This window comes from Vigna unguiculata, chromosome 5, assembly GCF_037176805.1.
Source record: "Vigna unguiculata cultivar grain cowpea cultivar isolate G323 ecotype 2 chromosome 5, ASM3717680v1, whole genome shotgun sequence".
Classification (NCBI taxonomy): domain Eukaryota; kingdom Viridiplantae; phylum Streptophyta; class Magnoliopsida; order Fabales; family Fabaceae; genus Vigna; species Vigna unguiculata.
The window spans coordinates 30,158,089-30,302,267 of NC_140796.1; the positions used below are offsets into that span (position 1 = coordinate 30,158,089).

The 144,179-nt window shown below is 35.5% G+C and overlaps 2 protein-coding genes and 1 pseudogene across 4 annotated transcripts; 1 reads left to right on the forward strand and 2 right to left on the reverse strand.

Annotated features, from left to right (window-relative positions):
- Nucleotides 1-42,201: 42,201 nt before the first annotated feature.
- On the reverse strand, nucleotides 42,202-44,709 carry LOC114185379 (uncharacterized; annotated as a pseudogene). The gene is made up of 9 exons (XR_014995094.1): nucleotides 44,529-44,709; nucleotides 44,183-44,404; nucleotides 43,848-44,089; nucleotides 43,563-43,769; nucleotides 43,399-43,491; nucleotides 43,210-43,312; nucleotides 42,909-43,126; nucleotides 42,616-42,726; nucleotides 42,202-42,529 (listed from the first exon to the last, which is right to left on the reverse strand). The product of XR_014995094.1 is annotated as an uncharacterized LOC114185379 (transcript).
- Nucleotides 44,710-51,346: 6,637 nt separating this feature from the next.
- On the reverse strand, nucleotides 51,347-75,050 carry LOC114185378 (uncharacterized). Of its 2 annotated transcripts, none has more exons than XM_085674008.1 (2): nucleotides 73,954-75,009; nucleotides 51,347-57,502 (listed from the first exon to the last, which is right to left on the reverse strand). In XM_085674008.1, the coding sequence occupies exon 2, from the start codon at nucleotides 53,545-53,547 to the stop codon at nucleotides 52,978-52,980; it is 570 nt and encodes a 189-aa protein (XP_085530134.1). In that variant the 5' UTR covers nucleotides 53,548-57,502; nucleotides 73,954-75,009; the 3' UTR covers nucleotides 51,347-52,977. The 2 variants fall into 2 exon arrangements, 1 of the variants encoding a protein (XP_085530134.1); XR_003604787.2 differs by lacking the exon at nucleotides 51,347-57,502 and adding an exon at nucleotides 61,036-61,251 and having other exon boundaries at nucleotides 73,954-75,050.
- A 7,972-nt stretch (nucleotides 75,051-83,022) lies between these two features.
- On the forward strand, nucleotides 83,023-84,507 carry BRG3 (SBP (S-ribonuclease binding protein) family protein). The gene is made up of 3 exons (XM_028070290.2): nucleotides 83,023-83,235; nucleotides 83,342-83,654; nucleotides 83,759-84,507. Exons 1-3 carry the CDS (start codon nucleotides 83,180-83,182, stop codon nucleotides 84,356-84,358), a joined length of 969 nt encoding a protein of 322 aa, XP_027926091.1. The 5' UTR covers nucleotides 83,023-83,179; the 3' UTR covers nucleotides 84,359-84,507.
- Nucleotides 84,508-144,179: the final 59,672 nt, after the last annotated feature.

The following is a 144,179-nucleotide window of genomic DNA, read 5'->3' on the forward strand; positions in this document are numbered from 1 at the left end:
ATTTAAAGGTGTTTTGTAACTTCAATCATTTTATTTTCCACCTTAAATGAGCTTAATCTTAACTTCAGTTGCATCAATAAACGTTAAAATATCGAAGAAATAATTTATCCAACTAAAAATCACTTTTTAAGACATTTTTATCACACAAATTCAAATAGCATAATTATTAGAACTGTCAATTAAATTATTCTTTAAGCACACAAATTCAATTAAATACTCATAATTAAACATTAAATGAGGGCATAAATATAACTCATCAATATTTTATTTGATATTTTTAAATACTTATCTTATTTAATTATATCATAAAATATCAAAAGATAATAACTACCAAATCTTTTTAAACATGGCAAGATCTTCTTCAATCTTTTTAGATCTCCACAAAAAACAAATATATCTTGAAGATATTGAATTATGTAGAAGATAATTGGAGATGATTATAAGAGGGGCATAATTTGAAATTGGACAGCAATTAAGTTGCTGAATAATTACTTAAAGATTTTTTGTTAATTATCTTTGATATATCTCAAATTATCAACAAGGGAAATCTTCCAAATATTTTAGAAACTGAGAAAATCTGTTAATTATTTGAGAGATATTATATCAAAAGATAAAAGATTTCAGCAATCGAAAATATAAGATTTAAGTCCAATCAAGGCCTATATAAAGAGACCAAGGGAAAGCAAACAGACAAGCTTGGGACTTCGGAGTTTAGGAACCTTTAGGGGGCCTTATTTTGTTTCCTTTCTCTCCCTTTATTCTTCTTCTATTTTTATTTGACTTTTACATTGCATGGAGTGCTAAACTTTTCAGGTTGGTTCCATTGTAATTTCATTATGGATTCTAAGGTTACAATGAAATAATTTCTTTGTTTTTTTTTAAAAAAATGACCTTTTTTGTCATTGAGCTCAGAGGGTAAAGACTCATTCCGGACATAACACACCTGAGCTTCCTACAGATCACCCACAACCACTTTGGGTGCAACCAAGGTGTTCCTAATGACTGGCCTATGTTGTCCGGGTTTTGAGCAGCTAGCGAGCTTTAAGAGGTGGTCAACTCAACAATTTTGATCCCTCAGAACTTGAACGAGCTTGAACGTGGTGAAAGAAGACACTAGAATGCGTACAAAGTCCAAATGTCTAGTAAGGAAGGGGTCTTTGGCCTGGAACTCCTCCGAAACCTGCCCGGTTACCAAGAGGGTTCATCCTTATCTTTTTTGTGAATCCCTTTTTGTATAAGAGTTAGAGGAAGCTAGTTCTCTTTTAGAAGATGATTTCCTCAGAAGTTGTTGCTTTACCTTTATACACATTTGAACTAAATCATTCAAATCTCTATAAGGTAGTAGTTCCACTTTGTCTCTTATGTCAAGGTTCAACCCACTCAAGAACCTACATAGAGTAATATCTTCCTCTTCAACTATCCATACCCTCATCATGAACAACTCCATTTTTTGCCTATGTTCTTCCACAATCATAGACCTCTATTGAAGTCTTTAAAGTTTGTCCATGAGTTCCCTTTTATAATAGGAGAAAATATGTCTCCTCCTAAGGGGAGATTTCAAATCATTCCAATACTTAATGCAGAATCATTATGGCGCACCTTATCTTGGACCAAGGAGGTCCACCAATACATGGCATTGCCGTTGAAAGCTTAGGGCAGCCAGAGGCACCTTCCTTGCTTCACTGATTTGGTGATAAGCAAATAATTGCTCCACCTTCATTTCCTAATCCAAATAGGCCTCAACTTTATCCCTACCATAGAAGTGAGGCAAGTCTACATTGACTTCTTTAGGGGTATGTTCCTTTCTTTGCCTCTTAATGTGAGAAGGTTGTTGATAGTGATCCTAGGTAAGAGAGTTGAGTCACAATGGACTACTTAAGTACCAAGTCTTACTTAGCCAAAGCTTACCTTTCTAATTAGTTTGCTACTTTCACAAAAAGGATGTGCCTTTAAACTTAGAAGATGTAGCAAAAGAAATAAATAACACAAAAAAATATAACACTTAAAACAGAAAATTAAAGAAAGCAATAAATCTAATCTGTGACCTAATGGTAAGGTTAGAAGGAACTTAGAACCTTCAAAACTCTCACCAATTCACTATAGAGTATAAGGTTCTAATTAGGAGATGTGATTCAACACCAAAGGTTCCTCCAAGACACCTAATTAGGCTAAGTTACAAAGAAAGAAATTGAAAGAACACTTTTTACAAGCAAGTGTGCTAATATTTCCTAAACCAACTGTTACCTTGAATTTTTCAGTTGCGTTTAGAGTTAAAATAAATCCAAATAATCCCCTTAATGAAGTATAGGGAAATTAACTCAGGATTGAATCCAAGGAAATGGTGTGTATCAAGTATAGCTTGCATAATTTAATCTCGCTATACAGAAAACAAAGGAGGAAAATTCAATTAAAGTAAATTAAGAAAAAAGCTGCAGATTTTATTCACTTAAAACTAAACTAAATGCATGAATGAAGATAAACTATGATATGTAATGTTGATGCAAAATGCTTGATGAAATGGATTCTAATGGGATGATGAATTTAGTCTAAACTAGAATGAAGATGAACTTAGATGAGTGGATCTATAAACAAATGAAACATGCATGTGCAAAATTTGGTTCAATTAAAACTCAACTAAAATGCATGAATAAACTAACTTATAAGATGAAAAACTTATCCATATTTTTTCTTTCATGATGTGAACACATCCAAAATACTCGAATGAGGAGGGTTGCAACAAATATGATTATGTGTTATTGATAATGTTGTCGTTAAACGATCAAATTACCACTATTTAACTATAGCAACTTCAGTATTGCTAAGTTAGTAGTGAACAAACTAGATAGGGTTAAGATAACCCTGAGTCGTCTCTCAATGAATACGGAATTGATTTAAAATATTTGACTCTTATAAAAATGCAATTAAAACTAGTAACTATAAAAATATGGGATTTTGATATGCAAAGAATGATTGTCACACAAATAAAAGATTGTAAACACAGTAATAGTAAATAGGTCAATTCCACTACTTTTTCAAAACAGGATTCTTCATCGGTTATCTAGAGATTATTGTTAAATTGTTGATTTCAAATTAATTAAAGTAAATTCTTAATTAATTTGTTGGCGTTCTTACTATTAACCAAAGTAAATTCTCAATTAAAAGTGAGAACTTTGTAGATTAGTCATAGTAGATTCAATCAAAGTACATTCTCAATTAAATACTACTATGCCTAATCATGTCTATTCTTTTATCTCTAAAATCAAGCAAAAAGATAATTAATCAAAGTAAATTCTTGATTAATTCTAATTAAAGTTTTTACCTCTAATCAAAGTACATTCTCAATTATTAGCAACGCCTCATTTAATAACATGAAAATTTCTAAATTTAATCAAAGTAAATTCTCAATTAAAGTTAAAAACCCTTAACTCATGTGATTAACGTGCATGTAGATTAAAACATATAACTATTTAGCTATGATGTAAACCATTACTTTTCACGTGATTCAGAGATAAAAGACATAGATGAAATATAAATCTGAACAAAAATCAAAAGAACAAATACATTAATTCATCTAACCTCAGAATCCAGTTAAGAAATTACAGTGGAATCAACCCTAAAAGCTTACCTTCCATGGCTTGGATGAAATACATGATAATATGATGAAGGAAAGAAAATGAAAGGAAAGGAAGAAAGAGATATGTGGTGGATGACGGTATCTGCCAAAACTAGAGAGTTGCTAAATGTCCTCCTTCTGCTCCCTTAGGCATCTTTATATAAGCTTCAATTGGACTTGGACTTTATCTGTTCAGTTGCTCAAATATTTTATCTTTATTTAATTAGTTAGCAACTTAATTTTTGTTCAATTTCCAATTCTGCACCTCTTATTTGACCATTTTTGCAGTTTTGATCAGAATGTGACCAGAGTTGACTTCTACTTTGACCATTTGACCATATTTGACCAGTTGACTGCCCTACAGATGTTGACACGTGGCGTAGAGACTCTCTCTCCAGAATTAGGGTTTCTGCAATGGAGGAATGAGTGAGGTTGCAATGGTGTAAGTGTGATGGAGATGTTGTTGCGTCGTGGTGGCTGCCATGGGACGTGACCTACTTGAAGCTTCACGTTTTCTTCTCCGACGAGGTGAGTGAACGAATCGCAGGAATCAATGGTAGCTACATTGGTGCGGTGCAACTACTGTAATGGAGGCACCAATTTGCTTCAGCTGTTGCGGTTGAAGTGTTGCAGGTTCGTGTGGTGCTGCTGCGACTACTGCCTTGGTTGCAGGATGAAGATATTTCCGTTATTGTTGCAGTGCAGTGGTGAGATGCATTGCAAATGCGTCATGGTGGCGAAAAGAAACGGTGGTGACAGTGCGCTAAAATGATGGCACGTCTGTGACTGGTGCAGCTGATTCGCACAATTCGTGAAGAGAAAGAGGAAGTTACGGTGCTGCAATGGTTGCTCTGATGTGGTGAGTGGTTTTCATGGCTGTTTAGGCAAGTTGACGATGGAAGGGCGGTGGCTACCGACATGGGGATGGTGGAAGAGGAGAAAAATTAGTGTTAGGGTTCCATTTGTGAGATGGAAGAAGATGATGACGTGGTAGTGTTTAATTGGTTCATATGTGTTTGCAAGGATAATGACATATGTCAGCATATGGTTGGCCTAATTTGAAAGGTGGGGATTGCCACATGGCATGATTTGGTTGAATGGAGTTTAAGTGATAAGAGCGATGCAACTTAGTAAAAATTGGGGTGCAGAACATGTTTTTTTGGTCCACTTACAGGAGGAGTGTGTAAATAAAAACTGGGGGTGCATTTAACTCTTGACTATTTCTTTTCAGAATTTGCTGATTTTGGACTTATTTTGTAACTTTGAATATTTCCAATCCACACTTTTAATGACCCAATTTTAACTTTAGCTGCATTAACAAACGTTAGAATATCCAATAATATTTTATGCAACTAAAATCAATTTTTACGCCATTTTTACCTTACGTACTCAATAAATCCAATAATCACAAATCCTAATTAAATCAATCCTCAAACAAAAAAATTCTATTAAAACCCCAAATTTAAATATTAAATAAGGGCAAAAATTTGAACTCATCACACACCCACACTTATCCTTTTGCGCTGTTGGGCAAAATTAAACAATTTCAAAACTTGATTCTGAAGTATTTTATTTCATATCTTCACTAGATGAAAGGAATGAATACAAATGGAAACAAATCAATCTTCTAGAAATCTTGTTGTCATGCACATACAAACGGAAAGATTCTATTTTTCACACGAGTTAATCTTCTTAGTTTACAAGATAATCAAATATGAAAGAGAAACACTCAAGTTAAATGTATATTTTTTCACTGAAATTCGCTTAAGTGTTTTGGCTTGTGTTTGCACTCAACATACCCATGCAAGTAAACACTCTCAATGCTTAACACGACTCTAATATTTACAGCTTTCAGAAAACATGCATTCAAAGATCATGAAGACTTTTCATAGGTTATAATGGGGCCAAGGCAAAGGTAGGAAAACATTTTAGGATTTTTGTGTTTTTGAAATAGTAAGGTAGAAAGAATTATAGAGCATAATTTCAAAAACAATCCCTTTTGTCTTTTTTTCTTCTCTTTTATCCTTTGTTGCTCTTTTTGAAAAAGCAATCATTTTTCATTTCAACACTTTGTCATCAACATTTTTCCTTTTGCCATTTTTATAATTTTGTAGGTGAAATACTCATCCACACTTTATTTCTCAACTAATCTTAACATAATCCACTAGCTCCTTCTTTCTTCTTAAGGTAAGGAAAAACATGGTCTTTTTCTTTTTAAGGTTTAGCATTATGCTCGAAACAAGAAAAATAGGTTTAAAGCTCAAAGGGTCTACCAATGGATCAATGTCATGGTTAGCATATTTGGCCAAGTAGCTAAAAACAAGAAATGTCTCAGTCATATCAAATCATGCATATTCACCTAAGATACAAAACAAAAGAATCAAGCTAAGCATTTGAATATAAACAAAACATGAGCAAGTCACAAAAGAAAAATAGGAGTGACACATGGCAGTCTATCCTTTACCGTAAAGCTCAAAACTCACAAGGTCAAAAATCTTTCACAAAAGATTTATTCCAGAAACTCTCGAATCAACTCAATTATTAAATCACAAAAACAATCCACTCATAGCACATGATTCTTATTTTCCCAGAATTATGATCGTTCCAATTAGTGAATCAAATCCATAAATCCAATGTCAACATGTTTTATCGAAAGTATGAATTTTTTTTAAAGAAAACAAATAGAAAACAAAATTAGAAAAGAAAAATAAACAAAATAAGAAAAGGGAGAAAATAAATTTTCTCCCCACACTTCACAGCAAGCTTTTGGTCATGGAATTGTTTGGTCTTTTCCTTGTAGAACTTTGAGTTTTCATAGGCTGCAAGCCTAATCTCCTCTAGTTCTTTCAACTGAAGTTTCCGCTCTTTCCCTACTTCTTCCAAGTCCATGTTGCAGGCTTTCATTGCCCAATAGGCCTGATGTTCAATATCCATAGGTAGATGACAAGCCTTTCCAAAAACCACCCTAAAATGTGACATACTTATAGGTGCTTTGTAGGCTGTCCTATGTGCCTAAAGTGCATCATCCAATCTTGTGGCCCAATCCTTTCGACTAGGCTTCACTACTTTCTCTAGTATCTTTTTAATCTCCCTGTTAGAGATCTCTGCTTGCCCATTAGTTTGGAGGTGATATGGTGTAGCAATGCAATGTGTCACCCCATACTTCTTCAACATGTTCTCAAGCAGCTTATTACAGAAATGAGTCCCTTGGTCACTGATGATAGCTCTTGGTATCCCAAACCTACAAAAAATGTTAGACCTGACAAAGCTTATGACAACTCAAGAATCATTAGTCCTTGTAGCTATGGCTTCCACTCATTTGGAGACATAGTCTATAGCAAGCAAAATATAAGAAAATCCAAAAAAAGGAGGAAAAGGTCCCATAAAATCAATACCCCAAATATCAAATACCTCACAATATAGCATGGATTGTTGAGGCATTTCATCCCTTCTTGTAATGGATCTTGCTGCCCTTTGACAATGTTCACAATTTTCATATACCCTTCGTGCATCATTAAAGATAATACGCCAATATAATCCACAATCCAACACTTTCCTACCTATTCTTTGTGTGCCACAATGTCCACCAAAAGGAGACGAATGACAGAACTCAACCACATAAGGTATCTCAATATCTGGAACACACCTCTTTATGACTTGGTCACTACCAATGTGCCATAAGATTGGATCTTCCCATATATAGTACTTTGCCTCACTTTTCAGCTTGGTTCTTTCAGACTTGGAGAATGAGGGGGGAATAACAGAAACAACCAAATAGTTAACAATGTCAGCAAACCAAGGTTCAGGAAACATACCTTTCACAACAGTTAATGCTAGGAGGACTTCATCAGGAAAGTCATCTTGAATAGGAATGTTATCTTCTCCATTTTCAATTTTGCTAAGATGGTCAATTACTAAGTTATGTGCCCCACTTCTATCTTGAATTTCAATGTCAAACTCTTAGAGTAGTAACATCCATCTAATCAACCTTGGCTTGGAATCTGCTTTCTTCAAAAGGAATTTTAATGTTGCATGATTAGTGTAAACAATTACCTTGGAACGAAGTATATACGGTCTGAATTTTTCCAAGGCAAACACAACAACTAATAATTCCTTCTTAGTTGTGGTGTAGTTAGCTTATGCTGCATCCAATGTTCTGGAAGCATAATATATCACATGTGGTAGCTTCCCATCTCTTTGTGCCAGCACCGCTCCTATTGCAAAGTTTGATGTATCACACATTAACTCGAAGGGTAATGTTCAGTCAGGTGGCTGGATGATAGAAGTAGTGGTGAGCGCCAGTATCAAAAGCATCTTTGCACCTCTCTCCAAAGTCAAATGGTACATCCTTTTGCAGCAAGTTGGGGAGAAGGTTGGCTATCTTGCTGAAGTCCTTGATAAACCTCCTGTAAAATCCTACATGTCCAAGAAAAGATCGAACCTCTTTCACAGAAGACGGGTAAGGTAAATATGAAATAATATCAATTTTAGCAGGATCTACAGATATACCATTCTTAGAAATAATGTGTCCCGAAACTATACATTGTTCCACCATAAAATGACATTTTTCAAATTTTAAAACAAGGTTAGTTTCCTCACATCTTTCTAAGACTTTTGCAAGACTAGACAAGCAATGATCAAAAGATGAACTATATACACTAAAATCATCCATAAAAACCTCAATACAATGCTCCAACAAATCTGTAAAAATACTCATCATACACCGCTGAAATGTCCCAAGAGCATTGCAAAGGCCAAATGGCATTTTCCTATAAGCATATGTACCGAATGGACAAGTAAAGGTAGTCTTATTTTGATCCTCTAGAGCTATACAGATCTGAAAATACCCAGAGAATCCATCAAGAAAACAGTAATTAGACTTACCTGTCAATCTGTCTAACATTTGGTCGAATGGTAAGGGAAAGTGGTCCTTCCTAGTGGCTTGGTTTAGTCTTCTATAATCAATGCAGACCCTCCAGCTATTCTGAATACGAGTAGGAATCAAATCGTTCTTCACGTTCTTGACCACAATGATCCCAGATTTCTTTGGGACCACATGTACGGGACTCACCCAAGTGCTGTCAGAAATAGGATATACAATACCTGCTTGTAGCAACTTAGTGACTTCCTTATTCACAACCTCTATCAGCTGAGGATTTAATCTCCACTGAGGCTGCCTTACTGGCTTAGCATCCTCCTCCAAGAGTATTTTGTGCATGTAGAAAGAATGACTAATACTAGGAATATATGCCAACGTCCAACCTATTGCTCTCTAGTGATCTTTGATAACCTGCAACAACTGTTGTTCCTGCTCATCAGTAAGCAAGGCAGATATAATAGCAGGGAGTTTCCCATCCCTCTCAAGATAAGCATATTTCAAATGAGATGCTAAGGGTTTCAACTCCAAAGTGGGTGGATGTTCCACAGATGGCAACATTTTCTTGCCTAAGTAATTTCAGCCACCTCAACATCACACTCGAATGCCACATAGGTATCATCTAGTGAAACCGGGTCCTCAATATCACCTGTTTTAAAGTTTTCTTTGTCGTCTAAAATTGTGTACGACATATTCGAAAAACAAAAATCCAAAGAAGAAGAAAAACCAGAAAAAGCGTCCAAAAAACCAACAGCAAAATTGTTCATTACATTACTTAGTAAATCATACAAAACAAAGAATGGTCTTCAGTCGAGTGCTTCAAGGCTTCCAACACATTGAACTACACCTTCTCGTCTCCTATCTCCATAGTCAATGATCCTGCATGCACATCTATCTTGGTACGTGTTGTCATCATGAATGATCTTCCCAAGATAATTGTAGTTGAACTCGTTCCTTCATCGTCCTTCATGTCCAAGATGTAGAAATCTGTAGGAAAAATTAACTTGTCCACTCGGACACATCTTCTAACACACCTGCAAGGTTAACTGTGCTACGATTGGCCAGTTGAATGACCACACTTGTAGTCTTAAGAGGCCTAAGATGAAGAGAAGTAAAAACTGACAAAGGCATCACATTTATAGAAGCTCCTAAATCTAACATGGCACTGTTAAACTTAGTACTTCCTATAACATAGGGAACAGAAAACATACTTGGATCCTTGCATTTTTGTGGTATTTCGATAGGTCTCTTAATCAAGCTTGATACATTTCTTCCCAAGTTGACAACCTTATTATCCCTAACATGCCTTCTATTTGTGCAAAGTTCTTTAAGAAACTTGGCGTATTTCAGAATTTTCCTCACAGCATCCAGCAAAGGGATGTTTATCTCTACCTTCTTGAAAGTATTCAAGATTTCTTAGTCCAACTCCTTCAACTTCTTAGTTTTCGGTTTCAAATGATTTGAATAGGGAGGAAAGGGAGAATAAGATTGGGAAGAATTAGAAGAAGAAGAATTAGTGGATACTAACCTAAAGTCATTAGTGGGTGTAGGCGTCTCAGATGTACATGGTATTGGTTCGCCTGATATCTAGCACAAACACATACAGATTGCATAATATCAGGTCTACTTGCAGTAAGATATAAAAGAGACCCTATCATACCTCTAAACATAGTTTGATTTACCTCAATACCTGATTCGTCTTTATCCAAATACCAGGAAGTTGCCATAGGAGTACTTGCTGCTTTTGCATTATCCATTTCAAATTTTTTATGTACTTCCTTACAGTATTTAGATTGAGATATGAATGTCCCTTCTTCCATTTGCTTAATTTGCAAACCAAGGAAGAAGGTTAATTCTCCCATCATTGACATTTCAAACTCACCTTGCATTATGCTTGCAAAACCTTCATATAGAGATTTATTAGTTGACCCAAAAATTATATCATCAACATAAACTTGAACCAATAAAATGTGTTCACCTACCCTTTTAATAAACAGAGTTGAGTCTATTTTACCTCTTTTAAAATCATTTTCGAGCAAAAATGTGCTTAAGCGTTCATACCAAGATCTAGGTGCTTGCTTTAAACCATAAAGTGCCTTTTTCAATTTATAAATGTGATTTGGAAATTTATAATCCTCAAAACCAGGAGGTTGTTCAACGTACACATCTTCTTTGATAAAACCATTTAGAAAGGCACTTTTGACATCCATTTGATATAATTTAAATTTCATAATAGAAGCATAAGTAAGAAGTAAGCGTATAGCTTATAACCTTGCAACATGGGCATATGTTTCATCATAGTCTATACCTTCTTCTTGTCGATATCCCTTTGCCACAAGCCTAGCTTTATTCTTAGTAATATTTCCATCCTCATCCATCTTATTTCTGAAAACCCATCTTGTACCAATCACTTGATGTGATTCATCTCTTGGAATCAACTCCCATACTTTATTTCTTTCAAATTGATTGAGCTCCTCTTGCATTGCAATGCACCATTGATTATCTTGAAAAGCTTCTTGAACATTCTTTGGTTCAATCTATGAAACAAAGGCAACATTCATACAAAAATTATTCATATTTCTAGTGATTACCCCTTTTGAAATATCACCAATGATATTGTCTAGAGATAGTCCTCTTGGTGACTTCCAACACTTTTCATGATCTTCAGATTGAGGAGGCGGATTCTCATTTAAATACATTTCATCAAGGGCCTCCTGAATATATTCTTCATCACCTGTAATTTGCTTATTTGACTCAAGAGGGTTCTCCTCAAGGTCTACAACTTCATCAAAAACAACATGCATGGATTCTTCAACATTCAAAGTTCTTCGATTAAAAACTCTATATGCTTTACTCGTGAGAGAATATCCTAGAAATATTGCCTCATCAGCTTTAGAATCAAATTTTCCTAAATTTTCTTTTCCATTATTTAAAACAAAACATGTGCATCCAAAAATTTTAAGATGAGCAACATTTGGCTTTCTACCTTTAAATAATTCATAAGGAGTAATTTTTAAAATAGGTCTAATAAACATTCTATTTAAAACATAACATTCAGTACTCACAGCATCAGCCCAAAAATACTTAGGAACATTATGTTCATTTAGCATTGTTCTAGCTAGTTCCTCTAAGGACCTATTTTTTCTTTCTACAACTCCATTCTGTTGAGGTGTCCTAGGTGTAGAGAAGTTATGCAAAATTCCATTTTCATCACAAAATTTTTCAAATGACTCATTTTGAAATTCCATACCATGATCACTTCTTATAATCTTAATTTTCAAATCTTTTTCATTTGAACTAATTTTGCAAATTTTTTAAATGCTTTAAAAGCTTCACTTTTTAAAGTAAGAAAGAATGTCCAAGTAAACCTAGAGTAGTCATCCACAATAACAAGAGCATAATAATTTCCTCCATAACTCTTAATCCTAGAGGGACCAAATAAATCCATATGCAAAAGCTCTAATGGCTTTGAAGTAGATAAAATATTTTTTGAATGAAAGGATGATCTTACTTGTTTTCCTTTTTGACAAGCAGTACCTATTTTATCTTTTTCAAATTTTATTTTTGGTAAACGAATTACTAAATCCTTAGAAATCAACTTATTCAATTGTTTCATGTGAATATGAGCAGCCCTTTTATGCCATAACCAAGGATTTTCTTCTTTTGCAACCAGACATGTTATATTACTAGATGATGCATAATCAAGATCAATTAGATAGATATTGTTGTGTCTCATACCTTTTAGAGCAATTTCCTTAGAATTCTTTTGGTGGATAGTGCAGTAATCACTTTCAAAGATAACTTTGAGACCTTTGTCACATAGCTTACTAATACTGAGGAGATTGTGCTTCAGTCCTTCTACAAGTACCACATCCTTGATCTCCAAGGTATCCCCTCCACCAACATCTCCAATTCCAATTATTTTCCCTTTGTTGTTATCTCCATATGTAACAAATCCTTGATCCTTTCTTTTGAGATTCTTAATCTTCTTTTTATCACGATGATGAAGGATTGACCCCAACCAAGGATGGAGGCACATGCTTAAGAAGACTAAGCATGTTTAGAAAGGAAGTTCACTAATCCTTCATCCCTTTCATTTGTGTTTGTTATTTTTGATTCCCTAAGTTGACTTAGTCGAATCAACTTTAGTTGACTTGTTGACCTTTGACTAGGTTTGACTTGTTGACTATAGTTGACTTGACTTAAGCCAACATGCTAATCTATCTTTATTTGCTTTGTAGGTTAATTAGGAGTAAGAAAGCAATGCTAGGTGGCGCATGGTGATTTGGGAGCATAAATGATGTGGATGAGAGAGTAAAGCAAATGCATAAAGCATAAAGTAAAAGGCATAAAACAAGTGTACCTATGTACCTTTGGTCTCCTTTGTTTTTAGCACACTTTGGCCACTTTTTGGAGACATATGAGACACATTCTTTGTCTCCTTTTGTGCTAGAACGAAATTAGCCTTGCACACACCATAGTTAGCTCTTTTGTCTCTCATTTTTTGTAAACTTATTTGACTTAGTTTCTAGAAGCTAGGGTTAGGTTTTTGTAGAGACATCCTTAGGTATCTTTTATTTGCTTAGAGGCCCCTAAACTCTTCTATATAAGGGGTGCTCCTAGACATGTAAAAGGGTTGAACATTTTGAAGTAAAAACACTCTTGTGTCTCAACCATTTGTGAGAGTTTCCTCCCTTGGGAGTGAATACTTTTAAGCCTTATCTTCCATAGCAAGTGGCGGCACACATCCACTCATCTTCAAGGTTGCCATGATTTCTAGCCTAGCCTTGTAGTGGCGTGCTTCTCACATTTTTACCATTTCTTTCCTTTCCATTTTATGTTTTCGTCTTCCTTTAATTGTTCTTGGTTTTCTATGTTTTATGTGCTTTCCATTTCCTTTTTGTTTTGAATCAATCCATCATCTTCTTCTCTTGAGCTTTGTGAAAGGAACCTTCACATCTAGATAGCTTGCTATCTTAATGTCCAGTGGGGATTTCACTTAGCTTTCTTAATCAACTCACACCATATTCAATAATATTAAAAAGAAAAAAGATAATCCTTCATCACCCGTCATGTGTCTTGAGCATCCACTGTCAACATATCACATTGATTTTCTGGCTCTGGAAGTTTACTACAAAATAAGAAAAATAATTTCTTTAGGTCCCCATTAACTTTATTGGGTCCTTGTGGTTAGAGAGATATACTAATTATCTAACAATAGGCATCCAAGTATACTTCCCATTTGGAACATCATAATGTTTAATATTGCATTTATTTGATGTATGCCCTTTTTTCATGCAATAAAAACAAGTAGTTATACAAGTATTTTTATAGTGAGCAGTTCCTTTTTCTATCCACACTCTGCGTGTCTTTTTAATTTTATTTTTAGGAACATATTTGTTTCTACTTAAATTCTTTTTCTCACAGGCATGTTTTTCAAAAGATTTATTTTCTAAAGCATTTTTAAGTTGATTTTCTAAAATCATTAAATCAAACATATAGCTTTTGCAAGAGGCACATTCAATTGTCTCAATTTCTCTATTTTTCAAACTTAAGATTTTATTTTTTAAAGCAATTTCTTCTTCAAGAGATTTTTCAAAATTGCTCAGTAATTCTTTAAAATCACTTTTTAATTTTTTGTGAGCAATATCTAGTTTACTAGATTTAGCAAGCAATTCTTGAAAGGCATCATAAAGTGAATCATAATCATTTTCATTTTCATTGTCAGAGGAGCTTACCTCACTGTCAGAGTGATTATTATTGGCCATTAAGCAAAAGTTTGCTTCTTCCTCATCGGATCCTTCAGAGTTGGATGAACTTGGGGCATTATCTTCCCACGCTATGTATGCCTTTTTCTTATAATATTTCTTACTTTTCTTTTCATCACTCCTTTTTGAATTTGGGCAGTCTGCTTTTACATGACCAGTTTCTCCACATCCATAACATTTAAAGTTTGAGGAGGATCCTTGATTCTCCTTCTTATTGCTCTTGAATTGATTTCTGCCTTTGGCCTTCATGAACTTTGTGAACTTTTTTATCATGAGACTAAGATTCTCATCATCATCAGAATCTTCCTCCTCTTTTTGCTTCTTTCCTTTGACAACTTCAGTTTTGAAAGCAATATTCTTCTTTCTTCCTTGATCTTCTTCATCATTCAATCTTCCCAGTTCAAGCTTGTGCTCTCTCAGTTTTCCAAAGAGAGCCACCATGGTCATTGTTGCAAGATTCTGTGACTCCGTGATGGCCGTCACCTTGGGCTGCCAAGTCCTATTCAAGGATTTAAGAATTTTTATGTTAAGTTCATCGATATCAAAGGTTTTACCTAGCCCACTAAGATGGTTGACGATGTGTGTGAACCGCTTCTGCACATCATAGATGGTTTCTCCCTGCTGCATGCGAAACATTTCATATTCTTGAATCAAGGAGTTCTTTCTAGCCCGTTTGACATTATCAGTTCCTTCATGAGTTACTCGAAGGATTTCCCACATCTCGCGTGCACTGGTGCAAACAGAAATTCTGTAGAACTCATCAAGAGTTAGAGCAGATGATATGATGTTTCTAGCTTTAACATCATATTGAGCTCGCCTATTTTCATCAGCAGTCCATTGAGCAAAAGGCTTTGGTTCCTGCACTTCATTAACAACGTTAACAGGAACAAATTGTCCATTCAAAACAGCATCCCAAAAACCCCTATCAACTGATTCTAAAAATATTTGCATTCTGACTTTCCAAAAAGGGTAGTTTTCACCAGTAAAAAATGGAGGTCTATTGATAGACGCACCTTCAGCAAAGGTTTGGTTTGACCCTACCATTTTCGAAAAATTTGAATAACTATCAAAGCAAGCTCTAATACCAATTGTTGGTATCGCGCAGCGGAATGATTAAACAAGGGTCAAACACAAAGAGGGGGGTGAATTGGATTTTTATAAGTCTTGACAGGTTTTAAATATTTTCCTCAAAATTTAATTGATTAACTTAAAATAACAGTTACTTTTAAAAAAAGTGTAGATAAATAAAGAGGTTAAGGGAGGAAGATGCACACTGATATGTATACTGGTTCAGATTGATATCGTTGTCGTTAGGCGATCAAATTACCACTACTTTAGCAACTTCAGTATTGCCAGTTTGTAGTGAAGAAAATAGTTAGGGTTAAGATAACCCTGAGTCGTCTCACAACGAATACGGAATTGATCTCAAATATTTGATTCTCAAAAATGCAATTTAAAACTAGCAACTATAAAAATAGGGGGGTTTTGATATGCAAAGAAAATGACACGGAAGATTATAAACACAGTAATAGTAAATAGGTCAATTCCACTGCTTTTTTTAAATAAGATTCTTCATTGGTTATCTAGAGATTATTGTTAAATTAATTATTGTTGTTGATTTACAAATAAATCAATGTAAAGACTCAATTCATTTGTTGGCATCCTCACTTTTAATCAAAGTACAGTCTCAATTAAAAGTGAGAATTGTTTAGATTGTCCATAGTAAATTTAATCAAAGTACAGTCTCAATTAATTTTACTATGCCTAATCATGTCTATTCCTTTGTTTCTTTACCAAATAGAAAACTTAATTAATCAAAGTAAAGTCTTGACTAATTTTAGTTAAAGTAATTACCTCTAATCAAATTAAAGTCTCAATTATTGGCAAAACCTTATTTAATCAAATGAAAGTTTCTAAACAAAATCAAAGTAAAGTCTCAATTTAATTTAAAAACCTTTTAACTCATATGATTAGCATGTATGTAGATTTAAAATCATTATTTTCTATTCGATTAAGAAGCAAAGGACATAGATAAACAAAAACCACAACAATAATCAAAATAACAAAATATATAAATTCATCTAACCTCAGAATCCATTTAAGAAATTACAGTGGAATCAACCCTTAAAGCTTAGCCCTCCATGGCTTTGATGGAATACATGATGAAATAAAGGAAAGAAAATAAAAGAAAGAATGAGAGATGTGGTGGAGACGGTATCTGCCAAAACCAGAGAGTTCTAAGTGTTTAAGCTGTAAGTCGTAAATTGTCAGTCCCGCTTCTGCTCCCTTAAGTCTCTTTATATAGGCTTCCACTGGACATTGGGCTTTATCTGTCAGTTGCTAAAATCTTTTATTTTTATTTAATTAATTAGCAACTTAATTCCTATCCAATTTCCAATTCTGCCCCTCTCATTTAACCATATTTGCAGTTTTGACCAGTATTGACTGCTGACTTTGACCAGTTGACCAGAGTTGACCAGTTGACCAGTTTGACTGTCCTATCAGATGTTGACACGTGGCAGTGCAGATTCTCTCTCCAGAATTAGGGTTTCACTCTCACACTCTCCTCCCTCCCTCGTGACGGCGCGGCTGACGGTGCGGCGGTCAGATTTCCGGCGTGGTGGTTGCTGCTGCGTGGAACGTGGCTGCGGTGGTGTTGCGGAGGCGCGCTGCAGTTGCGCGAACGGAGAGGATGGTTGCGGAGAAGGCGCCGCTGGTGCGCGACGCGTTGCAGGTGCAATGGTGGTGTGCTCGCGGTGGCTGCAGGTGCGTGGCTGTTGGTTCCGACGAAGTGTTGCAGGTTCGTGGCTGGTGCAGTGGTGACGGAACTGCGGCGAGAAGCGCACGATCTGTGGTGGTGTTGCGGTATCGTGGTGGTCGGATTTCGACGTGAAATGGAGGTGCGGAGAAGACGGAGGCGCGATGGTGGTTCGTGTGCGCTGCGGAAATGGTGCAGATTCCGGCGAAGAGTGCTGCTGCGGTGGCTGCGGAGAAGGTTACGTGAAGGTGCTGTTCGTGGTTGCCGGAAAGAAAGCTTCCATGGTGGCTGACGGAGATGGCGGCGGCGGCTGCCGTGGTGATGGAAGGAGAGGAGAAAATTAGGGTTAGGGTTTTGGGAGATGAAGATGATGACGTGGCAGCCTTCCATTGGACAGTTTGTTAGTGCAAGGATTGTTGCCACGTGGCTTGCTTTGGTTGGCTAATTTTAAGAGGTGGGGATTGCCACATGGCATAATCTGGTTGAGTGGAGTTTAAGTGGTAGGAGGGGTGCAACTTAGTGAAAACTGGGGGTGCAGAACAGGTTTTTGTGGTCCACTTTAAAAGGAGTGTGCAAGTAAAAACTGGGGGTGCATTTGGCTCCTGATTTATTCTTTTTCAGAATTTCTTGATTTTGGACTTATTTTGTAACTTTGAATATTTTAAAATCACACTATTAATTGACCAGAAATAAATTCCAGCTGCATTAACAAACGTTAGAATATCCAATAATATTTTATGCAACTAAAATCAATTTTTACGTCACTTTTACCAAACTTACTCAATAAATCCAATAATCACAAATCCCAATTAAATCAATCTTTAAGCACAGAAAAGTCAATTAAATCCCCAAATTTAAATATTAAATGAGGGCAAAAATTTGAACTCATCACACATCCACACTTATCCTTTTGCACTCCTGGGCAAAATTGAATAATTTCAAAACTTTTTTCTGAGGTCTTTTATTCTATATTTTCAGTGGATTAAAGAAATGAATACCAATGGAAACAGATCAAACTTCTAGAAATCATGTTGTCATGCACAAACAAATGGATAAAATTCTGTTTTTCACACATGAGTTAATCTTTTGAGTTTACAAGATAATCAAATATGAAAGAGAAACACTCAAGTTAAATATATATTTTCTCACCAAGATTCGCTCAAGTGTTTTGGCTTGTGTTTTCACTCAAAATACCCATGCAAGTAAACACTCTCAATGCTTAGCAAGACTCTAATATTCACAGCTTTCAGAAAGCATGCATTCAAAAATCATGAGGACTTTTAACAGGTTATAATGAGGCCAAGGCAAAGGTAGGAAAAACTTTAGGATTTGTGTATTTTTGAAATAGTAAGGAAGAAAGAGTTATGGAGCACAGTTTCAAAAACAATCTTTACTTCTTCTTCTTTTTTTTCTCTTTTATCCTTTGTTGCTCTTTTTCAGACAGCAATCATTTTTCATTTCAACACTCTGTCATCAACAATTATTTTCCTTTTTGCCATTTTTACAACTTTGTGGGGGAAATACTCACCCCCACACTTTATTCCTCAACCAATCTCAACATAATCCACTAGCTCCTTCTTTCTCCCTAAGGTAAGGAAAAACATGGTCTTTTTCTTTTTAAGGTTTAGCAATATGCTCAAAACAAGAAAAAGAGGTTTAAGCTCAAGGGGCTACCAATGGATCAATGTTATGGTTAGCTTATTTGGCCAAGTAGCTAAAAACAAGAAATGCCTCAGTCATATCAAATCATGCATGTTCACCTAAGATGCAAAACAACAGAATCAAGCTAAACATTTAAGTACCAACAAGACATGAGCAAATCACACAAGAAAAATAGGAATGACACATGGCAGTTCATCCTTACAATAAAGCTCAAAACTCACAAGGTCAAAAACTCTTTCACAAAAGATTTATTCCAGAAACTCTCAAATCAACTCAATTAGTAAATCACAGAAACAATCCATTCATAGCACATGACTTTTATTTTCCCAGAATTATGATCGTTCCAATTAGTAAATCAAATCCAAAAATCCAATGTCAATATGTTTTATTGAAAGCAAAAACCTTTTTTTTTTAAATAAAAACAAACAGAAAACAAAATTAGAAAAGGAAAAACAAAACAAATAGAAAACAAAAACAGAAAGGGGGAAATCTCCCCACACCCCCACACTTTATCCATGCATTGTCCTCAATGTATTCAATATGTATAAAATGCAAAGAAAAAGTATGAAGTGTACTTACCTCCTCAAGGTGGAAGGTATGAGGGAGAAGTCAAGTTCATCCCATCCATCGTCTTGTTCAGCATATCTTGATTTTCATTGAATATCCGAAGACGATGCCCATTAACTTTAAAAGTTCTTGCTGAAGATTCTTCCTTGATCTCCACTGCTCCATAAGGGAAGACTTCTGTAACAATGTATGGTCCTTCCCAAGTAGAACGCAACTTACCACTCATGTGACCAAGCTTGGATTTGTATAGTAACACCTTCTGGCCTACCTTGAAATCCTTTCTAACCACAAGCTTTTGGTCATGGAACTTCTTGGTTTTCTCTTTGTAGAACTTTGAATTTTCATAGGCTGCAAGCCTAATCTCCTCTAGTTCTTGTAACTGAAGTTTTCGCTCATTTCCTGCTTCTTCCAAATCCAAGTTGCATGCTTTCACGGCCCAATAGGCCCGATGTTCAATCTCCACAGGTAGATGACAAGCCTTTCCAAAAACCACCCTGAAAGGTGACATACCTATAGATGTTTTATAGGCTGTCCTATGTGCCCAAAGTGCTTCATCCAATCTTGTGGCCCAATCCTTTCGACTAGGCTTCACTACTTTCTCTAGTATCTTTTTAATCTCTCTGTTAGAGATCTCTGCTTGCCCATTGGTTTGGGGGTGATATGGTGTAGCAATGCGATGTGTCACCCCATACTTCTTCAACATGTTCTCAAGTAGCCTATTACAGAAATGAGTCCCCTGGTCACTGATGATGGCTCGTGGTATCCCAAATCTGCAGAAAATGTTAGACCTAACAAAACTCATAACAACTCGAGAATCATTAGTCCTTGTAGCTATGGCTTCCACCCATTTGGAGACATAGTCTACAGCAAGCAAAATATAAGAAAACCCAAAAGAAGGAGGAAAATGACCCATAAAATCAATACCCCAAATATCAAATACCTCACAATATAGCATGGGTTGTTGAGGCATTTCATCCCTCTTTGTAATGGATCTGGCTGCCCTTTAGCACTGCTCACAATTTTCATATACCCTTTGTGCATCTTTAAAAATGGTAGGCCAATATAATCCACAATCCAACACCTTCCTACCTGTTCTTTGTGTGCCATAATGTCCACCAAAAGGAGACGAATGACAGAACTCAAGCACATGAGGTATCTCGATATCTAGAACACACCTCCTTATGACTTGGTCACTACCAATGCGCCATAAGATTGGGTCTTCCCATATATAGTACTGTGCCTCACTTTTTAGCTTGATTCTTTCATATTTGGAGAAGGAAGGAGGAATAGCAGAAACAACCAAATAATTAACAATGTCAGCAAACCAAGGTTCAGGAAACATACCTTTCACAGCAGTCAATGCTAGGAGGACTTCATCAGGAAAGTCATCCTTAATAGGAATGTTATCTTCTCCATTTTTAATCCTGCTAAGATGATCGGCTACTAAGTTATGTGCTCCACTTCTGTCTAGAATCTCAATGTCAAACTCTTGGAGCAGTAGCATCCATCTGATCAACCTTGGTTTCGAATCCGCTTTCTTCAGAAGGAATTTTAATGCTGCATGATCAGTATAAACAATTACCTTGGAACCAAGTATATACGGTCTGAATTTGTCCAAGGCAAACACAACAGCGAATAATTCCTTCTCAGTCGTGGTGTAGTTAGCCTGCGCTGTGTCCAACGTTCTGGAAGCATAATATATCACATGTGATAGCTTCCCATCTTTTTGTGCAAGCACCGCTCCTACTGCAAAGTTTAATGCATCACACATTAGCTCAAATGGTAATGTCCAGTCAGGTGGCTGGATGATAGGAGTGGTGGTAAGCACCTTTTTCAATGTATCAAATGCATCTTTGCACCTCTCTCCAAAGTCAAATACTATATCCTTTTGCAACAAATTGGAGAGAGGGTTGGCTATCTTGCTGAAGTCCTTGATAAATCTCCTGTAAAATCCTGCATGTCCAAGAAAATAATATCAACTTTAGCAGGATCTACAGATATACCATTCTTGGAAACAACGTGACCTAAAACTATACCTTGTTCCACCATAAAATGACATTTTTCAAAATTTAGAACAAGGTTAGTTTCTTCACATCTCTCCAAGACTCTAGCAAGATTAGATAAGCAGTGATCAAAAGATGAACCATATACACTAAAATCATCCATAAAAACCTCAATACAATGCTCCAACAAATCTGTAAAAATACTCATCATACATCGTTGAAATGTTCCAGGAGCATTGCAAAGGCCAAATGGCATTTTCCTATAAGCATATGTACCGAATGGACAAGTAAAAGTAGTCTTATGTTGATCCTCTGGGGCAATACAAATTTGAAAATACCCAGAGAATCCATCAAGAAAACAGTAATGAGACTTACCTGCCAATCGGTCTAACATCTGGTCCATGAATGGTAAAGGAAAGTGGTCCTTCCTGGTGGCCTGGTTTAGTCTTCTATAATCAATACAGACCCTCCAGCTATTCTGAATACGAGTAGGAATCAACTCGTTCTTCTCATTCTTGACCACGGTGATCCCAGATTTCTTGGGGACCACATGTACAGGACTCACCCAAGTGCTGTCTGGGATATATAATACCTGCTTGTAGCAACTTGGTGACTTCTTTCTTCACAACCTCCATTAGCTGAGGATTCAATCTCCTCTGAGGTTGCCTTACTGGCTTAGCATCCTCCTCCAAGAGTATTTTGTGCATGCAGAAAGAAGGACTAATACCAGGAATATCTGCCAAAGTCCAGCCTATTGCTCGCTTGTGATCTTTGATAACCTGCAATAGCTTTTGTTCCTGCTCGTTAGTAAGTAAGGCAGATATAATAACAGGGAGTTTCCCATCCCTTTCAAGATAAACATATTTCAAATGAGATGGTACAGGTTTCAACTCCAAAGTGGGTGGCTGTTCCACAGATGGCAACATTTTACTGCCTAAGGTAATTTCAGCCACCTCAGCATCACACTTGGACGCCACAGAGGTATCAAATAGTGACACCGCGTCCTCAACATCACCTGTTTTACAATTTTCTCTTTCGTCTAAAATTGAGCCCGAAATATTCGAAAAAGAAAAATCCAAAGAAGAAGAAAAACCAGATAAAACGTCCAAAAGTCCAAAAGCATAATTGTTCACTACATTACTCAATAAATCAATACAAAACAAAGAATGGTCTTCAATTGGGTGCTTCATGGCTTCTAGCACGTTGAACTGCACCTTCTCATCTCCTATCTCCATAGTCAAGGATCCTGCATGCACGTCTATCTTGGTACGTGCTGTCATCATGAATGGTCTTCCCAAGATGATTGTGGTTGAACTCATTCCTTCATCATCCTTCATATCCAAGATGTAGAAATCTGCAGGAAAAATTAACTTGTCCACACGGACAAGAACATCTTCTAGCACACCTGCAGGGTTAACTGTGCTACGGTTGGCCAATTGAATGACCACACCAGTAGACTTAAGAGGTCCAAGATGAAGTGAAGTAAAAACAGATATAGGCATTACATTAATGGAAGCTCCTAAATCTAACATAGCATTGTCAAACTTAGTACTTCCTATAATGCAGGGAATAGAAAACATACCTGGATCCTTACACTTTTGCGGCATTCTAACTGCAGGCTTCTTAATTAAGCTAGAGACATTTCTCCCATGTTCACTACCTCTTTGTCCATAATACGCCTTTTATGTGTACATAATTCTTTGAGAAACTTGGCATATTTAGGAATTTGTCTCACAGCATCCAACAAAGGGATGTTTATCTCCACTTTCTTGAAAGTATTCAGGATTTCTTTGTCTAACTCCTCCATCTTTTTAGTTTTTGGTTTCAAACGGTTTGGATAGGGAGGAGGAGGAGAATAAGGAGAAGAATTTTCAGAGGAAGTATTAGGGGATACCAACCTGGAGTTATCACTGGGTGCAGGCATCTCAGATGTTGCTTGTGTTGCTTCATCTGATCTTCCTCTTTCATCATTAGGTACAACTTCATTGTCCTTATCTTCATCTTCTTGGGTATCCCCAAGGCCTTGTATTTGCTTACCCGATCTTAAAGTAATAGCACTTACATTTCTCGGGTTGATTACAGTTTGTGCAGGCAAATTGCTCGAGCCTTGTTGAGACTTCATCTGATTTAACTCATTTGTCATTTGTCCAATCTGGTTCTGCAAGTTTTGATTGGTTGCTTCCATCGTCTGTTTCAACTCATTGATTTGTCCCTTCATCATGTCAGCCATCATTTTCATCATTGCCTCCATGTTTGAATCACCAGAGGTTGCAGCTGGTTGTGGTTGTTGCCTCTGTTGAGGTGGAACATAGACTTGTTGGTGTTGAGGTTGCAACTGGTTGTGGTTGTTGCCTCTGATAAGTTCAAATTTTTGCCCTCATTTAATATTTAAATTTGGGGATTTAATTGAATTTTCTGTGCTTAAAGATTGATTTAATTAGGATTTGTGATTATTGGATTTATTGAGTAAGTTTGGTAAAAGTGGCGTAAAAATTGATTTTAGTTGCATAAAATATTATTGGATATTCTAACGTTTGTTAATGCAGCTGGAATTTATTTTTGGTCAATTAATAGTGTGATTTTAAAATATTCAAAGTTACAAAATAAGTCCAAAATCAAGAAATTCTGAAAAAGAATAAATCAGGAGCTAAATGCACCCCCAGTTTTTACTTGCACACTCCTTTTAAAGTGGACCACCAAAAACCTGTTCTGCACCCCCAGTTTTCACTAAGTTGCACCCCTCCTACCACTTAAACTCCACTCAACCAGATCATGCCATGTGGCAATCCCCACCTCTTAAAATTAGCCAACCAGAACAAGCTCCGTGTCATAATCCTACCCTCACCAAATTAACCAATCAGATTCTGCCACGTCATCATCTTCATCTCCCAAAACCCTAACCCTAGTTTCCCTACCACCTTCCATCACCATGGCAGCCGCCGCCTCCATCTCCGGCCGCCACAGTTCGCGCACCTACCACCACCGCGCCTCCGTCTTCTTCGCGCCACCTTCTCCCGCGGCCACCACCGTCAACTCGCCGGAGTTCCACCACAAATCGCGTGCTCCATTTCCGCGGCCACTCGCGCAGAACGCCACCGCGCGCCACCACCATCTTCCTCCATTCGCGCCTCCGTCTTCTCCGCAGTTCCGTCAAACTTCCTCGCGCACCACCGCACACAGCACCATCTTCTCGCCTTCGCGCCGCCGTCACGAACCATCCTCTCCATTCTCGCAACCTTCTGCAACAACGTCCACGCAGCCACCGCGCCTACACCTGCATCTGCGCAGCTTCACGCCACCTCCATGAACACCATCGCGCACTACCATGGCAGCTCTGCAGCGCACACGAACAACCTCCGCGAAGCTTCTCCGCAGCTCCGTCGCGCCTCCGACCGCCACCACCGCGAGTTCTTCTTCCCGCGAGCGCGTCAGCCACCGCTGCGACAACGAACACCACCTCGCCGGAGAAGAAGCCGGAGCAGCCGCCGTCAGCCGCGCAGCCAAGGAGAAGAGTGTGAGAGTGAAACCCTAGTTCTGGAGAGAGACACTCTACGCCACGTGTCAGGCTGCTATTGGACAGTCAAACTAGTCAACTGGTCAACTCTGGTCAACTGGTCAAAGTCAGCAGTCAAATTCTGGTCAATTTTGTAAAAATGCTTAAATAAGAGGGGCAGAATTGGAAATTGGACAGAAATTGAGTTGTTAATTAATTAAATAAAAATAAAAGATTTTAGCAACTGATAGATAAAGCCCAAAGTCCAGTGGAAGCCTATATAAAGAGACTTAAGGGAGCAGAAGAGGGAAACTGACATTTTTTACAGCTTACAGCTTAGACACTTAGAACTCTCTGGTTTTGGCAGATACCATCTCCACCACATCTCTCATTCTTTCTTTTATTTTCTCTTCATCATATTATCATGTATTCCATCAAAGCCATGGAGGGCTAAGCTTTAAGGGTTGATTCCACTGTAATTTCTTAAATGGATTCTGAGGTTAGATGAATTTATATGTTTTGTTATTTTGATTATTGTTGTGGTTTTTGTTTATCTATGTCCTTTGCTTCTTAATCGAATAGAAAATAATGATTTAAAATCTACATGCATGCTAATCATATGAGTTAAAAGGTTTTTAAATTAAATTGAGACTTTACTTTGATTTTGTTTAGAAACTTTCATTTGATTAAATAAGTTTTTGCCAATAATTGAGACTTTAATTTGATTAGAGGTAATTACTTTAACTAAAATTAGTCAAGACTTTACTTTGATTAATTAAGTTTTCTATTTGGTAAAGAAACAAAGGAATAGACATGATTAGGCATAGTAAAATTAATTGAGACTGTACTTTGATTGAATTTACTATGGACAATCTAATAATTCTCACTTTTAATTGAGACTGTACTTTGATTAAAAGTGAGGATGCCAACAAATGAATTGAGTCTTTACATTGATTTATTTGTAAATCAACAACAATAATTAATTTAACAATAATCTCTAGATAACCAATGAAGAATCTTATTTAGAAAAAGCAGTGGAATTGACCTATTTACTATTACTGTGTTTACAATCTTCCGTGTCATTTTCTTTGCATATCAAAACCTCCCTATTTTTATAGTTGCTAGTTTTAAATAGCATTTTTGAGAATCAAATATTTGAGATCAATTCCGTATTCGTTGTGAGACGACTCAGGGTTATCTTAACCCTAACTATTTTCTTCACTACAAACTGGCAATACTGAAGTTGCTAAAGTAGTGGTAATTTGATCGCCTAACGACAGCGATATCAAATTTGGCGCCGTTGCCGGGGAATACGGTTAGTATTTCTTTTATTTTGATTCTGTTTTTATTTATTTATTTTATTTTATTTTTATTTTTATTTTTCATTTTTATTTTTTATTTATTTTACGCATATACGTTTGATATAGTTTGTTATTTTGTAGTCTTTAGTTTTCTGTTAATATACTCCAAGCAAAGTTCTATTTTTGTTTTGATTAAGAATTTCTTTTAAGAAATTTTTGAGACTAGTTTGGAAAACTCTGTCTAGGAAAGACTTGGTATTTAAGTTGTCCATTGTGACGGTTCCAAAATAGTGGTAATTTGATCGCCTAACGACAGCGATATCAAATTTGGCGCCGTTGCCGGGGAATACGGTTAGTATTTCTTTTATTTTGATTCTGTTTTTATTTATTTATTTTATTTTATTTTTATTTTTATTTTTCATTTTTATTTTTTATTTATTTTACGCATATACGTTTGATATAGTTTGTTATTTTGTAGTCTTTAGTTTTCTGTTAATATACTCCAAGCAAAGTTCTATTTTTGTTTTGATTAAGAATTTCTTTTAAGAAATTTTTGAGACTAGTTTGGAAAACTCTGTCTAGGAAAGACTTGGTATTTAAGTTGTCCATTGTGACGGTTCCAAAATAAAAGAAATACTAACCGTATTCCCCGGCAACGGCGCCAAATTTGATATCGCTGTCGTTAGGCGATCAAATTACCACTACTTTAGCAACTTCAGTATTGCCAGTTTGTAGTGAAGAAAATAGTTAGGGTTAAGATAACCCTGAGTCATCTCACAACGAATACGGAATTGATCTCAAATATTTGATTCTCAAAAATGCAATTTAAAACTAGCAACTATAAAAATAGGGAGGTTTTGATATGCAAAGAAAATGACACGGAAGATTGTAAACACAGTAATAGTAAATAGGTCAATTCCACTGCTTTTTCTAAATAAGATTCTTCATTGGTTATCTAGAGATTATTGTTAAATTAATTATTGTTGTTGATTTACAAATAAATCAATGTAAAGACTCAATTCATTTGTTGGCATCCTCACTTTTAATCAAAGTACAGTCTCAATTAAAAGTGAGAATTATTAGATTGTCCATAGTAAATTCAATCAAAGTACAGTCTCAATTAATTTTACTATGCCTAATCATGTCTATTCCTTTGTTTCTTTACCAAATAGAAAACTTAATTAATCAAAGTAAAGTCTTGACTAATTTTAGTTAAAGTAATTACCTCTAATCAAATTAAAGTCTCAATTATTGGCAAAAACTTATTTAATCAAATGAAAGTTTCTAAACAAAATCAAAGTAAAGTCTCAATTTAATTTAAAAACCTTTTAACTCATATGATTAGCATGCATGTAGATTTTAAATCATTATTTTCTATTCGATTAAGAAGCAAAAGACATAGATAAACAAAAACCACAACAATAATCAAAATAACAAAACATATAAATTCATCTAACCTCAGAATCCATTTAAGAAATTACAGTGGAATCAACCCTTAAAGCTTAGCCCTCCATGGCTTTGATGGAATACATGATAATATGATGAAGAGAAAATAAAAGAAAGAATGAGAGATGTGGTGGAGATGGTATCTGCCAAAACCAGAGAGTTCTAAGTGTCTAAGCTGTAAGCTGTAAAAAATGTCAGTTTCCCTCTTCTGCTCCCTTAAGTCTCTTTATATAGGCTTCCACTGGACTTTGGGCTTTATCTGTCAGTTGCTAAAATCTTTTATTTTTATTTAATTAATTAACAACTCAATTTCTGTCTAATTTCCAATTCTGCCCCTCTTATTTAAGCATTTTTACAAAATTGACCAGAATTTGACTGCTAACTTTGACCAGTTGACCAAAGTTGACCAGTTGACCAGTTTGACTGTCCAATAGCAGCCTGACACGTGGCGCAGAGTGTCTCTCTCCAGAACTAGGGTTTCACTCTCACACTCTTCTCCTTGGCTGCGCGGCTGACGGCGGCTGCTCCGGCTTCTTCTCCGGCGAGGTGGTGTTCGTTGTCGCAGCGGTGGCTGACGCGCTCGCGGGAAGAAGAACTCGCGGTGGTGGCGGTCGGAGGCGCGACGGAGCTGCGGAGAAGCTTCGCGGAGGTTGTTCGTGTGCGCTGCAGAGCTGCCATGGTGGTGCGCGATGGTGTTCATGGAGGTGGCGTGAAGCTGCGCAGATGCAGGTGTAGGCGCGGTGGCTGCGTGGACGTTGTTGCAGAAGGTTGCGAGAATGGAGAGGATGGTTTGTGACGGCGGCGCGAAGGCGAGAAGATGGTGCTGTGTGCGGTGGTGCGCGAGGAAGTTTGACGGAACTGCGGAGAAGACGGAGGCGCGAATGGAGGAAGATGGTGGTGGCGCGCGGTGGCGTTCTGCGCGAGTGGCCACGGAAATGGAGCACGCGATTTGTGGTGGAACTCCGGCGAGTTGACGGTGGTGGCCGCGGGAGAAGGTGGCGCGAAGAAGACGGAGGCGCGGTGGTGGTAGGTGCGCGAACTGTGGCGGCCGGAGATGGCGGCGGCGGCTGCCATGGTGATGGAAGGTGGTAGGGAAACTAGGGTTAGGGTTTTGGGAGATGAAGATGATGACGTGGCAGAATCTGATTGGTTAATTTGGTGAGGGTAGGATTATGACACGTGGCTTGTTCTGGTTGGCTAATTTTAAGAGGTGGGGATTGCCACATGGCATGATCTGGTTGAGTGGAGTTTAAGTGGTAGGAGGGGTGCAACTTAGTGAAAACTGGGGGTGCATTTAGCTCCTGATTTATTCTTTTTCAGAATTTCTTGATTTTGGACTTATTTTGTAACTTTGAATATTTTAAAATCACACTATTAATTGACCAAAAATAAATTCCAGCTGCATTAACAAACGTTAGAATATCCAATAATATTTTATGCAACTAAAATCAATTTTTACGTCACTTTTACCAAACTTACTCAATAAATCCAATAATCACAAATCCTAATTAAATCAATCTTTAAGCACAGAAAAGTCAATTAAATCCCCAAATTTAAATATTAAATGAGGACAAAAATTTGAACTCATCACAGATCAAAAAACCCTACGTCCAGTTGTTAATCTCTTAAACAAAGAGATTAACTCAATCACTATAATAATCAAATTACAATAGATTATAAAAGAGTAAGGATTAGAAAACACCTCTCTTGAACAACCACAAGAGATGAACAAAAGTTCCCCCTGAATCACACAGAGGATGACCAGCTTTCCTAGCAACAGCGCAACACTCAATCTTCTAAGAACTCACTTAGAAAAAGTTATCACTCACTCACACTAGGCTTTTCAAAGCTATTTTTTAAGAATCTCACAGAGCAACACTTTGCAGTCACAACACAAGAACTCTGAATCTTAAAAAGGTGGTTGTAAGTTTGGAAACTGAGTTCTATTTAAAGAGGTTTTCGCAGGTTGAGATAGAAATGAAGAGTTTAGCTGAAACTGCCAAGGATAATCGATTACCCAAAATGGTAATCAATTATCTCATGTACAAATTTGAACAAATATTTTTATAATTGTCAATGATAATCGATTACCATTCGTGGTAATCAATTATCTTAAGTGGGTTTTGAAAAATAGAATTTTTTGAGTTGGTAATCGATTATTATAAGTTGGTAATCGATTACCATAATGATATTTGCGAAAAAATGAGTTTTTCTCAGAGGAGTTGCGAGCTGGCTGTTGTTCTAACAATTTTGCACCTAACTAGAAAAAATTTAAGTCTATTACAATAAGAATCTTTAAACATAAACTATACTGTCTTTAATATCTTCAAGTGTTTTCTTCAGCATCTTTATCATCATCAAAATCTTTTAATCAATCTTTGTCAACAGGAATGTTTGTGGAGTGATCTCAACATCATAACATTACACAATTAAGAGTAAAATTTACAAGGGTGAGACACCTCTATTTATAGCCTAAGGTGTCTCTTAATTTGGAGATGAAAAACCCTAAAAGCTTTAACTTGGCTATCTTGGAGACCAAGCCAAAAATCATTTCCAATAGGAGAAGGACATGTGGTCACTCAAAAAGGCAGGAAATACTCTCCATTCCTAGAGTGTCATGTGGCCACCCAAGAGGTGGAAAAATACTCTCCATTTTTAGAGTGTCAAGTGGAAAATACTATTAATTCCTAGAGTGCCATTTGTAACACCTCAATTTTGTGGGTGTCACGAAAACTTATAAAATGAGCACTTTTAGCGGAAACTATTATCGATAAAAAATGTAGTTAAAACATTCATTGTTTAAAAATTTTAAATAACAACGACATTGAAAATAAATTACATTGTCTTTAATGCGTAATTTAACAACTTAATAAAATGAACATAAATCTTGAGTTCACCCTTTTCTCTCGTTAGTCTACTCCACATCAGAATCATCTACAATATTATCTACTCTCGTATAACACACGCGTCATACGATCATCGCACACACAACAACCACACAACACAAACAATAAGAGTAAGCTAATAATAAACAATGATATATAACCGATATTCAGCGAAATAAAACATTACAAATAATACTAAACCTCACATCCAAATAATATACTTAAGCATTTGATGACTCCATCTTCAAGAGTAAGGAAGCTAAGGAGAAGCCATGCGGAATTGATGAAGCTTCCATGGAGAAGGATGAAGGTGTGGAAGTTAGAAGATGAGAGGAGAAGTGGTGCGGCAATGGTGTTTGGAGAAGCTCTCAAGTGAGGTTGGGCCAACACTCAAGGAAGGGGGCTAGAGGAAACCAAGAAGGAGAACTCTAGCCTAAGTTGATTCATAAAAAGACAGGAGTCTGGAGTCATCTCAACAGAATTTCTCTACTATATTCATGAATGAAAATACAAGGGTCCTAAGATCTCTATTTATAGGCTAAAAATGAGACCAAGGAGTCTCCAAAAAGTGGAGGGAAAAAGGAGTCTACAAAGTTGAATTTTGGAGCCAAAAAGGAGCATGTGGGAAGTGTGACTTGCCACCTAAGCAAGTCACACTTGTCTTGCCATGGGAAGCTAACTCTCATCCTTGGAGAGCAAGTTTGAGAAGCTTCTAGGTTTTTTTAGAGTAGACACACTACTCTTGGCCCATTTGGCCCAATTCTCCTTTTTGGTCCAAAATTACTTCTAAAGCCCAATTTCCTCTAAGGCCCAATACATGGCCCAAAGAAACGCATATGATTTTAAACACATATGAGTGTGTATTTGTTTAGCCTTGTACAGTAGGGGAGTTTTCTCTCTAAGGATAACACTATGCGTGCCTCAACCCAGGATATTTCTACTCCTTACCTTTTATCTTTTATTTATTATTGTTATTATAATTGTTGATCTCTGATTAATATTAATTGTTTTATATATTGTCTTAGTATTATTATTGATTTAATAATAATTATTATATTATTTCATATTTATATTATTATTAGTTTTATTTGAGTAATCATTTTCTAACATTCTTCAAGAGAAAAACTATCTTGTTATTTCTATTTTTTTATTACTCTATTGTATTCAATTCTAAAATTAAAAACAATATAAAGTTGAAGACTGCAAAACACATTTTGTGAACTAATGTGTTTGTTATGGTTATAATTAAATCAGTTTTAACTAAGCCTAAAAATTGATGTGTATAATTGTTTCTATTTCTATTGGTAACAATAAATAAAATTATGGATAAATAAAATTCATGCTCATTGAATAATTTTTTGTGATGTCTATAGCTCATGCTTATGTTGTTATATTAATTTATGCTTTAATATTGTCTGTTCTTACCATTGATAAAGATGTTCTATATCATGTATATATTTTAAGTGTTTGTATGAAAATAATTATAAAATAATTTGTCATACTAAAATTACTGTTGTGTTATGGAAAACACTTGAACTAAACTTTGCATTTGGAAAGAAAAAAAAAAGCTTGATATTTATATGAAAAAAAAAGTGACTATAATAAAGATAATCTTTATCAAATTTATGAATTCAAAATTATTGTTTATGACATGAAATTAAAATGAATAATTTTAATTGATATCATGTTTAAGATCATGTAAATGCTGATAAAAGAAGAAATCTTCATATCAAAAATTGAAGGGATAGTCAAGTAAAAATTAAACTTGTCTTCTAGATTTCTTTAAAGAGTTTTTCATGTTTCTGAATTTAGAATCTTTCTTGTGCTCAACAAGGTTATGAAGTGGTTCCCAAGTGCAATAAGATTATTATTTCTAGACATGTGTTTTGGTTGATAAATGATATATTTATGATGATTTGTTTGAGTTAAGTACCTTTATCTTGTAATAAAATATTTATAAGTTTTCTTTGATTATTACAAAATGTTAAGTTGTGATTTTTGACATGCTATTCTACAACTGTTGAGAAGTTGAGAACTTTTGGTTAGAGACCATTCAAATTATGAAATTTTGAGGTGCAAAATTAATTAATGAGAGAAGTGATGATACATATCTTTATAAATGAGTGTTTTTATGTGATATTCATGGTATTATTCACTAAGTAACATATTCATATGGTGTTAATGTAATGGTGCAGTGAAAGAAAAAAAAAATGCTTTTGTTTGATATGGTAAATGTTATGCTTCAAGTTCTAGCTTACCTAACATTATATAGGGTGAAATTTTATATCCTGCTTAATATATTTTGAACACAAAAGATTGTGATAAAACTTGTTATGAGTTATGAAAGAAAAAAAGAACCACATTTAAAATATTTCAAAGTGTGGGGGTGTCTTGTAAAGGAATATACCTTTTAATGAGAAAAAAATCTCTGGTTACTTATTCTGATAAATTTCTTGAGATTATTGAATGATATATATTAATGTAGATTGGATATTGATTCTGGTGGCACAATATCAACTATTAGTTATGGTTATGTTTAACCTTGGATGAAGGTGTCCTATCATGGAAATATGTTAAAAACTTGTTTTTCTGTCATGATCTACTTTGCAAGCATAAATTATTTCTATTTTCAATGCATCCTGACAATCAAATTGTTATATTTAAAGTTCCTAGTAAAAATGTCAATGAAATTGACATATGAGGAATGAGAGACAAATATATTAGAAACTAAATTACTCATGGTATTGTCTCTCTTGACTTTGTCAAGTCAAAAAGAAATATTGCAGATCTACTTATCAAAGGGTTGATGCATCAACATGTATTTGAGTCGTCGAGGGGAATGAGACTATAGCCCATAAATTAGTTGTAACAATGAACACCCATCTCCACATGAATGGCGATCCCATGGAATGAAGTTCAATGGGTAACAACGAAGTTGTTGTTGACTAAAGTACACCAAATAATTTGATTAAATTTTATGTCTCATTCCTATGGCGAGGTGTACTATAAATTGTGATAATAATTAGGTTGAGGTATGTGCATTATTATGCTTATTTTATAAAATACCTCTTAATAAACCCAATGGTTGAGGTATGTGCATTATTATGCTTATTTTATAAAATACCTCTTAATAAACCCAATGACAATTATTGTAGGGGTATGAGTCACAAACCACCCTTTGAGGGTTTACCTAGTGAGTGTGATGGTGGGGCCGCCATTGTGAGACATGGGCAAGTCTCTAAGTGACACTCGTGAAACAAGATACATGCACAAGGTCGTAATGTGCACCCACTGATTAGAACCTATAATGAACACCGATATTGTATGTGTTATTTACTAAAACCTGGTCATAGAGGATGTAGTTCAAGACAATCAAGTCTCTGCATTTTCTCGGGTGGAAGTTTATAAGCACTAGGTGTAAGGGTCAGACCCGGAAGGTTCCTTACACTGAACTACAATATTTTGTTTAAAAAGATAATATATTTTTTGTTTTATTTTATTTTTTAAATTATGTGGGGGATTGTTAGAAATATTTTAATATAATTTTAAAAATAAATAATTAAAATAAAAATTCTACTGTTACTCATGTTTTTATAGACCTTTAATTTATGGGTTAATGCTTTTAATGGCTAACGACTATATTCTTATTACTATTTACTCTTTTGTCTCCTTTTGCTACCTATAAATACCACATAGGTGCATGAGGAAGAATACAACAATAGGGACAACAAACACTAGAGTTTTTCTTAAAAGTGTTCTTCTTTTCTTATCTATATTATCTTTAAACAGTGGTGTTCATAAGGTTTGGAGATCCTTCGCTGCACTCGATCGATCTGACGGGTTGTTGTATCTTGGGAGAGAAACACATATGATTTGAAACACATATGAGTGTGTATTTGTTTAGGCGTTTTCTCTCTAAGGATAGCACTATGCGTGCCTCAACCCAGGATATATCTACTCCTTACCTTTTATCTTTTATTTATTATTGTTATTATAATTGTTGATCTCTGATTAATATTAATTGTTTTATATATTGTCTTAGTATTATTATTGATTTAATAATAATTATTATATTATTTCATATTTATATTATTAGTAGTATTATTTGAGTAATCATTTTCTAACAGTTTGGAGAAGCTCTCAAGTGAGGTTGGGCCAACACTCAAGGAAGGGGGCTAGAGGAAACCAAGAAGGAGAACTCTAACCTAAGTTGATTCACAAAAAGACAGGAGTCTGGAGTCATCTCAATAGAATTTTTCTACTATATTCATAAATGAAAATACAAGGGTCCTAAGCTCTCTATTTATAGGCTAAAAATGAGACCAAGGAGTCTCCAAAAAGTGGAGGGAAAAAGGAGTCTACAAAGTTGAATTTTGGAGCCAAAAAGGAGCATGTGGGAGGTGTGACTTGCCACCTAAGCAAGTCACACTTGTCTTGCCATGGGAAGCTAACTCTCATCCTTGGAGAGCAAGTTTGAGAAGCTTCTAGGCTTTTCTAGAGTAGACACACTACTCTTGGCCCATTTGGCCCAATTCTCCTTTTTGGTCCAAAATTACTTCTAAAGCCCAATTTCCTCTAAGGCCCAATACATGGCCCAAAGAAAAACCTATTCTACTGGGCCCAAAATACAAAGCCCAAAATAAAATCCTAATCTAGTATTTACAAGCAAAGTGTCCAAGGCTAGGTCTTCACATCTTCCTTGGCCCATGTGAAGTTTATCTTGGGCCTTGCATGCGCATTTAAGGCCCATTCCTCTTGTATTCTCCTAGCCATGGCTCTTGTTGTTGGTCCCTTGGTAAAAGGCATCTCATCAGCATTATAATCACAATTACATATGCATATGTATTTTATCATTAGTGAGTTCCAAATAAGCCCCACAATTGAATTCCCTACAAAGGATTTCAATATTAAGCCACGGTCCATGCATACACCTTTCGACCATATTTCAAAACCAATATTATATTATAACACTTTTAGTAGTTTAAACAAAAGAGAAAAAAACTCTTATATGAATCTAGTCCCATGTATTCAAACTAATAAAAAATAAAGACTACTAAGTCAACATGGCCATGCAAGATTGTCAAATCAAAACAAAAGCTATCTTAAAGACTAATGAAAGAATGAACCAAAATTGAAGTTATATGTTTGCACCATGAAGGAAAAGGAACATCATCCCATGCAACTTAAAAGCTTATAAAGGAAACCGAAGTTTATATGTGGACCCCACCAAACTCTTGGTATTCTTTCTCCTGCATTGACTCAAGTAGTCCCATGACTCATGCACCTATGGATTCTTTTTTTCCAAAATAGCATGGTTTCCCTTTTTATTTTTAGACCTAGCATACAACGTATGTAGCACGATTTTGATATTAGTTCACAATTCGGTTTTCGGATAACCAAATTCTAACCTTCATTTATGTTGAAAATGACATGAAAATCAATCAGAATTCGGTTATCGGGAAATCGAATTCTAAACTGGATTTTTTTTTAATTTCTGTTTTTATTAAATTTATTTTTATTAAAATTAAAAGAAAAAAATATTTGTTTATTTTTAATTAAAATGGAATGAATAAATATTTTAAAATGTAATAACTGATTTAATATTTTGAAATAATTAAATATTTTAAAATATATAATTATATTTTTAAATAAATTAATTTTTTTATTATTTGACATGCAATATATACATAATTAAAAATTATATTTTAAAAATAAAAGAATAAATAATTAATTGAAGATTATTTGTGGAAGGAGAAAAATATTTAATTGCACAATAATTCACACTAAAAATAACTATTTAAAAAACAATTATTTATTTAAAACTTCACACATCAATTATTTATTTACAATCAATTTTTTTTTCCTTCAACAACGAATTTTCAATCAATTATTTATACCTCTGTTTTTGTAAGGCCCACAAATTTCCTTTGTTAATTTCTGTCCTAAATACAAGAGGTTGTCCCTTATCTGTTGGGCCTAGGGTAGGCCCATGGGGATTTCAAGTCCCTAAACCAACCTAACACTCTCAATCCCATCTCATTCTCAGAAAACATCTGTTCTCACGCTCTCATTACTTCCCAACAGAAAGCTCTGCTAGGGTTTGGTCTCCTCTTGGACAAGTTAGCTATAAGCTCAACTCTACTCCATGTAAGTCAATCTCGAGCTCATGTTTCTCCTTCTTTGGGCATATTTTTGTGATTACAGTTAGGGTTTCATAGTAATCCCGTTCCTATTCTACTCCACTTTGTTTTCAGCTCTTTGGCCTACCCTTAGGACTGTGGTGCTCACTGTGTACGTGTCGAAGCTTTCCGCTAGCTTATTTTCCAGATAAGGGAAGCTAGGGTTTCACGTTATTTCTATTTTATGCGATTAATGTTTTGTGAAATATGAGAAAAGTTTGGGGAAAACGTTTGTTTTTGGTATATTTCTGGGTTAGGGGTTTAAATATTAATAAATTGTGATATTTGACGTTATTTATCGTATTCTGGATATGTCGCGCAGTCGCTGGGCGAGTTGACTTGGTCGCTAGGCAACTGTGTATTTTTTTGATATGCGCAATTTTAGTAAAATTTACTTTCCCGACTCATTAACCGTTGGATTGAACTCAAATTTTGACATTTCATTCATAACATGCTATTTTGTGGTTTGATCAGTTGGATCGTCGATTAGATGTTTGTAGCTTGAGAAATGTGTCACGCATTACTGCAGTGATTTTGGTTTTGTGATAATAAATTTTCTTAGGAATTTTGGTGTAAGAATTATGGTTGTGTGTTGTGCTTGATTGTATGGAATTGCAGGTACTTAAATGTTAGCACTCATTTATTTGGGATGAATACTATTTTGTGATATATGTATGTCTTGGTATGCATTTATAAGTATGAGATGAATGAATTTGCATGAGTGATGTGATTCATGAATTGTGAATGATGAACTTGGATAAATCTTGGCATGCGATTTCAATGAAATGGTTGGTTATATATGTTGTCATGAATTCGGTATGAGCAATAATGTTACATTGATGGCATGGTATTGGTATGAGGTGAAGTTCTATATCCCCAAATTGGGAAGAATGGGATGGTATGAAATCAACATGGAATATGAATGAGGATGGGTTACAAAGGATGGCATGAGGTGTTAAATGCATGATCAATATTATTTGTTTTTTTGGAATGTGATTGGTATGTCGTCAGTAGGTAAATCCATGAGTCTCTAGCTGAGACTTCCTGGTAGTGCTTTAGTGTTCGGGACGTAATTCCATGGCCCATGTTAGTGGGAGTCCATGGTGGTGCCCCATCTATATAATTTGGTAAAGATTCAAGGTAAGGTTGCATCTTCACACTTTAAGGAGTCAGTTAGTCTCACTTAGAGCGGACTGACTCTTGTGGTGAGAGTAGTAGGAGGTCTGAAACTCATTAGGGACTAACCTTGTGTGGGGGGGATTGAAACATTGTAACACTTGTAACACTTAGCTCGAGGGTGAGCAGGATAATCCACCACAAGTGCAAGCATCCGCTGAATCCGACCTGATTATATGTAATCCGGATGAGTCGAGTCTGAGTATAGTGTATTGCTTGAGAAGTCATAACATGATTGGTTGATGAATACTGTTTTGGATTGTGTAATAGCATGTGACTACTTGATAAACTGTTTCTACTCTAGCTTACCATGTTTGCTTGTTTGGTTGTCTTGTATGTGGTTCTTCTCCTTTTGCGATGATCATCAATTTATTAATGTGAGTAGATGCGAGAAACACCCATTGTCAACAGGGAAGTGACAGTTCCGCTGCTTAGCCATCTAGGCTGGATTCTACTACTTTGGGCTTTCTTTTTGGGGCTATGGCCCATGTATTAGTTTATTTTTTAATTTCCTATTTTGATTACTGATGAACATTGTATCTGGTTTAGTTGTGGCATAGTTGTGTGCCTTGGTTATTGTATGGAGTAGTGTTTAAACTCCAAGATTGTGTTTCTGTATTATCTTGTGTGACACTTCCTTTAATCATGATTATAAATTAAATGGGGTGTTACATTTATGGTATCAGAGCAGTTTGTCCTTAGGATGACCTGAGGTTGTGGGTTTGTCATGCCTCGCAGGCGTGAGTAGTCTTGTCTAGTCAAGTTTGTCAATGAAACCAAAAGTTTTAAGAACAAAAAACGCTTTGATAAAGTAATGAGGGTGCACACTCATGACTAGATTAAAGGTTGTTTTTCCTTTCTTAATTCTACTGGTTGGGGAAGGAAGGGTGACAGACAAAAAAGGTTTAGTTGTCTATAAATGATGGAGTGTTGCTTCGTATGTTCTAGTTTGTCTTGTTATGCCTCTGTGCTTTGTGTCTGGTGTCTATTGAAATAAGGGAATGCAGATCCAATGTCAACTTGGTCTGCTTACCTTTACAAGTGTTGGATGAGGTCTCTGAGACAACTTCTTGCCTTAGAGATAGGAAGTTGATGTGTGATGTATATCGTTGAGCAAGGAAAGCTAAGTTTGGGTTAGTAGTTTGAGAAATGATGTTGAAGTTTAACAACGATTGGACTAAGGGAGCTTCAAGGACAAGTTTGGGATCAAATACCATAAGTTTTCCAAAATGAGTTGAATCTAGAGGTTAGCACATATGGGAGATATCAGTGCATGCAAGTGTAACAACGTTTGAGGAAAATCAACTTGGTTCTACATTCCGGCAATGCCGGGGTTCAAAGTTCTATAGATACATGTAATGTTAATAAAAGTGTCATTAGATTTGGTCGTATGGCCATGTCTAATGCTTCTTGGAGTGGTGGAAGAGGAACAAATGGAAAATCCTAGGTTGCAGAAAGTGGAGAGATTGCTTAGCAACAAGAAAGCTAAGAAAGGAAGAGACTGTGAAGTGCGAAAAGATGGGAAACCTCTAGTGAGAGGTTGAGATGGATAATAGTTTACTCATCAGTAAGAAAAGATTATGTTCCTAAGTAGGGGAAAGAACAACTTATGGATAGGAAAGAAGTGGCATAAGGGATTCATACTAGGATTAATAGTCAACAGGTGATGATTGGTCTTTTCAAATTGTTAGTGGGATGCTTCAAGGAAAAGTAGTTCCCATGAGCAGAACATTTGACCTTGGGTATAAAGTGGAAGGTTTCACGTACCAGAAGGTTTCACGTAGTGGTGTAACAAGTGTTGATGGAGGCGTGGCTTAGGATCGTCACATGGATTTCAGAGCAGTTGATGGGATCATGCCCAAGACCTTCAAAGAGATCTCAGATTAACTTCAGATTGTAGAACAAGAACTCTTTTATAATTTTTGTAATGTTTTTGTTTGGGCTTTATTAGACCTTTAGTTGTGTTGGGCCTTTTGGTGTTTCGGCCCATAGTATATAAGCCTTTGTGAGACACATTTGTAACTAGATTTGAGTTATATGAAAATTTGAGTTTTCTCTCAAGTCTCAAGGTTCTCCTCAGAACCACCGATCCTTATCTTTGAATCTCCAATTCAAAGTGGCGGATCTTCCTCACTTATCTTGGAACCTCCTCCAACTGGCGTGATTTCCTCCCGTTCCGCAAAAATCCCCAATCGATGTCCTCCATTTTCCCCCTTTTCGTTCTAGGGTTCATACCCATTTTCGTTCTAGACGAATTTCAACCTAAATCCGAGACATTCCTTCATCATTTGGTATCTAGAGCCTAGGTTATCTTGAATATGGTGTTTTTCATGTGCTAATCTTGTCTTGTTGTAGCTATCTTTGTATGGTTCAAATCCACTTCCATTACACACAAAAATAGTGCTGGTAGAAAATGTGACGATTTTAAAACATTAAATTGTACCAGCTCAGCGGTCCAAAAATTACGTGTTTGGTGTCAAAAGAAAGCTCTTTGAGTCTAGTTTCCAAAACAAAATGAACCAACGTATTTGAAGTTCTGTGGAGAAAGTTATGATCAAATTAGTGAGCAAAGGTCAGATCTGCCAAGAATACGTGAATCAGCGTTTTTAGGTTCTTTTGTGGCAGTTTGACTACGGTTTTTGCACCTCTTTAAGCTCCTAAATGTGGTTGGATAACATGTCTTTGGATGCTTAGTCTTTGAGCCTCAAATCCATGAGTTTAAATGCATGATAACTACATGTTTGTGTCTTTATGTATGTCATGTTGAGTCTTTAAATGTGCATAACTTTTGCTTGAGTCATATGTCATATGTTAACTTGAAGTTTTTTTATTCTTGGTTTTTTAAGTATTTGAATCTTGCTTTCACTTTATGACTTGCTTGATGTAAGCTCTATGAAATTGATTTTGGCCTAAAATTTGAGGAACTAAGTGTCCAAGCCACCTAAAACTCTTTCTCACCATTTTATGAAACCAGTTGTGAAAGAAGAAAATTTTACACCAATTTTTTCCTAAAATCCAAGAGAAACCTTGCTCCTTGGTGAACTAAAAGTGTGTTTTTCACTATGTGTTATGCTACTAGTTTTCATACTTGAAAATTTGGTGATATTGGCTAATTAGTTCCATGCTTTAACTTGGTTATGATCTTTCTTGGTGTATGCATGATTTAAGACTTGAAGATGCTTCTCAAGTACTTTCCATTGAGTCTTTAAAATGTGCTTTTCTTGTTTTAGTCTTGTTAAAAGTTTTGTCTCAAACTTTTCTTCTTTAGAGTTTAGCTTTCCTTGTTTTTGTGTTTTTCTTGCTTGTCACTAGGTGTTCTTTGTTTTGTCTTACTAGTTTTCTTTTCTTGAAAGGTTTTGCAAAAGATTTTAAAAGTGTTTTCTTCAATCCTTTGGTGGATTTTGAGTGCTAGTCTTGCCTTGTTACTTTGGGAGTGTGATCTAAACACTTGGGTTGCATTTTGGGTTGGAATTGGTCTCGGTTTTCATGTTGTCTAACACCCAATTCATTTATTTTGTCTTGGCTTTGAGTGTTTTGTTGTAGGAATCATGGCAAGTTCATCAAATGCACCTACTCCAAACAAAAACAATACATTGATGAGATTGCTTCGGGATTTGGAGTTGTCTAGGAAGGAGTCCTTTGAACAATTGAGAAAAGAAAAGGAGCAAAGTGACCTAAGAATCCAAGAGCACATTCAAAGGCTTGAAGCTAAAGAGCAAGAAAGAGAGGCTAGGAAAATAGGGCATTCTAGGCGCAACCCATCACAAGAGAAGCAAACTCCAAAGATTCCTAAGTTCTATGGTGGAAGTGATCCCAAAATCTTCCTTGATTGGGAAGCTAAAGTTGATCAAATTTTCAATGAAAATCATGTAAAGGATCAATCACAAGTTGATCTAGTAGTTTTAGGATTTTTGGAGTATGCCAATACTTGGTGGCATAAAGTTTGTAAGAATTATGACCAAGCACTACAAAAATAATTGTTTTTAGTGGAGGTTATATTTGGTGTTTCTAGGGGTTTTAACCCCCACTAATGGTTTTACCAGAGGTTTCAAATTCCCCTGGAAGAACAAGCATGGCTAACGGATTATCGAGGGTTTTTAGCAACCGCTGGAAGTAGCACAACTTACTGAGGGTTTCGAAAACCCCTGTTAATGCTTGGGGTTTCGAAAACCCCCATTAATGCCTGAGGTTCTGAAAACCCCCAGTAATGCATGGGGTTCTGAAAACCCCAAGTAATGCCTAGGGTCCCGAAATCTCCCAATAATGCCCGGGATTCCGAAAACCCCCGTTAATTCCTCAAAAACCCTTGTTAATACCAAAAAGTTAGTACTCATATTATTATGACATTGCTATAATGCTAAAGTTGTACTTTCCTGAAAATTGATTTGTCTAGTTAATATTTGAGTACGAAAAGAACCTTATTCTATAGAATATCCTATTTATTACTTAACATTTTGGTACCAATCAATACAAATAAGCAAAACCTTCAAGGCCACTTCAAAATAAGCAATCAACAAATATTCATTCAAATGGTACCAATACAAATATTCATTCAAATGGTACCAATAGTGGACTAGCAGTCATAATGCTCTTAACATAATAAGTGTTGGAGTAGTAGCATTTGAATGACAGTGACATAATAAGCAGTGCACTATCTACCTACAATAAACAAAAATTAACCAAAAGTTTCCTAGAATCATATTTGTTGACAAATTCCAAAAGTAAACGAAAAATATCATCTAATGCGATGTTGGATGTTGATCATTTGTTTCTTCGTTAGGAACACTTCCTTGATCAGATACCTAACATATAAAAAATAATGATAATTAATAACTTTCCAAATAATAATATCAAACATATATTAATTTAATCAAGATTTAAATATTACCGTTGGTGCATGATGCATAGTAAAATGACGAGGCAACTCTCCTTGATAATTTTGTACCAAAAAATTAACCATTGCCTTCATTTCATTGAGTTGGGATGTCAATGTAGAAACCTATTTTAAAATACAAAATTAATCAAAATAATCAAAATAGAGAAAATAACTTATTTTCTACTTTTCAAGAAAAAAATGGAGCTATTTTGACAATCTTGGTTTACATAACATATTACTTTAAACATATTCAAACGTCAAATTTGATAAAAGTAATGCATCATGATCAAAACTAAAAAATTAACCTGATTTTGTAATTGAGCATTAGAAGGATAACTTGAAGATGTTTCATTATATGAATGACCTTTGGAGCTAAACACTTTAGATGGGCAAGGATCCAAACCCAAACCCCTAACACGTCCACAGTGTTCTTGGCTTCCGAAAGCAAAAGCTAAGGAATCAGTACTTGATATTTCTTTTGATACAGATGATGATGATGTTGATTCATATACTTGAAGTTTTTTCCTACAAAGAACATAAGAAGAAACTAATTAAATTAACACAAAGTATGGTTTACAATTATGGACTTTATTAGAATTGAACTTACACCGATTTCCCTCGCTTCATCACTCACAAAGGCTCCATTAGCATGTTTATGTGTTGCAATCCATACCTCTCCTCTACTAACCTTGTGGCCACACTCTTTTTCCTATAAAATTAAATAAAAAATATATGACACATAGAGCCAAAAATTGAAAAAAAAAAAGTTCACATCAAGATATGTAGTATTGTCACCATTTCATCTCTTTTCCTTGCAATGCTCTTAGATCCACATGTGTGAGCAATGGTTTGCTTTGCCCTATTATGTTTATTTTTCAAAGCATGCTCCTAATCATCAATGTATAAAAATTAATAATTATTAACTTAAACGATATTGATGAAAAATAGTTTCAATATACCTTTGTTTTTGAATTTAGTCGATAATCCACAAAAGAAGCCCAATGATCTCTATCTATTCCTGCTGGAACCATTGCGATCAATTCATCTCTAGTACGTGTTCCATCATTTGTAAGTTGCCACAATTCCTATCGGTGGTCTCTCCACTTTATGTTAAGTGATTTGAGGATGTGGCTTATATGAACATCGGAATGGACATCAAACTTAGCCTTCAAAACATAAAACAGTTAAAATTAACAAGAGTTGTAGTATAATTAAATCATACATTAAGTTTTTACAATGCTGACCAGAATAGTATTCTTAAGTACGTCTTCTTTATAATCTTTAGGAATCTTCTTCCAACTAGAATAACTAATAGGAAGAGAATTAGAGTTTCTTGCAATGCTACCTAAGAACCTATTCAATAATGCTCCACCATCTGCAATTGGTTGACCCTCATTATTCCACTGCACAACAATCCTTTCATTAGGAGAAAAATGCCACACATCATTGGTTCATAGTTGTTTTGTAATTCTCTTTCCTTGATCATCTACGGAATGTGAGAAAATAATTGTTACTAATTTATTATAAAGACAAATATATGTATAATATATTATGTAGTACTTTGTATATAGTTGCTTACCAATAACATTAACAAACCATGCTCTTTTTCGGGTTGCAGGCCTTTGTTCATCTACTTGCAACTTAGTCTCCTCATTTTCTTCCTCTTCAATTTCAGAATATGAATGTGATGTAGTTGGTATTGTTGGTTCAGATACATGAAATGATTGATATGGTGGCTGAGAATTAGATTGAGGCACAATTGGGGGCTGGCTAGTTGAAGATATCCTCACTTTCAAGGTTCCTGAAAATAAATTGGTTAGATATTCCTAAAACTGAATATAAAATCAAATTGATATATACAAAATCTAATGTAAAACATATTATATACATAATACTTATTCATGAAATATGATAAAACAAATTACTTGGCTGAGGTGCAGATGGAGGTGGAGGGCAAGCATATTTAGGACCTTGTTGAATACTTGCTTGAGATGCAGATGGAAGTGGAGGGGAAAATAAAAATGTAGGACCTTGTTGAATATTTACTTGAGGTGTAATTGGGGTTGGAATTTGTACTTCAAGTCTTGGAGGTTGAGTACTAGGCAGTTAAGAATGAATACTCACTTCAGCTTTTGACTTAGACTTATTTGAGGTTGAAAAGTTCATCTTCAAGTCTCCTGACAACATATAAAAATTGATAAAGTTAGAAAAATAACTTAAGTCTATTTAGACCACATGCTAAAGAAATCAGACCAAAATGGGTATGCTTCAACTTTGATGCATTTAGTTGGATAACTTGGGTATGCATTTAATTACGAAACTGTGGTAAGAAAATCGGTTTGAAAAACTTGGCATGCTTCGTTTCTCTGTTTGTTAAATCAGTTTAGATAAAACATTTTTATTTTGTTTAGTAAACATCTCATATCTTCATTTATGCTTGCATTAACCCAAAGATTCATGTTATAAACAGGTTTATAAATATATACAAGTTCAAAGTTCATGCATTAGGTGACCCAAACTCAAATATTCAAAAGAAAATCGGTTTGTAGGGAACAACAGTGTCTATGATCAGCAGAATGCGAATGACAAAGACAACGGTGACTCTTGGTGTGGACCTTTTAAGACATGGCAAACCATATACAATTATGATATAGTATATAGGTTGAATGAGGAAGAAGCAAAATTGGTTTTGGGTAGGGAAGTAGCACTGTGGTCTGAACAAGAATTTGGCCAAGAACTTCTACTTTGGCTGAGACATTGTGGTCAGGAAATAGGGGTGAAAAGGGTATGAAAAGATATGCAGAGGCCACAGATAGACTGAATGAATGGAGAAGCAGAATGGTAAGTAAAGGAATAGGGGCTGAACCAATTCAGCCCTTTTGGTGTGTTAAGAACCCTGGTATGTGCAACACGATTCATTAAGCCTAATTGCATTCTTCCTCTGTCATGAAATGGAAGGAAAACAGTAAAAAGAAGATATTTAAAACCGTAGGTTGGCCTTGTATCCATTATTTTACCGAATTGAAACAAACTAAAACAGAATGAATAACAACAAAATAGCCTTTTAAGAATTGATCCAATTTGAGAGGCTTGATCGTTATGTCTACAACTTGAATATGTGATTTACAGCAGCTCAACTTGACAATTCTTTTCTTCACCAAGTCTCTAAAAAGATGAAATCTCCTATCATTATGTTTGTTTTTCCAATGAAACATTTGATTCTTGAATGATTGTATATTTTCGATCCTTTATCTATAACGCAAAATTATGATCGTTACCTGCTCAAAAGGTCTCTTAACTTAAAATGATAACATAAAGTTAAGAAACTACTCAATTTCTAAAATCTACTTAAAACTCAGAGTTGCACTATCTGAGACCTAAAACACAAGCTAAACTAAGCTAAAACAAGCTAGAATTACCAAACTAGTAAATGGAAATGTTATGCAACTATCTCGACACCAACTAAATGATCTATGAAGGTAAAAAAAACTGAGCTAAAAGTGAAAAACAACAAGAACTATGAAACCAATATGCACAGAACTATAAAATGCACTAAATCAGTAAACTAGTTCTATCCTTATACTTAAATGACTAAAAATGAAGGCTCAAGTTATCTACACCTAAGATTCACTATCAAAGCAAGTCTAAGAAGCAAAAGAGTATTACAAACCATGCTAGTTACTGAAAACAACAGAATTAAAAACTTACTATGAAAATCTGAAAAAAAAATTCCATACTACTCTCAAAACAACAAAATAACTATGTCAGCAAATGTAAATTCATCAAAGCATCCTATTATAACAGTTATTTATTCTAAAAAACAAAAAAGACATAATTTAACCATGCACCTAAAGTAATACTGCAGGAAGAAATTAAAATGAAAAGAAAATTTTAACTAGTAAACTAATTTTGAAATAGCTACACAATTGTAAATCAACAACATACAATAATTAAAGACTAAACTATCTGCATTCTAGAAAGAATCCAATGCAACACCTTAAATCCAACCAAAACAGAACTGATAAAAAAAAAAACTGGACAGAATTTAGAACAGGAAGAAAACACATAACAGAATTTAAAATCAGAATGTAGAACAACTTCAAAACAAATATGATCAAAAACATCAACTACAACTACTTGCAATTACAGAAAAATCAGAACAATTAAAAATAAAGAGAAAATGTTAGTGATGTTGGTTAAGAAAACTAGAAAGAAAAATAAATGACAAACTTTTAGAATTTTAAGACCTCGCCTCCACATTTAAAGTGCACATTGTCCTTAATGTGGCAAGGGAGTCTGTGTACTTAATTATTATAATTAAGTTTTGAAAAGTCCAATAATTAGTTACGAGATGTGGGTTTTAAAACTTCCTTGAACTTTTAAACTTCTCCAAAATTGATTTAAAAGGCAAAAGTCTTTTAAATATCTTTATTCTTTTCAAACCTAAGAATATAAGGTAATAAGATTTTAAAATTCAGGGATACAAGCCCTTTGTTTTAATGACTAACACACATTTACGAAACCATTTTATATATATTTCATCATTTGCAATATGGAACAATATTCAATTAACATGAAATAAGATAAGTATTTATATTTCAATTTATAGAACAATATTCAATTAATAAAAGCAGCGGCAAACATACATGTTAATGAAGATTAGTGATAGAAGTTCATGAACAACATAGAACATAGAATGCATCATAAAATAAACCCCTAAATACCAATCTTGTAACTAATTATTGTACTTTTCAAAACTTAATTATAATAATTAAGCTATACATAGACTAAGCCTATTAAGGAAGTGACATAATTACCTGAATGATATTGATGATAACCTGCAGGTGTAACTACAAGTCCTCATGTAGAAGATTTATTGGTTGACATTTTCTTCATCTTCCGGTGGTCTACAAATAAGATCAACACATCAAATTAAACAATAAAGGATAATAGTTTAAGATGAATCAGTAAAATGACTCAACAATTGAAAAAAGAAAAAAAAACCTTGTTAGTTGTATATTTCCATCCTCATTAGAAAATAATATTTCTAGGTTTTGTTGTTCAAATGGCTCACATTCATGAAAATTGTCAACATCATCTCCACCCATGTTGTATAAGTCTCTAGGCTTTACATGTACAGGTATGCACAAATTTTTATCCAACTCATCGTCTACATAATACACCATTTGAGCTTCTGACGCCTTAATGTATGGCTCGTCATCATCATTATCATCGGTATGGATTAAGCGTGCAAAACTTACTAATGTAAATCCATACTCATCATTCATAATCCCTCTAGAAGTAGTTGTATTAGCCCAGTTACATTTGAATAAAACAATTGAGAATCGACCATGGTAGTTTATCTCAATTATGTCTACCAATCGACCATAATACAACACACGTCCAAACTGCATTTGAATTTCACTACTACTTGTATAACTCCTTGTCCCAAATGTACCAAACACTTCACTGTTTTGTGTTTTAAGCCATAGATCAAACTCCAATATACGAAATTTGAACCCATTAACATTATAGGCACTATATCGCTTTGCACAATCAATAGGACCCATGGCCAAGAACTTTAAATCATCTGAATGGATATCAAATTATTCATTCCTTATCTAAAACACAAAAAGTAAGAATTTGCTCCATCAAAACATGTGAGTCTTGACTTTTTAATCCTCCAAGCTTACGTTGTTTGACATCAATGCATCTACTAATGTTACTAGAATAGCCATCTGGAACTGTTATGTTCTTCAAAGTTTTGAGAAAGATATCTTTATTTGCATTTGTCAATGTATATATAGCAGGGAGATATCTACCATTCTCATTAGGCCAAAGATCAGGTCTATTACCCCAAAGTTGTAAATCTTTTCGTGCTTTTAGATTGTCTTTACATTTATTTGAACTATCATTCAACAATGTAGACACAACATTATCACATACATTTTTTTCAATGTGCATGACATCCAAATTGTGATGCAATAAGTTGTCTACCCAATAAGGAAGTTCAAAAAATATACTTTTTTTTCGTCATTGTTGAGTGTCTAACTTAGCATGATTAACTCCCTGTTGTCTTTTGGCCCGTTCTTCAAGTAATGGTTCTTTCCCAAATTCAACATTAAGATTTTGAACTTGTTGTAACACATCATATCCTGAGATCGCCAAAGGTGGATTTCTATTTTCTATAGTTCCATCAAATCTTATTCTAGCCAGTCTAAATTTATGTCTTCCATCTAACCAACGACGATGACTCATGAAACAAAATTTACCACCTTTAATAAGTTTCTTAGGAGTTGTGTCAAAATTACATCTAGGACATGCCAACCCAGTATGTGTGTTCCATCCATATAAGGTTCCAAGACCCGGAAAATCACTAATGGTCCACAATATAGCTGCATACATATCAAACACTTCACTTCCATATAAATCAAAAGTTTTGATACTAGTGTTCCATAGCTCTTTCAACTCTTCTATTAGTGGCTGTAAATATACATCAATATCATTTCTTGGAGCTCGCTTTCCAGGAATGATCATGGAGAGAATGAATGAACTTTGTTTCATACACATCCAAGGTGGAAGGTTATACGGTATGAGTACAACTGGCCAAATACTATAGCTAGTGCTTAGGTTACCATATGGATTAAACCCATCCGTAGCCAAACCAAGTCTCACATTTCGAGGGTCTGAGGCAAATTGAGGATGCTTAAAGTCAAATGTCTTCCATGCTTTAGAATCTCTTGGATGCCTTAAGATGACTTCATTTGTACTTCCTGATGAATGCCATCGCATATGCTCAGCTATTTTGGAGGACATAAACATCCTCTGTAAGCGTGGCTTCAAAGGAAAATACCTTAACACCTTTGCAAGAATCTTTTTTCTTTTATTACTTGTAGCACCAATTGTACATTTTCTTTTTGCCTTCCAGTTAGACGTTTTACATTTCTTACAAAACTCCCTATTTGCGTCTTCTCCAAAGTACAACATGCAATCATTCGGACAAGCATCGATTTTGGTGTAATGAAGACCAAGCTTGTTAATAATTTTCTTGGTCTCATAGAATGAGCGTGGAATTTTAGCATGTTCAAAGGCATCTGCCAACAACTCTAGTATCATGGACATTCCCTTGTCACTTATTTTGCAAAGACATTTGATGTGATACAACTTGATCAAGAATGAAAGTTTAGAATATTTATCACATCGTTCATATAAACTCTCTTGACCATCTTGCATTAACTCAACAAAATCTCCAATATCATCATTCCTGGCATGGCTTGACTCTGGACCCATTTCCTTATCGTCCACTGTGTCATTACTATATTGATGATACCCAAATGCATCATTAACCATGTCAAACATCGGATTATTAGCAGAATTTATTTCATTATCTTCTTGCGGCATTACACATGTTTCATTTGTCACATTTACTCCTTTTCTCTCCCTATGTAGAAACCACATTGTATATCCTTTTGGAAAAGGTTTAAGAATCAAGTGTTCATACACTAATTCACGATCCTGCCATTTGTTAAAGTTGCATTTTTGACATGGACATACTATTTTCCCCCTTACACCACTATTAACAAATGCAAAGTCCAAAAATTTGTTTAAGCCATCCATGTATTGAGGAGGGTTTCTTGACATGTCTATCCAAGATTTATCCATTAGAAATAAGGTCTGTTCAAGCCAAAATAATTCATATATTATTTTAGGATAATAATAATAAATATAACATAAGAAAATAATAAATTCTCTTTTCCTATCTAAAGTCGAAATTGGTTGAACAAACTATATGTATATATAATTTCATAGACTTCTTACAGACAATTGAACATCAAGTAATATACAAAGACCAATTACTATCATTTGATGTCATCTAGATTTGATGTTTGTTGTCGTCAAAATGAGAACTTTGTTGTTTAAAATTTCAATCCTTGCAACTATTCTAAAATAATTCAATCTATAAAATACAAAATTACAAAAATTATTTAGAAAAACCTTTACAACTTTTCCAGAGCTAAACAATTATTATTTCTATTTCATCCGTTTCATATAAAAACTGATTCACTTCACTGGTCACATTTCATTCACGGGTCTTGCTGATTGCTCTTTTTTTATTCTCTAAAAAGCCATAGCTTTTGCTATTTAATCTTCCCTATTTACTACACACCCAAAGTGCATTACAAGTGTATTAAATAATGACAACCAAAACTTGTTCATCCCATTTTAAATTCACCTTTTATGTTCGTCAGAGAAAATGGGCTAATAATCTCTAAGCCCGTTTTCCTTTTCCCTTTCAAAATTAACTACAATACAACAAAATTATAACAGAATTTTCCATCTTCGTTTCACGCAGTTTAAATCCACAATCTAGAATTAATTAAGTAAATGTGTTTCTTTTACATTAATTAGTTATTCATATTAAACATAAAAATAGTTCAACATATTTAGCAATATAAGGGATTTAAAAACTATAAGGACTTCATTGTCCGATAATCTTATTCATCACTGATAATCATGATTTTTGAAACAATGATTCATTTAATAACTCATTATCTTGTTAGAAACAAAAAAGGACCTTTTAGTTACCGACTATGAATGCTAGAATTTCACCTAAGTAATTTTTAATTTCACGAAAAGAAAAGATAATAAAAATGCATAAAAAATCGTGCTAAACAAAAATTAGATCAAGAAACAAATCTGAAATTTAGGTAGAATACAACAAAATTCAATTACATATAATAAATGATTAATAAAACTATAACTGGTATAAACAATATGAGTAAATTACGATTAAAAACACAAGAATTTAGTTTCATATTCCTAGTATATGGATGAAAGAAGTGATGCACTTACAAAAATCCTGTTTTATACTAATATCAAAGTCACTGTTCGTCGGTAGTAACAATTCTGTTTTGTGGCTGAGAACCTAAATCTTAGCTACACTTACAACATTGTTTATGATATCAATGTGAATAATAAAGAAAAAGGAAAAGCCAATGAGGTGTCTAAGGCTGCAAGGTCCTCGGCCTTCCCGCCCACAGAAGAAGAAAGCGAATACAACCCTATCCCTCACACTTTCACCACCACCCAACAAACACCCATTCCCTCCACCCATCCCATTCACTTCCCTTCTACCCAACCGGGTCACACCGCAGCCCCCACCCCTGTTGCTACCCTCCCCACCACCCAGGTCCCCTACAACATACCCACCACCCTACACACTACCCATGTCCCACCTTACAACCCACACTACCTTATGGCAACCCACATCCCTCCTCACAACTTCACCTCCACCTTTCCCACTTTTGTCCATCATCCCATTCCCCCCATCCACTCCCACCCCACCAACCCAGGCGTCGCCACCCCTTCACCGACTTCATCGCCAACAACCCCCTTCCCGCCCAGTGGGAACCCTTCACACTAGACCGCTACATCGGTGAAACTGACCCTGACGAACATCTTAAAGTCTACATCACCCATGTCGCCTTGTACATCTCAAGATGCAGTCTTTTGCAAAGCCTTCCCCACCACCCTCAAAGGCCCTGCTCTAGAATGGTTCACAACCCTTCCACCTTACTCCATCGACAGCTTCAACGCTCTCTCCCATATGTTCTCAACTCATTTCGCTGGCAGCCGCCCACACCAAACCACTACAATCTCTCTCTTAGGCATCAGGCAAGAACAAGGTGAACCACTCAGAGCATTCATCGATCGCTTCAGCAAGGTAGCCCTTCGTACCCCACACCTCAACCACGAAATGATCCTTCAATGTATGACACTCACCCTCCAATCCGGCCCCTTCGCCAACAACGTTTACCTCTACCCACCCGCCTCTATGCACGAGCTCAAGTTGCGTGCGACCGACTATGTTCGCATGGAAGAAATGCAGACCCTCCACACCAAATTCTGCAATGACTATGCAGCCACCTCCGCCAACCCAACCCCGCAGGCCCCCCGCCCCGATACCCGCCCACGCGAGCCACGCCAACCCCGTTTTACCAGATACGCCCCTGTTATTGTAGCCTGATCCCGCCTCCTTGATGAGGCCCTACAAGCTGACCTCATTCCACCACCACGCAAGACAACCACTCCCCCTAATGCTGATATGACCAAATACTGCCGCTACCACCGCAACCACGACCACACTACGGAAGACTACAAAGCACTCTAGGATAAAATAGAAGAATTGGTCTGTGCTGGTCACTTTCGCTGCTTCATCCGTAGAGATGATCACCCCCCTCTCGATCCCATCACCCCCCTCGATCTGACCACAAACGCCCTCCACACAACTCTCGCCACGACAGACGCCCCGCCCAACCCGCTAACCAGGATCCCCAACCGACTCGCACCGACATCACCCCCGCCGATCCTCCCCTACGTGGCACTATCAACACCATCTCTGGTGGCTTCGCTAGTGGAGGATCCACTTCTTCTACCAGAAACAAAAACCTCCGCCATATTCAATCCATCAACCATATTATCCATTCCCATCACAGATGACGCATGCCTCCCATCATCTTCACAGACGACGACTTTCACGGCCTCGACCACCAACAAGACGACCCCATGGTCATCACTGTTGAAATCGAGAACTACGCCGTTAAGAAAGTCCTTGTTGACTAGGGCAGCTCTGTCGACATCCTCTACTGGGCCACCTATCAAAAACTCCATCTCCCAAACACTACCGTGGTTCCATATGACGAAGAATTCTATGGCTTTTCTGGCGAACAAGTTTCCACCCACGGCTACATTGACTTTCACACCGTGTTTCGCGATGGAACCCAAACTAAAACCATCCCCATTCGCTTCCTTATCATTGACGCGCCCACATCCTACAATGTCCTCCTTGGCCGTCCTTCGCTCAACACCCTCGGCGTTGTCATCTCCACCCCACATCTGGCCATGAAGTTCCCCTCCCCTTCCGGTGACATCCTCACCGTCCATTGCGACCAACGCCTGGCACGTGAATGCTACATTGCCAGCCTACGCCCACAACTCCCAATCCAGCAAACCAATCACATTGAGCAACCATCCGGCTCCGGCATCGCTCTATCGGGCGAAGATCTAGACCCCAGAGTGGGCCGGGATGTTCGTCTCGAAGCTGTTGAAGAAACCTCCCCTCTAGAACTTCCAAATGGCCACTCCATCAATTTAGGCACCGGTTTGAACTTTGACGAGCGTGCCATCATCACACCTATCTTGGTCAGCAACACGAACCTTTTCGCTTGGTCAGCCGCTGACTTACCTGGGGTAGACCCTCTAGTAGCATCCCACAAGTTATCCATCTACAAAGAAGCCTGCTACATCTCCCAAAAAAACGCAAACTCGGCGAAGAACGACGCCTTGCAGCTAAGGTTGAGGCTGACAAGTTACTAAGCGCAGTATTCATTGAAGAAGACTTGTCCTCGAGATGCCTACCCCTTACCCAATATCGACTGACTTGTCGATGGCGCGGCAGAGAATAAAGTACTTAGTTTCTTGAATGCATATTCTGGATACAACTAAATCCCTATGGCTGCATCTGACGTGAACAAGACCGCTTTCATCACTGACGACACCAATTACTTTTACAGAGTTATGCCCTTTGGTCTTAAAAACGCTGGAGCAACCTACCAACGACTAATGGACAAAGTTTTAAACCATCTGATGGGACAATGTGTCGAAGTGTACGTCGACGACATGGTTGTCAAACCCCCAAGCCATCACCAACACACCCAGGAACTCTCTGCAATCTTCTCCGCATTACGCCAATACAACCTTCGCCTCAACCCCGACAAGTGTGTATTCGGTGTCGACCGTGGTAAGTTCCTTGGATTTATGTTAACCCAACGCGGCATAGAGGCCAATCCTGAGAAGTGCAAGGCAATTATCGAAATGCGTAGCCCCACCACCATCAAAGAGGTCCAACGCCTCATAGGCCGCCTTACAGCCATTTCCCGTTTCCTGCTCAAACTGGCTGAACAAACCCAACCAATAGTCCAACTCCTCACAAAACCCGCCCGACTCACGTGGACAGACGATTGCGAAATTTTTTTTCAGAAACTTAAAACCACCCTCACCTCACCACCTATCCTCCACAAGCCGGACACTCGCCAACCCCTGCTAGTTTACATCACAACCACCGACCACGCTGTCAACGTTGCGCTTGTCCAAGACATAGAGGGCACACAACATCTTGTCTACTTCGTTAGCAGAACGCTACAAGATCTTGAAACCAGATATCAAATGGTGGAAAAGTTGGCTCTGTCCTTGGTCCACGCAGCTCGCCGCCTACGCCCATACTTCCAAAACCATAGCATCATCGTCAAAATCGACTACCTGATCCAGAAGATATTGCAAACAAAACCACAAAAGTGAAAAGAAATATACAAGCTCAGCTTCCCTTACCTCTTGTAGCAACCTTCAAAGGTCCTTCCCGGTTTCTCTAAGCCCCAACCTTCCTCCTATGCTTTGACGTTTCTCACCTTCCTTTTGATGCACTCTCTAAACCCATAAACCTAGAGGATTTTTACTCTATGCGGCTATCAAAACCCTTTTTCCAAATCTTTATTTAATTATTGAGTGGTTTGTTACGATTATAGAAAAAAAAACATCCTAGTTGTTTCTATATCTTCTTGTGTGGCATCAAGTGTGTTTGTAATACATTGTATGCTGCAACCACTAATACAGAAAGAGCGAAAAAAAGGGATGAGAGAGAAAACTAAGACTTTATATGGGCCTCACCACAAAAGCAAAGGAGGATAGAGAAAAACATAGAAATACTTGCCCAAGCAAGACGGATTCAACCTCACAACCCTCCACACACCAAACAAACACAGAAAGCATTAAGTCACAACTTCTCGTGAAATAAGATGCACATCATATTTATAAACAATATAAACCATATTAAAAATAATACTAAAATTAAAATAAATAAAACAATAACTTAAATCACTCACATATTTATCCCCTATTTCATAATTTAAATAAATCATCAATTTAAAATCAAAACATTACTTTTTCTATGTTTTTCTCTTTATTTTAATTTTTCGCAGGTCTTACACCATTTGGCTTAATCATGCCTTCCTTGTTGACCACATGTGTTTACTATGCAAAGCATGGCTAAACCTAGATGCAACTTGGCATAGACTTTTGTAATTGGGCCTAATGGATCCAATTGAAAAAGCTAGGTGAATTATGATCCAAAACTACTTTTAGAAATTTATTTTGATAGCATGGCCTAAACAATTGGGCCAATTGAAAAATATCTAGAACACGTCCATCATACCTTGACCTCTTCCTTGGCCTGTGAATATATCATTTGAAGCCCATTGGGCTCTTGAAGGTCCATCTCTTCTTGTATCCTTCTTAACATGCTTCTAGTGACTGGGCCTTTGATTGGGCCTATGGTTGGGCCCAGTCATCAATAAGGTTGTACAAATGACGTGGTTGTAGAACTATCTTAGTCAAAACATGAGTAAGTAATGATCAAAAGGTTTTCAAAGGTAAAAAAATCACAAAACTACTTGATGAGTTCAAATTTTTGCCCTCATTTAATATTTAAATTTGGGGATTTAATTGAATTTTCTGTGCTTAAAGATTGATTTAATTAGGATTTGTGATTATTGGATTTATTGAGTAAGTTTGGTAAAAGTGGCGTAAAAATTGATTTTAGTTGCATAAAATATTATTGGATATTCTAACGTTTGTTAATGCAGCTGGAATTTATTTTTGGTCAATTAATAGTGTGATTTTGAAATATTCAAAGTTACAAAATAAGTCCAAAATCAAGAAATTCTGGAAAAGAATAAATCAGGAGCTAAATGCACCCCCAGATTTTATTTGCACACTCCTCCCTCAAGTCGACCACAAAAACCTGTTCTGCACCCCCAGTTTTCACTAAGTTGCACCCCTCCTACCACTTAAACTCCACTAAACCAGATCATGCCATGTGGCAATCCCCACCTCTTAAAATTAGCCAACCAGAACAAGCCACGTGTCATAATCCTACCCTCACCAAATTAACCAATCAGATCTTGCCACGTCATCATCTCCTCTATCTCACTCATGAAACCCTAACCCTAATTTTCTTCTCTCCTTCCACCACCATGGCAGCCGCCGCTGCACCTCCTCACCTCGCCAACCACCACTGCATCACCATCACACCATTGCCGGCGACGCACCAGCAGCGACAGCACCACCGCAACAGCACCGCGCCATTTCCGTCATCACCGCAAACCTCCACCTCTTCCGGCCATCACGTCGCGCCGCGAGCCACCAGCGAGTTCTTCTTCCTCGCGCACAACAATGGCAGCAGCTTCCGCAGCCATCGCACACCACCTGAACCAGGCACGTTCCACCGCGCCTCCATCTTCTCCCGCAGCCACCATGAACGTTCCATCAACTGCACCGTTCGTCGACCACTCCCTCGCGAGCAACATCGCAGCAGCGACGAGCAACAGCAGCTTCCATTCCTGCACACTTCACAAACAACAACAACCTCCGCGAAGCTTCTCCACAGTGCGTCAGCCATGGCAGCAGCTTCACGCCACCACTGCAGAACCACCACACCTCCATCTTCTCGCCTCCGCATCTGCAGCAACAACGCAGCACCATCCTTCGCGCACCACCAGCAGCGAGGAACAGATCGGAACCGCGAACTCTTCGCCGGAAATCTGCACCTCGCGCACTCTTTGGCAGCGCCACCATTGTCGCACACCGTGCACCAGATCGGAGAAGAAGAGTTCGCCGGAAAACGAAGCAGCCGCCGTCAGGAGGGAGGGAGAAGAGTGTGAGAGTGAAACCCTAATTCTGGAAAGTGCATTCTGCGCCACGTGTCAGCCTCTGATAGGACAGTCAAACTGGTCAACTCTGGTCAACTGGTCAACTGGTCAAAGTCAGCAGTCAACTCTGGTCAAAACTGCAAATATGGTTAAATGAGAGGGGCAGAATTGGAAATTGGACAGAAATTAAGTTGCTAATTAATTAAATAAAAATAAAAGATTTTAGCAACTGACAGATAAAGCCCAAAGTCCAGTGGAAGCCTATATAAAGAGACTTAAGGGAGCAGAAGCGTGGGACTGACAATTGACAGCTTACAGCTTAGACACTTAGAACTCTCTGGTTTTGGCAGATACCGTCTCCACCACATCTCTCGTTCTTTCTTTTATTTTCTTTCTTTCATATCATCATGTATTCCATCAAAGCCATGGAGGGCTAAGCTTTTAGGGTTGATTCCACTGTAATTTCTTAAATGGATTCTGAGGTTAGATGAATTTATATGTTTTGTTATATTGATTATTGTTGTGGTTTTATTGTTTATCTATGTCCTTTGCTTCTAAATTGAATAGAAAATAATGATTTTAAATCTATATGCATGCTAATCATATGAGTTAAGAGGTTTTTAAATAAAATTGAGACATTACTTTGATTTTGTTTAGAAACTTTCATTTGATTAAATAAGTTTTTGCCAATAATTGAGACTTTAATTTGATTAGAGGTAATTACTTTAACTAAAATTAGTCAAGACTTTACTTTGATTAATTAAGTTTTCTATTTGGTAAAGAAACAAAGGAATAGACATGATTAGGCATAGTAAAATTAATTGAGACTGTACTTTGATTAAATTTACTATGGACAATCTAACAATTCTCACTTTTAATTGAGACTGTACTTTGATTAAAAGTGAGGATGCCAACAAATGAATTGAGTCTTTACATTGATTTATTTGAAAATCAACAACAATAATTAATTTAATAATAATCTCTAGATAACCAATGAAGAATCTTATTTAGAAAAAGTAGTGGAATTGACCTATTTACGATTACTGCGTTTACAATCTTCCGTGTCATTTTCTTTGCATATCAAAACCCCCTATTTTTATAGTTGCTAGTTTTAATTGCATTTTTAAGAATCAAATATTTGAGATCAATTCCGTATTCGTTGTGAGACGACTCAGGGTTATCTTAACCCTAACTATTTTGTTCACTACAAACTGGCAATACTGAAGTTGCTAAAGTAGTGGTAATTTGATCGCCTAACGACAGCGATATCACTACTAAACACCCAAGCTAATCTACTGCAATTTTGTCCTTATTATAAAGAAACTTAATAGGATAAAATGAAGCAAGAAATCTATGTTACTTGTATGTGAAAGTATATCAAAGAAGGTTGTGCAAATAACGTATTTGTAGAACTATCTCAGTCAAAACATGAGTATGCAATAATCAGAAGGTTTTCAAAGTTAAAAAATCACCAAACTACTCTTTGTATCATTAAACACCCAAGCTACTGCATTTTCCCCTTCATATAAAGAAACTCAATAGGGCAACATGAAGCAGGAAATCTATGTATCTTGTATCTAAATTATATTGAGGTTACCATGAAAGACTAGAAGGTTGTGAAATGACATGTTTGTAGAACTATATCAGTCAAAGCATGAGTAAGTAATGATCAGAAGGTTAAGAGCTTAAAAATCACCAAACTATTATTTGTATCATTAAACACCCAAGCTAATCTAATGCAATTTTTTTTTCATATAAAGAAACTTAATGGGCCAAAATGAAGCAGGAAATCTCTATATATCTGAAATTATATCAAAGCTATCTTAAACAAATTGTCATTGAAGATTGGGTAACCAAAAGCTAGCAACTGAGATCCTTTTATTTTCAGATCCACAACTCGGATTAAACTACTCTCACTATTAGCACACAAATTTGAATTAGGTGCATAAATCTATAAATAGAGATGGAGATAATTAGTAAAGTAATGAAATAATTAGTAATTAGTAAAGTCATTTCCATGAAATCATGATCATGAAATGATAAATGTGGGTGGGAGCAATACATAAACTTCAAACATTAATGAATAAGATTTCTAAAATAAGTCAAATACACAAACTTCAAATCCCAAATCAGGTAAGAACGTAGAGTCCTTCATTCATGTTTTAAATTCAAATTTCAAATTCAAAAAACAAATGAAATGGAGATTTTTAACAATTCATTACCCAAACGGAGTAAGGCATGCATGACAAGAGATTCACAAGAAAAATATTTATCATAATTTTTTTCCCAAAATAGAGAAGCAACATAAAGTTAAAACCCTAAATAAAATCAAAACATGTGAAAGATATGCATTGGCACAAATCTCATAAAAGTTTCTAAATTTTTGAGATAGTATTTGGGTCAAAACATAAAACCTATTCAATATACACAAAATGATCATATTTAACACAATCTTTGAAGAAGAAATGACAATTGTGCCTGGTTGGCTACAGTTGCATGACAAGGCAAGGAAAGATTAGTGTTGCTTTGAAGACAGAGTATTGAACATTAGAACAAATGAGAGAGAAATAAAGAATGGAGAGGGCATGACTAAGAGAAAAGAAAAGAAGGTAAAGATCATAAGGTTTCTGTAAAATAGCATCGCAAAAATCGTAAGGGAGATAAAGAAAAGAAAGCATGAGACGTGTGTGAGAAGCATATGTGTGCCACACATTGATATTTTAAGTAGAAAGTCATAAACCATGTTTGTTTTCCTCTTTCAAGTTAAGTTTTTGAATTACGGATTGTACAATCCAGAATGTAATTTGCATTACAGGTTGTACAATCCTGATGAAGGCATGGCCACCGCATCAAACATCATGGAAGCCATCCCAAGGAGAGTAACAAGAAGCGTGACAAAAAAGGAGGCTTTTCAATCTCTATCTTTATTTAGCATTTCATAAGTTTGATTTCCATGAAGTTGGCTTAGTTAACAATTCTTAGTTGACTTATTGATCTTGACCTATGGTTGACTTGTTAACTTAAGATTAACTTATGCCAATATGCTAATCCATAAGTACTTGCTTTGTAGGACAATTAAAGATGACAAAGGAGGTGGCACAAATGGGAGCTTAGGTGGCGCAAAGGAAGCACATGTGGAAGAAAGAGAATGAGTTAGGCATTCTAGAAACACCTAGAATGAGGGGCCACATGAGTTGGTCAAGAATCCACCTTGAATAATTCTAGAAACATCTAGAACGTGACCACACTTGCCTTGGCCGAGAATCACCTATGGAGACCGTGATGATGCACCATTTAACCTACCTTCTAGAATGTAGGGTTTCTTATTTACTTTGTAGCTCTTTTGAAACTCATGTGTTTTTCTTAGAGGCCCCTAAACACCTCTATATAAGGGGCCCTCTACTACTTGTAAAAGATTTTATCATTTTGGAATTTATATACACCTTTGTGTTCAACCTTTTGAGAGTATCCTCCTTTGGGAGTGAGACTTTTAAGCCTTATCTTGAGCTACACTCAAGTGGCGGCACCTTCCACTCATCTTCAAGGTTTCATGGCTTTTGCCTAGCCTTGTAATGGCATGCTTCTCAATTCTTTCATTTCTTCATTTTCATGCTTTGTTTATGTAACGTCCCTACTGGAAATTACTTAATTAAAATAAATAAATAAGAAATGAAGATCAAACGACAAAATTTTATTATTCCCAAACACGGGAAAATTTAAAACATTATTCAATGTGCCAAAATTCGATTAAAGCTAAAGTAATAATCTTATTACAATATCCAAAATCCGACAAAATAGAAGAAAACATAATTTATTTCCTAGCGCAAGTCCCCAAGCTAGCCCTATCTCCATCTCTATGCATCGCCAGCATCACCTGTAATATCATCTGCTCCCATGTAATGAATCACACGATCATCGCCAAACACAAACAGAAAGGGTGAGCTCATAATGAAAATAACATATATTAATAATATCAATTACCCAACTAATTTAGTCTAGTTAGTTCTTGACCAAGACCTTAATGCCCCAAGACTTTTCAACCTTCCAATCACACAAATAGTTAGTCTTCGATTCAGGATTTATGATGCTCACACAAACCTACCCACTCGTGGTCCTACCTCTACGTAGTCCTGCTCTACAAACCTTCCCGCTCGTAGTCCTGCTCTACGGACCTGCCTGCCCGTAGTCCAACACACGTGATCCACCAGCTACGTACTTCCCCGCACGTAGCATCTCTCAAGTGTGAGCAAGGAACATATGAACCTACCTCACTCGTATCTCCACACAAGAGTAACAGGATATGAACCTCCCCGCTCATACCATCACGTGTTCACCACCATCCATGAACCTACCCGCTCATGACACAACATCTCCTGATCCAAGAATAGCATCACTGCATATAACAACTCACGCTTATCAGGTACCTGTAACTTTAATGCCTAGCGCAGCCTAAGCGCCGCCAAGCGACATCTACGTAGACCGCCTGGCGGAACACCCCTTGCCACCAAGCGCCAGCCTCTCGTAGACCCACTATTGTAGGGTCTATCGCCTGGTGGATCACACCTTGCCGCTAGGCGCCACGCAGTGCAGGAACATCTATGCTGCCCCTATAGCCTAGCGCACACACCCAGGCCCCCAAGCGTCATACCAGTAGTGCATTTCTACTGGTTTTGGCACCCAGATTAAGTCATTCCTTAATCCAAAACACTACCAAAGGCATCACTACACCCTCAATTATCAGGACATCATACCTAATCACCCAGTCATACCTTAATCAATTCAATTTCCTAATACTCATATTCATAGGTTCCTGGATTCTAGGCACGTGATTCATCAAGTCCTCTAATCTTGGCAGATGACTTAATCAAGCTTAAGAAAAGAGTTACTAAACCAATATCCTAAAATTAGGCAACCTACTTTTACTATACTGTAATTAATGCCAACTCTATTTATTCAATTCTCTTCTCATTAAGCTGCACAATTTTAAGATTGATTCTTCAACTCACTAAGGCTTGACTATCACGAAGAGCACCAATCCTAAAGAAAACTACGCATTCCAGCACTTAGAATTTTATTAGGATTAGCATTTCCTTCCTTTCACTATCCTTCTTACACCACTCATAAACATAAAACACATCATCACTTCCCCCCCCACTAGTCTCATTCTCTAATGATATACGTATATTATCCCTTCCCATTTCATCACCTAATTTTATTTTAACATCCACATCCATGGTTTTCTTCCCTCTTTTCCAAACCATTCCAGTTTGCAAAACTGCACTTGCTCCTCGTCGTCACCTGGCGGCAAATAGGGTGCCGCCACGCAGTGTATTAGAACCAAATAGAACCTCCTATCTCTGTACCTGTAAGTAACCAAGGCCCTATTCCAGAATATTTTCCAATTGCTAAAAGAACCACAACACTCCATATCGCATGCGCTTCATTAAAATTTCCTTCCCAAATTTTAATTATTAATGTTCATCAACCCTTACTCTTTGGAATTGGATTCCAATCACTCTTTTTAAAATTCCTAACATGTATTCATGCTTCATCATTTACAATTTTCCCAAAGAGTCAACACATACACAATGACTTCAGCACAAAACACAACAAAACGAACCCAGACAACGCAGCACCGCCTGGCGGTATTTCCTCGCCGTCAAGCAGTTCATATCAAGACCTAGAAAACTGGGCAAAAATTGGTGTGTCGCCTGGCGGCACCTTTATGCCTGCCAGGCGATTTCTGGACAAAAACCAATAATTTACGAGAAACAACGTAATTAGGGAAGGGGTTCGTACAATTCAGTTTATACAAGTCACAATACATCCTGCACCAATCAAAACAGGTCCCCTTACATTTAAAGTATGATTATCATGTTCCCATATTTGCCAAAACCCTTCATGATCATGCAACATTCGGTCATAGTGATATCATCAATAGTGGCCTTTTTCACACACTTATAATATCACACATTCGAGCTAACATATATAGGTTCATATATTCAACATGGCTCAACAAGCACTACTAAAAACATATTCATCAATCACACATCTATATTACATATATATATATATATATATATATATATATATATATATATATATATATATATATATATATATATATATTCACCAATCAAGGTCATACCAACACTTAAGCACACTTAATCATCCATTAATAATCATACTATTAGGGAATTAAAACAACCAGTCATGAGTGATGTATATCTCTAGCTGCAGACATCCAATTCAAATCTCCACCGTTCAAAGTGAAGAACAACATGTTATGAATCTCTTATCAAAATTTCACTTAAATAGAACAGTTAACGAATCAGGAAACGCAGTTTTACGAAAACTGCGCAAACTGGAAAAATTTGTGGCGCCTAACGCCCAGAAAATCAGAGCTTGGCGCCTGGCGGTATGAAACATGCGCCTGGCGGTCCCTGCTGTGCAAAAAGTAAAAAAATAGCATTTTCTGCACAATATTCACGTCGCCTGGCGGAGTCACCCTTGCCGTCAGGCGGTTCATCACAAAAAACCCAGAATTGGGTTAACTCTCATGCGTCGCCTGGCGGTATATTCGACACCGCCAGGCGGTTTCTGGAAATTTTCTAGAAACGCGAAAACAACAGGCTTTTGATCAAGCAGAGCATCATATTCAAACATTACAACACGATAATAATCACAGATAGTTCATACACATAAAGGAACTCCCCTAACCTAGAACCCTTGCTCCCAAATGGTTTTCCCAAGCCTTTCTTTCAAGAGGTCCAAGAACATTCCTCTCCTCTACCAAAATTCTCAGCTTCCACTCTTCCAAAAGCACGTTTTGATGTCTCTGAACCCTCTCCCGTCAACACCACGAAAATGCAGTCCAAATTCCCCCTCTAATTCTCTTCTCTCTCAAAGTTAATGTCTCCCTTAATCACCCTTTGATGAAGGATTGACCCCAACCAAGGATGGAGGCACATGCTTAAGAAGACTAAGCATGTTTAGAAAGGAAGTTCACTAATCCTTCATCCCTTTCATTTGTGTTTGTTATTTTTGATTCCCTAAGTTGACTTAGTTGAATCAACTTTAGTTGACTTGTTGACCTTTGACTAGGTTTGACTTGTTGACTATAGTTGACTTGACTTAAGCCAACATTCTAATCTATGTTTATTTGCTTTGTAGGTTAATTAGGAGTAAGAAAGAAATGCTAGATGGCGCATGGTGATTGGGGAGCATAAATGGTGTGGATGAGAGAGTAAAGCATAAAGTAAATGGCATAAAATAAGTGTACCTATGTGCCTTTGGTCTCTTTTGTTTTTAGCACACTTTGGTCACTTTTTGGATACATATGAAACACATTCTTTGTCTCCTTTTGTGCTAGAACGAAATTAGCCTTGCACACACCATAGTTAGCTCTTTTGTCTCTCATTTTTGTAACCTTATTTGACCTAGTTTCTAGAAGCTAGAGTTAGGTTTTTGTAGAGACATCCTTAGGTATATTTTATTTGCTTAGAGGCCCCTAAACTCTTCTATATAAGGGGTGCTCCTAGACATGTAAAAGGCTTGAACATTTTGAAGTAAAAACACTCTTGTGTCTCAACCATTTGTGAGGGTCTCCTCCCTAGGGAGTGAATACTTTTAAGCCTTATCTTGCATAGCAAGTGGCGGCACACATCCACTCATCTTCAAGGTTGCCATGGCTTCTAGCCTAGCCTTGTAGTGGCGTGCTTCTCACATTTTTACCATTTCTTTCCTTTTCATTTTATGTTTTCTTCTTCCTTTAATTGTTCTTGATTTTCTATGGTTTATGTGCTTTCCATTTCCTTTTTTTTTTTGAATCAATCCATCATCTTCTTCTCTTGAGCTTTGTGACAGGAACCTTCACATCTAGATAGCATGCTATCTTAATGTCTAGTGGAGATTTCACTTAACTTTCTTAATCAACTCACACCATATTCAATAATCTTAAAAAGAAACAAGATAATCCTTCATCATTTGGTATCTAGAGCCTAGGTTATCTTGAATATTGTGTTTTTCATGTGCTAACATTGTCTTGTTGTAGCTATCTTTGTATGGTTCGAATCCACTTCCATTACACACAAAAAATAGTGTTGGCAAAAAACTTGACGAATTTAAAACATTAAACTGCACCAGCTCAGCGGTCCAAAAATTACTTTTTTGGGTCAAAAGAAAGCTCTTTGAGTCTAGTTTCCAGAAAAAAAAGAACCAACGCATTTGGAGTTCTGTGGAGAAAGGTATGATCAAATTAGTGAGCAAATGTCAAATCTGCCAAGAATACGTGAATCAGCATTTTCACGTTTTGTTGTGGCAGTTTGACTACGGTTTTTGCACCTCTTTAAGCTCCTAAATGTGGTTGGATAACATGTCTTTGGATGCTTAGTCTTTGAGCCTCAAATCCATGAGTTTAAATGCATGATAGCTACATGTTTGTGTCTTTATGTATGTCATGTTAAGTCTTTAAATGTGCCTAACTTTTGCTTGAGTCATATGTCATATGTTAACTTGAAGTTTTCTTATTCTTGTTTTTCCAAGTATTTGAATCTTGCTTTCACTTTATGTCTTGCTTGATGTAAGCTCCATGAAATTGATTTTGGTCTAAAACTTGAGGAACTAAGTGTCCAAGCCACCTAAAACTCTTTCTCACCATTTTATGAAACTAGTTGTGGAAAGAAGAAAATTTTGCACCAATTTTTGCCTAAAAACCGAGAGCAACCTTGCTCCTTGGTGAACTAAAAGTGTGTTTTTCACTAGGTGTTATGCTACTAGTTTTCATACTTGAGAATTTGGTGATATTGGCTAATTGGTTCCATATTTTAACTTGGTTATGATCTTTCTTGGTGTATGCATGATTTAAGACTTGAAGATGCTTGTCAAGTACTTTCCATAGAGTCTTTAAAATGTGTTTTTTCTTGTTTTAGTCTTGTTAAAAGTTTTGTCTCAAACTTTTCTTTTTTAGAGTTTAGCTTTCTTGTTTTTGTGCTTTTCTTGCTTGTCACTAGGTGTTCTTTGTTTTGTTTTACTAGTTTTCTTTTCTTGAAACTCTTAGGGTGTTCTGGCCAAATCACTTGTCTTGCATTTGAAAGGTTTTGCACAAGGTTTTAAAAGTGTTTTCTTCAATCCTTTGATGGATTTTGAGTGTTAGCCTTGCCTTGTTACTTAGGGAGTGTGATCTAAACACTTGGGTTGCATTTTGGGTTGGAATTGGTCTCGGTTTTCATGTTGTCTAACCCCTAATTCATTTATTTTGTCTTAGCTTTGAGTGTTTTGTTGTAGGAATCATGGAAAGTTCATCAAATGCACCTACTCCAAACAAAAATAATACATTGATGAGATTGCTTCGGGATTTGGAGTTGTCTAGGAAGGAGTCCTTTGAACAATTGAGAAAGGACAAGGAGCAAAGTGACCTAAGAATCCAAGAGCACATTCAAAGGCTTGAAGCTAGGGAGCAAGAAAGAGAGGCTAGGAAAAGAGGGCATTCTAGGCACAACCCATTACAAGAGAAGCAAACTCCAAAGATTCCTAAGTTCAAAGGAGAAAATGACCCAAACATCTACATTGAGTGGGAACAAAAAGTGGACCAAATTTTTACCATTCATGTAGTTAGTGATCAAAAGCAAGTAGATTTGGTAGTCTTAGAGTTTGAGGATTATGCCATGACTTGGTGGCATCAATTATGTATGGACAATATTAACCAAGAGTCACTCGCGACTTCGCGACTTCTTGGAGGGACCTTAAAAATTTGATGCGCGCTAGATTTGTTCCTTCCTACTATAGGAGGGAGACTCTTTTGAAGCTCCAAAGGCTTCAACAAGGGTCCATGTGTGTGGATGAATATTACAAGTTGGTGGAGTCCATGCTTCTAAAAGTAGGACTCCAATTTGAAAGTGAAGAGGAAAATATAGCTAGATTTGTGAATGGGTTAAGGAGGCACATACAAGATTTAGTAGAGTTATATGAGTACTCCTCTCTTGACAAAGTTTTACATTTGACCACCAAAGTTGAAACTCAATTGCAAAAGAAAAAATAGGCCAACAGGAGTGGTTCATACAATGACTACTATTCTAGTACTTGAAAAGATAAAAAAAGAAAACATGATAAATCACCACCCAAGAGTTCCTAAGACCCACCTCCTAGGACTAATTCGTTTAGGCCTTCTAATGAAACTCCTAAAGGTACAAGGACAAGTTCTATGAAATTTTTTAAGTGTTTGGGATATGGGCACATAGCTTCAAATTGTCCTACCAAAAGAACCATGGCCTTAAACCTTAAAAAAGAAGTAGAGAGTGAACATTTTTCTCCCCCTTCCCCCCAAAAGTAATTCTTCCCACACTTCTTCTTCATGTGAAAGGATTAAACCCCTTGAAGTTGGATTGTTAATGATAAGGCACCAACTAAGACAAGTTTCCAAGGAACTTGACCCTTCTCAAAGACAAAACCTTTTTCATTCAAGGTGTCATATCAATGACAAACTATGTCTCCTCCTCATAGATAATGGAAGTTGTGTAAATGTGGCTAGCACAAGGATTATGGAAAATCTTGGCTTGAAAACTATCCCTCATGCCAAGCCCTACAAGCTATCATGGCTTAAAAAAGAAGACATTAAAGTAACTCAACAAGTCCTCATTATCTTTTCAATTGGAAATTTTAAAGATGAGGTGTTATGTGATGTTGTGCCTATGGAAGCAACACATATTTTGCTAGGAAGGCCATGGCAATTTAATAGAAAAGTCTTTTATGATGGCCATGCTAACACCTATGCTTTCTCCTTCCAAGGCAAGAAGTTCACACTCCTACCTCTCTCACCCAATCAAGCAAATGAGGACCAAAATAAAGTGAAAGATAAGGGAAAAGATGAAAAAGAAAAAGAGCAAGTTACCTACAAAGTGTTACTTGCCTCCAAAAAAATATTTCCAAAGCAAGATGGACATCACCATTCTTCCTTCTCTTGCAAGGCTCAAAAGGAAGACCCAATGCGCAAGCATGAGAGCAAGAATGGTCTAGAAAAGAGGGATGGCCTAACCAAAGCTAGGGGTAGTACCCTTAGAAAGGATGGAACAAGAGCTCATAAAAGGAGGCGCAAAACCTCCCCTAAATCAAGTCAAGCTCCATCTACAAAGGCTTAAAGAATTTGTGGTCAAATTCTCTCCAAGAAGGGGAGGATGATGAAGGATTGACCCCAACCAAGGATGGAGGCACATGCTTAAGAAGACTAAGCATGTTTAAAAAGGAAGTTCACTAATCCTTCATCCCTTTCATTTGTGTTTGTTATTTTTGATTTCCTAAGTTGACTTAGTTGAATCAACTTTAGTTGACTTGTTGACCTTTGACTAGGTTTGACTTGTTGACTATAGTTGACTTGACTTAAGCCAACATGCTAATCTATGTTTATTTGCTTTGTAGGTTAATTAGGAGTAAGAAAGAAATGCTAGGTGGCACATGGTGATTGGGGAGCATAAATGATGTGGATGAGAGAGTAAAGCAAAGGCATAAAGCATAAAGAAAAAGGCATAAAACAAGTGTACCTATGTACCTTTGGACTCCTTTGTTTTTAGCACATTTTGGCCACTTTTTGGAGACATATGAGACACATTCTTTGTCTCCTTTTATGCTAGAACGAAATTAGCCTTGCACACACCATAGTTGGCTCTTTTGTCTCTCATTTTTGTAACCTTATTTGACCTAGTTTCTAGAAGCTAGAGTTAGGTTTTTGTAAAGACATCCTTAGGTATCTTTTATTTGCTTATAGGCCCCTAAACTCTTCTATATAAGGGGTGCTCCTAGACATGTAAAAGGGTTGAACATTTTGAAGTAAAAATACTCTTGTGTCTCAACCATTTGTGAGAGTTTCCTCCCTAGGGAGTGAATACTTTTAAGCCTTATCTTGCATAGCAAGTGGCGGCACACATCCACTCATCTTCAAGGTTGTCATGGCTTCTATCCTAACCTTGTAGTGGCGTGCTTCTCACATTTTTACCATTTCTTTCCTTTACATTTTATGTTTTCTTCTTCCTTTAATTGTTCTTGGTTTTCTATGGTTTATGTGCTTTCCATTTCCTTTTTGTTTGAATCAATCCATCATCTTCTTCTCTTGAGCTTTGTGAAAGGAACCTTCACATCTAGATAGCATGCTATGTTAATGTCTAGTGGGGATTTCACTTAGCTTTCTTAATCAACTGATGAAGGATTATCTTGTTCCTTTTTAAGATTATTGAATATGTTGTGAGTTTATCTGATGAAGGATTTCACTTAGTTTTGATTTGAAGTTGAAGGGTTAAAGGAAATCCTAGCAGACCTAGCAGCCATAGAGGAGTGCGAAATTTAGTAGGAAATTGAGAGTGTCAGTAGATCTTTGAGGTTGGATTGAGAGAAGCAAAGGAAAAAGCACAAAATCACTCAAGGGAAGTTTTAATCCAGGTTAGGGGAGTTCTATCTTGTGTTGTATGTCTAATATATGAATTCGTGTTATAATTGATAAATGAGATGTGATTATTGCATTTTTGTTGAATTTTATCGCGTTTCTGGAAAATTCCAAAAACCGCCTGGCGGCTAAGTGCTGCCCGCCAAGCGACACGATTTGGCTTGTCCAATTCTCGCGGGTTTTGGGTGTTTCAGTGATGCTGGAACGTTTTGGGTTAATTTATATGATGTGTGTATGATTCAAGTGTTGTGTGATTACCTGTAATTGCGTAATTGGTGGAAGATTTCATGAACTGCACCTGAAATTGGGATTTTTGGGTTCAGTTTGGGTTTGGGCATGAACGTCATATGTGATGATTGTGAGTGGTGTACTATTTTCGTGTAATTGATGATAACATGATTGTATTATGAATCTTGGATGTGGGGTGTGTGAAATTACATCAGCCTGAGGGTGAACTGTGAAACAGTAGGGTTGGTGAGTCACACCGAATGCGAGAGGAATCTGGGCAGAACCCAGTTTTTCACGCACCGCCTGGCGGCACTAAGGCTACCGCCAGGCGACCCGTTAGAATAGTAACAACTGTGATTAGTTGGTGTTCTCGTTGTGGGGTATTGGATGGGGTCATCTTCAAAAGAGTTTTAATATGTAATAGACTGGGATTATAGTATCTAAGTTTTTAACTAATAAAAGTGGGATTAATGTGGGAATTGGGTGTTTTCTGCATATTGGTTGCTGCAGTGACAGTTTGGGAAATCCAAGTATAGGTGCAACACTAAACAAATTGGGGTGGCATGACTAATATTAATACTAGACTGTAAAATTACAGAACCGGGAGTATATTGACTGTGGAAATAGGTTTAAGGTAATAAATGATGATAAGGATGTGTGTAGGATATCATTGAATTGGTACGAATTGTGTATGTTGTTGTAATTTGGGTATGGTATTTTAAATTGAATAACTAGTGTTGTGGTAAATGATGGGTTTAATATTGATCTTTGGTGGTTGTTCTTTAGTGAATCAAGTGAGGCATGTTAAAGCATGATAATAATTGATTTGGATATGAGCTAATTATACATATTGAATTCTGGTTATGGTGTTATGTCTTAAATACTATGATTGATGTGTGAAATTGGTATTGCAAGTTTGAGGCCCTTAAGACAAGTAAAAAGTGCCAAAATCCAGTAGCATTGCACTACTGGTATGGCGCCTGGCGGTGCGGGGCGAGCCGCCAGGCGATAGAGTTCAAAAAGTGGCAATGGCCACTATCTGCGCTAGGCGCCTGGTGGTAAGGTTGAGTCTGCCAAGCGGTGACGGAGCTGTGTGGCTCTTGTTTGGCTTCTGGTGCCTGGCGGTAGGGGTTTGGCCGCCGAGCGATTTTTTCCAGTTTTCGCCTAGCAGGGTCTAGGCGGCGCCACGCATTCTACTTGTTGTGGAAGTGGTTGTTGCTTGGATCAGTGGACTTGAAGGACAAAGTTCACTTACCTTCGTGTTTGGGCTTGATGGACTAAGTCCAATAGGGGTCTAGGATGTGCTTGGTGGTGGGACGCATGATGAGCATGGAACTGGTTAGTTCCTGTCGGCTACTAAGTATCGAGGAGTCCTTAGTATGGGGATAACATGCGTCGGACGCACGATGGGCAAGGAACAGTTATGTTCCCGTTGGCTGCTACTGGGCGAGGAGCCCATAGTATGGTGATTGCATGTGTGCCAGGGTCCAATCGAGGAAGGCTTTGATGTTTTACTACAGGCGAGGAGTTTGTAGCGCAGGACTACGAGCGGGATAGGCTCGTAGGATTGGACCACGAAAGGGTTAGTTTCGTGGAAGCATAGTGAAGTCCTAGGACCTAGATTCATGCATATGACTCATGAATGACTATGATATCAGGGATGGGTAATTTGAAAATAATGAAATATTTTCATAATGTTATTTTCTTTGGGATGGGTGTCATATTTTATTTTTTTTATATATGTGCATAGCTCACCCTATCTGTTTGTGCGTGGCGATGATCGAATAACTTGTTATCTGGGAGCAGATAATTTGACAGGTGAGCCAGGAGACGCTTGAGTTCAGAGAGCGTGATTATATGGGAATTTGAAGACTTTAATCTTTTGATATTTTCATGTTTTTGAACATTGTCATTTAGTTATTTTATGGTTTGTAATAAATTTTAATCGCGAATATTTGTGATGTATGCGATTCCATAGTTTTAATTTTCCCACGTTTTTGGGAAATGTACTGTTATAAATGAGGTTTGACAGATAATAGTTTGTTATTTACTTTATTATATTTATTTTAAAATTAATATTCCTTAGGGGTGTTACATTACCTAACATGCTAACACCAACATGTTGGTTGAAACTTTTATTTCTTCTCACATGGTTGCACCATTGATCCTCTTCACCTACTGTCGCAATCGGAATCGCAACGGGACGACAAACCAAAAAGAATTTTAAAAAGAGATTTGGAGTCACCACCATAGTTATTTATGGAAAACTATGAAAAACCATAAAAATAAAACAAGTCTGCGAAAAACCAAATTTTTGGATTCGAGAGTCAGTTATGCGTAGGGAAGGTGTTATCACCTTACAATGCCCGCTCAAAGGTGGTACCCTTAATTAAACATGCAAAGTTGATGTGGTTTTCAAAACATTAATTTTCCCCAAAAATAATGAGACAAATAATACTAAAAAGAAACAAAAATATTTTTTAATTTTTTGGGCCCGACAAGGATTGACCTTGGTCCTATGTATTCTCATTCAAAATGAGAAATCAGGGTTACGTAGTTCTTGGAAAGATATTTGAAAAACAATTGAGAAAATGATTTGATTTTATGGAGGTGAACCTGACAAGGGTTGGCCTTGCTCCTACGTATCTCGAAGTGAAGAATCAAGGATCACGTAATTCTTAATAGAAACTGTTTGTTTGAAAATATTGATATTTTTATATTTTGAAATATTTATATTTTTTGGTATTTCTAAATTATTTGAAAAATAGTGTCATACGACGCGAGGGACTAGACAGACACTAGAGGATAAAGAAACATTTTTCCTTTTTTAGATCTTTTATATTTTTGTGAATTTTCATCATTTTAAATATTTTTGGGTTTTTTAGAAGAAAACATATGTACAAAAAGATGGGACAAAAATAAAATGAAAGTAAAAAAAATAAAAATAGAAAAGGCATGTAGGGTGTAGACATAAAACACAGTGGGGTGCAATGTGTAAAAATCTGGAAATAGAGTAAATATACAAGAAGGGTGTAAAATGTGAAAATTGGGGTGCAACCGCTTCTTCTTCCTCATCGCCACCGACAACACCAACCTCTTCCACGACCGCAAGGCCCTGCTTGCCAGAGACTACCGTCAATGATTCCAGCCGTCGTCGGTCGTCCACTCATCTCCAATCCTCGATTCTCTTCTTCCACGAGAGAGAAAGGTGACATTTTTCTTTCCTCTCTGTTTTGATCTGTATTGTGTTCTGTTGTAGATTGGATGGTGATGGAGGTGAGGATTGTTTATTCTATGAATGGGAATGTTGCGGGATTGGTGATAATTGGAGGAATTGGTGTTTGTGTTGAGCTTTGGGTTGATCACGGTGAAGTGGTAGAATATAATGTTTTGGGATGCAGGTTCTAATGGCCGAGCGAAGTGTTGTGGTGGTAATGGAAAACGTGGTGGAGGGTGTTCGTTATGGGTTCCCGTTTCCTGTGGCTAATTATTGTCGATGGTGAGTTGATGATAATGGTGTAAAATGGAGGTGAGGCAATGACATGTGTGAAGGATGGAGGTGATGATGATTCATGGTGGTGTCGATGGGTTGTCTTTCTAGGTACAAGTCGAAGGGGTGGATAGAGTGAGACCAATTTAATAAGGGAAGAGTTGAATGGTGTCCTTGAGAATGGAACAGGATGGTTTCTTATGGTTGTGAAAGGAATTGGCGATGAGTGTAGGATAATTACTACTTTCTATTAAAGTCGTGTTTGTGTTGTCATCCGCTACTATTAAAAAAGCATATTTCGTTTCTAGCATTTGAACAACAAGTAACAACAACGCATACAACACATTTGATTGAATCATAAATCAAATAAAAAAGAGACACAACAAACCCAACATACAATTGCATCACGTTCACTCCAATATTGAAGGATCAATACTTACCTCTCGGAGCTCCTCAGTTCCTTCGTGTTTGTGGACTTGTCTCACTCTTAATTTTCTTTGTCATGACTCGTTCTCTTCTTCAATGTGCTACTCTTCCAACTATCTTCCATGCTCCGATGATTTCTATTTCCTCTTACTTTTGTTCTCTTTGTTTGCCCCCCGCTCCTTTCTCCTTTTTTTGATGTATATACTTATGAGATTTTCCCCTTTTTGTTCATGGCCGAGAGACGTTGAAAGTGGGAAGTGGCGGTTGCTTCCTCCCATTGTTTTATCTGCAGCTGAGCCACTCTTCCCTTTTTCCATCAATCCATATAGATCCAGCTAGCCAGTCACCATAGCATCCTAATCCTTCTGATGCAGTTTTCTTTTTTGTATGATAAAAGTAATAGTAGTTCAGCTAATGCACGAGCAAAAGGCACCAAATGAAGAAAGGAGCTAGTCTACTATGTGCAATGATCTAGACCTTCTTTCTCCTTACCTTTTTTTTCAAATCTCTTTTCTATTTACCTTTTTTTGTTTTTTGTTTTTTCTTTACTTTTTTTCAATTTCCTTTTTTTTTCTTTTTTATGAATAATAAAAAGTAAAGATAAATACGAAGAAAATTGAAAATAAAATAAAAATAAATAAAATAAGAATAGGAGAATAAAATAAAACAAAGTAAAGTAAAAAGAGAAAATAATTAAATATATATTATAATTGGGATAAAATTGAGTTTTGACACCTATCTAATATTTTTTAGTTATGCAAGACTCTCTCTTTGCAAGGATCCGTGTTATTAAAGGGTGAGTTTTCTCACCGAAGACTAAAAGCAATTTAAGGCAATAAATGTAGGGAATCCTCATTCTTAAAGATGGGTCAAGAAATAACATAGACAAACCCCTCTTTCCCCTGTTTGCAACTGTAAACTCATAACACAACAACAAATGTGGTTCCTCTAGAATAAGCACATTTTCTTGAGAGCTGAAAAATAAATGTGAAATGACCTGTCCTATTGTGTCAAGGAGAATCACATTAATGCACATGGAATTATGAAGCCTGACAAAATAAATAAATAAATAAATACAGCAAGAAAATTAGATCATGTGTTGGGAAATGTATTATTCAGTTTCAGGGAAGAGATTTGGATATATATATATATATATATATATATATATATATATATATATATATATATATATATATATATATATATATATATGAATGTATTCACATTGACCATGTCTAGGTTTCATTTCCCAACATCTACACTTTCACTTTCATTGCCACATCCCCATTATTCAATTTTGGTAGTTTTTCATTTCACGGGAATTGAATTCTGATAGTGAAGTTACGTGCTGCTCTGAAAAGGGAAGTGCTAGAGATAGAAGTGGAGGATCGTAGAGTTAAAATATGAATAAAAGGCCACATGTTTGGCTTGATATTTTTACAATTAATATAATAAATATACTTCTATAGGGGGTGGGGGGTTAAGTTTTTGTTTTTATCAAATTACTACTAATATTCAGAACTTGACAGAAATTAAAAAGAAGCATGCAGTGTCTAAATGAAAGGATTATTAAATAACTGTAGTTTGTTGTGTACTACATTGTAAGTAAAGATAGGAAAAGAATCAAGTACTCCAACTTTGGCTAAAAGGGGTCCACACAAAGACCCTTCAGATGAGTGCATGCAATTTCTCTGAAATTCACTCTTTCCAACCTAACGGTCAAATTTTTTTGGTGGCCATAGATAGATATAAAGCTACCCTCTTTCAAGAATCCTGGGCACAAGTAAGGTATGTTTCCAATACAAGATATAGTGATAGCTCAACTCACACACGCATTTCAGTTAGTAAGTAATCCAATTCTTAATCATGTGATGAGAAGATTTTATTGAAAGTTTAAGTTGGAAAGATCAAAATAAGAAAAATGTGTAAGAAAAGAGAAAAAGTTGGAAAACGCAATAGAAAAGCAAAAGAAAAAGAAAGTGTTGTTTCAGTTCCACTTTGTCATGCAGAAGATCCTCCCTCATTTATTATCAACCTTTGTTTTTTCTTCTCTTCTCTCTCTCTCTCACACACACTGACTGACAGAGAGAAAGTGAGAGATAGAGGCTTGACATGTTCAAAGATTAGTTTTATATGCTTGTATTGTGGAGGTGATAAATGAGATTCCCAAATAAAGAAAACAAAGGCATGGAGAGAGAAAGTGAGAGATTCTCTCAATGCAAGAAGAATTGGAGATCACATGTAGAATATAAAAAACTTTGGGTTGAATGGAGAAAAAAGAGAAAAAGGATCCATATTAAAGAAACCATTTTCACAAGTCAAGATGCAAACGATTTTCCCTTGAAAGAAGGGCAAGCACAAACACACATGATATACCCCCCTTATATTATCCATCATCCTCCACTAAAGTAGCAATTACTAATCAAAATGTAGTTGTTTTGTGACCCCAACTTTTGATTACTTTTCCCTTCCTTTTCATATTCATTTCCTTGGTCGTTAAAATCAAGTAGGGTCAATGTGGTTGGGAGTATATATGTGCAATAATGGAGCTACAATGAAAGAGAAATTTTGTGAAGAGAGTTGACAAGGTGGAATCAATCTAGCAGCTACTTCTCATCTACTCATCTTGCAAGGGATTCTTTTTCTGTCTAATTCATCTCACTTTTTCAAGAAACTTGATAAGGTTGCCATTTGTTTAAACCTCAACTTCTTTGGTTAATTAATTGGGTTAAATTCAATGTTCTCTCACTTTCCGTCTTATTAATGCCCTAGGGCCATACCATAACCATACACACTCCAAGGATAAAAAGAAATTAATTAGAAGAAAAAAAAAAGTTATACTTTTTATCATTTTGAGTATAGTTGTCAAAACGGATGACCCGGTCCGACCCACCACAAGTTGATCATTTAATGAGTCAATTCAATCTGACTCACTTATTAACGAGCCAACAAAATTTGAACCCGACACGACCCACCACGATTTGGTGGGTTAAACAGTTTAGCTTACGGACTCACTTAATTTAAAAAAAAATACAATTTTTTTAATTTTGTTCACTAAAAACTAAATTATAATTCTAATTAAAATCTAAATAAACTTTAATACAAACCAAAATCATAAAAATACAAATTATTTATGTGTTGACTAAAAAGAATAACCTAACCTGACCCAAATACAAAGTTTAACTTAACAAAAAACACTTTATAATCTTTATTTGCGAGTTGATGAGCCAATCCAGCTTATTACGGATTCAACTCAGGTAAACTGAATTTTAAGTGAACCAGATAAAATCAATTCGGATTGAAATTTGTACCCAACCCCAACATGTAATATAGTGGGCTGAATTAATTTGCGGGTTCCGACCCACGGCTCTAAATTTTAGACATGGAAAAAGATGGGCCTCCATATGCAATTATAATTTCTTTTTCCTACCAAAATCTTGATGTAATAATTCATGTTACTTTGTCATCACGTCCCATTCATTTCCATTATTCGTAATTATATAACCAAATTCACGTCCCTATATGTTTTTTGTGCACATTTTCTAATCCAGCGTCGAGCAATAGGGAATATCGAGAACTATAAAAAAAAGAAGGGCCAATTTGCCATATATGAACAACGCATTGTTTCTCTGTCTGTACGGCATGCCTGCCTTTTGCAGCTTACTTTCACTTTAAAATAAGGCTATAAGGTTTAAATATTCTGATAAATTTTCAAATAATTAAATCCACTTTAATTATATTTAATAATGACATGATGCATATTTCGTAATGTAAAATTAGGTTTTATTTAAAGGTTGTGCGGTATGCGGGACTTAATAATGATTAGATGCATGTTTTGTCACTTTTAATTAATGATAGCAGTCTCTTCAAAATTTCAAAAACTATCTAAACTAGAAAAGTGGAAATGATGTTAAAACACATTTTATCCTAAACTTGATTACCAATTTAATTAATGCAAATCATACTAAAATTTGCGTGTAAAACTAAATCACCTTGGGGAATCTTTAGTTGGCACTGCCATTAATTTCATTTGCCTTTGTAATTTTTTCTATTGATCTGGGAATATAATTCTGGGGATGCTTCTTGAAGAAGTGATTCATTTATTTGTTAATTTTTCTTTTGTCTCCTTAAAGCAAGCTAGCATGTCCAAGGTTTGGATATGTAAAGAATTTTAAAATGCCTAATGTAAAGAACATGCCACAAAAAATAAAATCTACAACAACATCGTACGCTTTTATTGTGTTTGAGATCATTGTATAGTAAATTGAATACAATTGCAGCTCCTCCTTCACCCATTATGCCACTCATGATAGAAAATAATAATCATAATCATAATAAGAGCATATGAAGATAAATTATTTTAGACAAACTACATCTCCGTGTCTCTTTGATGATATTGACCAACTGATGAGAAAGAAAAGTTTATATTCATTTTCATTTTCTATTAATTTGTATAATAAGTTTCGAAAATAGTGAAATGTTGTTTACTTATTACCATACGAAACCTTTTCAAACAAGACACCATAAAAATACTATAACATTTTTTTATAAATTTTAGTAATTTTTTTTTTTGTGTATTTATGAAGTAGCATCAAGTGCATAATTGTAGAAAGAAAATTATTGCACAATAACTTCTTACTAATCTTTCTATTTATTAAGAATTATTTACTTTTCTAAGACATAAATGTATTTTTTTTATTCAATACTTTATTATTATTTAATATTAAGAGCACATAAATAAATAAAAAATCACATGTTTAAAAGCGATATCTGCCTTAAAGTGACCATAAAGTGTATTTAAATATCATATTGAGACTATACCAAAAGAAAATATCATATTGATCTAGATGGAGCGAAATAATCGATTTATTTAAGATAAATTGATTTCCTTTGAAGGGATACGCTGAATATTTTTGTTATATATATATATATATATATATATATATATATATTCAAAATATAAAATGTATTTAGCATTAAATAATTAAAAACAATATTAATTTTAAATAAAATGCTAACTAGTGTCTTAAGGGTACTGGTTAAGGAATAATTAATATGTATTGGTACCATCATTTTTATATTAAAAGCTGAAATAATTAAGTACAGTAATTAAAAAAGTATAAATACACATAACAAATTTTATAAAGACAAAAATATTTTTTTAAATTTTTAGACAGTAACTTTCTAGTTGGACTTTGAAATTTTTAAGGTCTCTAATAAAAAGCAAATAAAAAATCAATAAAATCTCCGACTGACACTTTAATTGTTTTTTCTGTATTTTAGATATTTAAAACTATTTTTTATTGATTTTTCTGTTAATTTAAACTTTCTTATGATATTTTTTTTTTTGTAAATTTTTTAGATTTTTAATACTATTTTTTTTGTTGATTTTTCTGTTAATTTTAATTTTCTTATATTTAATTTTATTTAATTTTTATCAACATTAAAATATATTTATTTTATTATTTAATTAATTTTTAACTTTTATCTCTAAACATTACATAAAATATTAAATACACATATAATATTTATCGACATTTTTATTCTTTAAATAAAATAAAATTTATTAATGATTGTTAAATCAAATTTTATTTAATATTACTCGATTAATGTCTTTAGGACACTAATTAACAAGACCCTTAAATTAATTGACTAAGAAAATCCAAATTTTCATTGAAGCATTAACAAGTCTCATATTCTTGGATCCGTCACTAGTGTTGTGCTTTTTTATAGAAGGTAATACATGAACTTTGATGAACTTAGACAAGCTTATCTTATATACACACAAACTATAAAAAGAAAAAAAAGGCACCTAACTCAAATATTAATGAGATAAATCGCTTCCTAAACATGTTGCATACCTTTAATAAAACAGACACGAATTCTTTATATAATATTTTCATTCAACACTATTGAAAGTGTATATGATCTCTGTTTCATTTGTTTCATTCTTGAACAGAAAAGTTGTACGTGTTCTTCTTTTCCTTAGCAACGAAGTTTGTTCAAACTGTGAATGCAACCATCGCATGTATATGTCAATATTCTAGTTAGTTCAACTTACTTTCAAGTTTTTTTCTCTATGACCTTGAAACATCGAAACATTATCATAAATGTTTAATTTTGAATGAAAAATTAAGAAGGGAATACATATTTTAGCGAATATTAATGAGTTAAAGAGACATATGGTGAAGGTGACCGCATATGATGTTAGGAAACTTTCATGGAAAAGTGACAACGTAGTACACGCAACCACGTATGGAAGCTAGCTAAACAATAATGGACTCATCACATCCATGTCTATCCACAACTTCGAAATTCTTGCCATGAATAGGTGCATGTGGACAAAGTGCTAGATTAAGAAAATGCATTATAAATCAAAACAAGGTAATCTCGAATTCATTAGATCTTACTAGAAGCTAGAGTTTGAAGGAAATTTCAATGGAAGAAAACCAACGCATTCAAAAAAGTAAAAAGATAAAGTCGACCACAGGACAAATTTCATATCCTCACAAAAGTTCAACATTAATTATTAGTAGTTAATGCATGCCCTCTTTTCCCCTTTTCATACACCCAAAACATGTATTATCACTTTTGATTTTAGAATTTTGTCCCATTTTCGACGTCCATCAAAATATCTCGTCCATGTTCAATGCATTGTTTATTTTCTTTTCATAGAAAAATAAACTTTGAAATTTTGTCGCATTTATAACGCAGACGTATCACAAATTTGAACCAACAAAATTAAAGATATAGAATATAGCAAAACAAAAATGTCAAAATGTTTATAATTTGTTTGGTTGGAATTTTTAGGCAGTCCAGATTCAAGGTTAGGAAGGTAAAAGTTCTTGTTCCAATTTCGAACAAAAGTTTCATTAGTATTTCTTCAATATCTTCTTAATTGTTTATTTGAGAAGAAAAATTTTGTTTTCTCTTAAAATTTTGTTATCAGAAGCATCACCACCATGTATATAATTATACATTAATTAATTAATTATTTATTTATTTATTATTTATGCGTAGCTCCTGATCAGTGTTGGAGTAGTAAATGAAAATAGAAAAATAATGATAAAAACAAATATTAGAGTTATAAATGAAGATAAACTAATTAATAATAAAGCTATACAGATAAAAATTAGGTTAACAAGCTAGAAAAACTACTTTTATAACCATCGTAGTTATTGTGACGTTATTTTATGCAGAAATGATTTAGAACTAGTATTAGAATAACAAATGACTCTTGCAGTTTCTTTTTAACTCTTAAAATTTTGAAAGAATTTTATCAATGTTTATTATAATATTAATTACTTTTTTGTTATTTATATCCTGATTTTTTTACTTAATTTTTAATTATTTATTTATCGTGTTGTAAAGGGAAGGAAGTAAAATATAAAAAAAAATCTTATATATATATATATATTATTCTATTAAAAATTAAGTTATTGTACTTCTTAATGTTGGAAAAATTAAAATTCACTAAAAATAAACGGAGAGAATCAGAAAAAAAGAAGAAGAAGCAAAACTAAATATAAATATTACCTTAAAAAGTTAATGAAGTTCATTTGATCCTCCTAATAACTTTTTTTTTATACATACCTAAAGTATCAAAGATAAGAAAAAAATGTTTAATAAGAGAGAGAAAAAAATTCCTTTCAAAGGAGAGAAAGATAGGCCATAAATAAAAAATATTAAAGAAATATACGCGAAATAGATTAAATGTTTATTTTTGTTTTCTATTTGAAATAATCCAGACTCTGGAATAATTCAATTGACGAAGACACAAATTTTAAGTCTGATTAGGGTTTGGACTGTTGCAATGGAAAAACTAATATATCAAAACTATTTAGCGACAATAAACACATGCATTAAGGAAATAAAAATACTAAATATCATTGGAAAGGGAAATATTTATTTCATTTAGAATTCAAAATATTTTATACTTGTTTTTCAAGTTATCAATTATTTAAACTCCGAATTTTTCTAATAAGTTTATTTGAACAAACTATGTGATAACACCCATACACTATTTTCAATATGAAAAAATCAAGTACGATTTTATCTTGCACTCTATTTAACCTGTTCTACTTAACTCGTAAATAATTACGTTTAAACATTGATAATTAGGTAAAACTAAGTGTTTAAGAAATATATTCTAGATTGCTTTTGCAATGGATAACCAACCTAATTCATTTAATAACCGTAAAAGTAATTTTTGGAAAAGTTGATTATTAGGAATATAAAAGACATTAATGCTGGAAGCGTAACGGACTGAATAGGGTTGAAAGTTTCAAGGGCTGTGATCTTGCGGATGACGCCAGGAGTGTGGACCATAATGCACCCAGAAAGAAGGGACACGTGGCGGAGAACGGTGGAAGGGCACACATAACATAACGCAACACAACACAACAACAGAAGCAACGTCTCCGATGCCACCACCATGACTGAACCAATGAAACAAACAAGAACCATTTTCCTGAGAAAAAGCAAAGGAAACTGCCAAAAGGCCCTTCCCCTTCCACCGGGTAACCGTACCCCTATGCACTCTACCCCGGGTCCCATGCCCTCTTCCACGCTGGCACCTCGCACGTGCCCGCTTCCGTTGTTCCCCCACAACCCTGCCACACACGTGTCCTCCCGACCCCACCACCATCACCTTGGTCTTCCTTCCACCAACACATCCCAAAAACCATTAAAAAACAGTTAAAGCTAAAAATCAACACTGCCTACATGGCACCGTCTAGTCGGCAGCTCTTACCTGACACATTGCTTTTCTCATCTTTTCATTTTTTACCACCATTTTATTTAAGTACCGGGTAAAATTAAAATTACAAAATGACCCTTTCAGCCTGCCACATCAAATATCTCTATCTGCCCATCTGGTCGCGCTGCTCCGGATTATATTATATAGACAAAAAGATCTCTCTCACTGGAGCATTGAACAAACAAACACTATCTTTACTCTTTTATCCTTTTATTTTTTAAACCTATAATTTATTGGTCTAACGTTTGGTCACATTTAATAAATAACAATAATAATAATAAATATAGTGATTAATAACGTGGACCGAGGAAACCCCGAATAAACCCCACCATCCAGCCTTGCCACATCTATTTGCATGTCATTCTCTCTTTCTTCCGCACTAGTTCTATTTTTCTTCCTTCTTCCTCTCCCTCTTCTTCCAATAAGAAGAATCACACCATCTTTGCACACTTCAGAGAAAAACGATTCAATACACAATTTTCATGGCCGTTGAGGCGCGCCATCTCAATCTCTTCCCCTCCAAACTCGTAACCAACCGGTATGTATCCATTTGCCTTCTTCTTCTTTTCGCACTTTTTCTTTTAATTTGTTTTATTCGTTCATTTGAAGTGTTTTTTTACAACATGTTTTACGTGGTTGTGCAGCGAAGTGATGAATTCTGTGGATGCGAATGTCAACATGTATAACGCTCAACAGATTGGTTATTCTTCGTATTTTCCGTTATCCGGTGCCGTCACGGAAGCCGTGCTTCCTTCATCGGTGTACAATTTGATCGGAAACGCCGTCAAATCTGAAAGTGGTTTAACCAACAACAACAGCGTTGTTGTTCCTCCCTTGTCGAGAAAGCGCTCCAGGGAGAATTACAGCTACAACGACTCGTTCTCGTTTCTCGGCCAAGACGTTTCTCTTCAGATCCAACAGCAGCAGCTTGACATCGAGCATTTAATAATGCAACGAGTATGTTTCATTTCTTCGTCATAATTTCATGTATCTGTTTCTGATTAACTTGTACTTGCTTGAATTTGAAATACTGATCTGCGATGTATGATGTGTTTCTTCAGATGGAGAAGGTGAGAATAGAGATTGATCAGAAGCGGAAGAGACAAGCGAGAAGGATAATCGAGGCGATTGAGGCAGGCGTGATAAAGAAGCTGAAGGCGAAAGAAGAGGAGATAGAGAAAATCGGAAAGCTTAATTGGGCGTTGGAAGAGAAAGTGAAGTCTCTGTGTATGGAGAATCAGATTTGGCGGGACTTGGCTCAAACGAACGAAGCCACGGCGAATGCTTTACGGTGTAATCTGGAGCAGGTGTTGGCGCAACGCGAAATGGTGGACGACGGCGCTGCCGCGGCGTTGATGGACGATGCTCAGTCTTGCTGTGGAAGCACTGGCGAGGACGGTGAAAGAAAGAAAGAGGTTGGATGGCGCACGATAATATCAGGGTGCGCAGGTGTGAAGGATAAGAAGGACGGTGGTTTCGGGAAAATGATGATTGGTGAGAGTAATGGGAGGTTTTGCAGGCACTGTGGGAAGGAAGAGTCGTGCGTGCTGATTTTGCCGTGCCGGCACATGTGTTTGTGTACTGTATGTGGGTCTACCCTCCACATTTGTCCTATATGTAAATCTTTCAAGACTGCTAGTGTCCATGTTAACATGTCCTAGATTTGGAAAAGAAAAAATAGGACTAGACTAGGACCATCAAACCTCTTCTTCTCAACCTCAAAAGAATATATATATCAATCTTTCATATATTAGAAAATAGTAAAAAAGAAAAAAGAGTTCATTTCAATCCAAATATTTTTATTCTTTCATTGTCTGCTATTTATTTTGATTTGAATTTCACTTCATTGAGTGTCGAATTGCATCTCTTACAAAAATTATATTTGGTTCTTTATAATTGAAATTAGCATTTACAGCAATTGATATGCTAATTTGGTTCCACAAGACTTGTGCATTTAGAGTAAATTAAATAAAATTACAAGAGATTTATTAATGTGAGTGCTGTGTAACTTATTAAAAGCTCTAATTTCTGTGTCTGTTCAGAAGGTGCGGAGGTGAAACATGTACACTACAATTTTGTTAGAATTAAATATGCTTTTTTTGGAAAATTTAAAAAAAATTTGTGGATTTAACCTTTTATATTTAATTTTATTAAATTTATTTGATATTTTAAATATTTTTATAATAATATTTTAAAGATAAAGAATAAATAGACCAAAAGTTTAAAAAAAACTAATTTTAAATTTTACCGACTCGAAAAACTTAAAATATATTTAAATTTTGTTAAAATGAAATTAAAGGAGAAGAATGAGCGATATGAGAGATAAAATATGAGAGTGGGGCCAGGATGGAGAAAGTGAACGCGCGTGGGAAAGCAGCGCGTGAAGTCAACGAGGTGGGGACAGAAAGTGACATTAGTGCGGCAAAAGCTGACACGTAGGACGCTCGTAAATGTAGCTGTTATTTGAAGAGTGCCTGCAACGGCCATTTTCTTAGAGCTCAGGCTTTGGACCAAAGGCCAATGCACAGGAACAACCTGACACGGTAACCGGTGGTTCCCAACCCCCGCCAAAGAAAAGTAATATTCAACTATTTTAATGTTTTAATACTTTAAATAAATAAAGTTTTGTTTTTTAAATGAAAATTGAAAACGGGAAGCGTGAAGGGAGTGGAGAGAGAGAAAGGTGTTGGGAAGGTGACATCATTGATGGGCGTGGAAAGGACGAGGGCGTTTTGTTTTGTTTTGTTTTGTTGGTTTTATTTATAGGGGTAATAGAATAGAAAAAGGGATGGTGTTAGTCTGGGAGGCGGTGCAGTGCAGGTAAAGATAATAGATGATTTTGGGAGAGTGAAAATGAAAGGGTAGGAAAGGTGCTGCTTTCTTGAATTCAATCTCTCTGGTCACTGTTAAATAGGGACTAGAGCTGCCAGTACAGTACCTACCCCAATTATATTCCCCTTTATGTCAATCTCATTCCAATATTATGGAACAAAAGATTTTCTTACGCCTTCTTTCACCAACAACAAATACTAAAAAATAGAGATCAGGGGCACGATTTCGACAATACAAGAGGATCCACATTTTCTCTTCTTTCCTCAAGTTTCATATATATTTCTTATTTCCTCCTCGTTACATTTTAATTTATTATTTTTACTGTTAGCGATGTGAGTAGGGCCGTCCTTTGACTAATGATGGCTGGTGCACGAAAGAAGATCCGTTGCAGTTGAGATTTGGGGGAGGGAAGAGAAGGCGGTTAAAAATGGAAACTCCTCTTGGATGTTATTAATATCGGTGGTTTTGTTTTGTTGAACTGAAGCATTGTGTGTGTGCCATCCCATGCTCTGTTTCTGTTTCTGTTCTTCAATCATGAATACCCTTTTCGAATGGATTGCTACTATTTTAGGTATTTTTTTTTCTTAATTCCCCTCGAAAGCACCGAAAAACAATAATGGTAACAGAGAGGGAAACGTGGCTCAGCCACATGTGAACGCCACGTGACTCGTGAATGCTTGATTAGTTTCAATTTTGTTTGTTCTCTTCTGTGTCAAGTTCAAGTCAATGATCGCCATAAGAGGTGCCCACGTGTATCTGTGTACGTAAATGTAACGTCTGCCTTTTATGAGTAAATCCCAGTTTTTATATTTTTCTTTTCTTTTCTTCAAATAATCTATCACTCCCTCCCACATTTATTTATGTTCCTCTTTTTTTAGAAAGTAAGGAAGAGAGAAAAATAAAATAAAATAAAAATCTTATTAATTGAATTTCTCAATTAGTGTGAATTAAATTTCATCCTCAGTTATTTTCGAGATTTCAAGAAATATTACTCGAAGTATTAATAAAATCAATGCATTATACGCTAATCACAAGATTTAGATTTAGTTAATATCATTTAATTCTATTAATTAATACAATCTAATTTTTTTGTTAGAACACAATAAAGAAAAATAAGAAAGAGGGAATGAGAATTAAGTATTTAATTATAAATGCTACTAGGATCATATATTTATCAAAGTAAAGTTAGTTAACATTATTTATAATTAATTTAATATTTTTTTAATTATTTCGAAAGGAAAGTTTACCTGCGTTGAGGTTTGGACTTTTTCATTTTAACTATTATAAACCAATACACAATTTTATTTACCTGTCAATGTTATTTATATTTTTCTTATCAACAAGTCACATATAGGGATGTCAAAAAAATCTGTACTCGTGGATATCTGCAGATAAAATTCGCAATGGGTAGGAAACAGATATTAAAAATGGATATTTGCTATTCACGGATACAGGTATTTTTGATACCCGCATGTTAGCGGAGCAGGTATGGGTATCATACTATCCGTACCCATGGATACCCGTATCCGCTAAACTTTAATTCAAAAAATACCCCCATATATATATATATATATATATATATATATATATATATATATATATATATATATATATATATATATATTTATTAGTAAAAAACATTATGAGCCTTCATTCAGTAATGATGCTCAGATTCTTATCCCACATCGGAGTAGATTATTTCCAAATACAGTGGAGGCATTGATGTGTCTCAAAGACTGGTTATGGACCAACGTGGAAGGTAATGAAATTAACACTTTTACTTAGATATTTTAATTAAGTGATTGTTAGAAATTTTTAATGAACTTCTTATGTTTTTAGGCTCTTCTAGATTAAAATTGGACACATGAAACTTTATACAATGTTGCAAGAGGTGGTGGCCATTGAAGAAGTTAGTAATTTCTTTAATATTTCATTCAAAAATAAATTACAATATAAATTGTTAGTGATTTTTTATTTGTTTGTTTTTCAGGTATCAATCGGAGAAACTGAATTTGTTTATGTAAGCACTAGTTATGGTTAAATATTTATTTTTTAAAATATTTTTGTAAATACACGTCTGTACCTGTGGATACCCGCAGATATGAAAAAAATAGACGGATACCCACTTAACGGATACTCGACGGATATGGGTACGGGTACGGGACAAATATTTATCCAGCAGGTAAGGTACGGGGGAGCTACTACCCGTACCCTACCCGTCCCGTTGACATCCCTAATCACATCCAACTTTCTACATAACTAATTTCTAAGTTCAACCATACACTCAGTATATTTTGCATAATTAAATAAAATAAGCATTAAGTAATTTTTTAATTTTCTAATGTATTATAAGTATTCCATTTTCTCATTTAATACTATTCTTATTGTTTTATTTTACCAAAATAGCACACTTAAACAAATTAATTCACCTATCAAAATATTCTCTCAAGTATTTACATGTATTACATGTTTTGTTTTACCAAACATTGATTGAGTGTAATTGACACAAAAAATCAGTTTTATTTCATTCTTGAGAAACCAAATTTCAAGTTGAATTTTGTATTTTTTTTTTTGGTTTTTTCATTTTAAAAATAATGGAGGGAGGAAAAATAGATAAAATATTAACGGTTTGAAATTAATTAATTTGAGAAAGAAATTGTAAACAGATACATTATACGGAAGTTTAAATTATAAAAATATGTAACAAGAACATTTTTATGAAAAGAAAAAAGTGAATAATTATGAAAAGTGTGAGATATAATTAGATTTATGAATTATTAAAAATGCATTTATTTAAACAAAATAAGTGTATGTAACATGTAATATCCCAATTTCAGCAGCTTAAAGCTAATAAAAATAGAGAGTTTTATTATAGTTTCAAAAACAGATAATTTAGTGTACACAATATATTAATACAGTCTTACAAAAGGTATGACTATAAAAATATATCACTTATACACTTAAACTAAACTAATAAACTCTATATTTAAACTGACCACTGCTAAAGCTCCCACTGGAAACCTCCTCCTCAACCCTAAAACGATGGCTCTTCATCCTCCAGAAGTGCCTTTGACACTGCAACCACATCTACTCCCACCAAATAGGTGATCATCGCAAAAGGAAGCATACAACACAAGACAGGAACACAAAAAGCAAGGGTAAGCTAGTCTGATTAAGGAATCATGCAGTTCAATTATAAACAGAAACCATGCAATCTTTCTCTTTATCACCAGAATCATATAGACCACCACAACACATATACATGACTCTAAACTCAATATCCGGATTATGTAAGCGACATCGGATCTCTTGGTGGCTTGCACCTGTGACGGTTCCCAAACTCTGCAAAGTTTGGACACAAGGGGTTATCTCCCAACCACTCCCAAGGTAAGTCCCCTTCGCGTCTGTGACTGAATCGGGTCCACAAACTAGGACCTCCTGCTACTCCTCCCGACATAATCCATTATGCTCTACATGAGCCTTAATGGTTATAGGAGCGTCAGGATACCAACCAAAATTGAGTCCTTATGTCCTTACATACACTAAAACATTCCTCTTAGAATTTCCCTTGAAATCCTAGTTCAACCACTTCTTCTCATATTCCAACTTCATGCAATTTCACCACACATATTACCAGTCATAACAATTCATGCATATCGTAACTAAGTTCACATTAACATTTAAACATAACTTCATCCATTAGAAATAGAGAAATAACACTCAGTTGTAGAGGTTCTCGCCCAAGCTGGAAGGTCCCGCCCAGGAGAAAGGGCTCTCTCGCTTAGGCGAGTCATTCTCGCCTGAGCGAGACTCGAAACAGAGAACAACCCAAACTCTGGGCGAATTCTCGCTCAGGCTAAGTTATCTCGCTTAAACGAGAGTGACTCTCGCTTAAGCGAGACTGGCTCGCCTAGGCGAGATCTCGCACAGAAACAGGGGATGAGTTTCTGGTGTTTTCGCTTAGGCGAGAGCTGCTCGTTTAGGCGAAAATACCAGATTCCCAATCTGTTCTCACATGCAACAGTAAAGAAATCTAGCACAATCCAAGCATACACTCAATTACACAGTTCAAGCACTCATACAACAATCAATCATGCAATTCAAAGTCATCAGAATGATTTCTATACGAAATTCAAGTAAAACAGTTAGCTTCCCTTATCTGTTATCTTTTTTAGACAGCTTTATAAACGTCAACACCTTAAAAACGTCAACACCTCTAACTCCACAGGATGCTCTATCTACACATAGAAACATCACAAGAACGATCAGGACATACCGTTATGATCACTGATCAGCAAAGACTCATACTGATGATTAAAACGTCGCATGCAAGCGAAAGAGGGCTTGCATGCAACAAAAAACAAAAAAAGACTAAAAAGAAAGTGGAAACTCAACTTACGCGAACAAAGAAACTGATCAGTCCAATTTAAAGAGCTCGCCGAGAGAATCAATCCTACGGTCTCGGTTCTTCAATCAGACGACCAGAGAGACAAAACCTCTAGAGAGAACTCAGAGAACTCTAGAAAAGTGGTTTCTAGAGAGATGGTGTGTTTTAAAATAATGAAACTCGTTTATAACAATTATATTTATACTAAAACCTTTTAATATTAAAATAATCGAGTCTCACTATTTTTAAACCACTATCACTTTTAAAACGCCATTTTATAGGGTCTTACATAACATATTAATTTAGAATATATTTTTTTTGAAATAGTTATTTGAAAGTAGACATGCTTTAAGAAAATATCAATAACAAAATGTGTAAATAAGAAAATTTTATGAAGAAGGAAAAAGAAAGAATTATAAAATATGAATGTAATGAAATTAGTGAAATTAGTGAGTTGTGTGTAATGAATAGGATAAATAAAATATTTATCTATTTTAGGAAATTAATTTTTGAAATAATGACGAAAAGGAAATAAAAAAATTATAGAAATAAATTTGACATTTGTACGATAGGCATATTAAAAATAGGTTTTAAAAAAATTATTATCTTAGGATTTAGTTTATGTACATTAACAATTTAATGTAATAAATTTGGAAAGAAGCAATTAGAAATAGATGATAGTATTTGAATATTTGAATATTTAGATAGAGAGGAATTAGGAATTTGACATATATAGTTGTAAACAAAATACGCGTAATTGGTTGAATATTCAAATAAACGAAGTTGAATGAACAAATACTTAGTGAAATGTAGAATTATTATTATACGGTGGTCGATATAGATAATATCTTTGAAGTTACAAACCAATTCATCATGGGTTGTTATGCATAAATCTTTGATTTGGATAAAGAGTTCAACGTTAATCCATGATTTGTGATTTTGTTGTTTGAATGTAGAAATTCAGTCTTTGTTTCAATGTTTGATCATTTGTGTAACATCATAAATTTGATTTTTATCAAAGAGTGTACAATTTTTTTATTAACTACTATAAGCAAACAACGATAGTTGATTTTGGTGATTTGTTTGGGGTATATGAATTGTAGTACTTCAGTTATGTTTTGTAACAGCAGATGAAAATACCAGTTATGTTAGATTGTTATTGTTTTTGGTTTGTTACATCTATAAGTAAGATCGTAACCATTTGGACTTTCTATTATGGTGACTCTTTCAATAAATCCTCTAAGTTAAACTTTTGCTTGCATAGAATCAATGAGGTTGAGGTTTGTGGAAGAAGTTACAATAGATGGATTTAAAAGATTCATAATTTATTTTGTAGATCTTGTAAACTTAACATACAATTCAATAAATGTATTAAAAGGAAAATGAGACTTATAAGTTATATAACATATATCAACCAATAATATCAAAGCACAACAAAATGTATAGTCCAAAACCAAAATTAAAATAAAACTTTCAATTTTATTCTAAACAATTCAAAATTTATAATTTAATAAAAATTATAAACAAAAACAAATCGTTAGAGGGGGTCGTAGCTAAGAGACCACCAATGTAGTTAGAGAGACCACAAAGCAAGACCAAGAGGCGGGGGATAAGGTTGAATGTGAGGTAGTAGCGGTGGAGGCTAGGGTGTTGTGAAATCTCTTTCGCAACATAGTAGCGACACATTATTGTGACACATTATGGATAGGCTACGGTAGTGAAACAATCACAAGGAAGGAGGACCAAACTGAACCAGTGACAATAAGATGCAAACTTCTCAACGGTGGTGCATGGAGGATGCTGTTATATAATAAGCACAATATAGAGAATATTAGAAAAGATATTAGGCATTTAGTTGCAAATTTGCAACCCACAATTCTCATTGCCACACTCACAAAAAGTTATACAATATTTCCTCTGCTTATCTCCCTCCATAGTTGTTCCTTTGAACGTTGCATATCTCCTTTTCTGCATGCCATTGTTATTGTGAATGTTGAATGGGTTTGTTGTTGATTTTTTCCATGAGCTATGGGATATTTCACCCATCTATACCCATCCTTCACCTATAAATAAATGCTTCAATACTCTTCTGAAAACATACCCTTTCTCATCTCTATCATTTTCTTATCTTCTCTCATTTTTCTTTTCCTTTAAAGCATATGTTATTTACTTTTCTAAGAGATAACTTTGGTAGTTTTGAGATCCTTGGAAAATCCAAGAAGTTCTTGTTGTATTATGGGGAGAGTGCACAATACACCACGGATAAGTTCTTAAGGGTAATGAGTCTACACGCCTTAGGAAGTCATTTTTGTTCATGTTCTTCGTCAGCTTATACAACATATGCTTCTTACATGCAATAGCGACAAGAGATAAGCTCGTATAAGGAGAGAATAGAGGCCCAAAACTCACTGTTGTGCGGTGTTTCTAATGGAGAGAGGAAAATGGAAGTTAAACATAATGGAGGCACACAACAATGAAGGTAAAACTAGGCACGAAATGGCTCAAAAGGTGATTAACAACAAGGCACGAATGAGAGAAAGAAATAATATGAGCAAAAGAGAAGAAGAGAACTATGCTTGGACTTTGAATAAAAAAGCATACTACATCGATCTATCATGTTTTTTTTAATAAAATTCAAATAAGATACTACATAGGTTCCCCCCACAACCAATGTAGTATCTTTCATTTTTTTAATGAGATGAATATTACATTAGTTAAGTCAAACAATTGATGTAATATTGTTTTCAATACTTACAAAATTATCAACACATTTTTATCACATCGTTTTCTTAACAACTAACGTTATATCTCGTTATTATATCCATAATTTGCACTAGTGTATCATTTGATACACATGGACATCTATTGATATCTTAGCAACATCATACGTAATTAACCATCTCATTGAGTTTAGGTTGTCGAAACTGCAAATTCTTGAATATTATGTTGTTTAGAATGTCAAAAGTTGTGCACACTTTGTCTTTTAGAAGATCGAAGGTTTAATTGTATGGTATCCAAAATAGTCTAGAAGATGTACATTGGAACATGACACTTTCTTCATATTGTGTATTTTTGACATTTGCAAATAGAGTGGCATGATAAAAATTGAAATAATTTTTAGTCCCAGTGATTTCGAAGTGTTCTATTTGCAAATAAAGAATAATATTGATGCCTTAGAGAGAATGAGGTTTGATTGGGTTCTTTAAGGATAAATTGTTTTGGTTTGTGTGGCATTAATATGGTATATGGTTCATTTTATAGTGTGAAAACCTCATCCAAGGTCACATATTATAAACATGCTTTCTTAATGAGGTTGACAAGTCCATGTTCATGTGTAGATTGCATGTTAATGTGATGACATTTTGTAACATCCCGACCAGATATTACGGATTTAAATAATATAATAAAGAAAATTTAAATAACTTCATTTAATAAAACATCATTTCCAAAAAACGTGGGAAATTTAAAATTTATACAATATAAATTATCTCAAACTTCAATTCATAAACTGAATTGTAATCCAAATACATGTTCGTAAACCAAAGATTACAAATTCATTAAATCCTGAAATAGTAAAACAATAATATATTTTCCTCAACTAGCCCACGCTCCAAGCTTACGCCTCACCAGATCCACCTACAACATCATCTACTCACGTGTACCGCATATACGATCATCGCCAAACACAAGCAGATAGGGTGAGCTAACATAATAAACATATATGTATATACAATTCAAATGCATATATAAAACACACCAAAAGAATACATTCTTTCATCCCACATGACCACAACCATGTTGTGATTTCAACTCACATTAAGGAATTCCATCCTTTCATCCCACATGGCCACAACCATGTTATGATGTCGAAATCACTCAAGAAATTCCCTTATTCGTTCCACATGGCCACAACCATGTTATTCGTGTTCTACGTCTTCTAGTGAATCCCTCAAGGTGTCTTGCTGCCCAACCTATCGGCCACAACTGATAGAGCACGTGCGGGAAACCATGCTACGGATCACACACCGTAACGCGAGGTGGAGTTCCCAATACGAACATAGTCCGTACGTCCCAAGACTACCAAACTCGTCAGCTAATTATTGAGGAGGGCAATCTATTTGGACCCATCCGTACTGGCCACAACCAACACACTCACACCGGCAACACTCTCCAACCCGAGCCACAATTCAAGAGTTCCTCGTGTTCATCCGCTATCCCGAGCCACAACTCAAAGGACGTCATTTCGAGCCACAACTCAGAGAATGCCATGTGCTTAACCCTTATCCCGAGCCACAACTCAAGGGATACGTTCTAAGCCATAAATTAAGGAACACTAGCAAGCCCACCTTTGAGATATCTTAGAAGCCTTATAGACCACGCATCATAATTCAAACACTAACCAATCCGATACAACATAATCGATTGCCTTGAAACACACAATTGCTCCATCCTTTGCTTAAGCTTGAAGCCTTCGCCTAACCACCCAAGCCTACCTCGCTTAAGCTAGGTTACCTCGCCTGGGCGAGCACCTCGCACAAAACAAACCTCGAACTCTCGCTTGGGCAAGCCTTACTCGTCTGTGCGAGACCAACTTTTTCTCAGAAATCAAATCTCTCGCCTAGACGGCGAATTAAACAATACATCAAATCATTCCTCGAATTTTCGCTTAGGCGAAGGACTCTCGCCTGAGCGAGACACTCTTTCACCCAAAACAGGGCTTTGCGCTTGGGTGAGATGTCCAAGCTAAAATACCCAACACTCACGAGTTCTCGTTTAGACGAGGCACACTTGATAATGTTAATTTTTACCATTATCCAAGCTATATTTCATTAGCAAAATCATCTCTTCCAAAGCTTTTAACCTACTTAATCCTCAATTTTACCTTACTTTTGTAAATAAATACATTGTGGGTTACATTGATCCAAAAATACCACTAATCCCCATTTTTTGTGTCCTTTTTGTAGATTGGAAGCTTTACTCCAAAAGTCCAGACAAATGAGTGACCTGGAATAGCAAGGAGAAGAGCAAAAATATCAACAGGAAGCTCCCGGCGACACAGAGACAGCGCCAGGCGCAACCGACCTCCAGCGCCAGGCGCCAGACAAGCGCCAGCCAGGCGCCACTACTGGCCACCGCCTGGCGGCACCTGGCCACCGCCGGGCGGTAGCGGGAAGACTTGCCCCCTGTTTGGTGGCTTGCGCCTGGCGGTGAGACCCTTCCGCCAGGCGCCAGTTTTCGCTGATGTGGCAAGTTGGCTCTTTTTCTTCTGTTTTCACGAGGGGAAACACATCTTGGAGACTTTAGAGCTCGAACAACACGTCTTGGAGCGCTTGGAGGTCTGCTAGGGCTTGTGGGAACAACTCCATCTTCCTCTTTGTGTCTCCTTCCTCTTCCATTTCCATTTTGTAAGCTTGAGCTCTCCATGACAATGGAGAGCTAAACCCATTTTTGTTGGGGTTAGATGTAGCCACTGAACTTTCATGTATTTTCAAATGATTTGAATATATATATGCTTCTTCCATTGATTTCTAGTATCTTTGTTTATGTATTTAAAGCTTGCTTTGTTTTACCCATTCATTGCATGATATTTGGGTCATTAGGTATTGGAAAATATCTCTTGAAACCTTGAATTGGAACAAGATACCTAATGGAACTTGTATCTAGGAATGGAACTTGACCCATTAGTTGTCTTAAACCTTAATTTGTAAAGCGGGTTTGTTTATTTAGGGATTCAAGGAATTGACTCTAAATAAGGAAACCTAGGCTCATTCAACTAAGGGATTAGAGTTTGAGTAAACTTGTGGGTTGACATTAGTAATTAATGGAGAAAAGTTTTATTGCTTAATATACATGAGAGTGAAGTAGGTGAAGTCTAACTCCAACAATATCAATCCATTGCATTTCTAGTCTTTACCATTTTCTAGAGTCTTCAAATATCCAAGTTCAATTTTACTTGTTTATGAAATATTTACTTTCTTGCATACAAAAACCCAAATTATGAATCTATTCATTAGTTTAAATTAGTCACTAACTACACAATTATTTAGTATACACGAGTCTCTTGGGAAACGATATCCCGGTCTTACCGATTACTACTTGCACGACTTGGTACACTTGCCAAAGTCTTAACAAGTTTTTGGCGCCGTTGCCGGGGACCCGTGTCTAATACTAGACTTTTGTGTGATTTTTGATTTATTTAGACTAAATTCTTTTGTTCATATTTACTGTTTATTTTTACTTATATACGCACATTAATTTTGGGCTAACTTGTAGTTCGAGCTTGCTTTTGTTGTTGTTTTATAGTTTATGTAGGGTAGGATCCGTACAAGGGGGACTGCATCTTCAGAACCACTCCTTGCCGATCCTGAGATAGAGAAAACTGCCCGCAGAAACAATAGTGTCACAAGGAGACAACGAGCTCAAACACAACAAGTCGCCCATCACTTCTCTACTTCAAACACTCTTCCGTCTACTTCTCAGAATCTTGATTCTTTGCCTGAAGAAGAAATGGCCGAAAACCATAATGGTGATGGTAGAGGTCGTGCAAGACGCACTCTGGAAGATTATGCTGCGTTCACAGGGACCATTAATTTCAACAGTATTGCTCGACCAATGGTGAATGCTACTAATATGGAGATAAAGCCAGCTCTAATCCACTTGGTGCAAAGTAATCAGTTTAATGGATTGGCTCATGAGAATCCATATACGCATTTGGCCACCTTCTTAGAGATATGCAATACAGTGAAAATCCATCAAGTGCCTGATGAAGCCATTCGACTGAGTCTATTACCTTTCTCTCTAGCGGGAAATGCCAAAGTCTGGCTAAATTCCTTCCCTGAAAACAGTCTCACTAGCTGGGAGGATGTGGTTGCCAAATTCCTGAGCAAGTATTTCCCTCAATCCAAGATCAACAAAGGCAAACAAGAAATCTCTACTTTCCAGCAAGACGTGGATGAGTCCTTGGGGCAAGCATGGGACAGGTTCAAGGGACTGCTCAGAAAGACTCCCATTCATGGGTTTGATGGGCCTACACAACTCACTCTTTTCTTAGCAGGTCTTAAATCCCAATCAAAGCTGATGTTAGATGCCTCTATCGGTGGGAGTATCAAGTGGAAGACGCCAGAAGAAGCGTATGAGCTAATAGAGAATATGGCAGCTAATGATAATGAAGCCTATACTGAGAGAGCCCATTCTCAAAAGAAGGGTATTCTAAAGCTTCAATCTCAAGATGCTCTATTGGCTCAAAACAAGATTATAACTCAGCAGTTGGAAACCCTGATGAAGAAATTGTCACAACTTCCTCAAGAGCTTCAAAATGCCTCTGTAGCTCAACTCCAACAAGTGCAAAGTTGTGAGTTATGTGGAGGAAACCATACCAATGGGCAATGTGCTATGCCAAGCACATCTCAAGAGGAAGTTAGTTATATGGGCAATCAAGGCCGACCAGGGAACTATAATCAAGGATGGAAACCTCACCAAAACATGGGCCAAGCAGGACCTTCCAATAGGCCCCTACATCAACAAACTTACCAACATCCCTCTTTGACTGGCAGAACCTCAAAGCTTGAGGACATGATGCAACAGTTCTTGCAGATGTCAATTCAAAATCAAAAGAACACTAATGCATCAATAAAAAACTTGGAGGTGCAAGTGGGGTAATTAGCCAAGCAATTGGCTGATCAACGAGGAAGTTTTTTTTCTGCCAACACCGAAGCCAACCCCAAAGAGTAATGTAAGGCCATCTTCACTAGAAGCGGAAAGGAGGTCGGACTAGGTTCTAAAGAAAAGGTGGAGGCTAAAGAAAAGAGAAAGAATGAAGAAGAGATTCAAGAGGAAGAAGTTAATGAAGAGATTGTTGTGGAAGAAAAAGAGAATAAAAGTGAAGAGAAAGATAAAAAAAAGACAAAAAGAGAAAGTTGTTGTGAAACCCCTTCCCTATCCTCAAAATCCTTCAAGAAAAGAGAAAGAGAGACAATTAGCTCGGTTCAAAGACATATTCCAGCAACTTGAGATCAAGATCCCGTTTTCTGAAGCATTGCAACAAATACCTTCTTATGCAAAGTTCATGAAGGAATTCCTTGGCAAAAAGAAGAAGTACATAGAAGAGGAAACCATTGAAGTGCAAGGGAATTGTAAGACCATTATTCAGAAAAATCTTCGTCCAAAATTCAAGGATCCGGGTAGCTTCACCATCCCCTACACCATTGGAAATCAAGATATGGGGAAAGCTCTTGTTGACTTAGGGGCTAGCATTAATCTTATGCCCCTATCTATGCTTAAAAAGATTGGTGGTCTCGAAGCCAAGCCAACAAGGATGACCTTGCAGCTAGCAGACAGCTCCGTCAAATACCCCTATGGTGTGGTGGAAGATGTGGTGGTGCAAATAGATAACCTTAAATTCCCAGTTGATTTTGTGGTGATGGAAATGGAGAAAGATGAAGGGGTACCACTCATTCTTGGGAGGCCATTCATGAAGATAGCAAAGGTTGTTATCAATGTGGATGATGGAACGCTAAAATTGAAAGACCAAGATGAGGAGGTGACGTTCAATGTTCTTGAAGCTGTGCAAGAACCGACTGATGAACAAACTAGTCTTAAGGTGGTCAATGAAGTCTTATCTGTGACTAGTAGACCTTGGCAAGCTTCAAAGGTTCTTGAAAAGTGCTCTAATTGTTTCTCTGCGAAGGTGAATGAAGAGAAGGAAGAGAAAGATGATGCTCTAGTTCACCACCACTCTTTGATGGGGACTAATGGGCTTAGACCTGGCCAACCAATTGTGATGAGAAACGAACATTTGAAGATTTCTCCTAGAAGATTCAAGTCAAAATGGGCAAGGTTGTGGGTTATTAAAGACATCAAAGTTGATGGAAGGATTGAAATTGAAGCTCCTTGATATCGCTGTCGTTGACGCGATCAAATTAATACTACTAAACTATAGCAACTTCAGTATTGCTAAGATAGTAGTCAAGAAAATAGAAAGGGTAAAGTAACCCTAAGTCGTCTCCCAACGAACACGGAATTGATTTTTAACAAATTAGTTCTTATAAAACTATACAAATGAGTTAGTCAAATAAAATAAAAAATATAGGGGATTAATATAAACAAAGATAGAAATAAAGTTTAAAAGATAAAAAGAAATAAAAACAATAGTAAAGAAAATAGATTGATTCCATTGCTTTTTCAAAATAGATTCATCATCGGTTATCTAAAGATTATTGCTCAATTAATTATTGTTGTAGATTTACAAATTAATCAATGTAAAGTCTCAATGAATTTGTTGGCGTTCTCACTTTTAACCAAAGTACAGTCTCAATTAAAAGTGAGAACTTTTAGATTATCCACAGTAAATTCAACCAAAGTACAGTCTCAATCAAATTTTACTATGCCTAATCATGTCTATTCTTTTATCTCCTCACCAAATAAAAAGCTTAATTAATCAAAGTAAAGTCTCAATTAATTTTCGTTAGAGTAAATACCTTTAATCAAAGTAAAGTCTCAATTATTGGTAAAAACTCATTTAATCATATGAAAGTTTCTAAATAAAATCAAAGTAAAGTCTCAATTAAATTTAAAAACCCTTGACTCATATGATCAATATGCATATAGATTTAAAATCATTACTTTTTATGTGATTCAAAGATAAAAGACATAGATAAATTAAAACCTCAACAATAATAAAAAGAACAAAGAAATTAATTCATTCTAACCTCAGAATCCATAATGAAATTACAATGGAATCAACCCAAGAAGTTTAGCAATTCATGGAATAAAAAATAAAAAGAAGAATAGAGAGAAGAAAAGAGAGAGAAAGGAAACGAAATTAGGCACCCCTAAGGGTTCCAAAACTCCGAAGTCCTGAGCTTGTTTTCTACTTCTCCCTTGGTCTTTTTATATAGGAATTGGACTGGGCTTTTCTGTTGCTAAAATCTCTCAAATATCTTTTAAAATAAAGATAAATATAAATATTTAAAAATATTTGGAGAGATATAGAGTATTTGACAAATATAGTTGGTTGATAATATCAATATCTAATATAATTAAATAAATTAATTACTTAAAGATATATGATAAATTATCACCAATTAATATTTGTATTAATTTTCCAAATCAACCCTTTGCAAGCTCCTCAAATTATCTTCTAAATAATCAAATATCTTCAAGATATATTTGTTTGTTGTGGATCTAAAAAGATTCCAGAAGATCTTGTCATATTTAAAAAGATTTGGTAGTTAATATCTTTTAATATTTTATGATATAATTAAATAAGATAATTATTTAAAAATATCAAATAAAATATCCAAAGATATATTTTTCCCAAATTATCTTCTATCATAAAGATAAAGAAAACCGCAAGGTCCAATTTTTTTGTTCCTCTCTTCTTGGTTTAGCCAAACTTCTTCACTTTTTCAAGTTTTTCTTGCCGTCTTCATGCAATGCTTGGCTTGAATTTTTGTGCTTTTGATAATTTCTTATTCTTGGATTTATCTTTAAGGTGTCACGAAGCTTTAATCAATTTATTTCCACACCTCCATGAGCTCAACTTAGCTGCAGCTGCACTAACACACCTCAAAATATCCAAAGAACATTTATGCAACTAAAAAGCTATTTTTAACATGTTTTTGTATCTCATGCTCAATAAACCCAATTATAGGAAATCCCAATTAAATCAATCTTTAAACACACAAATTCAATTAACTACCCAGAATTAAACACTGAATGAGGGCAAAAATACGCACTCATCACTCCTTATTCTAGAAGGACTAAATTGGTGACTAGTGCTCAATTGAAGTTGTATAGGTGTAAGGTTGGGAAGGAGCACACCAAAAGCACCAACCAAGCTTAAGCGCCTTATCCGTCAGGCTCGTGACGTTAAACAAGCGCTTCCTGAGAGGCAACCCAGTGCTCTAAACTTATTTTAGCTTTTTTCGTTTTTAGGATAACTTTGTGTTTTTATGCATGTGTGAAGTGTGTTAGCATAGATTGTTGTGCTTGAATTGATGTTTGAACTTTGTGCTAATTTTGTTGCATGCATTTGTGAATTTGTGGAAGTATAGCCTAGAATGTTGTTAAGCATGTTTAGTTTTAGGATGTGATAGCATGTGCTTGTTGTTGCATTTTAGATGGAGTTCAACCTTTGTGCATCATAGAATGTGGTAGTCTAAAATTGGTTGTTTGTGAGAATAATAGTAGCATAGCTTGTGTAGTGAATTTGTGTTTTAAGTTAAGTGTGCATGTGTTATGTGAATTGAATGTTTTGCTTGAGTGTGAATGCTTGATTTAAAGTTGGAAAAGCTTGAAAAAGATGCTTGCAAGAGTGAAATGTTGGGTGGAGTACAATAGAGTCAAAACCAACCCAACCAATAGCCAAAAACACAAAAATCTCCACCACTGCAGTAGTCGCTTGGCGCTACACTCCCTCCCGCCTGGCGATATATGTGAAATTGACCATTGGAAGCATTGCAGAAGCATACCGCCTGGCGCCACACCAGAAAATAGCCCCAGAGTGATTTTAGTGGTATACCACCTGGCGGCTCGTGACCTACCGCCAGGCAGTAACGTTGCGCGAGGTCTGTTTGGGCTTTTTAATCTTGTTTTTCAACTGGCCCAACCCCTCACCTTAACTTCCACTCATGCCTGGCGCCGCTGCCCTCACACTCTCACCTTGCAAAACCCTAAGTCTCTATCTCACTCTCATTTTCCCAACTCCTCTCCTAATTTCAAATCCCTAACCCCCAATCTGAACCCACTCTCTTGCCAAACCCCATTCCCGTGCCTTACTCACTCTCACTCACACTCCACCTTTGCTCTCGCCAGGCGCTGCCCTGCAGAAACCACGACCCAATCTCTTTCACGAACACTCCAATCTCTCTTCTTGCAGCACTTCCTCTTGCACTCCACTCAAGTAAAATGGCTTTCTTGCGCTCTCTTCATTTTAGCATTTTTTCTTTTTATGTTGTTACTCCTTTGTTAATTCATTAGCTTAGGGTTTATTTTGCTTTCATATACTCGTTGTTTCTGTTGATATTTGTCATACATGCTCTTGTTTTATGTTCTTGTGCTGCCATTGTAATTGTTCCTTGCTGTTCTGTGCTCGTTGACCATATTTTATGGCTGTCCTGTTATGTACCGCCTGACGGTGGCCATTTTGGCCTGTTTTACCACCAGGCGGTGGCGCCTAGCAATGCCCACTGCTGCAAGCTGGCGCCTAGCGGCTGTTTTGGAAGGGCCAGGCGGTGGCCCCTGTTTTTGCTCTCTTTTTTCCCATTTTCATTCAATTGCTTTTTAGATTGTCAAACTTTAGAGCTGCAATAGTTTTTGGCATCTGAATGAATCTATGTTTTGTTGTCTAGTTTAGTCTTTAGATGCAATTAACTCTCTTTTTGATTGAATCTCTCACTCCAATGCTAACTTTAAATTGCCTCTTTGTACCAATGTTTATTTTGCAGATGGCATCCTCCTCAAATCGCAAAAGAATGAAGACCACCGTTGGCAACCCTTCAAAAGGGCAAAAGCGAAAGGAGAGAATTTACTCTCACTACTTCCTCACAAAGGACAATGAGGACCGCTTCCAAGTGGTCATGCAACGAAAGTTGGTGGCAAAGAGGAAAGTGATTCTCAAGCCCGAGGAGGTCAACGAATTTCAGCTAGAGTTGATCAGGCGTGGCTGGGAAAGGCTGGGTAGCTATCCTAGCACTTTTAGTGTAACCTTGGTAAAAGAATTCTATGCTAATGCCAAGGTTACCACCTCAGTAGCTCCCACCTTTCTCAGCTATGTGCGGGGGAAAAGGGTGCCCTTTGATGCAGACACGATCAATGAGTTTTTGGGCACCCAGCTGGCTGATGATGTGGAGTGCCAGTTTTCAGTGTTGGATGATAAGGGCGTGGCGCCTGGAGAGCTGATCCAAGCACTCTGCTTGGCGGGTGAAGGATTTCACAGGGACACGATTCCGAGAGGTTCCCTTCACCCCTTGGCCCGCTTTTGGTCAGCATTTGTGCACGCCAACATCTCCCCGTGCTCCCATGTGTCTGATCTTACGGAGGGACGCGCCACCATTCTATATACCATCCTGACAGGTCGGGTGATGGATGTAGGGCAGTTTATTGCAAATGAGATCCACCAGTGTGCTAATGCCGTTGGCAAGGCCGCTCTTGGCCATCTCTCTCTCATCACCCATCTTTGTAGCCTGGCAGGGGTGGATATTTTTGTACCCTCGTTGGAGAAAGCAACACAGGACCTTGACTTTTCATATTTTCAGAGGTTCTGTTCAGTTGCTCATAGACCCAGGAGGCGCCATCAGCCACAGCCAAAGCCTGAGCCAGAGCCTGAGCCTGAGGCAACTCCCACCATTGACATGAGGCTGCAGGCTTTGGAGGCCAAGCTTGATCACCTTCAGCTCCTGGAACCCCTGATGCAAGCCTTATACCGGCTGGGGATGGCTAATGCAGCATGCTTAGGGGCATCTCCCTAACGATTCCTGAGCTTTACACCCCATTAGCTGAGGATTTTTCTGCCACTGTTGCTTGGCCTGGGGCCCAGGCCACTACTACTGGGGGAGGTGGAGCCTCAGCTGCTGCAGATGATGAGGATGAGGATCTAGACGAAGAGGGCGAGGATGACGCCTGAGCACTTGGAGAGAGTGATTCACTTTTTGCAGGACTTGTTTTGTTGATAGTCCTGATTTATTTTATGCTTTTAGTTTTCAGTCTTAACTTTCTTTTGATAGTATTTAACTTTGTAGCTTAGTATAGAACTTTGTAACTTGGTTGTGGTGAACTAATCTTTTGCATTGAATTAGTACTTTTCATGATCATCTTTTGTGCTTGTTATGAAATGATGTTGAATTGGCTTGTGAGCATGAGCTTGTGGTTGTTCTCATTTTGATATAGTGATGCTTGAGTTTAATTGTGATCAATGATTTTGGCATATGTTGACAATTGTGGAACCCAAATACCCTACGAGAGGTTGTGCCCCAGAGTTGAATTATGTGAATGCGATCACTGTGGACTCATAATTGACTTTGCTTGAGTTCATTTGCTAATAATTTACTTGCATGCTACAGATGATCAATGCCATCTTTCTTTTTGCCTGTTACATAATTGAGCCAATTCTTTTCAAGTTGATTTCTTGTGCAAACCCTTTGAATCTTCTTTGAGCCTCATTCCTTGAACCTTGAGCTTGAGAGAGCAAATGATTGTTAGTCATGAGTATGGTTCAAGTTTGGGGGAATTATTGCTAATACAAGGGAGCATGGGAAAATTTGTAAAGTTTTTGGTTCAATTCAAAAAAGAAAAAAAAGAAAAGAAAAGAAAATTGGTGCAAGCAAGTTGGGAATTGGTTTCATTGGTTCAATAGAAAAGGGAGAAAAATACTTTCATGATTTGATTAGTTGCTCTCTTAGCTCAAGGTACTTTTGTTATCCTGAAAAACCAAATTTCCTTCTTAGCCCAGCCACGATACAAGCCATAAAAGACCTTGTGATGATAGCATGCTTGTGAAAGTTTTAGCCATTTTGAACAAAAAGCAAAGTTAAATTGTGTGACATTGTGATTGTAGAGAGAATGCTATTATATCCATACACCAGTGGGCTTGAGTGAAACACTTGTTCTTGTGAGAAGTGGTTCCCATTGATCAAGGAAACATTTTGCCATGATTGTTGATCCCTTATAAACTCTTGCATGCACTTGTGAAACTTTTGTTTGTGAACACCATAGCTTTAGTTTGCCTTGCTAATGAAACACATGTGCTACACAATCTTTCAAATAAGAGCAAGCACAATTGAAATTTGTTTTCTTAAGTTGCTAGATCATTGCAATTGTGTTGTTCATTTAGGCCAAGTTACCTTTTTGCTTGAGGACAAGCAAGGTTTTAAGTTTGGGGGAGTTGATAATGTTAATTTTTACCATTATCCAAGCTATATTTCATTAGCAAAATCATCTCTTCCAAAGCTTTTAACCTACTTAATCCTCAATTTTACCTTACTTTTGTAAATAAATACATTGTGGGTTACATTGATCTAAAAATACCACAAATCCCCATTTTTTGTGTCCTTTTTGTAGATTGGAAGCTTTGCTCCAAAAGTCCAGACAAATAAGTGACCCGAAATAGCAAGGAGAAGAGCAAAAATATCAACAGGAAGCTCCTGACGACACAGAGACAGCGCCAGGCGCAACCGACCTCCAGCGCCAGGCGCCAGACAAGCGCCAGCCAGGCGCCACTGCTGGCCACCGCCGGGCGGTAGCGGGAAGACTTGCCCTCTTTTTAGTGACTTGCGCTTGGCGGTGAGACCCTTCCGCCAGGCGCCAGTTTTCGCTGATGTGGCAAGTTGGCTCTTTTTCTTCTGTTTTCGCGAGGGGAAACACATCTTGGAGATTTTGGAGCTCCAACAACACGTCTTGGAGCGCTTGGAGGTCTGCTAGGGCTTGTGGGAACAACTCCATCTTCCTCTTTGTGTCTCCTTCCTCTTCCATTTCCATTTTGTAAGCTTGAGCTCTCCATGACAATGGAGAGCTAAACCCATTTTTGTTGGGGTTAGATGTAGCCACTGAACTTTCATGTATTTTTGAATGATTTGAATATATATATATATATATATATATATATATATATATATGCTTCTTCCATTGATTTCTAGTATCTTTGTTTATGTATTTAAAGCTTGCTTTGTTTTACCCATTCATTGCATGATATTTGGGTCATTAGGTATTGGAAAATATCTCTTGAAACCTTGAATTGGAACAAGATACCTAATGGAACTTGTATCTAGGAATGGAACTTGACCCATTAGTTGTCTTAAACCCTAATTTGTAAAGCGGGTTTGTTTATTTAGGGATTCAAGGAATTGACTCTAAATAAGGAAACCTAGGCTCATTCAACTAAGGGAATAGAGTTTGAGTAAACTTGTGGGTTGACATTAGTAATTAATGGAGAAGAGTTTTATTGCTTAATATACATGAGAGTGAAGTGGGTGAAGTCTAACTCCAACAATATCAATCCATTGCATTTCTAGTCTTTACCATTTTCTAGAGTCTTCAAATATCCAAGTTCAATTTTACTTGTTTATGAAATATTTACTTTCTTGCATACAAAAACCCAAATTACGAATCTATTCATTAGTTTAAATTAGTCACTAACTACACAATTATTTAGTATACACGAGTCTCTTCGGAAACGATATCCCGGTCTTACCGGTTACTACTTGCACGACTTGGTACACTTGCCAAAGTCTTAACAACACTCACCTAAGCGAGATGGCCTGCCGCCCAAGACTAGAATCCTCCGCCTGGGCGAGACGCTCGAGCAGATCAGTGTTCGAGTCTCTGCTAATCTCGCCTAGTAGAGCCTGGCTCGCTTGAGCGAGAATTGCAGACTCCTACATTGTTTACGCACGCAAGACCAACAAGCGTGCCCAAAACACACACCAATTCATACCAATCATTTGAAAACAATGCAACAAACATATGAACATAACTTAGACACAATATGGCCCCCAAAAATTCCAAGTTTGCACAATAACAGCATATACAGTGCAAAAATACATCATACGTATAATTGGTTCAGAATTCCGATCATACAACATCACAACACTCAGACCCATAGTTCACATCTTACATGGTACGAAATTTCATGGCATAAACTCATCAAAATCATATGCATACAACAACAGTATGAAAATTTGGTTTTAGCTCCCCTAACCTGGTATTTCCTTGCTTGAAAACTTGAACAGATGATGATCCTTCTTCTTGGCACAGAAAAATGTTTTCCCCTAGTGCTCCCACAATTAGTCCCAAACAACCTCTCAATTCTCTCAATCCTCTCTCAAATTCTTTCTCCTCTCAATAGGTAACAATGACAACCCTCCAAAACCCTTCCTCTCACCAAAATTGCCCCTTTTAAAGTGTCTTAATGTAGGTAATGACCAAAAATGAGAATCTGATTTAATGATGCTTGTAATTACCATTCAAGGACCATTATGGTTATTTTTCCAGCCTCTGCTAGGGTTTTTCTCTACCCTTTCACATTCATGCCATAACCAATTTTTAGCAAAAAGAGAGTTTAAATTTGGGTTCACCAAGGTTCAAACCCATAACATGCTCATCATCAAATCAATGCACAACCACTCAAGTAATTTGTGTTTCATGATAATTCACATAATTCTATAATTATGTTATCACTCAACATGATTATGCATATTATTAATAATTCAAACAACACATAATTGGCATACATAGGACTCAAACCCAAGTTCTTTTATCATAATCAAGTACTCTCAACCACTTGAGCTAGTACTATTCCACATCACATCAATCAGTAATTAATGCCATAAAGGTTCCCACTACCCGTATTAATTAATTATTTAATTAATTAATTTTCACGGGTATTACATATTTGTCCTAAGCCAACCCAACCACCTAGTGCATGTCAGGGTTAGATCTTATCCAGAGGAACATTTGGTCAGCACACATTCCTAGTGAGGTTGACAAGTACTACATGTGTGGCAGCATGATGTAGGCTTGAGCCCTACCAAGGATAGTGGCCCAAGACATATGTTTAAGAGAACCCACATGGGAGTTACCTAATCTCTTCCATTGTCTTATTTCTCACTATGTTTGAATTTTCCTAAATTGACTTGGTTGACTTGTTGACCTTTGACTAGAGTCTTAACCTTAGTTGACATGCTAATCCTTGTTGATTTGTTTTGTAGGGTTGCTTATGATAATTAGGAGAGGGTGAACACTAATTGAAGTAGATTAAGACATGTCTACATGAAAAGCATGAAGCAAATATATGTGGAGGAGAGAGGAAAGCATAAAGCAAAAAACACATGTACCATGTGGTCCTCCATGGGCTTGCACAAAATTCACAAATGGAGGCTACCTTGTCTACTCCATTTTTGTCATCTTATGCATTAGTTTAACCTAGTTTCAGGAAGCCAAGGTTTTGTAATTGTTTAGATACCCTTTTGCACATTTGGTTTTTTCATAGAGACTCCTAAAACTCTATATAAAGGATGCTCCTAGACATGTACAAAGGTTGATCATTTTGAGTTTATACACTAATGTTTCAATCACCAAAAGTATGAGGCCTTCTCCTCCAAAGAGTGAAGTTGGCCTTTTGGTCCTCACCTATGAGTGGCATGCTTCCCCTTCCATTATGATCTTCTATTGCTTCCATTTTTATTGTTATTTACCTCTATTTAATTTGGCTTTGATGTTACCTTGTCCATTTTCTTTTGTTTATTGATTCAAATCATTGCTCTCATTCTTTAGAACCTCTAGAAGTGAACCTTCACATCTAGATAGCTTGGCTATCTTAACGTCCAATAGGGATCTTTTCTAGGTTTTCTTAACAAATCAAACATCATATTTCATAAAATTTAAAATGAACCTTGATAACGCTGTCGTTGACGTGATCAAATTAATACTACTTATCTATAACAACTTTAGTATTGTTAAGATAGTAGTCAACAAAATAGAAAGGGTAAAGTAAACCAAAGTCGTCTCCAACCGAACACGGAATTGTTTTATAACAAATTAGTTCTCATAAAAACTAAACAAAAGAGTTAATCAAATAAAATAATATAAATATGAAAGGATTAATATAAACAAAGAAAGAAGTAGAATTGAAAAGATAAAAAAAAGTAAAAATAATAGTAAAGAAAATAGATTGATTCCATTGTTTTTTTCAAAACAGATCCATCATCGGTTACCCAAAGATTATTGCTCAATTAATTATTGTTGTAGATTTGCAAATTAATCAATGGAAAGTCTCAATTAATTTGTTGGCGTTCTCAATTTTAACCAAAGTACAGTCTCAGTTAAAGGTGAGAACTTTTAGATTATCCATAGTAAATTCAATCAAAGTACAGTCTCAATCAAATTTTACTATATCTAATCATGTTTATTCTTTTATCTCGTCACTAAATAAAAAGTTTAATTAATCAAAGTAAAGTCTCAATTAATATTAGTTAGAGTAAATACCTTTAATCAAAGTAAAGTCTTAATTATTGGTAAACACTCATTCAATCACATGAACGTTTCTAAATAAAATCAAAGTAAAGTCTCAATTAAATTTAGAAACCCTTGAACTCATATGATCAACATGCATATAGATTTTAAATCATTACTTTTTACGTGATTCAAAGATAAAAGACATAAATGAATTAAAATCTCAATAATAATAAAAATAACAAAGAAATTATTTCATTCTAACCTCAAAATCCATAATGAAATTACAATGGAATCAACCCAAGAAATTTAGCCTTCCATGGAATGCAAAATAAAAATAAAACAAGAATAGAGAGAGAAAGGAAATGAAATTAGGCCCCCCTAGGGGTTCCTAAACTCCGAAGTCCTAAGCTTGTTTCCTTCTGCTTCCCCCGTGGTCTCTTTATATAGGACTTGGATTGGGATTTTCTATTGCTAAAATCTCTCAAGTATCTTTTAAAATAAAGATAAATATAAATATTCAAAAATATTTGGAGAGATATAGACTATTTGACAAATATAATTGGTTGATAATATCAATATCTAATATAATTAAATAAATTAATTACATAAAGATATATGATAAATTATCACCAACTAATATTTGTATTAATTTTCCAAATCAACCATTTTAAGACCTAGTAGTCCAAATTTGCAGAGAGTTCCAAAAATATCAATATTTGTAGTTAAACCCCTCTTGTTTGACCAACTTTGACCAATCTTTGTCTAGAGTTGACTGTTTGACTTGCAATGACAGACTGACACGTGGCATTCCCTTCTCTCTCCAAAAATTAGGGTTTCTCTTCCCTCCATTAGGGTTTTGCCGCGTTTCATGAAGGAAGAGCAGCTGCAAACGCTTGCTTCATCCGTGTGTGGAGGTTGCTGGTTCTTGCTCGTAGGTATAACAATAGTGCCTTCATGCGTGCGTGGCTATCATTGTGCTGATGTTGCGATGAAGATTTTGGTTCATTCTCGCAACGTAGATCTGCTGCACGTGTACGTTGGTCTGCCATTCGTTCTGGTGAGGCAGCAAGGTTGCTGGTGACGCAGATTTTCTGCAGGAACGGCGTGGACGCGTTGGTGGTGTGTGAACAACGAGTTCTAAAGGTGGGTTGCTTATTGGCGAAGACCCGATCTGCGGTGACAACACAATGATTTCTTGTGTTAGGGTGCAATACAAATGTGTTTTTGTTGGCAGAGATGAAACTACAGGTTGTGAACAAATTTTTTCATGTTGCAGTGATGAAGGATGGAGGTGCAGTGGCTATCCATGGAGGTCTAACGACGTGGGTGCTGCCAAACGCAATTTCTGCCGGCAATGGTTTGCTCTGACATGATTGACGGTGGCTCCATGGTGAGGTGTGTGAAGGATGGTTATGATGGATTCCATGGAGGAGGCGCTTCAGTGGAGTAGTTCGTGTCGCTGGCTCACGAGTGCAGACTAGGTGCAAGTGGTTCGCTCACGGTGATGCGATGAAATGATGGAGGTGCAGTGGCTGTCCATCTTCTTCTCGAAGTGACAACGTGTGTAGAAACGTGAACGATAGTCATCTTCACAAGGTCGAGACTCATGGTGGAAAGATGGAGTCATGGTTCGTCACACGCGTGGAGGCTCGCTATGCAGGTGGTGACGACGTTAAGCATGGTGACTTCGTGTTTTCTGTAGGTGCGAGAAAGATGGAAGTCTCTGATGGTGATGGTGCTTCCATAATGACCGGCGCCAGTGATGGTTCACGACATTGAAAGCGCAACATTGCTGTAGTTGTAGAGATGGTGGTGCTAGTGTTGCAGGTGATGGCACAATGGTTGCAGGCTGAACGACTGAAGATGGTGGGCTGCGCACTAGCGAGAATTTGATGGTGCCACAATCTACTAGGGTTTGGGAGGTTGAAGGTGATGATGTGGCATATTCTGATTGGCTACTTTTGAGAATGTTGGATTATGCCACGTGTCGAATAATAGTTGGACAAATTTGAAATGAGGATCATGGCACTTGGCAACATTTGGTTGGATCTGATTGTTGAGTGGAAAAGTGGGGTGAAAATAGACAAAGATAGAGGTGTAGAAGTAGGTTTTCTGAGACCCATTTGGAAAGAGGGGAGCGTATAAGTAATGTATGGGGTGCAAAAGTGATTTTTCCAGAACTTGCTGATTTTAGCCTTATTTAAAGGTGGTTTGTAACTTCAATCAATTTATTTTTCCACCTTAAATGAGCTTAATCTTAACTTCAACTACATCAAAAAACGTTAAAATATACAAAAAAATTTATGCAACTAAAATAACTTTTTAAGACCTTTTTATCACACAAGTTCAAATAGTCTTATTATCAGAACTGTCAATTAAATCACTCTTTAAGCGCACAAATTCAATTAAATACCCAAAAATAAACATTAAATGAGGGCATAAATATGAATTCATTAGCCCTCCTAGAGAGATACCGAGTTGTTGAGAGCATCAACAAGTTACTAAGAGAAATAACAATAAAAGCCATCCAAGTGAGGCACCAAGTCAACATAAAGCTCTCTGAAGCGAGGCACCTTAATAAAAAGCCCTTTGGAGTAAGGTATCGAGTTACTGAATCTAGTGACGTAAAGCCCTCAAGAGCACCTTAACGAAAAGCCCTTCAAGCGAGGCACTGAGTTACTTACGAAAGTAACATTAACGAAAATCCATCGAAGTGAGACACCAAATTGCTTAGATAATAACAAAGGAAAAGCCCTAAGGCGAGGCACTGAGTTATCTAAATGGTAACATAAAGGAAATCCCTCAAACGAGGCATCGAGTTACTTAGATAGTAACTCAAAGCCTTTAAACGAGGCATCAAATTATGTAAACGGAAACAAAAGCCCACAAGTGTGGCACCTCGCCTGCCTAGGTTGGCACCACACTCAGAGCCTGTCTAACTCGCCAACATGTTCAAAGCTTGCCCAAAAACATGGCCCTCGAGTTACCTAAAAATTAACACAAGTTAAGCTCGCTGAGCCAATACCTTGGCCTACCTTGATACTATCATCAAATGAATCCCACGGAGGCAGCACTCAAGCCTACTTAGGTCTGCAGTATGCTCAGAGCCTGCCTATGACGGCAACATGCTCAAAGATTGCCTAAGTTGGCAACACAAAGCTTGCTAAAATAAGCAGTATCAGATCCTACTCAAATCAATAATTCAAAGCGCTCAAGATATCATCCATGGTCAAAGACGACCACCCATAGTCCGGCCAAATGACCAATCCACCTGCAAGGGCAAAGACAACCACACCTAGTCCGACCAAACGACCCATCCACATGTAACATCTTAAAAGCCGACAACAGCTCATCACTGCAACAAGCACGCCTTACACGCCAATCAAACTCCTGAGACAAAGGGAGCTTATGTACATACCTGACATAACAAATATGCTAAGTGATGTAACCTAATAAGGTCCATTTAGCTTTAGAGACCTAAAGTGGTTGAAATATATTCTGAGACATATTTGTTGGTGCAAATATTCATATATTAAGATTATATGTGACTAAATCTCAGTAGTTTGATTACATTTTGATATTTCTTGACACCAAATATTTATAGGATATTTGGTGTATCAGGTAAGATGGTACATTATTATTATTATTATTATTATTATTATTATTATTTATTCAAGGTAAGTTTTTATTTTATTGATATTGGTTAATATTACATTACCTGTTTTATTACATGGTTCCAAGGCCCAAAAGGCCCTATAAATACATATAATATTCCCTTGGAATACACACACTCTCATATACTCATACTCACTCTTATCAAAGATCTTAACTATCTTACTGAGTTGAGCGTCGAAGAGTCTTTTACAGGTGGATCTTGTCCTTTTGGAGTAATAAGGGATTCGATTCTAATCATCAGGAGTATTTGAGTCACAACTTGAATCTTGCCACCTGTATAAAGGTTCACACTCCAAAATGCGGTAAGAACAGTATGTTCTAACTTATGTCTATGCGTATGAATTTTCTAAGGACTGTATATTTTAAACCAATAATTATGCAATGATCACATTTATTTCAAGAACCAATTTGATTATTTATCGAGAAAAAATTACGAAAATGTTAAGTAGTATATAAACAAAAGATTCTTGGTATCTAATTTGTTTGTGAATTGGTCCTTTAATATTAGCTACCAAAATTCTGGCTATCAAAGGAATTAGTTTCTAAATTGGTCACTAAATAATTAGATACCATGTAGACACTAATTCCTTTGATAGTCAAAAATATTGGTAGATAATGTTAAAGACAAATTTAGAGATTAATTTGCAAATCAATCATAATTTTTAATTTACAATTAAAGAATATTTTAGATACCAATAATTTTTAGTTTATAAATTAATATATAAATTTATTATTATATAGTGACTAATTATATAACATGAAATTGTTTTTCTCAATTGTTGCAATAAGCCATTTTACATAGCACTCTGATGTAACATATTGAGTAATATCCTCAAAAAGAATAAAAAAAATAGAGATTATTCTACGTATTTAAAGTTGTGCCTAAAACTTTTATATATCAATTTATTATAAATTTAATTATTTATATTAAAATAAAGTATTTTTACGCTTGATTTTTTCTAATAAATGAAGAAAATATTTTTCACTAGATTATTTATTTGTTTTTACCTATATTTATGAATTCTTTTATTACTACTTAACACGACAAGAAAATCCTCAATTAGAAACCAAAAAAAGTTAATCTTTACCATGATCAATTTAGATACTAATTTACAAAAATAAAAGTTATTGATTACAAAAGTAGTCACTATTATAAATAAAAAAATATAATTGGTCAATTGGTCACTAATTAATTAAAGACTAATTTAGAAACTAATTTATTTTGGTATCTAAAACCTAAGTAACTATTTTTAGTAACCAATTTTATTTGGTAGTCAAAACCATGGTAGTTAATTTTAAAGACCAATCTAGTGACCAATTATAATTTTTTAGTCATAATCGTGACAATTTTAGTAACCAATAATTTTTAGTTTTGTAAATTGCTATCTAAATTAGTCACTATAGTTACTAATAATTATTGGTCACTAAAATTGGTCACTATTTAAAAGTTTTCTTATAGAATAAACTGAATAATTATTTTTTTTTTAATTTTAAATAGAATTTAAAATTTAAATCTTATTTAATCTTTTCAAATTTAACAAAGTTATCTTTTTGTGAAATCAAATTTATCCAAATTAATGTTTTAAATTTAACAAACATATATCATATTTTACTTTTGACATTTTCTATTTTCATATATATATATATATATATATATATATATATATATAATATAATCTTAATCAGATTTTTTTTAAAATTAATATAATAGTTTTTGTGAAATTAATAAAGATAAAAATGTTTTCTCTTTATTTAAATAAATTTCTTTTGTATTTTTCTATTTTAATATGTTGTTCACTCTATCTTATATATTTGTTGATAAAATAAAACTAGAATCTCCATTTTGTTGACATAAGATATCTTTAGTTATATTTCCTTATTGTTTTAGATATGTATGCAACTTTATCATTTCTTAAAAATAATAATAACAATTTTCTTTTATATATATATATATATATATATATATATATATATATTAAATAGGAAACCACATAAACTAAGAAATATATTAATGATGAATAATTTATACAATAATCTCACAAACAGAAGATGACTTGAGATTTGAGAAGAAAAGAAAAGATCTTAATCTCAATGAAGTTCTCACAAATTAATCTAATATTGAATTCTGACTTGAAAAAATATAATGGAAAGAGAAGAGGAAAAACTCATTACAATTTTAGAAAGAAATAAATTAGAAATATATAAATAAAAATTTGGTCTTTTACTTATAATTTAAAACTAAGATTAAATTATAAATATCTCTAAAGAATAAAAGATAAGAAAATGATTCTCACTTTATTTCTTCTCATTATACACACACTGAATATATATAAATCATTTCAGACAATTTTGTATCTTATCGGACAATTTGGTTTACAAAAATGAAATATACAAAATTAAAATATAATAAATACATAATTATAATAAAGAAGAATAACATCAAAAATTTTCTAACATATCTCAACACTCTCTCTCAAGCTAGTGAATAAGTGTTCTTCATTCTCAGCTTGAATATTATTCTTTCTAAATTATTGTTGTTCAGCCCATTACTAAGTATATTTGCAAGTTGTTCTTGAGAAGAAACATGGTTTGCAAATCATGTCCCTCTCAAGCTTTTCTTTAATAAAATGTTTATCCACCTCAATATGTTTGGTTCTAACATGTTGTGCTGGATTATGGGCTATGCTAATTGAAGATTTGTTATCACAATAGAACTTCATAGGTCCATCTCCTTTTTATTTTCACGTCTTCCAATATAATTTTTATCCAAATAGCTCACATATCCCTTAAGCCATTGTTCGAAATTATGCTTCACCACTAGACTTGACTACCACATTTTGTTTTTCACTCTTCCGAGTTGTCAAGTTTCCACCAAGGAAAGTGCAATAACCAATAGTCGATCTTTTATTAACAATTGAAGCTGCATAATTAATACATGCTTCAAGACTGACATTCTTGTTTCTTCTGAAAAAAATTCCTCTTTTTGGCGTCCCTTTAAAATGTTGAACAATCCTAAGAACATCTTGTAAATGGGCTTCCTTTGGTTGATGCATAAACTGACTTTCTAAACACACAATAAAAGTAATATCAAGTTTAGTTTGAGATAAATAAATAAGTCTTCCTACAAGCCTTTGATTCATTTCCTTATCAACAACCACACCATCCTCTTCATTTGCCAACTTTACATTTGAGTCGATAGGTGTGTTCATTGGTTTCATGTCATTTTACTTGTTTCTTGCAATACATCACTAATATACTTTTGTTGAGATATAAAATTCCATTTCTTGGATTGATCAACTTCAATTCCTAGTAATAATTTCAATTTCCCTACGGCCTTAATTTTAAATTCTCTGGCTAGACATTGGCTCAATCTTTGTTGTTCATATTCATCATTACTAGTGACAATAATGCCATCTACATAAATTGACAAAGTTTTTACTCCCCTTGAATCAAAATGCTAATAAATAAGGTGTGATCTCCTTGACTCTATTTATATTAGAGACTCATCATGACTTTGGTGATCTTTCCAAATCATGTTCTAGGTAACTGATTCAGCATACACAATGCCTTTTTGAGTATGCATACTATGTTTGCGTCAATTTGTCTCATATATCTAGGTAGTACCTCCATGTATATTTCTCTTCAAGATCTCAATGTAGAAAAGCATTTTTCACATCAAATTGTAGCTCATTCCAGTCATGGTTTGCTACCAAGGATAATAAAACTCTGGCCATGCTAATTTTTGCAACTAGTACAAAATTCTCCAAGTAATCTACTCCATATATTTGAGTGAATACTTTTGCCACTACCCTTGCACCTCTCAATGGTTCAATCAACCTTGTATTTTACTGTATAAACCTATTTGCACCCAACAAGTTTTTTTTCCAGATTGTAGAGTAACTAACTTCCAAGTATTATTCTTCTCAAAAGCCTCCATTTCACAATCCACGACTTATTTCAGTTTTTTGTCAGATATAAAAGAAGGTATAATTGAAGTGTTTAAGTTTGTGAGAAAAGTTTTATGTCTAGAAGATAATTTTTCAAAGGATAGATAATTTGCTAAAAGGACTTGTAATGGCAGTTGAAAGATCTAAATTCTCTGTAACGGACTCCTCACAAGGAGATTCATCATTGTTAGTAGAATCAGGATTTACAAGTTCAGATTTATTTACCTTTTCTAATGGTGACATGTTGAACTCTTGAACATGAGCAAATCCTAAAATAACCTTTTTCGTATGGGTGGAATTTTGACTTGATTTACCTTTAGGAAGATTTTAATTTACCACTCTTTCTCTGTCAACGAGTTTAGTTTTAGTAGTATTATTTTTTCTTTCAAAAAACAGATTTGGAATTATAAGCTCATCTATAGGGTCATCATTTTCCCTAAAATCACCCCCTGAAGATGAGGATGATCAAAACAGCTAACTTGCTCATTAAAAGTGACATCCCTTGAGAAAATATTTCTTGGAAGGAAGATAAAAAAACTTGTACCCTTTTCATGTGATAGAGTACCTTAATAAAATACATTTAAGTGCCCTTGGATCAAGTTCTCCCCTTGTTGTTTATGAATATGGACAAAAGAAACACAACCAATTTTTTTAGGAGTAAGGCTAAAAGAATGATTTATATGAGGGTAAAATAAAAGGAATGCCTCCATTGGACTTTTTAATTGTAAAATAGTAGAAAGTAACATGTTAATTAAATAAGTGGTAGTGCAATGACTTCCCCCCAAAATCTTTTCGAAACATTGTTTTGAAAGAGGAATGCTCTTATTTGTTTTAAATATGTCCTTTTTCCGTTACACTACTCCATTTTGTTATGGTGTAAAAACACAAGAAGTTTCATGAATTATCCATTCATTTTCAAAAAAAAAAGTCTAATATACAATTAAAATAATATTTAGCATTATCAGACTTAAATTTCTTGATAACCACCTGACATTGATTTTTAATCAGTGTCACAAATTTCATAACAACAAAACTAACCTCATATTTGTTTGTAAGGAGAAAAAGCATGTTACCCTTGTACAATCATCAATAAATGTAGTAAACCATTTAGCTCCTTAAATACTTGAAACATTAGAAGGACCCCACACATCAGAAACATTAGAGGGGCCTCACACATCAATATGAACAAAATACAAGAAAGATAAGAACTTGTCTTATTGCAAGCAAGAGGAAACAAAACAGTTTGTATTTTTCCAATTCATAAACCTCACAATGAAGATTATGCATATTCAAATTCAAATCCTTAAACAAAGAAAGAAACAAAGATTTATAACACGAAATGAGGGATGTCCAACACAACAATGATACAACTAAATTTTTTTCTGGTTATGTGTTGAGGATTCAATCATTAAAGAGTGACTCATAATATGCCGATTCAAGTCTCCCAAATAGTAAAGGCCATTCCACTCTCTAACATCTCCAATTTCACTCCTCAATTAAATTACAAGATAGGTCATTGGTAGGTTTTTTAATGGATATAAGATTTATGGATAATTTAGGAACATATAGGACATTTTTCAGGGTATGGTTAGGTTCACTTGTATATCTCCTTGACCCATTGGATTTATCATATTTCCATCAATTGTGGATATTCTTTTATTACTGGGACACGAAAAACATGTGGAAAAGAAATTAGGAAATGGTGTCATGTGATTGGTGGCTCCATAGTCTAAAATCCAATAATTGGTAAAAGATGTATTTGAGACATTAAATCCAACAAAAAATGGTAACTTACCAGGATATGTCAATGAACACATACCTATTGGTTTTTTCATGTTACTTAGGAATGATCTTACTCTTTCTAAATCCTCATGGTTGAGTTATGGGACAAAACCTTCATGATGTTCAGGAACAACATCAACAACATGAGCATATTGACCTCATTTGTATCCCCACTCTTTGCTTTGGGGTTTTCCATGCAACTTCCAACATTTATCTCTTTTTCCATTCCACTAATAAGTTGAATGCAAACTCTATAGTTCTCTACTAGCCATAGGCTTGTCTCCATTTTCGATTTTAGCTAACACAAAAAAGGAAAATTGATACAAAATTGGATCAAAATAAAAATACAATAATGAAAGTTGTAATTATGTACGAAAATGGAAGTTGAACCATATAACAAAGATCAAAGGTTGAGGAAGCAATAATGAAGGGTGCAATTAGGTTTAAACATCATTTAAGGCTACTCAATTTTACATGGTTAGAGGTTCTCAAGGATCAAGAGCTCCAATACCATCTCAAGAATATAACAGAATAAAATGATTTTGTAGTCCTATATAGTAGCGACATTTTTTGTTTGTTTGACCTATTTGTCACCCACTATCGGGAGATTTGTTGTTTGTTGGGCCTATCGTAACACTCGCTCTCAAGCCACCCATTAGTGTCTAGTCTTACGCCTAAGATGTATATACCTCAACATGATGGGGGGTTTTGGAGATCTCACTTCAACTAGAGATAAGGAAAATTTATAGTATATAAGTGGGTGCAAACCTCACCTTACAAGTCAATTTTGTGAGGTTAAGTTAGACTTAAACTCCAGTTTTGATCAATATCCTTTCTCATTTAACTTTTAAACCTTTTCACCTTCACCTAATACTTATAAAAATATGATTATAATTTATATTATGAAATTGGTGTTATATATTAACAATATTTTAATAATAAAATAGGATAAAATTTGTGCGTTGTTATTAGAATGATGCTTTTCTCATCAAGGAGAAAACATATATGAATGATTTTAACACTACTTTGGACATGCAAACTATATTATGGAAAGAAAAGGCTAAAATGAACTAGCATGTGAATGATGATAGAAATACCTTTTTTCTTTCATGTAGTTATTAAGATGCGCTTCAATGCTAGTGTTATTCATAGGCTAGATCAAGTTGATTTGATCTTAAAAATTTCTAAGCACATTAAAGACTATATTTTGGATTTTTATAATAGTCTTTATGCTCTTGATACTAGTAATTTTGGTTCTATTGATATTAGAACTAATTTGATTCTTCTTGCATTTCTAAGTTGGTTAATGATAATGATGATGCTAACATGAATACATAAAATGCACCTTAAGCGAAAAAATTAAGATAGTTATTTTTAGTCCCAATGCTAATCGTGCTCTTGTGTAGGATGACTTTGTCAACAATTTTTATCGTACTTATTGCTCTATACGAAAAATCGATTTACCGATGAATAAAATCCATCGATAAGCAAAAAAATCAATCAATAAGAAAAATTATCAATGACTTACCAACGACAAAAAATACTTCGGTAAAATTCTCGTCAATAAATTTTACAGATGAATTGGGAAATCTATTAATAATTTTCATCGATACAAAAATCCCTCGATAATTATCTAATTGTAATTGTCGACATTCTAAATCTGTTGGTTCACATCCGTCGATAGTTTTGAACTTATTTTTTCCGTTAATAAAATTTGTCAACAAATATTACGAATTGGTCTTCTTTCCTCTCGTCCTCCTCTTCTTATTCCATTTTTTCTTCTTCTCTCTCTTAATCTTCCTCCTCCTCCTATGTCATTGTCCATTATTGCCACAACTACTACATCCACCACCTTTGACTCATCCCCATCATCTTCCTCCTCCTTCTCCTCCTCTTCCTCTTTCTCCTCTCCTCTTCCTCACCTCTTCCTAACCTCCTCCTCTATCATTAGTGTCATCACCGTCGTTGTTACTACTGCCTCTTCTTATCGATGGATTTTACTAACGATTACCAATGAAAATATTTATGAGTAATTAAAATCCTGAAATTTGTCAATACAATATATTTTACCTACGAATTTTTTTTCACATGTAAAATCCATCAATAAATCCTATTTTATTAGTGAATGTTTTCCATCAGTAACAGTATTTTCTTGTAGTGTTGGTATATGGACGAATGCTAGTGTTATTTTTCTCATTCCTAAATTTCCTAAAGCTTATTCGGTTAAAGACTTTAGACCGATTATTGTGGCTGATTTTTTTATTCAAAATCATATCTAAAATTATTTGTGATAGGCTAGCTTTAATTAGTAGAAAAATATTTTTTTGGAATCAAAATGGTTTTGCCAAGGGGAGACATATTAAGGAGGTAATATGTCTAAAAATGTGAAAGGAGGTAATGTTGCCTTCAAAATAGACATTAATAAAACTTTTGATACTCTTAATTGGTACTTTTTAGTACAGGTTCTTCAACAATTTGTCTTTCATTAATCCTTCAATTGTTGAGTTCTTAACATTTTTTAGTTAACTTATCTTTCTTTAAGGGTGAACAATAACCTCGTGGGATTTTCTTCTTATAATAGGGGAGTTAGACGTAGTGACTCCCTCTCTTCCATTATTTTTTATCTTGCTAATGGATTTTTAGTTTGAGGATAACAACTATTAAAAAGGTAAAACTCTTAATATGTAGCATTCAATTACTAAATTCTGTTATTATTGGGACTCTTTCTTGTAGTTTCCATATTTTTAAGTGGCTAGCTATTATTTTTAAAGATATTTATCGATGGATTAGAAATTTTTAATGGATTGAAAATGTTACCAAGAAAAGTTTGGTTACTATTAAATGGAGTCAATTGTGGACTAGTAAATGATAAACCTCTAGTCCCATAAAGATTTAGTCAAACTTGATTTTCTCACTAACTAATATAGTATAGTGACAACCAAGGATCAATCCTAGGATAGGCAATTGAACTTTAAAAGTGATTCTTAAATGTGCTTTGTGAATTGGAATAAATCTAATAAAATCTACTAAAACGTATGCTAAAACGAATTGAAATTGGGATGGATGTGTATATATGCAAAGTGTTTGATGAAAATACTAAGAAAACTAAGATGCCTAAGCTACTAATGCATGTGCACTATACAATGTGAATATCCTACAAATCTAAACATGTGAGATGCTTCTAATGCATGGATTAACAACATTATATGCAGAAAATCAAACTTTGAAAATTGCTCATGAATATTCATATATGAAATGTGTAGGACATGATTGTGAGTCACTATAGAACGAATTAAATGATGATGTGATGATACATAATGCCTAGAAATGGTTTCAATAGAACACAAAAATTGGAATAATGCGAAATGGTTAAGTAAAATGCAAATTCCCAATCATGAACCCTAGCCAACAAACTTAATGAATGAATGTGTGAATGTGAAATTGAATGCAACGAACCACGAATTGGATGTGGAAATGGTACAAAAAATTACGTATAACATCACAAAGGAATAACAAACAAGAAAGAAGCGTAAGAAACACAAGAAAATAGAATTCAAAATTGAGCTTGATATTCAAAAAGTCAACTATGAGTCAGCTCTGGTCAACTCTTCAGTAAAATGTCAACTTTCAGTTTTTTTTCTTTTTTTGCATTTTTGGTTGATTCAAATTCTCCCATGGCTTTCTCTAATCACTTGAATTCTATCCTTGATCTTTTTATTTGCATTAAACTAAAAAAATCTTCAAATGGATGCTAGTCACACTAAACACTTTCTAATAGCTCCTAAACTAGATCACAAACTATACTCCTAAGCCTATATATGTAAACTAAGATGCTTATGAATATGTTTATGAATCTATCCTATATGCTAGACTAGACCATCCTAATAGTATTCCTAAGGTTTATACTAAAAATGTTCTAAAAATACCTAATTAAGCTACTTTTGTAAAACTAGCCTAAAAATCCAACTAAACTAATTCTAAGCTAATAACTCCTAATTAACATCTTAAACCTACCCAAAATAGACAAACAACTAAGAAAAACTCTAGAGATTAGGGACTTATCAATAAATAAGTAGGGGGTTTGTAGGTGGTGAAAATTCATATGGAAAATAAAACTTAGTTGCTTATATTAGCTTGATAATTCCTTTATATTTCAATGTCTTGCATATTATTGTTATGTTTTAGATTCTTAAAATCCAAATATAGGTTGATTATTTTGTAAGGTTGTCTTCCATTTGGCTTGGATTTAATGAAAGGTATGATTATTTTATATAATACTTGTTGGCTATTGTTTGTAGTATGGTGGTTCATGCTTTCATATAACATCTCATAGACCTAGAATGGCAATGGGTGGTACTTATCATCCCTCTTATCTAATGTTCCTCGTTTGTAGAATCTTAGGTGTTTGATTCTTTTTAAGTTTCCCGACATTCCTAATTTGTCTTTGGATGATTCTGGTTTGCATAGTCAGAAGGTTGCTTAAATTCTTTATTAGTTCTCCTTTTTCTTTTGATTTCGGGAGGTTGATCTGGTTGAATTTCATCCCTCTTTCCAAAAAGTTGGTTCTTTGGAAGTTGATACACCATAAAAGGCATACTAATAAGGAGATTCATTACAGAGGTTTATTAATGTACTCTATGTGTTCCTTATGTAAGTAGTAGGAGGATAGCACTTTTCACATATATTTTAAATGTAATATTGTCTTGCATATTTGGCTTTGGGTGCAACAAGATTTTTCTAGTACACATTTCTCCTCTTATGTTGATGTTATTCAATTTATGAAAGCTCAAAGTAGTCTTCTAGTCAAAGATATTTGTCGGACCACTATTCCTTACTCCATTTGGATGCTTTGGAGAATGGATTTGGCTATACATACTATTAAAGGTTAGATTCATTTATCCAATAATTCTTCTAAAAAAGTTATGCATAATGATATGATTGACTTTTCTATTTTGAAGCTTTTTGAAATTCAAACTAGGTGCAGGAAAAAAAAAGCACAATTCATTTTAGATATTTAGTTCTCTTATGGATATAGGTGTGTGTGGTTAGAGTATGATTTTTCTTTGATGTGTCAAGCATTTTCCTATGCTTAAGTTATTTCATGATCTCTCAAAGGTAGATGGAGAAAAGGCATTAAGAGTAGTAACGTTGTGGAGTTTAAAGTTACTCACATTTTTTGTCAAGAAAATTTTTGTGCAAATAAGTTTTTCATTTTTAAGATTGATAAAAGACTAGACTATCATTGATTTGATTCTTTTCCTTGGAATATTATTAGTCTAGTTTCGTTTTTTTTTTTGCTTAAATACCTTTTTGGTCCCAATTTTTGTGAGCTTTGTTTCGTTTGCTCCTCATTTTTTTGAAATGTTTAAAATGGTCCTTATTTTTGTAATTTGTGTTTAATTTGGTCCTTTTTCCAGACGCCGTTTAAATCGTTAATGGAAGTGAACAGTAACTGCCACGTGTCACGTGTCAAGTCAGCATTGTGACACGTGATAGTATCTCATGGCTTATATTCAATTTAATCCCAATTTTTGTTAATTTTGTTCAATTTAGTCCTAATTTTTGTTAATTTTGTTCAAATCAGTCCCAATTTTGCTCTTGTCCAAATTGACCAAATTTAATTTCTATATAAGTGTTGTACTAAATCATTTAAAAAATAATGAAGAATTTTCTTTCTAATTTTAAAAATAATGAAGAATTTTTCCTTTAATTTTAAACTAACTTTAACCCCATTTTTTACATGTACCAAAAATCACCCATATATAATAGTTTCACTCCAAAAATATAGTTAGGTTTGGTATAAAAATAATGAAAGAAATATTTAAAATAAATGTGAATTTTAATAAAAATAAAATTTTCAATAAAATTTTTGTTAATTTTTTAAATTTGGTCATTTTGGATAGAGACAAAATTAGGACTGAATTGAACAAAAATAACGAAAATTAAGACTAAATTGAACAAAATTAACGAAAATTGGGACCAAATTAAAAAAAAAAGCCACAAGATACTGTCACGTGTCACAATGCTGGCTTGACACGTGGACAACGTTTTTAAAATTAAAAAAATTAAAAAAAATTATAAATTAAAATTAAAAAAACTACGGAGTGACACGTGGCAATTACTGTTCACTTTCGTTAACGATTTAAACGGCGTCTGAAAAAGGACCAAATTGAACACAAATTACAAAAATTAGTATTATTTTAAACATTTTGAGAAAGTGAGAACCAAACGAAACAAAACTCATGAAAATTGGGACAAAAAGATATTTAAGCTTTATATTTTAATAATAGGTACGGACTTTTATTTGTTTTCATTTTGTTTTATTCTCGTTAAGATAGTTTGCTTTATTAGTTTTTGGGTTTAAGTTTGATTTAGTCTCTAATGTTTTTCTCTTATTTTGTTTGCTTAATTGAGATGTCAACATGATTTTTAGAAGAAAAAAAATTACAAATTAATTATAAATAACATTTCCCACCCTTTCCATACATATACATATAGGTCTGAATTGTAATTTAAAATTATATCTAAACATTGAAATTTCAAATTTTAGTTTCTCTCACTAATGAAAAATCTAATTATTAATTAACCGATTGATTAATGGGAGGAATGGGGGGAATGAGGTACAGTTATCTATGGTCACAAACATCCCAAAGAAATTAGAAAGTAGAGGTAGTAAATAAATTAAATAAAAAGGAAAGAGGGTATAACAGTGACTTCCATTTGAAAAGCTAGCTAGTGGTAGCTAGCATTAGCAGTGACCTTGTTCCATGTATGTTGTGCAATGCATTATGAAGAGCCAAAAAAGGCTTCCAACTCCAAATGAGTTGTTAAGAGGTTGGATGGACCAAAAGAGTTTTGTGTAAAGTTGAAAGGGAAAAAAAGGAAAAAAAAAATGGTGTTTGTTGATTTGATGCAGTTGGGGGACAGAGACCTTGGGGAGGACCCCACGTAGGGTAGGTACAAACGCCAAAGGTAGCATTTAGTGACCAATCCCTAACAAGGACAACACTAAAATAATGGGCAGATTTCTTTTTTGTAGGATGGGGATCTTTTGGGCCTCTTGTGGGCCCCCACTCGATTAGGACCATCTGTCCCTTTGTGACCGGCAGCTTCCCCAAACACGTGAATCTGATTCCCACTCATCACCCCTTAATCTCTTCATATCTTTTAATACTATCATCTTAACCTTATCATCATCACCTTTTAACTAACCAATTCTACAAACCAATTGAGCTCACTAGAAGAATTTAGTATCTAATGTGTTAAACTAAAGTTCCAATGCATCTTCACATTTAGTATTATGTTCAATAATTCTATTAAGTTAATGATAATTTATAATAGATATTTAACTTTTTGAGACACCGGTGAAGTTAAAATTATAATAGAATTCTGAACTCTAATGTAAATAATACCTTATAAACGAATAATTTTAATAGATTTTTCCCTTAATTCTCTCATATCGCCACAAAATTTCGAGTTCAAAACGAATAGTTATGAAAGATTGTCATTTAAATCGTGTTAATGATGTTAATATTGTCTAACTATTTGTTCTCATGTATTTAAAATAATAGTATCTAAGAATTTTGAATACTCATAATATAAGGTTTAGGTGTTATAAAATAACTTATCTTTGACTAAAATAAGTCCTTACTACTTACTAGGAAGAAGGGATCGTTTTGATGAGTTTTAATTCCACTAAAATGTAATGAAATTTGTTGGAATAAGTATAAATGACTAATTGTTAATATGAGAAAGTATACAATCTTAAATTTTGTTTTTATAAATTTTATCACTGTAGTACATTCTGATCGGGCGCATGAATCTGATAATTTTATATATGTTTATTTAAATATACTAACAATGCAATTGATGGTCAAATTGTTTAACAATAGTGGAGTGGAACTTGCCACCTGAATAATTATAAAAGATAGGAGAGAAAATAACATAGAGAATTAGAAAGAATGCTTCTCTACATACATAGGAATCTAGGAAAAAGTTAGTGAACATTTTACCTAATCATGAAATTATTCACTTTGGGTATTTTTTTTTATAAAATAATAATAATAATAATTTTTATCTTAGAAAACATCTATTGCATTGCAGGCTTCGAAATTTATACACTAGTGGATATGATCTGTGATACAGAAATATCGTCCTTATTTTCTTCTATGATTCTTTGGCCTGCATTTGATTGCAATTTGAATAATTGAAAGTTTTAGCATTTACTATTATTAATTTTTTAATAATTTATAATTCACTGACAAACCATATTATCATGGTTGAGAATGGCATTTGTTCCCCTCTTTTTGAAATTGACTAATTTTCCCTTTTCATACGGATTGTGGATGGATTCAATTGGGTCACCTCTCACAATGCTTTCACCACTATTTTTGTTTTTTGACTAATTATTTATTTAGCAATGGATATGGTGACACCTAAATGTATGATTTAGAAATGTTCTATTTCCCATCAATTTGCCGTGTTGAATTTGATTGCCCATTTGAAATTTTGTTATGTTAGATATCATATTCTTGGTGGTGGTTGTTTTCTCCTCCCCTCACATATTTTTTTATTGCCATTTTCAACTATTTCCTTTGAAATTAAGAGGTCCTTGTCTTACTATGTCATATCCTTGTCTTATTGCTTACAAAAAGAGTACACAAATTTAACATTTATAAAATACTTGTTTTTGGAGCTATTTGTTATTATTATTCATTCATTTCTGGTGAAGATTGTAACCATGGCCACCAACATCTTCCAATCCATAACTATAAATATTTGAAAGTTACAATGTACTTAGCTAAAGTTTACACAAGTGGTTGAGCCACCAATATAATCAACCCTATTTCTTTTTTATAAAAATCATATAAAACATCAATTTGAATATTGACATTTCAGCGACACAAATACTCTAAAGTTTATGAAAAATATATTATCATTTAAAAATATAATATACAAATATATATATATATATATATATATATATATATATATATATATATATATATATATATATATATATATAAACATGGGTTATTCTGGAATTTTATATGTTTAAAAAGAAAAAAAGGTGATGAGTTGAAAATCAATTTTATGAGTATTACATTATTCCTTATAAGTTTCATACATTATTAAATTCATTCTTGTATTGTTTTTCAACTATTGGCACACAATATTAGGCGTCTAATTAAAGCAGTTTGAGCCATCATATGAACCGCAAAGTTTGGTTAGAATGAGCATTGATTTTGATATAATTTTAAATCTACAAGGGTTGCTTATTAGAGAATGAACTTGATTTGACTTGAGCATGATAGAGAAACACAATCTAAAAAATAATAAGGCAAGGCAAAGAACACCAATAATTATAATAACAACGAACAGTTATAGTTGATTGAGAGAACTAAAATGTAACTTGTGATTGACAAGGACGTTGTTTTTTAATAAATTATCAACCTACCGAAAAAATCAATTATAAGCATAATCTTTTTTTAGTTCATACACATTGATGAATGTGTGTGGGCCATTGCCATACTATCACAAGGTTCAATTGATGGTGATGGTGCAATGTAGGAATATATGATTAATTTTAAAAAAAAAATGTAACCTCTTTGTGGATTAGAGAATTGGGTAACCCTGTTTAGAATGATGTCTTTGAAGATAATTGGGATTAGTCAATTTGGCGTATTAATTTGATTTGAGTTTGTGAAAAGGCACATATGACGAAGTGTGCATTGCACATAGGAATACCCCTACTCATACTTTTCCAAGCTTTGAAATGCCTTTACGCAAATTATCAAACATTCAACCAATCAAAAAACCCTAAATAAAAATTATTATTATTGCCCAAGGGAAAGAAGGCTAACCAACAAAACACCAATGGAGTGTTTAGATAAGGCAATTCAAGAGGGTGATTCATTTATTTGGAGAATTTAAAATTTTTTGTAATGAAATGTTTTGTATGAATAGAGAAATTAAAAAGCATTTAAAATGCATGCATTTTTTTTGAATGATTTCAATTACCTAGATTAGAAGAAATTCAAATACCTTAAAAAAATGTTGAATTTGAAATTTTTCTCACTCAACCCCACACTTTAGACTCAATCCCAAATGGACCTAACATACCAGACAATCATGAGAGTCTGGGTGGCCATACGATCCAAGCAGATCAGATTGACCGAACGACACAAACGAGTCAGATAGGCCCAACAACCCAGATGGATCGGACGGGCCCGATGACCTAGATGGACCGGGTGACCTGTTGATACATATGAGTCGGGCGGGCTTAACAACTCAAAAAGTTCGATCAAGCCCGACAACCCACATAGTCTGGGCAGGCCCGATGACCAAGATCCGTCGAGCTGGCCAAACGATCCAAACGGACCTAGCTGGCCCAACGACCCAAACGGACCAGGCTAGCCCAACAACATAAATAGGTCGACGAGCCCTAATGACCCAAATGGGACTGACGACCAAGACGAGTAGGGTGGGCTCGAAGATAGAGATGGGCCGAACTAACCTGACAACCAAAACGATTTAGCGAGTCTGATACCCACACGAGTTTGGCGGGCCAGACGACCTAGAGGTGTCGGGCGAGCTTGATGACCCAAATGTGTCGGGCATGCCCAACAACTTGACCAACTCGTTGACCTGACAAGCCTGACTGACCCGATGACTTAGTCAGGTCCAACCAACCCGACGACCTAGACGAGCTCGACAACCTTACCAAGTCGAGTTGGTCCACTCGACACAGACTTGTCGAGTATGCCTGATGACATAAACAAACATGACAACCCAGATGGTTTGGACAAATCCGATGACCTAGACGGGTCTGACCGATCTGACGACTCAGACGGACCTGACCAACCCGATGACCCAAACATGCCCAACAGGTTCGACGACCTAGACAGGCCCAATGACCAAGACGAACCCAATTGGCCCGACGACCTAAACGTGCACGACCGATCTAACGACCTAGCCGGTTTGGGCCAACCAAATAACACAAACGGGTTGGGCATGCTCAATGACACAAACGGGCCCAACGATCCAAGTGGGTTGAGTGGGCTTGACAACCTAGTGGGGCCAAGTTGAGCCAATGACCTAGATGGGTCAAGTTGGGCCGGGTCGTTCTGGGTCAGGTTGACGAACTTGACGGGCACGACCGACAAGTATGGGCTGTTAGGCTTGTCTGAGTCACTGGGCCGACCTAGCCTGTTTAGGTTTTCCGGTCGACCCGACCAGCCTGGGTCGTCGGGTCAGACCAATTCGGCTGGGTAGTCGGGTCAGTTCGGCCCATCTGGGTCGTCGAGCCCGTTTCCAAATTTATCATGAATTCAAAATATAATTAAGCCTAAAATAAATAATGTAATTAAATTTTATCTCACAAGAAATTCAAATGTTTTTTTCAAATAAGAAATTGAAATTTAAGGTATTTTAATTTCTTTATCCAAACATGTTATTTAAAAAATGAAAGGGATTTAATTGCAAGCAATTCAAATACAAAAAATTTCAATTTCTAAGCATCATTGAAATGCTCCATCCATAAGGTAAAGCACACTATCCCATATTTCCTTTTCGAGACAAAGACGTGTGAATAAACTAACCCACTTTCATTGCTTTGGTCCCTCTTCTTGTGCATAGAATCGCACATCCATTTTTTGTGGGGTCCAAACCTTTCTTCTCCATTTAGATGACTAAATTACTCATTAAGCATTTTTTTTCAAGCCATAGTTAATTACGAAATTGAAAACCATGAAGGACTTATAGTGACGTTGTTATATGTGTTGTGTAGTGGCTAAGGAGATTGAAAAAATGGTTGTAAGTTGATGCAAATGTGTGTGACATAAGTTGTCCATATCGGTGATATACATATTCCAAAATTTCAGTTGGGGGTTGAGTGGGCCTGCTCCAAGTATGAGGATAGTACAAAGCATAGAATATGGATCCAAATAAAGAAACCACGAGGGGGTCCATCATGCCTAACCTAACTTTCTTCCCTTCTCAAAGGGGGCACTCATGTACTACTCCATCATCATACAATTGATTTTGTTGCTTCCTTTTGTTCTATCCTAACACATGTTTTCTTCTTTAAAGAACAGGGTCCCACTATTACTATTACTATTTCAGGAAAAAATAAATTAAAATCATAACACCTAGGGCATGGTAGAATTGAAATCAGGGTGCCTCCTAAACTGCCACAGTGAAAGGTATTTAGAAAGCCCAAGACATGTTGCTATTGAGCTTGGCCTTGCCTTTAAATATAACATTTTTAATTATTTCTGGTCATACTCAATTCTCATCATCTAAAGGTGATGAGAAAGGATTTTGTTTCTCTTTTGATTCCCTTTCTTTACAAAAATTTAGAAAGGCTCAATTCCCTCTATTTTGCTAGTTTTTATTTCTTTCTTTTAAGATTTGGTTTGAGTTTTATTCTGAATTCACTTTGTAAGGATAATGGGTGATATGAATTTAATTTTCAAAAAGGACATGGTGGGTCAAGATAAGCAATTAAGAATCCATAAAAAAAGAGGCATATACCATTCACCTAGAAATTTCTTTACGCAAGACCTGGCATGAGGGATTATGGATTTGGTCCGATAGGTGGAGTAAGGCTAAAGATAAGGACATTATTTATTGCATTTTTGAATGAAGAAGCCCCTTCTCTCCCACTATGGATGAAATATATGGAAAAGAGAAAGCTAAAGGAGGATGAGAATAAAAAAGAAGGAACATTGTTCACTATTGTTTTCCTCTCTCACCTTTAGACGCAATATTGGTGTGTGGTAGTGTAAACATCAACTCCCTCCACTAACATAAAATCCATGTGCCAACACCACCTAGGCTTACTCATCCCATTAAATGTTTCTTGGAGTTTGTGGTCACAACCCTAACTCCCCCCATCTTGGGTAAAATCATTATGCCTCTTTCTTTTAAGTGGGGACTTTGTCTAAAAGTGTTAATAGCTCCTTCTTCTCTATAAATTTTGCTTGTCATCATATGTGGGCACTCATTATATCTAGTGTCATATAGATAGGATTTACTATGTGGGTTGATAGTGTTAGTGTGTAGTGGGATGGGATTGAATAACAATGTCATAAAATATTTGATCACCAATCAAGAGCAAGGTTGACATAGATATGTACTAAGTAACCCAAACCCACTTTGAAAAAGATATGCATTTAGCAAATTGAAAATTGAAAAATATTTGCCCCCTCTTTCTATCCCCTTTCTTTTTTATGATAGTCCTACATGGTGTCATGAACAAGAGAATTGAGATTGACATCACAGAGAATCGACCAGCTATCACTTTTGGACCGAATATATAAGAGGAAAAAAATTTGGTATTATCATCGATATCAGAGTGCATCATATTGTGCTGTCCACGATTCTTCTGGTGAAGGAGGAAATTCAGGCCCACACTCATAATGGACCGTAAATTTTTGTTGTTGGAATTGACACTCCATTTTCATAACTCTGGCAGATTCCCATTGTGGGTTTTCTACAATCACTCAAGATTCTGTTTTCTTCCTTTTCATTTTCAAGAATAAAATAAATAAGAAAAGATATGAAGATAAAACAAAACATAATTAAGGCATGAGTTTTCTTTTATACATTATTCTAGTTAAATAGAAGCTGCACCATCAGTTTTCACATTTGATAATGTTCTTTCCACTATTAGCATGTCCAATCAATTCACAATTCACAATTGAGTAATTTAGTGGAGAGGATCAATAGAAAGATAAAGAGATTGCATGAAATGCAATAATATAACATCCATTGAAATCAGACTTTGATGGCAGGCACACACACTATTCTGAGTGCCTGTTGTCTAAAATGGTAACAACATGTTTCATGTTCCAATTGTATTTTACAGCATTATGAATTTTGATCTCGGTAATATTTGTTTTGTTTTGTTTTTCCTGAGATGGTACTGGTGGGGTGTACCCTACAGCACGGGGATAGATAGTATGTCACACTTATGATATATAGTAACATAGTAACTGAAGGACTAGCACACTTCATCTTGGAATTGTCTTGTAGCTATTTCCATTGTATTTTCAATTTCCATCATCACTTTTATACACTCACTACTCATAATTGATGTTTTCTCTACCATCTACCATCTACCCACTTGCCACTTGAAGCTTCTAATCATACTGCACAACCTAAAATGCTATAGTTTATTGTACTTGCACATGAAAAGGAGGAGATGGGTGAATTAATGTGTGTTGGGCCTCAATCACACTATGATTCACTTCAATGCCAATAACAATCTCACTTATTTGATGAAGCAATATTCCTGTTTCAATAATATCTCTCTCATTTCAGCCCTATAATGGAATATCAGATAGTGACTTCACAGCTTAGACTTGTCCCCACCTTAGTGCATTGTGTAATATGAGGTTAACACTCCCCATGTGCTTATCATTCAATGATGTTATACTGCTATCATATCCCTCACATTAATAATAATTTATTATTCTCACAAACTGACAACAGGTGTATTAAAGGCTACAGAGAGCTCTTTCTAACTCTACCGTCCAAAATGTAACATTGTTAGAGAAAAGTGTGGATGAAAGTAAAACTCCCCCACCAAGTCTGATTCAAGATCATCACCAACTTCAACTAATGAGTACTTGCTGATATACATGATGTAACAATATTCTTGTATATATCTAAACTAAAAACTAAAGATAATCACACACCTTAAAATGATGAGTGATGAGAAGAATGTAGTAAAATACAAAAGTCGGTTTTCAATTAGTGATGCACAATGACAAATCATGGTGATGCTGAAACAGACACCCCTGTTTGATACCAGAAAACGAAAACATGGATATGCATGTGAAGCACAAAAGGGAGTGCCACCACAGACACACATAATGCACACGTCAATGCAAACAGACAGTAGATAACGTCGAAATGAGTGTCTTTTAGTTACAGATCCTAGTGCTTTGCATGCTTTGAAACTTGAAAATGACTTATATATGAATAGGGCCTCTGCAGAATTAATGCGTTGTGTGTAATCCTAGAAAACTGAATTTTTATATTTCAGTTTCATTCTTACTGTTTAATACAGTATCTCATTATCAAAACATAAAAAATAAGCCACTGTTTACTCCTTCAAAATTCAAAGTATTCTGAATCTAATAAAACCTAAGAAACTGAAAATAGTGATAGTAAAACATATTTACAGACCCTAATCACAATAACTAGATAAGTTTGTGAACTAATATAATATATATATATATATATATATATATATATATATATATATATATATATATATATATATATATATATATATATATATATATATATATATATATATATATATATGGTTTTACCAGAAGAAAAAAAGAATTAGCCAATATGCGCGCCTTGTCTATGGATATTTTGGATTTGAGAATTTTGTAAGATTTGAGTGACAGAGAATGATATTAGGGAAAGAAAAAGTTGTATTCCTATTTAAAAATCAAGGGCTGGTATGAATGACATTATTTATGGTTAAAGAGAGAAAGGAGTTAATAAGAGGTCCTAACAAACCAATAACAGTTGATAAGATTTTGATTGAACAACATTAATATCGAGGGACCACTGGTGTGCATGCAAGAAAAGGGGGGGAAGAAAGAAAAGCACCACTTGGATTTGTTGTTATGAGAAAATCAGAGTGAAGTGGAAGCTTGTTTTTGTCTTAATAACTACGTGAAAGCACTTTGCACGTGTAGTACCTGACGTTTTCATCAAGAAGTTCCTGCTGCTGCTAGCTGTATCCATTTATCACCATTCAATCACAATTCAATATCCAATTTTCTCCCAAAGCTTTTAAGAATAACTTGTCATTGTAGGGTTTAGGGTCAGAGATATTTTTAAGAAAACAAGATCTACGTCCCTAAAACTCATGTCTTTGCATCGACAAAAACCTCACGGATTATCTGCATAATTTCCAACTTCATGGATGCAGGTTTAGGTTTGTAATTTTAAGTTAAAAATTAAGTGTTGGTTTTAAAATCGCGTTTGTATTATCCATGGATTAAACAAGTTTTACCTACGAAAATTGTGGTTACCGCAGAAACGACAATTATCCACATCCTATGTAAAAGAAGTTCAATATTGTTCCTCCATGGACAATAACAATTTATCATGTCACTCGAACCTTATCTTACTACAATCTTTGAAGTTTTCGGACGGGTACTTTACGTCAGGTCCTTGTCACCAGATACTTTGTGGAACATAGAGGGTGTACATGCAAAAAGGACTCCAACGATCAAGTCAGTCAAAGTTTTCAAAGTCAAAACTTATATTACAGTGCTAATGAATTGCATATCTTTAATTATCTTTAATTATCCGAGTCCACCTTTATTTATAGAGGATTAATTACTTGTAATGCTTTTACTTAGTTAATATGGGTTGGGCTTTGACTAGGCTTAATTGCTTTTGACCAACTCTATTGGGCCTGCATGCAAGTCCAATAATCTTTGAACATATTTCATTAGATCTTGCCTTGTTTTTGTTTGAGCAGGTTCGCTAACATGCCGGCATATTGGATTTTCCTGCCAACGTACTTGCCATCCACGGATGTGTTTGGTTGGTTATGCGTATATTCCCTTTAACTGATGGTGTCGAATAATTAACTAGTTTCGTCACTATATAAGCGACCTTGTGTATACGTGATGTAGTTAACGATTGAGCGCCTATCATTAGGGGTGGCAAAACGGGTTGGGCCCAACGGGTCAGCCCGTCAGCCCGTGCTAAAAGGAACGGGTTGGGTTGAAGATTTCAACCCGTCAGCCCGTTCTGGCCCGTCCCGTCCAACCCGTCAACTTGACGGGCCAAAGTACGGGCCAGCCCGTCCTGGCCCGTTGGCCCGTTTAAAAATAAAAAATAAAATAAAAATAATTAAAAAGATTAATTTTTTAGATTATATATTTTAAATGTATAAATATATAATAGTATTGTAATTTAAATCATTAACACCTACAAATTAATTTTGAATTATTAGTTATAATTGAATAATTTAATATGTAAATTTAATAATTATTTTAACTTATCTAATTAAAAACATTAACTAATCAATTAAAAGTTAAAATAATATTTTATTTGATTAAATATGACTTTAATAATAATTTATATGTATATATAAACAAATTTAAAAAATAAAACAAATTAAAAAATTTGAAAACTAATTAAAAAAAAAAACTAGACGGGCCAGCCCGGCCCGGCCCGTTAGTCCGTCCTATACGGGACGGGTTGTGACTATTGGCCCGTTTCTGTTTGGCGGGTCAGTCCGTCCCGACCCGTTTTTTGACGGGCCACATACGGGCTGGGCCAAAACGGGCCGGGCTGGCCCGTTTGCCACCCCTACCTATCATTTGTTTTGTCGCTATGTATCTGAATGTGATATCTGCGGTATTTTGGGTTGGAGGCCTTTTGGGTTAGCGGCATGTCCGGGTCCTATTATACAAATATAGTCTAACATATTAGATTTATAGTTTCCTATTGTTACAATTACATTGAGGTTTTGCCAACAAAATATTCTAATAATGAAGGTTGTTAGAACCACTATAGTTTGCTACTAAATTCTACGTGCAATTGTTAGAACCACCTCCACACGTTGAAAGATGTTTTCCTAGTTCATCTTATATTTAAAGATCGAACTCACTCCTTAATAAAAGTTTCACCACTTCAATTTCAATACCAAAAGTTGGAACCATTCAAAAATTTTAGGGATTTTGGAAATATGAAAGATAGGAGAGATATAAGAGATGTTGACAAACTTGTTATTTTATTTTATTCATGTAATATATATATATATATATATATATATATATATATATATATATATATATATATATATATATAAATAAATGTAACAAATATCAAATATTTACAATATGTCAATCCTGATTTCCTAAATCTAAATAATAACTGAATATATTTTTTTATATGTATATGAATGATATTTCTAAAATGGAAAGATTTCCTAAAATTAATTTAAATAAAAGTGATATTAGGTAAATATTCTCAATATTCATCCTTATTTAATATCTATTAATTTATATTTCAAATCTTTAAATAAGATTTTCCTTCTTTTAGTATTTGATTTTCTCATTATTTTTCTTGTGATTTTGGCTTCTCTTTTTACATGGTATCACATCTTCATTTAATTTGACATTCTTTGTTGTATTTCTTCTTCTATAAACATCATCTTCTTTGTTAATCGTAGATTTCATTAATGACATTGGACCTTTGATGAATGTTAGAATGTGAGTCTTTTACTTTCTTCACTTGGACATCAAACTTCTTCGAGAGATACTCATCTTTTTTATTTTGATTCTTCTTTTATATTTTCTTAATTTCTAGTCACTTCTTCCTTCATCAAATCCAAATCAAATTTTCTATCTTTTTTATGAACTTTGAATAGTTCTAGATCGTTAGCATTTTTATCATGATCTCCTATGAGAAGGGGTGACCTTCCACTCCTCGATGGACTAGTAGGAAGTTAACACATTTGTCGAGGTTTTTGTTGTCCTGCATCCACCAGCGTAACTCTTCGTTAGGTTTTTGCAACTGTTCTTGTTGTCGTAAAGCCCCCTTTAGAAGGTGTTGTGATTCCTCAGTTTCCTTTCTTAATCATTCACGTTCTTCTTCAGTTTCATGTTGCAATTGTTCACATTCCTCCCCTACTTGTCGTCGCATGGCTCACGTACCTGACTTCTTGTTGTAGTCTCGCTTGTGCAGCCTCTAGTCAGGCCCGATCTTCTTTTAAATGTTGTTGTATTGCCTCATTCTCCCATCTCATCTCCTTAATGCTTTGCATGATTTGTTGTACTGATGGTTGTTTGTCCCCACCATTGTTGTTGGTATTCCTAGTGGCCATAGATTCTTCGTTTAATGTAGCTTGGGATCTAATTTTACGAAGACCCCACGGTAAGCGACAATTGTTTTGGCAAAACATTGAGTTCCTTTTACCGAAGACAAAAATGATTATAACATCTCTTAACTCAAAGTTTATGACCATCACCTTTAGATCAAAATCAGTTTTGTCTCTTGCCCATGGGAGTTGGTATTTTATTTATAGGCAAAATAATTTCAAATCGTTTTTATTCTCTCAAAATAGGAGAATATTTTAGTTACAACGATAAAGATAAAAAAATCATAAAGATGATAATCCAAAATTTACAAAAAATAATAACCAAATAATAACCTAATATTATAAAGATTACAAAAAATCTTAAGTGACATCCAAAAACGTGTTGATTCAAATCTCGTTTCTAGGTCGATTTCTCTGCTTGGCCCATTGGTGATCTATTGTTGCATCTTCATATGGGTTTTTTATTAGTCCTTCATAACTCAACCCAAATCTTAAAAAAATTGCTCAACCTATCTATGTGACATCTGTTTTATGGTGAGCACGAAGAGGTCGGCCACCTTTGGACAGTATACAAGTCATTCATGAACATTGTCCATAATCTTGTCTAACATGATAAGACCAAACATTAAAATCCACAAACACTTCATAAAAATTAATCTTGTCATAGTGGTTACAATTCATATGTCCTTAAAGAATTTTAAATAACAAACTTTTTGACTAAAAGACTTCCTCGAGATAGATTCCAAGAGGCAAGTTGAGAATTATTGATTGATTTACCAAATTTAGTAGAAGTTTTATAAATTAAAAATTAATAATAGGATAAAATCATATTATAAATATCTCCATAAAAATTAGGAAAATAAATATATTCAAAATCCTTCTATATACATCAACACATTTTTTTTTAAGTTTTGGTTGTTACAAATAGATATTATCACTACAAAAATAATCAATTTTAGCAGGAATTATATTTGGCGTTTCTAGAGGTTTTAACCCCTACTAATGATTTTATCAGGGGTTTGCGATTCCCCTGAAAAATCCAGCATGACTAACCGATTACCAGATGTTTTTAGCAATCCCTGGAACTAGTAAAATTTTACCAACGATTTATAAAACCCTCATTGATACCCGAGGTTTTGAAAACCTCCACGAATAACTGGAGTTTTGAAAACCCCATTAATACTTGAGCTTTCAAAACCTCTGTTAATACCCTCAAATTATTAATGCTCGAATCTCGTGCTACCAATGACATTGTTGTATCACAGTGTGTTTCATTAATTTTATTATAATGCTAAAGTTGTACCAAGGTGTGGCTCAAAAAATTGAACTATCTTTACACTATTGATTTTATACTTCAGATATACAAACATTTCATACGTTTCTGACTTTCATTTGCTTTTTTAAATGTGACATGTAATTTTTATTAATTTTTACAACTTTCAGTTTATACGTAGTTCATAAGAATTTTGTCTTCAACAGACCAAGGACCTCTATTCATAGCATTGATTCTCACAATTTGCCTTCTTCCCTCCAATTCTTCTCTCTTTCTCTTTATTATTGGATTATCCCACCTTCTGCAATTAGTGCTCCGTCGTTGGCAGCCATATGAGCAATGATTTTGTAAATCACTTCAATCTGCAGAAAGTAAAATGTTATTAAATTCATCAGACTCACGAGTCTTAATAAGTTAGGAAAATTAATATAAGGAAGTGGTAGGGCAGCAGTATATACATCTTCTGGGGCATGGCAACGGTCAACGACTTCTTCAAGTGTTAATGGTTCGACAGACTCCTTGTAGCTGAAAGAAAAAATAGATAAACAACAATCAGTGATGGATATTAACTGGGCAATTGATTGGTAAAGAATATGGATGCTATGTACAAAAGTTTAGTACGAAATCCAAATATTGATCCTCTTCTATTATCTTTAATTGTGTGCGTATATGTAGCATGCACAACATTGGATTAATAACAAAAATTCCAAAAGATTATTATACCAAGAGATTCAAAGCTTCTACGTTCTTAATACAAGTCAACTAGTCAATTGCATCATAAGTAAACAAAATGATAGGAGCCAATGCTGAGCACTAGGATACATCATAGTTCCACATCTACACTCGATCTAAAAATACCCATCCATAGCTTATAAGTTATTCTGAACCCATACATTCAAGAGGATAGGACATGCATATCATATATTTTTAATATTTCTTGCTCACACAGAGAATTCTGCTATTTACAAGCATACTACAACGTACCTAGCTTCATTTAACATTGCCAATACCCTCTTCTGAAGTGCTAACACTTCCAAATCAACCAGGATAAAGTGAGAACGTAAGGATGATTTTCAATACTTTAGTGAGATCTAGAAAATCCCAAAACAGACTAGATACCAACAAGATGTTACATGACTTTTATTACTCGACTTGATGTATCTGTGAATAATGGATGTGAAGGATGCAATCATGATGCAGATATGATATTCCTCTAGCCGCACCTACAACTATTCTTGTACCTTGATCTCCCTACTTCAGTTTGGACTTTGCAATTAGAAAACTATCTCAATTATCATAAAAATCCAAAATCAAAAAAAAGCTTTTGAATCTCACACTAGATATCCATATATACTTTTAGGAGGAATTCACAGATGTTGATAATTTTGACTAATCTTTACATGACACATAATCAAGTGTAACTCATTTGCATTAAGTTGAATAAGTTAATGAATGACCTTGGAAGAAATTTGCTTCAAGGTGCAAAGGTGTATTGAAGTTGGCTCGGGGGAAATTATCTTTTAGATGCTCTAGGCTTGATTTGTTTCATTCACATAAAATACAAACCAAATATATTATTATAACACAATGCATTAATAAAACATTCTCCATGAAAATATGCATACCGTGAAACATCATTACCACAAGACTTAGCAATAAAACAATTATAAACCATTTAGATCCAGTAAGCATGTTTCTTCCTTGAGGTTATTATAACTTCTCTTAAATAACTCAATCAATTTTTTTTTTTTTTTGTAGTGAATAAACCATTTACATCAAGATTGGACAAGAAAATGTTACCATTGAACGGCAATAACTTGAGAAATCAATTGCTGAAAGAAATATCTTGCCTGTGCAAAGAAAAAGAGAAATTAAGATTAAATTTTCTCTTTTCAGGTATCTAGCATGTGAAATACTATGCATAAAAAAAATAAAATAAAAAGCACGAAGTCAAGTAATTAGATATTAATAGTTTCTTAAATGCGAACATGCCATCAACTTGCCATAGGAAAATTCATGCAGTAGTATTATATGTATTTGTTTAAATTAGAAACAATACTCCTTTACGGTCTTTTCTTCACCATAATCATGACATGAAAAATAGTTCAATTTTTTTCTCCAAATCTAATTATGCTTTTGGATCAATTTTCCTATGGAATGTGGGAATGATCAATTTCATCCCCTCGATTATGTTATCCTTACAATCCTTCCATTATCTCTTCTTGTTTTGCATCTCTTATCTTCATTTCGAATTTTTTTTTCTATTTAGCAAATTTTTTTCTGTTTTTTTAAACTCTTTAATGTCTCTAATAACAAATTTGTAATCACCAAAACACCATAATTCAATCAAAACCAACTATTATAGATCAAGAACAAAGATGACACAGAATAATATGCAGATCGAGTCCATATAAATGCATACCCAACAATGTCTTTCGAGTCAGTCATATAGCAAAAAACCGTGTTAGGAAAAATAGTGTGGACCAGAACTCCATTTGCATTCTTTAGCATTCAATTATAATATTTTCAAACCGATGGCGTGGCTTAATTTAATGTCATCATAGGAGCATGAATCACGGTAAAGAAAGGGAATAACCTAGACCTCAGCAAAGAAAGAAAAAGATGGGAAAGAAAAAAAAAAGGCAAAGTGGTGAAACTTAAGAACAAAATCTAAGAGCAAAAATTTGAGATAAAGCTGCAAAGAAGAGCACCTGAAGGAATCACACTGATACAATGATTGTGGTGGTGGTGACATCACACTTCGATTGTAGTGGCTGGGGCATGGTCAACACTGCTACTCCGGTTGCGGTGATTGTGGAAAAATAAGCAATGAGTTAGGCATGAGTAAATGAAATCGAAAGAGGGAAACAAAATTGTATGCAGTGAAATCGAAACCGAGATCAAAGGCAATGAAATCGAAATCGAACGTAGGAAAATCGCAATCTAACGCAGGAAAATGAAAATGAAAATGAAATCGAAATTGAAAGTAGGAGATGAAATTCAAAGAAAAAGAGTGATAATAAGCGGAGTGACGAGACTGGAAGCAAAGAGAACGATATTACATTGAACTTCAAACATTAAGGGAGAATGGTGGAGACACTGAGTGTAAGACAAGTTTGTAATACTAGAATGATGGAAGGGATTGGTTGTCAATTTTGGGATGAGGTTTTGGCATGGTTTGTGTGTTTGTGTGTGCGTAACAGGGAACCAATATGCTAATCTCGCTCAGGCGAGCCAGGCTTGCCCAGGCGAGAGTTGTAGAGTCGTGATTCTGTTTCTGCTCGAGCTACTCGCTTAGGCGGAGTGCCCAGGTTTTTGGACGACCTGTTATCTCGCTCAAGCCAGTACCTCTCGCCTAAGCGAGAAATCAAGGGGTGTGAGACCCTATTTTGGGCACCTCGCGTAGGCGAGGAGGTTGATGTTTGGGCGACAAGGCTTTTCGCCCAAGCGAGAGGTTCTTGCTTAAGCGAGACCTCATGTTTAACTTTGTGTTGTGCTTAACTCGCCGCCTAGGTGAGAGTTTTTGGTGTTAGCCGAAGGGTGATCTCGCCCTAGCGAGGAGAGACTCGCCTAAGCGAGACTTCGCAGATAAACCAGGTTAGCACGCTCGCTGAGGCGAGGAAGCTTAGCTTAAGCGAGACAGGCCTGGTCCCTTAAGCTAAGGCTTCTAGCCCAAGCGAGTTTGGTGAATTTTGTGTGTATTGTTTGTACGCATTGATGAGAACGTGGATTAGGAGATGTTGAGCCATGAGCGGGTAGGTTCATGGATGGTGGTTGACATGTTTACTCTCCTATGGGGATACGAGCGAGGTAGGTTCGTATGATCCGTGCTCAAAGTTAAGAGATGCTGCATGCAGAGAGGTACGTAGCTAGTGGATTACATGTGTTGGACTACGGGCGGGCAGGTCCGTAGGGTAGGACTATGAGCGGGGAGGTTCGTAGAGGCATGACCACGAGCGGGCAGGTTCGTGTGAGCATCATAAATCTTGAGTCCATGGATAACTTTGTTGTTATATTGGAGGTTGAAAAGCCTTGGGAGTGTTAAGAATGTAACCAAGGTCTAATTATGATAATATAATTGGGTGTTTTATATTATTTAATTTATGTGATTTCTTATATTGTCGAGCTCACCCTTTCTGTTTTTGCTTGGCGATGATCGTGTAATTCTTTACACGGGAGCAGTTGATGATACAGGTGATGCTGTTAAAACCCGAGACGGAGAGAGGGGCTAGCTGAGAATTAGAGCTAGGGATTTACTATGTTTTCATGATTTATTTGGAACTTGTAATAACTTTTGGATTTAATTTCATTTAATGTTGTCGCATTGAATATTAAATTTTGATTTTTCCCGCATCTGGGATTAATAAAATTACGACGTTTAAACTTCTTTTTAATATCTTTAAATATTTAATTAAGTAATATCTATTAGGGATGTTACATTTGGTATCAGAGCAAATGTTTTAAGATTTTGGGGAACTTGGGGAGTGAGCTTACTACGTTTGTGTGTGAATTTATGTTATGGTATTGAGTGATAATGATTCTTTGTTTTGGTTATAATCTGAGCTGGTTAATGTGAACAGCTGAATTATGTGGCGTGCATAGGCAATGGCTAATCGGAGACGTAGAAACAATGTTGGGGCAGATGAGATTGCGAACGCAATCCATAGGATGGTGGACACGATGCAGCTTGTTGCAGCTCAGCCGAGGGCGATGATTCCCCCTGTTAGGCCTGTGACGATGGAGGACTTCATGCGCCACAAGCCGGCGAAGTTTACTAGCAAATCCACCCCGGATGAGGCAGGCACGTGGCTGCGTGAATGTGAGAAAATCTTCAAGGTGATAAAGTGCTCTGAGGCTCAGAAACTCACCTTTGCCACCTTCTTGTTGGTGACAAAGGCATAGTACTGGTGGATGGGGATGCAGCAGCAGATGCAGACCCGCGAGAAGGAGGTGAAATGGGTTAACGTCAGGAAGAGGTTTCTGGAGAAGTATTTCCTCGACAGCGTTATGCATGAGCGCGAAGCTGAGTTCCTTACCCTGCAGTAGGGGTCTATGTCAATGCAGGCACACATGGAGCGATTTGTGTATTTGGCGAGGTTTTACTCGCAGGCTGTGATGGAGGAGTGGCGTTGCAGGAAATTTGAAGGCAGCCTAAAGCATGAACTAAGGCGCTTCATTGTACCACTGAGGGTCAGCGAGTTTCCTGTCTTGGTCAAGCAGGCCATGAGTGTGGAGCAGCTGCAGATGGGACCCAGTAGGGTTAGTAGATCCCAGAAGACCAGTGCTGAGGGCAGACAGTAGAAGAAGCCCTATAGTCGACCGCCATCATCCTCACAAAAGTTGCGGTGCTATAATTGTGGAGGAGAGCACTTGAGGAGAGATTGTACTTAGCCGGTGGGGAGTGGAGGAAACAGTGCTAGCACTCGCAAGTGCTATGCTTGTGATCAGCCAGGGCATTTTACAAACAGGTTTCCTAATAAGAAGACTACCACGTGAGCACGACCTCCACCATCTTCGTCAGATAGGCCTAGAGCACCAGGCTGAGTCTTTGCTTTAACCAGCACGGAGGCCACTCAGTTAGGTAGCCTTATACTCGACTTTTGCTTATTATTAGGTAACCGAGTGTTAATGTTGTTTGATTTAGGAGTTTCACACTCCTTTATATCTCATGACTGCGTGGCACCAACAGAGTTGACAGAGTTGAAAAAGCAGATTGAGGATCTGCTAGAGAAGAAGTTTATCAGACCGAGTGTCTTACCATGGGGAG

Bases quoted from the DNA above. Each gene is read 5' to 3' on its own strand.
- LOC114185378 (XM_085674008.1), bottom strand. From the start codon at position 53,547: ATGGACGGTGAGGATGTCACCGGAAGGGGAGGGGAACTTCATGGCCAG.
- BRG3 (XM_028070290.2), top strand. From the start codon at position 83,180: ATGGCCGTTGAGGCGCGCCATCTCAATCTCTTCCCCTCCAAACTCGTA. The intron at 83,236-83,341 runs GTATGTATCCAT...GTGGTTGTGCAG, and splicing joins TCCAAACTCGTAACCAACCG to CGAAGTGATGAATTCTGTGG. The intron at 83,655-83,758 runs GTATGTTTCATT...GTGTTTCTTCAG, and splicing joins AGCATTTAATAATGCAACGA to ATGGAGAAGGTGAGAATAGA.